The sequence below is a fragment of the Staurois parvus genome, unplaced genomic scaffold (genome assembly GCF_062004578.1).
Source record: "Staurois parvus isolate SC_StPar_1 unplaced genomic scaffold, SC_StPar_1.0 ptg001238l, whole genome shotgun sequence".
Taxonomy (NCBI): domain Eukaryota; kingdom Metazoa; phylum Chordata; class Amphibia; order Anura; family Ranidae; genus Staurois; species Staurois parvus.
In genome coordinates this window covers 107,170-251,348 of record NW_028319034.1, presented here as the reverse complement: position 1 = coordinate 251,348, position 144,179 = coordinate 107,170, and the positions used below count along the sequence as shown (strand labels likewise).

Sequence of the window (144,179 nt, the reverse complement as noted above, 5' to 3'; positions counted from 1 at the left end):
TGTAATGAATACAAGGCTCCTTCCCTGCTGACAGGATTGTCCTCCCTAGGAGACTTGGCACAGTGGGTATCCTTCTGTTCAGCAACCAGTCTGTAGGTAGGCTCCCCTCCCTGGGGCCCCCTCCCAGGCTCTACTCTCCAGCACCTTGTTTCAGTCCATCTTCCACCCGACTCCCCTGCTCCACAGGCTCTGTCACATTTAAGGGTTGCCCCTGGTCACTATGCCTGGCCTCCTGCCTTGGGATTGGCCAAATTCCCTTCAACGTGCAAATCTTGGCCTCATCCCCTCCTCAGCCCCCCTTCCAGAAAGTGCTATAATTTTCTGGAAGGGTGGGAGGGCTCCAGAAGCCCTGACCTGTAGAGCCTCAGGGCCTGTACTGAAGTGAACTATCTCAATCCCAGACTGACTCATCCGAGGATTCTATCAAGCTTCTAGCTCACAAAAAATCCTATCTAGCACTAGAGGGCGCTACACCTATTACATCATCAGATAAAATTCGGTTCACAGATGCCTCCATCCCATGAATTTATGAATTATGTTTTTAATATGTTTTGTCACCTTATACGTTGCTACCCCCCTTACTTCTATCTGGCTCCTCCCCACCTCTCATCTCCTTTATGAAGGCTTCAATGTTTGTCGGTTTCTCCATCATCCTGGAATCTAGAGGAGGAGAAGATTCATAAGGTGAGGAGATCAGACCCCCATCACATAGTGTCACCCTTCAGTGGTCCGAATTACCATCCTGGGACAGTTTCTCTACTCTGGAGTCCCCTCCTAGGCTCAGATTCCTCAGCTTCAATGTCAAGGTCATACCTTTTCCCTGAGGTTTTGTTACTCCATGTGCTGGCGTCCATCTTGGATTCTGCTGTGCATGGTGGGAATCCTTTTATGCCTTCAGGTCTCTGTGGTCCATCCCCCAGAGGGGCGTGGCTGATGACATATAAGCCTGTGGCCCGCACATGCTCTTTGCACTTGTGTCTTGTGTGTTTGTGTTGCTATTACTCTGTTCTGACTCTCGTGACTCTCCTGTATCTGACTCGGCTTGTGACTTGACTATTCTTTGTATTCTCCTTTGATCTGACCCTCTGTTGCTGAACCCGGCTCGTGACCTGTGATTCTCGTCTGCTGTCCTGTACTGTTTTGTCCTGTTGTTGTTGACCCGGCTTGTCTGACTACTCTTTTGTCTCTTCCACCAGCTACACGCCATTGGCGGCGGCCATTACCGCAGCTGAGGTGTCTCGGGGGCCGCGACCTGGTTCCTGGCTGCGTCAAGTCCATCCCCACCATCAGGGGCCCTGGTGAAGGGCAGCCTGGGACTTAGACTCCGCGCCCTGAGGGACTTCGGTCTGTGGGTGGTGGTTGTCGTCAGCCAGTGCTTTACATTGTTAGGCCTGTCTGTCCGTTCCTCGGCCCCTGCCCTGACATTCACCTCCATGTTCTGCTGTGTCTGATCCACCCCTTGACCTGCCAGAGACAAAGAACCAGAATTTAACCCAACAGATGAGTGAAATGGAGGACCCTAAAACTGCCTCCACCCTGGATTCAACCAATTATCACTCATCTACCCAGATGTCCCTCCACTGGTAGATTTCATCCCGTAAAACCTGGGGAAGGAGGACCGTTACATATAATAGCAAATGTGTTCTGGAAATGAATGGGTTAATTTGAAAAATGAAAAAATTTAATGTTTTTTTGGGCCTCTGAGTGAATTTTAATATTCTGGTTATTATTATACACAATGTTTGGGTCGTAGTATGGTCACCAAAGCCATCTCACTAGAGCTGAAGATGGGGTGAGGCTGAGATTGTGGGGATCATAGAACGGTGGGGTGGAAATGGAAGAGTTGGAGCTAACTTCAGGCAGAGAAATCTCCCAATTCACATGGACCTCTGAGCCCGGGAGATGAATGGAGGGTGTAGGGAACAGAAGAAAAAGGAAGAACTGATGATTGTGGACAGGAGGGGTGATGGTAGAATGAGGGATGGGAAATACGAAGCAGGACTGTGGTCTGGGGAGAAAAAAAAGGAGGGTGGAGGACAGAGAGGACAAGACGCTGTCCATGGAATATTAGGCAAGAATATGAGCTCATCAAGAACACGGGATGGAGAAAGAGAAAGAATCAGTGAAGAGACAGGAGGCAGGCTGAGTATTTATCAAAATCTATTCCGAGAATTTGGAGAGCGGGAAACTGAATTATAGATCAATGAGGTCCGATCAGTAAACCTTAATTCCAGTGGAGGTCCAAATCGCATGTTTGTGTGATGACTCAGATCTGTCCCATCACAGCCCCCCTCCTTACAGCAGTTCCCTCAGACCCCCTGCATCTCACATTCCCCGTCACATCTGTTTCCCCTTCACTGTAGTGCTCTGTACCCCCTTCACAATGGAATCCTCTGCCCCCTTCACATCTCAACACCCCCTGCTCCCCCCCTCCCCTTCACATCCCCTGCACCTTCGGCCCCCATTCACATTACAGCACTCTGCACCTCTGGCACCTCTTTACATCACAGTCCCCTGGAGCTTTGGCCCCCTTTACAGCAAAGTCCTCTTCAGCTCTGGCCCCCTCCACATCACAGCCCCCCTAAGCTTTGTCCCCCTTTATACCACAGCCCCCTGCAGCTCTGCTCCCCTTCACATCACAGTCCCCCTAAGCTTTGTCCCCCTTTATATCACAGCCCCCTGCAGCTCTGCTCCCCTTCACATCACAGCCCCCAGCAGCTCTGGCCCCCCTTCACATCACAGCCCCCTGCAGCTCTGAGCCCCCCTTGACATCACAGCCCCCTGCAGCTCTGCCCCCTTCATATCACAGCCCCCTGCAGCTCTGAGCCCCCCTTGACATCACAGCCCCCTGCAGCTCTGGCCCCCATTCACATCACAGCCCCCTGCAGCTCTGCCCCCCTTCATATCACAGCCCCCTGCAGCTCTGAGCCCCCCTTGACATCACAGCCCCCTGCAGCTCTGGCCCCCATTCACATCACAGCCCCCTGCAGCTCTGCCCCCCTATATATCACAGCCCCCCTAAGCTTTGTCCCCCTTTATATCACAGCCCCCTGCAGCTCTGCTCCCCTTCACATCACAGCCCCCCTAAGCTTTGTCCCCCTTTATATCACAGCCCCCTGCAGCTCTGCCCCCCCTTCACATCACAGCCCCCTGCAGCTCTGCCCCTTCCTGCACATCACATTCCCCTGCAGCTCTGGCCCCCCTCTACATCACAGCCCCTTTCAGCTTTGTCCCCCTTTGTATCACATCCCCCTGCAGCTCTTGCCCCCTTCACATCACAGCCCCCTGCAGCTCTGTCCCTTCATATCACAGTGCCCTGAAGCTCTGTCCCTTCATATCACAGCCCACTGCAGCTCTGGCCCCCCTTCACATCACAGCCCCCTGCAGCTCTGGCCCCCCTTCACATCACAGCGCCCTGCAGCACTGGCCCCCCTTCACATCACAGCCCCCTGCAGCTCTGGCCCCCCTTCACATCACAGCGCCCTGCAGCACTGGCCCCCCTTCACATCACAGCCCCCTGCAGCTCTGCCCCTTTACATAACAGCCCCCTGCAGCTCTGGCCCCTCTTCACATCACAGCGCCCTGCAGCTCTGGCCCCCCCTTCACATCACAGCGCCCTGCAGCTCTGCCCCCCCTTCACATCACAGCACCCTGCAGCTCTGGCCCCCCTTAACATCACAGTGCCCTGCAGCTCTGGCCCCCTTCACATCACAGCCCCCCTAAGCTTTGTCGCCCTTCATATCACAGCCCCCTGCAGCTCTGCCCCTTCATATCACAGCTCCTGCAGCTCTGGGCCCCCTTCACATCACAGCCCCCTGCAGCTCTGCCCCCTTCACATCACAGTCCTCTGCAGCTCTGGCCCCCCCTTCCAGATCTTCCAGAGAATGTAGTGTGGACAGTGGGGGGAGATCTTCCAGAGAATGTAGTGTGGACAGTGGTGGGGAGATCTTCCAGAGAATGTAGTGTGGACAGTGGGGGGAGATCTTCCAGAGAATGTAGTGTGGACAGTGGGGGGAGATCTTCCAGAGAATGTAGTGTGGACAGTGGGGGGAGATCTTCCAGAGAATGTAGTGTGAACAGTGGGGGGAGATCTTCCAGAGAATGTAGTGTGGACAGTGGGGGGAGATCTTCCAGAGAATGTAGTGTGGATGGTGGGGGGAGATCTTCCAGAGAATGTAGTGTGGACAGTGGGGGGAGATCTTCCAGAGAATGTAGTGTGGACAGTGGGGGGAGATCTTCCAGTGAATGTAGTGTGGACGGTGGGGGGAGATCTTCCAGAGAATGTAGTGTGGACGGTGGGGGGAGATCTTCCAGAGGATGTAGTGTGGACGGTGGGGGGAGATCTTCCAGAGAATGTAGTGTGGACGGTGGGGGGAGATCTTCCAGAGAATGTAGTGTAGACAGTGGGGGGGAGATCTTCCAGAGAATGTAGTGTAGACAGTGGGGGGGAGATCTTCCAGAGAATGTAGTGTGGACGGTGGGGGGAGATCTTCCAGAGAATGTAGTGTGGACAGTGGGGGGAGATCTTCCAGCGAATGTAGTGTGGACGATGGGGGGAGATCTTCCAGAGAATGTAGTGTGGACGGTGGGGGGAGATCTTCCAGAGAATGTAGTGTGGACAGTGGGGGGAGATCTTCCAGAGAATGTAGTGTGGACGGTGAGGGGAGATCTTCCAGAGAATGTAGTGTGGATGGTGGGGGGAGATCTTCCAGAGAATGTAGTGTGGACGGTGGGGGGAGATCTTCCATAGAATGTAGTGTGGACTGTGGGGGGAGATCTTCCATAGAATGTAGTGTGGACAGTGTGGGAGATCTTCCATAGAATGTAGTGTGGACAGTGGGGGGAGATCTTCCATAGAATGTAGTGTGGACAGTGGGGGGAGGTCTTCCAGAGAATGAAGTGTGGACAGTGGGGGAGATCTTCCAGAGAATGTAGTGTGGACAGTGGGGGGAGGTCTTCCAGAGAATGTAGTGTGGACGGTGGTGGAGATCTTCCAGAGAATGTAGCATGGACAGTGGGGGGAGATCTTCCAGAGAATGTAGTGTGGACAGTGGGGGGAGGTCTTCCAGAGAATGTAGTGTGGACAGTGGGGGAGATCTTCCAGAGAATGTAGCATGGACAGTGGGGGGAGATCTTCCAGAGAATGTAGTGTGGACAGTGGGGGGAGATCTTCCAGAGAATGTAGTGTGGACAGTGGAGGGGAGATCTTCCAGAGAATGTAGTGTGGACAGTGGGGGAGATCTTCCAGAGAATGTAGTGTGGACAGTGGGGGAGATCTTCCAGAGAATGTAGTGTGGACCGTGGGGGGAGGTCTTCCAGAGAATGTAGTGTGGACAGTGGGGGGAGGTCTTCCAGAGAATGTAGTGTGGACGGTGGGGGGAGATCTTCCAGAGAATGTAGTGTAGACAGTGGGGGAGATCTTCCAGAGAATGTAGTGTGGACAGTGGAGGGGAGATCTTCCAGAGAATGTAGTGTAGACAGTGGGGGAGATCTTCCAGAGAATGTAGTGTGGACAGTGGAGGGGAGATCTTCCAGAGAATGTAGTGTGGACGGTGGGGGGAGGTCTTCCAGAGAATGTAGTGTGGATGGTGGGGGGAGATCTTCCAGAGAATGTAGTGTGGATAGTGGTGGGAGGTCTTCCAGAGAATGTAGTGTGGACAGTGGGGGGAGATCTTCCAGAGAATGTAGTGTGGACAGTGGTGGGAGATCTTCCAGAGAATGTAGTGTGGACAGTGGGGGAGATCTTCCAGAGAATGTAGTGTTGACAGTGGGGGGAGATCTTCCAGAGAATGTAGTGTGGACAGTGGGGGGAGATCTTCCAGAGAATGTAGTGTTGACAGTGGGGGGAGATCTTCCAGAGAATGTAGTGTGGACAGTGGGGGAGATCTTCCAGAGAATGTAGTGTGGACAGTGGTGGGAGATCTTCCAGAGAATGTAGTGTAGACAGTGGGGGAGATCTTCCAGAGAATGTAGTGTGGACAGTGGGGGGAGATCTTCCAGAGAATGTAGTGTGGACAGTGGTGGGAGGTCTTCCAGAGAATGTAGTGTAGACAGTGGGGGGAGATCTTCCAGAGAATGTAGTGTGGACGGTGGGGGGAGGTCTTCCAGAGAATGTAGTGTGGACAGTGGGGGGAGATCTTCCAGAGAATGTAGTATGGACAGTGGGGGGAGATCTTCCAGAGAATGTAGTGTGGACAGTGGGGGGAGGTCTTCCAGAGAATGTAGTGTGGACAGTGGGGGGAGATCTTCCAGAGAATGTAGTGTGGACAGTGGGGGGAGATCTTCCAGAGAATGTAGTGTGGACAGTGGGGGGAGATCTTCCAGAGAATGTAGTGTGGAGGGTGGGGGGAGATCTTCCAGAGAATGTAGTGTGGACAGTGGGGGGAGATCTTCCAGAGAATGTAGTGTGGAGGGTGGGGGGAGATCTTCCAGAGAATGTAGTGTGGACAGTGGGGGGAGATCTTCCAGAGAATGTAGTGTGGACAGTGGGGGGAGGTCTTCCAGAGAATGTAGTGTGGACAGTGGGGGGAGATCTTCCAGAGAATGTAGTGTGGACAGTGGGGGGAGATCTTCCAGAGAATGTAGTGTGGACAGTGGGGGGAGATCTTCCAGAGAATGTAGTGTGGATGGTGGAGGGAGATCTTCTAGAGAATGAAGGATAGTAAGAGTGAACTCACATGACATGATGATGATGAGGATGATGACGATGAAGAGGAGGAGAGTGCAAAGTGCTGACAGAAAGCAAATCAGGTCGGAGGATGGTTGGGGGATCCACCTGGTCATGATGAGTCTACTACATTGAATTCCGTTCTGGGAGCAAAAGGATGACATTACTCTAAGCCTAGTGTCATTCTCGGTATCTCCTCTTATTCTGTATGTATGGACTCTGCACAGTCCCACTTCTCCTGTCCCGGATGCCGGGTGTTATTCTCGGCATCTGTCCCTATTATGTATGGATGGACTCTACACAGTCCCACTTCTCCTGTCCCGGATGCCGGGTGTCAATCTTGGTATCTGTCCCTATTCTGTATGTATGGACTCTGCACAGTCCCACTTCTCCTGTCCCGGATGCCGGGTGTCATTCTTGGTATCTCCTCTTATTCTGTATGTATGGACTCTGCACAGTCCCACTTCTCCTGTCCCGGATGCCGGGTGTCATTCTCGGTATCTGTCCCTATTCTGTATGTATGGACTCTGCACAGTCCCACTTCTCCTGTCCCGGATGCCGGGTGTCATTCTTGGTATCTGTCCCTATTCTTTATGTATGGACTCTGCACAGTCCCACTTCTCCTGTCCTGGATGCCGGGTGTCATTCTTGGTATCTGTCCCCATTCTGTATGTATGGACTCTGCACAGTCCCACTTCTCCTGTCTCTGATGCCGGGTGTCATTCTCGGTATCTGTCCCTATTCTGTATGTATGGACTCTGCACAGTCCCACTTCTCCTGTCCTGGATGCCGGGTGTCATTCTCGGTATCTGTGGTATTATGTACACCTTTGCTCTGTACAGTGATCCGTACCTCGGTAAGCTGAATGGTTTCCTGAGGGACTCTTGTTGGGTGTTGGGTCTTCCTGAAGTGGCTCAATGTCCTTATACCGCACTGACATGTCCTGTAGAAGACCCCATTATAGACAGACAGATCCATAGATTACAGGACAGACATTTCATTACTCTCTGACCTTGTCATCTTGGTGTTGTCCTCTCAGTGGTTTGGAGCTCTCCGGATGGGATGAGCTCTCCGGATGGGATGAACTCTCTGGATGGGATGAGCTCTCCGGTTGGGATGAGCTCTCTGGATGGGATGAGCTCTCCAGATGGGATGAGCTCTCTGGTTGGGATGAGCACTCTGGTTGGGATGAGCTCTCCGGATGGGATGAACTCTCTGGATGGGATGAGCTCTCCGGTTGGGATGAGCTCTTCGGATGGGAGGAGCTCTCCGGATGGGATGAGCTCTCCGGTTGGGATGAGCTCTCCGGTTGGGATGATCTCTCCGGATGGGAGGAGCTCTCCGGATGGGATGAGCTCTCTGGTTGGGATGAGCTCTCTGGTTGGGATGATCTCTCCGGATGGGATGAGCTCTCCGGATGGGATGAACTCTCCGGTTGGGATGAGCTCTCCGGATGGGATGAGCTCTCCAGTTGGGATGAACTCTCCGGATGGGATGAGCTCTCCGGTTGGGATGAGCTCTCCGGATGGGATGAACTCTCTGGTTGGGATGAGCTCTCCAGATGGGATGAGCTCTCCGGTTGGGATGAGCTCTCCGGTTGGAATGAGCTCTCCGGTTGGGATGAGCTCTCCGGTTGGGATGAGCTCTCCAGTTGGGATGAGCTCTCCGGGGTTGGGATGAACTCTTCGGATGGGATGAGCTCTCCGGTTGGGATGAGCTCTCCGGTTGGGATGAGCTCTCTGGTTGGGATGAGCTCTCCGGTTGGGATGAGCTCTCCGGGGTTGGGATGAACTCTCCGGATGGGATGAGCTCTCCGGTTGGGATGAGCTCTCCGGTTGGGATGAGCTCTCCGGGGTTGGGATGAACTCTCCGGATGGGATGAGCTCTCCGGTTGGGATGAGCTCTCCGGTTGGGATGAGCTCTCTGGTTGGGATGAGCTCTCCGGTTGGGATGAGCTCTCTGGTTGGGATGAGCTCTCCGGTTGGGATGAGCTCTCCGGTTGGGATGAGCTCTCCGGTTGGGATGAACTCTCCGGTTGTGATGAGCTCTCCGGTTGTGATGAGCTCTCCGGTTGGGATGAGCTCTTTGGTTGGGATGATCTCTCCAGTTCCCTCCCATATATAGTTTTCTTCTTCCATACTTCCTGCCTCCCTAAGTCCCGGTCAGCTCCCTATTTTATCACCTGAGAGGAAATAGGAGTCCTACAATAATCCCTCAGAAGTTTCTAGAGATCACACCGTCCATCACAACAACAATCCTACTAAGAATTCTAATCCTCCAGAATGATTCCTGACCAATCCTCGGAGTATCTGGGCACATTTGCTGCATTTGATGCAGAGTCGGGTAGCTGAGACGCGATCAGTAGAAATATGTAGTTGTAGATCTGGCCTCGGTCCGTGTTATTCCAGATAATTGCTCAGCATTCTGTCAGAGACATATGTTTTTAATCAGCATCTGAGAGGACAGAGCAGCTTCTAGGCTAGAGGGGTCACTGAGGTGCCAATACAACCTTCTCACCTATGTAGTCAGAGTTTGAAACCTTCTTGAACCTAAAAGAAGAATCCTAGTCATTTCGGCTACAAGAGTCAGCAGGGGACCAGGAGTGGCCCCAGAATGTCTGCCAGCCTTGAATCATACTAATAGATCAGAGGAATCTTTTTCATCTCTCATAAAAGATACAATATTAGTTGCAGAGAGATGGAAATACTTCCTTCTGATTGGACACTCTGTAGGCTCCATCTACATGTAAAACTGTATTTGTAGCCTCTGTAGAATCCCAGAGAAACACACAAATCAGTTATATTGCGCCTGATTGCGACAGCTGAACAATGATTGGTACTGTCGCGATCGGACTGATGCGCTGGTGTTGGAAATTCTATCCCTAACCCAAAGATCCAAACTGTTCCTGGCCTGTTCCAGATTGGGAACTTCAGAACCCAGAACGTCCTGTGGGCTGGTACAGGACACCCCCAGGGTTGATTGGCGAATGTCCAGCCCACATCGATATTTCAATAAATTGAGGACCCTGAGATATGGACGGCGTGATTCCAGGACTTGCTCCAATCACAGGATAAATCTTGGTAAAAGTTTTATTTCTGTTTTTATTCCCTTTTTATTTCATAGTGAATAGCCAATTGTGTGTCTTTTTTTTGTATTTTCTGTAACTCTTTTTTGTTTATATTTTATGCTCCACCCACTTTCGGGATATTAAATCATAAAATTAATAAGTGACTTCTGTGTACTAAGCTCGGGCTCATATCTCCGGAGAGATTGTTGTATTGTAGTGTCTATGTGCTCGGTTCATTGCCAATATGTATGCAATTGCCCTGCTTGTTGGCAGATTGCAGAGTAGCAGATCTGCCAGACAGAGATCTGTGTATATGTGTGGTGGCCCAGCAGACCAGTCTGCGGACAAACTGTTGGGTGGTGGCAAGCTACCATTTGTTGTGTATCTGGTGTGGGGGAGGGCTGTGTTTGGTGTGGGGGTGTGTGGGGGAGGGGTGTGTCTGGTGTGGGGGAGGGGTGTGTCTGGTGTGGGGGTGTGTGGACCGTGGAAGAGTGATTAACACCGAGGTTCTATCTTGTAGGATAGTTGGAGGAATCCTAGAAGGGTGTACTAATTACTAGACTGCTCCCCAACCCTTAGAGTGCACCAGATTGTATATAAGATTCCTATCTGCCTGTGTGTGGTCAGCCATCTGGATTGGAGTGGAGTCTCCCTCTAGTGGAGGCCAGAGGCAGTGCGAGCTGTGAAATGGTATCAAGGCCAGTCTTATATGCTCAATGTTCCCCTCATTCCCTCTATACCCCCAGTCACGGACCACGCCTTGGTTAGCTGGTCGCCGTGGGCGTACGTGTTATCCGGGACAGATACCATCTACTCTGCAAAAGACCCAACTGGGCCCCGACAGCTAACAACCAGCGAAGGGCCAGCCAATGGATTATTCTTGGCTATGCAGATGAGCTATTTGCTTTATTACTCAATCTGTTTTATTCAATAAGTCAACCTTGTGGATTATTTCCCAGCAATTGATCTTTAGTTAATTAACGATTCATAACAAATCCAGAAATAAATCCATCTTCCATAGTACACTCACTGGACGGCGTCCTGGAGATACGGAGCGCGATCTTCTCAGGAATGAAGGATTCCTTCTTATGATGACGAATGTGGGATCACAAAAAGAGGAAATTCTGAGTGTGAGTCATATTTGGGACTTTTCTTGGTTCCTCTTTCTCCTCCCCTCCCCCCTTTTCTGTCTTAGGATGGAACATGATCATTTGGCCTATTTACAGGGTCTCACTGTGTGGGGTCCGAGGGGAGGTGGCCGTGTGTGCGGATGTTCATCTATGACCCTTGTATCCGCTGTGTGGATGTTCATCTATGACCCTTGTATCCGCTGTGTGGATGTTCATCTATGACCCTTGTATCCGCTGTGTGGATGTTCATCTATGACCCTTGTATCCGCTGTGTGGATGTTCATCTATGACCCTTGTATCCGCTGTGTGGATGTTCATCTATGACCCTTGTATCCGCTGTGTGGATGTTCATCTATGACCCTTGTATCCGCTGTGTGGATGTTCATCTATGACCCTTGTATCCGCTGTGTGGATGTTCATCTATGACCATTGTATCCGCTGTGTGGATGTTCATCTATGACCCTTGTATCCGCTGTGTGGATGTTCATCTATGACCCTTGTATCCGCTGTGTGGATGTTCATCTATGACCCTTGTATCCGCTGTGTGGATGTTCATCTATGACCATTGTATCCGCTGTGTGGATGTTCATCTATGACCCTTGTATCCGCTGTGTGGATGTTCATCTATGACCCTTGTATCCGCTGTGTGGATGTTCATCTATGACCATTGTATCCGCTGTGTGGATGCTGCTCCCTATATTATTATTATTATTATACAGGATTTATGGCGCCAACAGTGTCCTCAGCGCTTTACATTACAATGGGAGACAATACAGCAACAATACAGATCAATACAAGAGGGATAGGAGGCCTGATCCTGGGAGCTTACAATCTAGGAGGGAGGGGCTGATCCTGGGAGCTTACAATCTAAGAGGGAGGGGCTGATCCTGGGAGCTTACAATCTAAGAGGGAGGGGCTGATCCTGGGAGCTTACAATCTAAGAGGGAGGGGCTGATCCTGGGAGCTTACAATCTAGGAGGGAGGGCCTGATCCTGGGAGCTTACAATCTAGGAGGGAGGGCCTGATCCTGGGAGCTTACAATCTAGGAGGGAGGGCCTGATCCTGGGAGCTTACAATGTAAGAGGGAGGGGCTGATCCTGGGAGCTTACAATCTAAGAGGAAGGGGCTGATCCTGGGAGCTTACAATCTAATATTACCGCTCATGCTGACATGTGAGTTTGTGGAGAAGGTTTTTCTTTATAAAGATTGTGTAATAACACTATACGACTAATGTTGTATACAGGGGCAGACTGACCATTTAGGCACTCGGGCACTGCCCGAGGGCCCAGGGTCAGTAGGGGGCCCCATGAGATGCCCCTGGTACCTTTCATAGGCTTTTTTGGGTGTGCTTTGAGTGCGAGCGATGACACAGGGGCCCCATGATTTCCTATTGCCCGGGGGCCCCATGAGTTGTCAGTCCGCCCCTTGTTGTATATATATGTACATATATGTATCTTCCAGCTAGGACATTGGACTTCTTTGCCTCCAACTCTTGCGGGGTCCTGAGGAAGCTACTAAGTGAAACGCGTCGACCTCTGGAGGACTTAGATGTCATTACATATAATGCTGTCAATTATTGGGCTGACTGGATGAAATACTGTTTTTATGATATGTTTCAATAAACATGTTTTATACAGTAATAGGAGTGGACTGCCAACTCATGGGGCCCCCGGGCAATTGGGGATCATGGGGTCCCTGTGTCCTCGCCCACACTCAAACCACACCCAAAACAGCCTATGAAAGATACCAGGGGCATCTCATGGGGCCCTCTACTGACCCCAGGCCCTCGGGCAATGCCCATGTGCAGGAATGGTCAGTCCACCCCTGAGTGATATGAGGTGGTCTGTTTTCTGTACCAGTAAAGTCCCATTTGGGTTTTGTGGTTCTTTATTAATTATCGCTTCATAATAAAACAAGTTACAGAAATAAAATCCAGAAATAAATGCCATCTCCATAGTACACTCACTGGACAGCGTCCTGGAGATACGGAGCGCGATCTTCTCAGGAATGAAGGATTCCTTCTTATGATGATGAATGTGGGATCACAAAAAGAGGAAATTGTCCCGATCCTTACATTGAGTACACAGGATTATCAGACAATTCATGTATAGAGATACATCCCAGAGTGGGCGGAGACAGAAATCATCATCTATCACATGACCAATAGGAAATACATTTTTGGCCCAGAAGTGGTTAATAGTTACATTTTTATGGCCAGAATTTCTGCATGAGTTGACAGTTTTGAGTTGTTTTCATTCATCTTCAATGACAGATGATGGACAAAGAGTAGAGGAAGTGGAGGAAATGATTCACTTCTGTCTACAGAATGTATAGATCATACACGGCTCAAAAAATGAAAGGAAGACTGAAAACCCATCAGATCCCAATGGGGAGGAATCTCCTGCTGGATCTCTATACTGACATGGATGGGGGATGGGTGAGGAACGTAAGGACGCCCCATCATTGGATGGAAATGATCGACCTACAGAGGACTGAATTCACAGACACCCCGAAAATCAAAGTGAAGAAATGATGTAGCAGGCGAGTCCATGTTGGTGAAATGTCATTGCAGCAACTCAGAATGGCCCTCAGTAGTTTGTGTGGCCCCCACGTGCTTGTATGCATGCCTGACAACGTTGGGGGAGGCTCCTAATGAGACCACGGATGGTGTCCTGGGGGATTTCCTCCCAGATCTGGACCAGGGCATCACTGAGCTCCTGGACAGTCTGAGGTGCAACCTGGTGGCATCGGATGGACTGAAACATGACATCCCAGAGGGGTTCTATTGGATTTAGGTCAGGGGAGCGTGGGGGCCATTCAGTGGTATCAATTCCTTCATCCACCAGGAACTGCCTGCATACTCTCCCCACATAAGGCCGGGCATTGTCTGCGCCAGGAAGAACCCAGGACCCACTGCACCAGGAGGAACCCAGGACCCACTGCACCAGAAGGAACCCAGGACCCCCCTGCACCAGAAGGAACCCAGGACCCCCCTGCACCAGGAGGAACCCAGGACCCCCCTGTACCAGGAGGAACCCAGGACCCCCCTGCACCAGGAGGAACCCAAGACACACTGCACCAGGAGGAACCCAAGACCCACTGCACCAGGAGAACCCAGGACCCACCGCACTGGAAGGAACCCAGGACCCTCCACACTGGAAGGAACCCAGGACCCACTGCAGCAGTGTAGAGTCTGACAATGGGTCCAAGGATTTCATCCCCGTACCTAATGGCAGTCAAGGTGCCATCATCTAGCCTGTAGAGGTCTGTGCTTCCCTCCAAGGACCTTCTACAGCCCTGTCCAGCTCTCCTATAGTAACTGCCTGTCTCCTGGAATCTCCTCCATGCTCTTGAGACTGTGCTGGGAGACACAGCAAACCTTCTGGCAATGGCATGTATTGATGTGCCATCCTGGAGGAGTTAGACTGCCTGTGCAACCTCTGTAGGGTCCAGGTATGGCCTCATACTACCAGTAGTGACACTGACCCGAGACAACTGCAAAACTAGTGACAAACAGTCGGAAAAGATGAGGAGGGAAACAAGTGTCAGTGGTCTCCACCTGTAAAACCATTCCTGTTTTGGGGGTCGTCTCATTGTTGCCCATCTAGGGCACCTGTTGTTAATTTCATGAACACCAAAGCAGATGAAACTGATGAACAACCCCCTCTGCGACTTACCTGCCCAGATCCATATCCCAGGAGGTTCATCGACTTGATGCTAGACTCAAATTGCAAAGTCTGCCTTTCTTTTCTTTGCGCAGTGTAGAATGAGATATAAGATGATGTATGGGATACACACGTCCTCAACACCCCCCTCCTCCCAAATCTCTCCTCCCCCTCCTCCCAGATCTCTCCTCCCCCTCCTTCCCACTCTCTCCTCCCCCTCCTCCCAGATCTCTCCTCCCCCTCCTCCCAGATCTCTCCTTCCTTTCCTTCCCGCTCTCTCCTCCCCCTCCTCCCAGATCTCTCCTCCCCCTCCTTCCCACTCTCTTCTCCCCCTCCTCTTAGATCTCTCCTCCCCCTCCTCCCAGATCTCTCCTCCCCCTCCTTCCCACTCTCTCCTCCCCCTCCTCCCAGATCTCTCCTCGCCCTCCTCCCAGATCTCTCCTTCCTTTCCTTCCCGCTCTCTCCTCCCCCTCCTCCCAGATCTCTCCTCCCCCTCCTTCCCACTCTCTTCTCCCCCTCCTCTTAGATCTCTCCTCCCCCTCCTCCCAGATCTCTCCTTCCTTTCCACTCTCTCCTCCCCCTCCTCCCAGATCTCTCCTCCCCCTCCTTCCCACTCTCTCCACCCTCTCCTCCCAGATCTCTCCTCCCCCTCCTCCCAGATCTCTCCTCCCTTTCCTTCCCGCTCTCTCCTCCCCCTCCTCCCAGATCTCTCCTCCCTTTCCTTCCCGCTCTCTCCTCCCCCTCCTCCCAGATCTCTCCTCCCTTTCCTTCCCACTCTCTCCTCCCCTCCTCCCTGATCTCACCTCCCCCTCCTCCCAGATCTCTCCTCCCTTTTCTTCCCGCTCTCTCCTTCCCCTCCTCCCAGATCTCTCCTCCCTTTCCTTCCCGCTCTCTCCTCCCCCTCCTCCCAGATCTCTCCTCCCTTTCCTTCCCGCTCTCTCCTCCCCCTCCTCCCAGATCTCTCCTCCCCCTCCTCCCAGATCTCTCCTCCCTTTCCTTCCCGCTCTCTCCTCCCCCTCCTCCCAGATCTTTCCTACCACTCCTCCCAGATCTCTCCTCCATTTCCTTCCCGCTCTCTCCTCCCCCTCCTCCCAGATCTCTCCTCCCCCTCCTCCCAGATCTCTCCTCCCCCTCCTTTCCACTCTCTCCTCCCCCTCCTCCAAGATCTCTCCTCCCCCTCCTCCCAGATCTCTCCTCCCTTTCCTTCCCGCTCTTTCCTCCCCCTCCTCTCAGATCTCTCCTCCCTTTCCTTCCTGCTTTCTCCTCCCCCTCCTCCCAGATATCTCCTCCCAGATCTCTCCTCCCTTTCCTTCCCACTCTCTCCTCCCAGATCTCTCCTCCCCCTCCTCCTAGATCTCTCCTCCCTTTCCTTCCTGCTTTCTCCTCCCTCTCCTCCCAGATCTCTCCTCCCCCTCCTCCCAGATCTCTCCTCCCCCTCCCCCCAGATCTCTCCTCCCCCTCCCCCCAGATCTCTCCTCCTTTTATTATATAGCTCTGACATATACCGCAGTGCTGTACAGAGAACACTGAGCCAGTCCTATCAGTCTCTGCACCAGAGAGGTTGGTTGTGCGGTTGCTCTCCACACATTAGGGGGCAGGCCTGCTTGCCTGGCCCCAGCAAGATGACTGATTATGGGATCGGCCCAGGCCTAGACCGTCCTCCCAAGCTTCACCTACACCTGAAGACCTTGGCTGTGGCTCTAAAAGATGGGAATCCCTCCCTGTCTTCAGAGAGCGGGTTGCTGACTGGTGAGAATTGCAAAGGAGGAGGAGAAGCGGATTATAAGAAGAAGAAAGTTCTGCATAAGGCATGGAGCAGCAGTAGAGTCTGAAGCTGGAGCTGAAAGGTTTGGAGGACGTCATGAAGCAGCGGCAGAGTCTGAAGCCGGAGAGGAAAGGTTTGGAGGACGTCATGAAGCAGCGGCAGAGTCTGAAGCCGGAGATGAAAGGTTTGGAGGACGTCATGAAGCAGCGGCAGAGTCTGAAGCCGGAGATGAAAGGTTTGGAGGACGTCATGAAGCAGCGGCAGAGTCTGAAGCCGGAGATGAAAGGTTTGGAGGACGTCATGAAGCAGCGGCAGAGTCTGAAGCCGGAGATGAAAGGTTTGGAGGACGTCATGAAGCAGCAGTAGAGTTTGGTAAAGGCATTGAAGGAAAAGAGCGGAGCTTTCAAAGAAAAGTTCCAGAATGAGGAAAGGTTCCAGAAAATGAAGGGAGACGCCAGTAAAGATCCAGTGTTGGCGGTGGCAGTACGGGTGGAGAGCGAGGAAGTAGTCCTGGATGCTGCCCCTGGTATCCCATCCACTTCAGGATCTGCTTCCCTCCCCAGAAAGCTCAAGGAACAGCACAGGAGGTAGAGGAAAATGGTGGAGGGCTGCTAAAGTTTATTAATGAGATGGAGTCTCCCCTAAGTGGAAGAAACTTCCGGTTTTCCGAGGACGATGAGGATGATGGTGAGGACTCTGTACCTGGTCCTGTAAAGGGAAAAAAGACTGAGAAGTCACGCTTTATTAAAAGTGACAGTTTGGACTCCAGTATGGACAGCCATGTGCACTGCAGTGTTTTGGAGGGAAATCCTCCTGTGTGTGCACAGAGCTCTGCAGGGAAGATGGCTGCTGTGCCTGCAGGACTGCACTCTGCTGGGACTGTGGACTCTGATACCAGGAACCCTGCGACTGTGGGCTCTGATACCAGGAACCCTGCGACTGTGGGCTCTGATACCAGGAACCCTGCGACTGTGGACTCTGATACCAGGAACCCTGCGACTGTGGGCTCTGATACCAGGAACCCTGCGACTGTGGGCTCTGATACCAGGAACCCTGCGACTGTGGACTCTGATACCAGGAACCCTGCGACTGTGGACTCTGATACCAGGAACCCTGTGACTGTGGGCTCTGCTGGGGGGAAGGTAAAGGTGGGAACTGACATTTTGGCTGAACAATCCCTGCCGATGGCTTCAAATGCAGCAGAAAATGGTGGGAGGGAAAATGCCAGCTGCACTGTGAAAGGTTTTGCTGAAACCCAGGGGAGAGTGACCAGGAAGGCTTTTGCCTAAGAGGAGTATGTTGGGGGAGGGGGAGACAGGAGCATCTGGTGTGAGTGGGTCTGCTGGGAGCAGTAGTGCCACGAGTGAAAGGAAACATGTGGATGATAAAAGTGCTTGCAATGCTGGAAAGGGGAATGCCTGTGTGTTGGTGGATCAGTCCGGTGGGCTCCTATGAGTATGATCTGTCCTTTGTGCGCCCCGAGTCTCTGGATATATTCTGGGAGAAGTATGAACACATGTATAAGGGTCTGCCGGAGTGGAGGGGACTCGTCCCAAAGGTTGTCTCACGCCAACCTCTAGTGAAGACGGTCACCATTCTAGTACGGAATGAGTCTATCCCTTCTGCTGGCTTGGCTGTCTGGTTGAGATTCGGGGAGCTACTGACCCCCCTGAAGATTGTGGATGACAGGGGGATATGGACTGGTGGGTGGTCGGTGTGGATGACAGGGGGATATGGACTGGTGGGTGGTCGGTGTGGATGACAGGGGGATATGGACTGGTGGGTGGTCGGTGTGGGTGACAGGGGGATATGGACTGGTGGGTGACAGGGGGATATGGACTGGTGGGTGGTCGGTGTGGATGAGAGGGGGATATGGACTGGTGGGTGGTCGGTGTGGATGACAGGGGGATATGGACTGGTGGGTGGTCGGTGTGGGTGACAGGGGGATATGGACTGGTGGGTGGTCGGTGTGGGTGACAGGGGGATATGGACTGGTGGGTGACAGGGGGATATGGACTGGTGGGTGGTCGGTGTGGATGAGAGGGGGATATGGACTGGTGGGTGGTCGGTGTGGATGACAGGGGGATATGGACTGGTGGGTGGTCGGTGTGGGTGACAGGGGGATATGGACTGGTGGGTGGTCGGTGTGGGTGACAGGGGGATATGGACTGGTGGGTGGTCGGTGTGGGTGACAGGGGGATATGGACTGGTGGGTGGTCGGTGTGGGTGACAGGGGGATATGGACTGGTGGGTGGTCGGTGTGGGTGACAGGGGGATATGGACTGGTGGGTGGTCGGTGTGGGTGACAGGGGGATATGGACACCACCAAACAACTTGTACACTCCCTCATCATCTCACGCCTGGACTACTGCAACTCCCTCCTCACCGGCCTGCCTCATCACAGACTATCCTGAACTCAGCGGCCAGACTCATCCACCTCACCAACGGCTCCACATCTGCCACCCCCCTCTGCCAATCCCTTCATTGGCTCCCGATTGCCCAGCACATCAAATTCAAACTACTAACTCTGACCTACAAAGCCATTCACAACGTCGCCCCAAACTACATAACTGACCTGATACCCAAATACTACCCTACCCGTGCCCTCCGCTTCTCGCAGGACCTCCTACTCTGTAGCTCCCTGGTCTCCTCCTCCCACGCCCGACTGCAGGACTTCTCCAGGACTTCCCCCATCCTGTGGAACTCCCTACCCCAATCCATCAGACTGTCACCTCCTCACCTTCAGGCGCACCCTGAAAAACCATCTCTTCAGGGAAACCAACCCCACCCTCACCTAACAGCCGATCTCCTCCACTCCTCCCACCACTCCATCCCCCACAGCCACTTCCTCCTGTACCACTACCCCCTCCCTCCTAGATTGTAAGCTCCCAGGATCAGGGCCCTCGCACCCCTCGTGTATTGTATTATTACTGTCTTGTCTCGTGTTCTGTCCCCACTATAATGTACAGCGCTGAGCAAACCTTTTGGCGCCATATAAATACTGTATAATAATAATAATGTGCCTGTACCCGAACCTGGAAGGGTGGAGGCTGTGATGGGAGTCACTTTGGGTAGGGGGGATCATGGAACCCAGCTTACCTTGCAGAGGTGGGGAGACCCCTGTCTCAGCTCCCCATATCCCTCCTATGTGCAAGTCACCCTGTGTCTCTTAGGGGCACAGGGTGACTAATGGACGCTGAGAATGAGGTTGGAATGACTTCAGATGTGACCGTAATATTTATCAGCCATATGAAGACTATTCCTGGTTGTTGATTCTGAACTAGACATGTGAATTGAAGGAGCTGATCACGCCGGGCTCTCCTCTACTCCAGTGTAGATGCCGGACCGTCTGCTCTGTAGTGAGATCCTAATTCATCCAACCATTGTCTAGGTGTAAATTCCCATTCACCTTGTGTTTCGGTCACCCATCTAGCTGACCTAATGACCTTACTGTGTAGAGTGTGAAGTCTGTTCCTGTATATAGCTGTGTTTGCATATGATCATGTGATCGGTCTCAGTGTGTATGGTATGATCATGTGATCAGTCTGTGTGTATGGTATGATCATGTGATCAGTCTGTGTGTATGGTATGATCATGTGATCAGTCTGTGTGTATGGTATGATCATGTGATCAGTCTCAGTGTGTATTGTATAAAAAGCTTGTTTGATAAGAGTTCCATGTTCATATTGGTGTCGTCTAGTCTTGTATGGTCAGCGGTGGTGTCTGTGGTCGGTGTTCGGACAGATTGGTGTCGTCTAGTCCTGTATGGTCTCTGTGGTGTCTGTGGTCGGTGTTCGGACAGACTGTTGTCTAGTCTTGTATGGTCAGCTGTGGTGTCAGTGGTCGGTGTTCTGACAGATTGGTGTCGTCTAGTCTTGTATGGTCAGCTGTGGTGTCAGTGGTCGGTGTTCGTACAGACTGTCGTCTAGTCTTGTATGGTCAGCGGTGGTGTCAGTGGTCGGTGTTCGGACAGACTGTCGTCTAGTCTTGTATAGTCAGCGGTGGTGTCAGTGGTCGGTGTTCTGACAGATTGGTGTCGTCTAGTCTTGTATGGTCAGCGGTGGTGTCAGTGGTCGGTGTTCGGACAGATTGGTGTCGTCTAGTCTTGTATGGTCAGCGGTGGTGTCAGTGGTCGGTGTTCGGACAGACTGTCGTCTAGTCTTGTATGGTCAGCGGTGGTGTCAGTGGTCGGTGTTCGGACAGACTGTCGTCTAGTCTTGTATAGTCAGCGGTGGTGTCAGTGGTCGGTGTTCTGACAGATTGGTGTCGTCTAGTCTTGTATGGTCAGCGGTGGTGTCAGTGGTCGGTGTTTGGATAGGGAGGCTGTATTCTAATGGCAGTACTCAAGCTCAGTCTGGGTTGGTTCCGTTACATTGGTGGCAGCAGTGGGATGCTTCCTGCAGTCTAGGACATCCAAACCTCCTCCGGGATCCAAAGTTCGGATAGCAGGAGAGATACAGATACCACCCACAGCTATGGACACGGAGGTCTTATGGCGGATGCAGCAAGTGCTGGCTTACCTAGACAATCCTGTTTCTGCACGGGATGAGCTTGGATGGAGGAATACGTCTGTCCAACAGCTGGATGAAGGTATGGAAGATGGAGCAGTCGGCTCATCCCTCCAATGACAGATCCCAGCATGTATGGATCTAATGGATTTTTCATTGGAGGATGTTATGGGTGATGAGTCACCTGCCAAAGTGCTGGCACTGGGCCCCAGGGCCACCAGTCCGTACCCTGGACATTTAGCCATTCCAGAGACTGGGGATTGATAGACTTCTCTACTGAGGAAAAACAACCTGGTGAGCCTCCAGCAGAAGAGCCGGCAACAGGGCCAAACATTGCTGAGCTCTACCCAGGACCAACAACAGCTTCAGTCCCCCTGAGAGAAGAGGCGGCCGGCCTTTCTCCTGCACCACTGACAGATTTGACTACAAATCTCTCCACTTATTTCCTCTGGGATGTGGCTGCTGCTATCTATCTATCTATCTATCTATCCATTCAGTCAGTCGTTTGCATGGACCGTCACTCGTAAGTGACTTTTTCCATGAATTCTCTTAGCAATTATTTTTACAGGGTAGGTTGCCAGGTCTTTCCCCAACCCCCACCATGCAGGAGAAGTGGCTGCTATAGTGGACCCCAATGCCCTCTGTCTACAAATCTCTCCACTTCTTTCCTCTGGGGAGTGGCTGCTGTAGTGGACCCCAATGCCCTCTCTCTACAAATCTCTCCACTTCTTTCCTCTGGGGAGTGGCTGCTGTAGTGGACCCCAATGCCCCTCTATGTCTCTACAAATCTCTCCACTTCTTTCCTCTGGGGAGTGGTTGCTGTAGTGGACCCCAATGCCCTCTGTCTACAAATCTCTCCACTTCTTTCCTCTGGGGAGTGGCTGCTGTAGTGGACCCCAATGCCCTCTCTCTACAAATCTCTCCACTTCTTTCCTCTGGGGAGTGGCTGCTGTAGTGGACCCCAATGCCCCTCTATGTCTCTACAAATCTCTCCACTTCTTTCCTCGGGGGAGTGGCTGCTGTAGTGGACCCCAATGCCTGTCTATGTCTCTACAAATTTCTGGAGGCCCATGTTCCTCAGCATCTGCATTGGATAACACGAGGCCCGACTTACGGTGGGGGTTGGTCAATGCTGAGCTATGAATCACCCAATCAGAATAATGTTCACGTGTAAGTAAAGGCAAAACGTTTTTTTCATGTATGTTGGGATCGAGGAGAGAGGGATCAGATCCCGTCATTTGTATTGCTGTCTCTGCTACATCTCTATTGGTCCTGTTTGTCGTTATCCTTGAAAGTGAAAATTGGTTTGTCCCCAGAAAAGCAATTGAGGGGAAATCTTCCAATCAGGACATTAGTTCTGAGCTTTTCCTGGAGAATAACTGACGGGTTATAATCCCCCATTCCATTATCTAAAATAAAAAATAAAAAAAAAAAGTTTTGCCTTTATTCCCTCCCCCTCCAGAGGATTTAACCCCCTCCCCTTCCTGACCACGCCTCTTTTTGCTACTCAGCGCTGCACTAATTCAACTGATAATTGCGCGGTCATGCAATGCTGCACCCAAACTAAATTTACATCCTTTTTTCACACAAATAGAGCTTTCTTTTGGCGGTATTTGATCACCTGTGCGCTTTTTATTTTTCGCACTATAGACAAAAAAATACTAAAAATTTTGAAGAAAAATGATATTTTGTACTTTTGGCTACAAAAAATATATAGTAAACTCAAAGTTATTTATACATTTAGTCCAAAATGTATTCTGCTCCATGTTGTTGGTAAACAAATCCCAATAAGTGTATATTGATTGCATTGTGTGACAGTTATAGAGATACAAACTATGGGAGAGATCATGGAATTTACACCATTCTTCTGCTATACAGCGCTGCGCTAGTTTAACGGACAATTGCGCGGTCATGCAATACGGTACATAAATGAAATTTATGTTCTTTTTTTACACAAATTGATCTTACTTTTAGTGGTATTTGTGTTTTATAGTGCCAAAAATTAAAAGCACACAGGTGATCAAACATTTTTGAGAATTTTTTTTTTTTTCAAAAACAATATTTTCTCATTTCTGTCATAATAAATATCCCAAAAAACTAAAATTTTGTGATAAATTTAGGCCAAAATGTATTCTGCTCCATGTTTTTGGTTAAAAAAATCCCAGTAAGTGTACATTTATTGCTTTGTGTGACAGTTATAGCGTCTACAAACTATGGTATAGATACTGCAATTTACACAGCTTTTACTGTCTGACTGCCCATCACATTTCTTGAGGTGCTAAAACACCAGGACAGTACAAACACCCCCAAATACCAGGACAGTACAAACACCCCCAAATACCAGGACAGTACAAACACCCCCAAATACCAGGACAGTACAAACACCCCCAAATGACCCCTTTTCGGAAAGTAGACACCCTAAGCTATCTGCCGAGAGGCATATTGAGTCCATGGAAGATTTATTTTTTCCCACAAGTTTCTGGAAAATGACAAAAACACTTTTTTTTTACACGAATTTATCATTTAAATGATCTATTTCTCACACAAGCCATGGGTATATGTAGAATTACACCCCAAAATACATTCTGCTACTTCTACCGAGTATGGGGATACCACATGCTTGAGACTTTTTGGGAGCCTAGCCACATACAGGAGCCTGAAATCCAATGGCCACTTTGAAACCCGGAAGGTGCGTAACTTCCTCATTACACTGCCTCACTACCTATAAAGGCTTGGAGCCCCTGACATGCCAGGATAGCACCCCCCCCCCAAATGACCCCTTTTTGGAAAGTAGACACCCCAATGAGTTTAAAAAGAAGCATTGTGAGTATTTTGCAAATCTAATTTTTTCTCACAAGGTTTTGAAATATAAAAAAGAAAAGAAAAAAATGTTTTTGTTTTTTTTCTTCATTTTCCAAAAACTTGTGGTAACAAATGAGATCTGCAAAATACTCACAATGCTTCTTTTTAAAATCCTTGGGGTGTCTACTTTCCAAAAAGGGGTCATTTGGGGGGGGGTTAGGTGCTATCCTGGCATTTCAAGGCCTCTAAAACTGTGATAGGTAGTCAGGAAGTGTGATGAGGAAATAAAGCCCTTTAAAAGCCTGAAGGTGCTTATTGGATTTTAGGGTCCTGTACTCGGCTAGACTGCCAAAACCTCTCTCACATGTGGTACCCCCATACTCGGGGGAAGTAGCAGAATGTATTTTGGGGAGTAATTCCACATATAACCATGGCATATGTGAGCAATAAATTATTTAAGAGGCAATTATATGTAAAAAAAACAAAACAAAACAAAAAACAAAAAAAAACAAAAAAAAAATATTTTTTTGGCAATTCTAAAAACTTGTAAAAAAATAAATTCTTCTATTGATTCAACATGCCTCTCAGCAAATATTTTGGGGTGTTTAATTTCCAAAAAGGGAATTTTTTTGGGGGGGGGGGCATTTTATGCCCAGCATTAGAAGTTTATGCCACACATCACTCACTCTTCTAACCACCTGAAGATCAAGCCTTTTCTGATACTTTTTTTTTTTTTTTACTTGTTTTCTGCTAGGAAATTACTTTAAACCCCCAAACATTATATATTTTTTTAAAGCAGACACCCTAGTGAATAAAATGGTGGGTACTGCAATTTTTTTATGGCACATAGTACTCATGCAGCGATTTTTCAAACGCAATAAAAAAACACTTTTTTAAATGTTTAATGCACAAAAACACAATATATTGGCCAATTATTTGGTAAAGTATAAAAGATGATGGTATGCCGAGTAAATAGATACCAAACATGGCATGCTTTAAAACTGTGCATGCCACGTACAATGGTGACAAACTGCATACATTTTTAATATCCAATGTTTTAAAAGCCTCTACAAGCCACCATTTTAGATTTACAGAGGAGCATCCACCCACTTCTAATGGGGGCACACATTAGGTCACGCGGTGCCACATGTGCCAGTTCCAAGATTATACAAATGTCTAAATAGTGGCACGCTTGAATAAAAATTGTCCACGTATAAGTGGTACCCCATATGGAGAAATGATGACACCAAGTCCCAAACTATCTTGTCACTGCTCCCCATGTAGTCTGGGCATCCGGGGGGCTCCACGTGACTATCATGTCACTGCTCCCCATGTAGTCTGGGCATCCGGGGGCTCCACGTGACTATCATGTCACTGCTCCCCATGTAGTCTGGGCATCCGGGGGGCTCCACGTGACTATCATGTCACTGCTCCCCATGTAGTCTGGGCATCCGGGGGGCTCCACGTGACTATCATGTCACTGCTCCCCATGTAGTCTGGACATCCGGGGGCTCCACGTGACTATCATGTCACTGCTCCCCATGTAGTCTGGGCATCCGGGGGCTCCACGTGACTATCATGTCACTGCTCCCCATGTAGTCTGGGCATCCGGGGGGCTCCACGTGACTATCATGTCACTGCTCCCCATGTAGTCTGGGCATCCGGGGGGCTCCACGTGACTATCATGTCACTGCTCCCCATGTAGTCTGGGCATCCGGGGGCTCCACGTGACTATCATGTCACTGCTCCCCATGTAGTCTGGGCATCCGGGGGCTCCACGTGACTATCATGTCACTGCTCCCCATGTAGTCTGGGCATCCGGGGGGCTCCACGTGACTATCATGTCACTGCTCCCCGTGTAGTCTGGGCATCCGGGGGGCTCCACGTGACTATCATGTCACTGCTCCCCGTGTAGTCTGGGCATCCGGGGGGCTCCACGTGACTATCATGTCACTGCTCCCCGTGTAGTCTGGGCATCCGGGGGGCTCCACGTGACTATCATGTCACTGCTCCCCATGTAGTCTGGGCATCCGGGGGGCTCCACGTGACTATCATGTCACTGCTCCCCATGTAGTCTGGGCATCCGGGGGGCTCCACGTGACTATCATGTCACTGCTCCCCATGTAGTCTGGGCATCCGGGGGGCTCCACGTGACTATCATGTCACTGCTCCCCATGTAGTCTGGGCATCCGGGGGGCTCCACGTGACTATCATGTCACTGCTCCCCATGTAGTCTGGGCATCCGGGGGGCTTCACGTGACTATCTTTTCCCTCGTAAATCCAAAACGTATAAGTATAGCCTGTTGTCCTCTCACAGGTCTTCTACATCTTGACCCCATATCTGGCACGCTTGTTGGGGAGAAATTGTTTGACTGCAAGGCGGCCAGAAAAATGAATGAGGGACTCATCAACGCAGATGTTTTGCTGGGGAGTATAGACATCTGCAGATTTTGGGTTAAAATGATTTACAGAGGGGGGGCTGAATTTTGTGGAGCCGGTCAAATTCAGGGTCACCCCGAGGATGACAGAGTGTATTGTCACTGAAATTCAGGGTCCCCCCGAGGAGGACAGTGTATTGTCACTGAAATTCAGGGTCACCCCGAGGAGGACAGAGTGTATTGTGACTGAAATTCAGGGTCCCCCCGAGGAGGACAGTGTATTGTCACTGAAATTCAGGGTCACCCCGAGGAGGACAGAGTGTATTGTGACTGAAATTCAGGGTCCCTCCGAGGAGGACAGTGTTGTCATTGAAATTCAGGGTCACCCCGAGGAGGACAGAGTGTATTGTGACTGAAATTCAGGGTCCCTCCGAGGAGGACAGTGTTGTCATTGAAATTCAGGGTCACCCCGAGGAGGACAGAGTGTATTGTCACTGAAATTCAGGGTCACCCCAAGGAGGACAGTGTGTATTGTCACTGAAATTCAGGGTCACCCCGAGGAGGACAGTGTGTATTGTCACTGAAATTCAGGGTCCCCCCGAGGAGGACAGTGTTGTCATTGAAATTCAGGGTCACTCCGAGGAGGACAGAGTGTATTGTCACTGAAATTCAGGGTCACCCCGAGGAGGACAGAGTGTATTGTGACTGAAATTCAGGGTCCCTCCGAGGAGGACAGTGTTGTCATTGAAATTCAGGGTCACCCCGAGGAGGACAGAGTGTATTGTCACTGAAATTCAGGGTCCCCCCGAGGAGGACAGTGTTGTCATTGAAATTGAGGGTCACCCCGAGGAGGACAGAGTGTATTGCACTGAAATTCAGGGTCACCCCGAGGAGGACAAAGTGTATTGTCACTGAAATTCAGGGTCCCCCCGAGGAGGACAGTGTTGTCATTGAAATTCAGGGTCACCCCGAGGAGGACAGAGTGTATTGCACTGAAATTCAGGGTCACCCCGAGGAGGACAGTGTGTATTGTCACTGAAATTCAGGGTCCCCCCGAGGAGGACAGTGTTGTCATTGAAATTCAGGGTCACCCCGAGGAGGACAGAGTGTATTGTCACTGAAATTCAGGGTCCCCCCGAGGATGACAGAGTGTATTGTCACTGAAATTCAGGGTCCCCCCGAGGAGGACAGAGTGTATTGCACTGAAATTCAGGGTCACCCCGAGGAGGACAAAGTGTATTGTCACTGAAATTCAGGGTCCCCCCGAGGAGGACAGTGTTGTCATTGAAATTCAGGGTCACCCCGAGGAGGACAGAGTGTATTGCACTGAAATTCAGGGTCACCCCGAGGAGGACAGTGTGTATTGTCACTGAAATTCAGGGTCCCCCCGAGGAGGACAGTGTTGTCATTGAAATTCAGGGTCACCCCGAGGATGACAGAGTGTATTGTCACTGAAATTCAGGGTCACACCGAGGAGGACAGAGTGTATTGTGACTGAAATTCAGGGTCCCCCCGAGGAGGACAGAGTGTATTGTCACTGAAATTCAGGGTCCCCCCGAGGAGGACAAAGTGTATTGTCACTGAAATTCAGGGTCCCCCGAGGACAGGGTATTGTCACTGAAATTCAGGGTCCCCCGAGGACAGGGTATTGTCACTGAAATTCAGGGTCCCCCGAGGACAGTGTGATGTCACTGACATACATAACACATTATCCTCTAGTCCTGGACATGGCAGCAGAGAACACGGATACGATGAATGGGGTCTGCGGACCAACAACCACAATTCATTCCCTCAGTAACGTCCATGTTGAGAGTTTGGCCCCCAAAATTTTAATTCGGGATCCGTAATGAGTCTCCATGTGAATGGTCTGGGAAGGTTTGAATTTTGGTCGGTGGCGATGAATTGTGTACAGTCATGGCCGAAATTGTTGGCACCCTTGATATTTCTCCAGGAAATCATGTATTTCTCACGAAACGTATTGCATTAACACATGTTTTGCTATACACATGTTTATTCCCTTTGTGTGTATTGGGACAAAACAAAAAAAGGGAGGAAAGAAAGCAAATTCGACATAATGTCACACAAACCTCCAAAAATGGGCTGGACAAAAGTATTGGCACCCTTTCACAACTGCGGATAAATAAGAATGTTACAAGCATGTGATGCTCCTGTAAACTCACCTGGGGCAAGTAACAGGTGTGGGCAATATAGAAATCACACCTGAAAGCAGATAAAAAGGAGAGACGTTCACTTAACCTTTGCATTGTGTGTCTGTCTGTGCCACACTAAGCATGGACAACAGAAAGAGGAGACGAGAACTGTCTGAGGACCTGAGAACCAAAATTGTGGCAAAATATCAACAATCTCAAGGTTACAAGTCCATCTCCAGAGAACTAGATTTGCCTTTGTCCACAGTGCGCAACATTATCAAGAAGTTTGCAACCCATGGCACTGTAGCTAATCTCCCTGGTCGTGGACGGATGAGGAAAATTGATGAAAGATTGCAACGCAGAATAGTCCGGATGGTGGATAAGCAGCCCCAAACATGTTCCAAAGACATTCAAGCTGTCCTGCAGGCTCAGGGAGCATCAGTGTCAGCGCGAACTATCCGTCGACATTTAAATGAAATGAAACGCTATGGCAGGAGACCCAGGAGGACCCCACTGCTGACACAGAGACATAAAAAAGCAAGACTACAGTTTGCCAAAATGTACTTGAGTAAGCCAAAAGCCTTCTGGGAAAACGTCTTGTGGACAGATGAGACCAAGATAGAGCTTTTCGGTAAAGCACATCATTCTACTGTTTACCGAAAACGGAATGAGGCCTACAAAGAACAAAACACAGTACCTACGGTAAAATATGGTGGAGGTTCAATGATGTTTTGGGGTTGTTTTGCTGCCTCTGGCACTGGGTGCCTTGACTGTGTGCAAGGCATCATGAAATCTGAGGATTACCAAAGGATTTTGGGTCGCACTGTAGGGCCCAGTGTCAGAAAGCTGGGTTTGCGTCCAAGATCCTGGGTCTTCCAGCAGGACAATGACCCCAAACATACGTCAAAAAGCACTCAGAAATGGATGGCAAAGAAGCGCTGGAGAGTTCTGAAGTGGCCAGCAATGAGCCCAGATCTAAATCCCATTGAACACCTGTGGAGAGATCTTAAAATTGCTGTTGGGAAAAGGTGTCCTTCCAATAAGAGAGACCTGGAGCTGTTTGCAAAGGAAGAGTGGTCCAAAATTCCGGGTGAGAGGTGTCAGAAGCTTATTGATGGTTATAGGAAGCGACTGATTTCAGTTATGTTTTCCAAAGGGTGTGCAACCAAATATTAAGTTAAGGGTGCCAATACTTTTGTCCAGCCCATTTTTGGGGTTTTGTGTGACATTATGTCATATTTGCTTTTCTGCCTCTGTTTTATATTTGTTCCAATACATACAAAGGGAATAAACATGTGTATAGCAAAACATGTGTTAATGCAATACCTTTTTTGTGTGAAATACTTGATTTTCAGGAAAAATATCAAGGGTGCCAACAATTTCGGCCATGACTGTATATAAATTGCTGGGATCCACAATCAACGCATACAGATCCTCCATGAAAAACAGCTCCAAATAAAGGGGAGGAGTTACATTTGCGGTTTCCACCTGGATTCCAGGTTGGGTAGTGGATGGGGGGAGTACGGGGGCTGATTCTGCCAACACTGCGGTTTTGTGTGTAATGTATCAGTGACAGTGACCTACTGACAGTGACTTGCTGGGGGAGAGGGGGGGGTAAGCGTAGGGGCTAAACGCAGGTGTTGGCAGGTGCCGGGGCTGATCCCGCTAACGCTGCATTTTTGGGGACGCTATACTAATGTGAACGCTGGAATAGTGCTGATCTGATCAAAGATATTGACCCGTTCAGACACTATACTAGCAATGGTCAGCTCCGCCTCCTCACCGGTGATTGGCCGCCAGAACTGTAGCTCAGGAAAGGCACACAGGCGGCCAATCACCGGCGAGGGGGCGGAGTCGAGCGGCCCCACGAAAATCGAGTGCAGGAGCAGCAGGTAAGTGTTCAGTGTAGAGGTGCTGCTATAACCACATATGCTGGCTGCACCAGCACCATACTAGAACAGAGTCAGCAAGTGTAATTGGTGTCAGTGGGAGGAATAGTGCCCCATCATTGGTGTCACTGATACCAATGATGGAGCACTATTCCTCCCGCTGACACCGAGGACGGGGCGCTATTCCTCCCACTGACACCGATGACGGGGCGCTATTCCTCCCACTGACACCGATGACGGGGCGCTATTCCTCCCGCTGACACCAATGATGGGGCACTATTCCTCCCGCTGATACCAATGATGGGACACTATTCCTCCCGCTGACACCAATGATGGGGCGCTATTCCTCCCGCTGACACCGATGACGGGGCGCTATTCCTCCCGCTGACACCAATGACGGGGCGCTATTCCTCCCGCTGACACCAATGACGGGACGCTATTCCTCCCGCTGACACCAATGACGGGACGCTATTCCTCCCGCTGACACCAATGACGGGGCGCTATTCCTCCCGCTGACACCAATGACGGGACGCTATTCCTCCCGCTGACACCAATGATGGGACGCTATTCCTCCCGCTGACACCAATGATGGGGCGCTATTCCTCCCGCTGACACCAATGACGGGGCGCTATTCCTCCCGCTGACACCAATGACGGGGCGCTATTCCTCCCGCTGACACCGATGAAGGGGCGCTATTCCTCCCGCTGATACCGATGACGGGGCGCTATTCCTCCCGCTGACACCGATGACGGGGCGCTATTCCTCCCGCTGACACCAATGACGGGGCGCTATTCCTCCCACTGACACCAATGACGGGGCGCTATTCCTTCCGCTGACACCAATGACGGGGCACTATTCCTCCCGCTGACACCGATGACGGGGCACTATTCCTCCCGCTGACACCGATGACGGGGCACTATTCCTCCCGCTGACACCGATGACGGGGCACTATTCCTCCCACTGACACCGATGACGGGGCACTATTCCTCCCACTGACACCGATGACGGGGCACTATTCCTCCCACTGACACCGATGACGGGGCACTATTCCTCCCACTGACACCGATGACGGGGCACTATTCCTCCCACTGACACCGATGACGGGGCACTATTCCTCCCACTGACACCGATGACGGGGCACTATTCCTCCCACTGACACCGATGACGGGGCACTATTCCTCCCACTGACACCGATGACGGGGCACTATTCCTCCCACTGACACCGATGACGGGGCACTATTCCTCCCACTGACACCGATGACGGGGCACTATTCCTCCCACTGACACCGATGACGGGGCACTATTCCTCCCACTGACACCAATGACGGGACACTATTCCTCCCACTGATACCAATGACGGGGCACTATTCCTCCCACTGACACCAATGACGGGACACTATTCCTCCCACTGATACCGATGATGGGGCACTATTCCTCCCACTGATACCGATGATGGGGCACTATTCCTCCCACTGACACCGATGATGGGGCACTATTCCTCCCACTGACACCGATGATGGGGCACTATTCCTCTCACTGACACCGATGATGGGGCACTATTCCTCCCACTGACACCAATGACGGGCCACTATTCCTCCCACTGGTGTGCATTGGTAGAGGCGTAGTCTTATACGGCGAGTATAGCCCAAACACTACATTTTAGCAGGAAAAGTAGGGGGTCGTCTTATACGCTGGCAAATACGGTATATACAGTTGTGTTGAAAATACTAGCAGTCAGACATCACTAACCGGATCAATTGCTGTTTTTGGTGGAAATGATATTCCTACATGGCAGATAATTTCCTAGCAGGTGTAGTAGAGTCATAGAAATCCAACAGACCCGACAGTCATGACATGCATGCTGCTGATTCTGTGTCATTGAATCACTCATTGAAAGGGGCGTGTTCAATATAATAGCCGTGTGGAGTTCTATTAGTGAGGTCATTCATTCTTTGATAAACAGGTGGCAATTATTGCCCTTATTTAAGGAAGGAAGGCAGCAAATGTTGGACATGCTGGTTACAGTGCATTTCTCTCTGAAATTCTGAGGAAAATGGGTGGTTCCAGACATTGTTCAGAAGAACAGCGTACCGCGATTAAAAAGTTGATTGGAGAGGGGAAAACATATAAAGAAGTGCAGAAAATGATCGCAAATGCTTTAAAATGGCAACCAAAACCTGAAAGATGTGGAAGAAAGCGAAAAACTACCATTGGAATGGATAGAAGAATAGCCGACATGGGGCGGACTCAGCCAACAATCAGCTCCAGGAAGATGAAAGAAGGTGTGACGTTCCCTGTGAGGACTCAGCCAACAATCAGCTCCAGGAAGATGAAAGAAGGTGTGACGTTCCCTGTGAGGACTATTACAATTAGAAGACGCCGATGTGAAGCCAAGCTATCTGCAAGAAGTCCCCGCAAAGTCCCACTGTTGGGAAAAAGACGTGTGCTGAAGAGGTTACAATCTGCCAAAGAGCACATTGACCGGCCTAAAGAGAAATGGGGCAACATTTTGTGGACTGATGAAAGTAAGATTGTTCTTTTTGGGTCTAGTGGGCGGAGACAGTTTGTCAGACGACCCCCAAATACTGAATTCAAGCCACAGTACACAGTGAAGACCGTGAAGCATGGTGGTGCAAGCATCATGATATGGGGATGTTTCTCATACTACGGTGTTGGGCCTATTTATGGCATACCAGGGATCATGGATCAGTTTGAATCCATCAGAATACTTGAAGAGGTCATGCTGCCTTATGCTGAAGAGGAAATGCCCTTGAAATGGGTGTTCCAACAAGACAACGACCCCAAACACACCAGTAAACGTGCAACATCTTGGTTCCAGACCAACAAGATGGACGTTATGGAGTGGCCAGCCCAATCCCCGGATCTTCATCCAATAGAAAACTTGTGGGGTGACATCAAAAATGCCGTTTCTGAGGCCAAACCAAGAAATAGAGAAGAACTGTGGAATGTGGTCCAATCATCCTGGGCTGGAATACCTGATCACAGGGGCCAGAAGTTGGGGGACTCCATGCAACACAGATGTACAGCAGTTCTCAGAAACAGTGCGACTACAACCAAATATTCATGAAGTCATTCAAAGGAAAGCAAAATCTTCAAACATTTCTCAGTTTATATAGTGAATGTTGGAGTTTGTAAAGAAGAATACAAACACGGCCATTTTTTTGAACCGTCTAATATTCACTTTTCTTCCATTTTTTTAGAGGAACAACTCAAATTTGATGCATTTTTCTTCATGTTGTGATTTGGAATAGAATGTGTCGTGTTCCCAATGCATTTGTGTGGATGGAAAGAAAAGGATTAGAAGGATTTGCAGCTTTACTCACTTTTTTCATCACACGGATATTATTCTGAACACAACTGTATATATACACGTGATTTTGCACAGTGGTGCCGCGGTGTATCTACTGTGGCTGGTCGGCAAGCAGTTAATTCAAATTTTGTTTACAAAGTCATGTGATCGCCATGTCAGAGCTGTCATGAGGAACCACCCGGCTCTGTTGATATGCTTTGCCCAACGCCGTGTCACGCAGCATGGAGACCTGATGTGGGTTTGTTTATGAAGAAAGCCCTGGGGCTTCCCACCAAGGGCACTTCACCCTGCCGGCTATAAAAGATCACGTCACCCCGTAATGTCTCATGGCAGAATTAGAGAATAATCGTCATTTTCCCACCAAATTTGGCAAAATCATCTGTTCCCTCCTAACTGGGGCCTAATCTGAGCTGCTGATGGTAATTTAGAGGAGTCATTTAGCTTCACACTTCATGTTGTTGTAAATGTTTTTGAGAAACTCACAAGTAGTTATCTGCCTACAGGGGCAAATTACGGGAACTCAGTGTTGGACCATCATTTATGGGAGGTACTAATTCTTTTGTTCCTTTTGTGGCGCTTCACAATTTTAGTGACTTCAAGCAGAATGCAGCAAGAACCTGTAAAAATGGTGGAATTTAAAGAAGGGGCTTACAGACAGATGGTGAGCTCTACCCTAAAGTAGGCTTTTATGGACTGATAGAAAATGGAATCTCCATAGAGGTATGTTATGACTTCCAACATCCATGAATGGTTCCTTCAGATGGGACCTAGAAACTAAAAACATAGGAATTTGGTGGTCTTTATGACAAGGTCCCCTAGTGTCCCATTACTCCTCAGATCATTTCCATCTCACAGATGTAGGTGTATGCATGGGAGCAGTGGTCATCGTTCCATCGGCCGTCACTGTGCAGGTGGACGCAGTCTTCTCCTCCACCAAGGCCATGACCATAAAACTCATCAGGCTGTCCAGGGATCCAATTCCTACAAGACAAACTCAAATGAGAATCTGCACCCTGAAGGACTCACAGCACCATGGTCACCTATAAGACAAACACATAAGCATCTCCACCCTGAAGGACCTACAGCGCCATGGTCACCTATAAGACAAACACATGAGCATCTCCACCCTGAAGGACCTACAGCGCCATGGTCACCTATAAGACAAACATATTGTTATATCCACCCTGAAGAACCTGCAGCTCCATTGTCACCTTTAAGAAAAACATATGAGCATCTCCACCTTGAAGGACTCCATAGTCACCATCTTTGGAGGAGCTCCTGTTGATGATCATGATTTAGAACTTTTGGAACAAACCTCAAACACAGCTCAGTGACATCCCATGGGCTTCAACTGAGCAGTACACATGAGTTTAGAGGCAGAGTCCGACCTGCTCCTCATAGTATTCCTTTGGCCTACTGAGGGGAGTTTGAACTGCAGACAAATCAGGACAATGTAGCCTTGGCACAGAGCACACATCTACCAAGAACGTCCCATAGTTCAGCAGTCAGCCAGGCACAGAGCACACATCCCCTGGGCCAGGTCCCATAGTTCAGCAGTCAGCCAGGCACAGAGCACACATCTACCAAGAACGTCCCATAGTTCAGCAGTCAGTCAGGCACAGAGCACACGTCCCCTGGGCCAGGTCCCATAGTACAGTAGTCAGCCAGGCACAGAGCACATATCTACCAAGCATGTCCCATAGTTCAGTAGTCAGTCAGGCACAAAGCACACATCCCCTGGACCAGGTCCCATAGTTCAGTAGTCAGCCAGGCACAAAGCACACATCCCCTGGGCCAGGTCCCATAGTTGCGCAGTCAGCCAGGCACAGAGCACACATCCCCTGGACCAGGTCCCATAGTTCCGCAGTCAGCCAGGCACAGAGCACACATCCCCTGGGCCAGATCCCATAGTTCAGCAGTCAGCCAGGCACAGAGCACACATCTACCAAGAACGTCCCATAGTTCAGCAGTCAGCCAGGCACAGAGCACACATCCCCTGGGCCAGGTCCCATAGTTCAGCAGTCAGCCAGGCACAGAGCACACATCTACCAAGAACGTCCCATAGTTCAGCAGTCAGCCAGGCACAGAGCACACATCCCCTGGACCAGGTCCCATAGTTCCGCAGTCAGCCAGGCACAGAGCACACATCCCCTGGGCCAGATCCCATAGTTCAGCAGTCAGCCAGGCACAGAGCACACATCTACCAAGAACGTCCCATAGTTCAGCAGTCAGCCAGGCACAGAGCACACATCCCCTGGGCCAGGTCCCATAGTTCAGCAGTCAGCCAGGCACAGAGCACACATCTACCAAGCATGTCCCATAGTTCCGCAGTCAGTCAGGCACAGAGCACACCTCCCCTGGACCAGGTCCCATAGTTCCGCAGTCAGTCAGGCACAGAGCACACCTCCCTTGGACCAGGTCCCATAGTTCAGCAGTCAGCCAGGCACAGAGCACACCTCCCCTGGACCAGGTCCCTTAGTTCCGCAGTCAGCCAAGCACAGAGCACACCTCCCCTGGACCAGGTCCCATAGTTCAGCAGTCAGCCAGGCACAGAGCACACATCCCCTGGACCAGGTCCTATAGTTCCGCAGTCAGCCAGGCACAGAGCACACCTCCCCTGGACCAGGTCCCATAGTTCAGCAGTCAGCCAGGCACAGAGCACACATCCCCTGGGCCAGGTCCCATAGTTCCGCAGTCAGCTTGTCACATATACTGTATATACCTGACCAGCAGTTAGCAGTGCTCCACCACTGTAATATACAGCATGGGGTAAAAGTAAACCAATTTCACCCGGAGAATTTTTACAGATCTGGGAGAATCAGGATCGTAAGATTCATCCAACTTGACTGAAAAGAACTGAGAATCCGAGGAAGTTCCTTGGGGATGATGGTCATGTAGCACTTTCCTAGTCAGCTAGAGGGAGCTAGACTCCATTTGTTAGTTAGGGCTGAGTAGCAGCCTGGGTGTGATAGTGTGCAGGGGTCAAATTGTGGTCAGAGCTGAGATGCTCTGCAGACCAACTCTCTGGAAATTTCCCCTGCTCTAGATCTTTGGAGAAAGATCTAGAAGCAGTGGGTGGATCTGAGGAGTGGCTGGTCTGTACTCTTAGAGAACCCTTGACAATCCTCAACAGGAGGCTTGGCAAAGGGCTGGAACAATCTTTACGTGCAACCAAGCCTGCTCAGCTGAAGGGAGAGTTCGGGTGGAAGATGTGAGAGAGGCAGAGATGTAGGAGCCTGTGAGAGGGCCAGTGAGATGAGGCCTACCCACAGGCTGGGAGCTTGGAAGGAGGAAAGCTCAGGACTTCACTAGGTCCCAGAGTGAGGACCTACTGGGCAGCAGGGAAGGAGTGGCCCAGCTAGAAGTCCAGGCAGCAGCCACAAACCCACCAACAGTACAGGAGAAGAACTGAGTGAGTAATACTGCACTCCCTGGGACAGGTAAGGGGGGGAGAGCATTCTGGTGGGAAACCTCACTAGCTCCATAGCTGGATTGTTAACCCTTTCAAGTAGCAGCCACTGGGTCCCCTTGCTCAGGGATTTCTCCAGACAGTTGGGAGAAGAAGAGGATTTATCTGGGGTCTTGAGCAGGGGCGGACTGACAACGCATGGGGCCCCTGGGCAATAGGGGATCATGGGGCCCCTGTGTCCTTTTCCAAACTCAAAAAAGCCTATGAAAAAGGTACCAGGGGCATCTCATGGGGCCCCCTCTTGACCCCAGGCAGTGCCGAGTTTCCAAATGGTCAGTCCGCCCCTGGACTTGAGTAGTACACCAGGAGAGGCTGGAGAGCTCTCCTAAATGCCTTGTCTTGGACTTGTACATAGTTGCCAGAAGTTCTTCTAAGTTATTGTTCCTTGGGCATCCCATACACCCCTAACCCCATCCAAGTTGAAATCCCCTAATTACATACAAAAAAAAAGCTCAGGGACTGGTTACTGACTCCTGGAAGCAAGTCTGTGTGAAAATGTGTGTTGCCTGGCTGTGCAGGACCATAGGGAGACCCAAAACTTCTGCAACTCCTAAGGAGGTAGTGCTACAGTTATGCCATGGCTGAGGGAGGGTTCTTTGTGCAGAGGCTCTGATTGGCTACCCCCTGCTAATCAGTGTCTTCCCCATCCTCAGAACCTGCCCTTGTTCCCAGCAAAAGAGGGAAACAGCCCTTTGGATTTGGGAAACCAGTAGGTGGGTGGTAGGTGACTGTATATGGGGGTTGTCATCCCCATACTGATAATACATTCAGGAATTATAGCACAGACTTTGCCCTTCCATCCCTGCCTGTCCACTGTATAACATTCTGACTAGAGATGAGCGAATTTTTCAAAAATTCGATTCGGCTGATTCGGCGAATTCCAGGAAGAAATTCGATTCGATGCGAATTAATTCGCTACGAAGTTAACTTATAAAAAGGGTTTCTAGGCTTCAGAGAGCCTTTAAATTAGTGCAGAACACTGTACCTTTAGTTTAAATGCCCTTGGAGATGAGGAAGGAGAAGGAGAAGGATGAGAAGAAGGAGAAGGAGAAGGATGAGAAGAAGGAGAAGGAGAAGGATGAGAAGAAGGAGAAGGAGAAGGATGAGAAGAAGGAGAAGGAGAAGGATGAGAAGAAGGAGAAGGAGAAGGATGAGAAGAAGGAGAAGGATGAGAAGAAGGAGAAGGATGAGAAGAAGGAGAAGGATGAGAAGAAGGATGAGAAGAAGGAGAAGGATGAGAAGAAGGAGAAGGATGAGAAGAAGGAGAAGGATGAGAAGAAGGAGAAGGATGAGAAGAAGGATGAGAAGAAGGATGAGAAGAAGGAGAAGGAGAAGGATGAGAAGAAGGAGAAGGAGAAGGAGAAGGATGAGAAGGAGAAGAAGGAGAAGGAGAAGGATGAGAAGAAGGAGAAGGATGAGAAGAAGGAGAAGGAGAAGGATGAGAAGAAGGAGAAGGAGAAGGATGAGAAGGAGAAGGAGAAGGATGAGAAGAAGGAGAAGGAGAAGGATGAGAAGAAGGAGAAGGATGAGAAGAAGGAGAAGGATGAGAAGAAGGATGAGAAGAAGGAGAAGGAGAAGGATGAGAAGAAGGAGAAGGATGAGAAGAAGGAGAAGGATGAGAAGAAGGAGAAGGATGAGAAGAAGGATGAGAAGAAGGATGAGAAGAAGGAGAAGGAGAAGGAGGAGAAGAAGGATGAGAAGAAGGAGAAGGATGAGAAGAAGGATGAGAAGAAGGAGAAGGATGAGAAGAAGGATGAGAAGAAGGAGAAGGATGAGAAGAAGGAGAAGGAGAAGGATGAGAAGGAGAAGGATGAGAAGAAGGAGAAGGATGAGAAGAAGGAGAAGGATGAGAAGAAGGATGAGAAGAAGGATGAGAAGAAGGAGAAGGATGAGAAGAAGGAGAAGGATGAGAAGAAGGAGAAGGATGAGAAGAAGGAGAAGGATGAGAAGAAGGATGAGAAGAAGGATGAGAAGAAGGAGAAGGATGAGAAGAAGGACAGTTCTGTGACAGTTTCCGTCTATTTCTGACAGTTCTGGGACATTCCCTCCATACAGCGGTTGAAACATTGTATCTATTTGTTTCCATAAATGACATTCTGCAGATACACTTAGAGGAGCTCTGCAGATACACTTTTTGCCGGCTTGGAATTATTCTTATTTTCATCCTACTTCTTCTTCTTCTTCTTCATCCTCATCCTCTTCTTCTTCTGAGGATGAGGATGAGGATGAAGAAGTAGAAGAAGAAGAAGAAGTAGGATGAAAATAAGAATTCCAAACCGGCAAAAAGTGTATGTGCAGAGTTCCTCTATTTCTGACAGTTCTCTGACAGCTCCTTCACATGTACAGCGGTTGAAACATCTGTATCCTAAATGGAAACTAATAGATACAATGTTTCAACCGCTGTACATGTGTTCCTTCTGTCAGAGAACTGTCAGAAATAGCGGAGCTCTCTGCAGGGACACTTTTGCCGGCTGATCGGGAAAAATCCGATTCGCGCACCCGAAGTAGGCAAATATTCGGATTCGACGCGAATCGAATTTTTCCTGAAATTCGTATCGAATTCCGGTTTGCCTGGTTCGATTTGCTCATCTCTAATTCTGACCTACCACAAAGGTCTAAGCATGTGACGGCACACTACACCCACTCAGCACCTACCCTCATCTCCATCCTTTCTTTCCCCCGGGTACACTCTCAGCTCAGGGCTGCAGTAACACCATTCCACCAATCTTGTTTCCAACAAAAACAAATGAGGTAACTGAATGGGTCCAACAGAGGTAACATAAATCTTCAATCCCCTCATAAGCTGCAGATAGTTTGAAGTGTAATAAAATGTCTTTATACGGGGAGGAGGGGTCCCAAGAGCGATGCATGTTCCGGGGCCCCCTATGTATTAAGGTGTCCCTTGTGTCAGTGTAGAAGGTTTTATGTCATGGATGACAGATGGATCGGGTGAAGAACGTTGCACAGCAGATATTGGACTATTTCCATTGAAGTCAGTTGATTTGGGCTTATCGGGGGGGGGGGTGGAAGGGGTGGCTGCCCTGGGCACAATGGACTGCTGTAGGGATGGGGGCGCCTTCCTCCTGTTACAAGGCTGACAGGAGCAGTGACCATGGCATTGACTGTGACAAATGAGTGACTGATGAGAGGGGGGGGGGGGGCACAGTTTGGCATCCATGCACTGGGTGCTGGCTGGCCTTGGCAGTGGCACCTATTGATCTAGTTTTCTAGAGGTCGTGTTGGGGGTCACATGGGGGATGGTGGGGGGTTCCATACTCACTTTGGTGTAGAATTGTAATCAGTTCCATCCACCCATTTCCAGTCTCCTGACACGTCCGTCAATCCGATCCAAATGTAATTCCCCTTTGATATCCCGAACAAGAAATTCTACAAGAAACCATCAATACTTTAACCACCTCGTATCCATGGAATGAGCCAATTTCAGAAGCTTTCATTCTGAGGGAGACCTCCCATCTCTTTTATTCTCTTAGTGTCCCCTCTGAATGTCCAGTGTCCTTCCAATGGACTGACGATAAATGTGGAGGACACCGACTCCCAAGTTCTAGGTGAATAAATTCAAAGTCTCCAACAGCTAAAAGTTATAAAAACTGGACTGGTTTATCTTATATGTATAATTTGTTAAGGAATGGGTATAAATCAATCCAATGAGAGTGTAAAGCTTTTATAAATGACAAGAGAGAATCTCCAGAAGGACAAGAAAGGCCCATTCTACCTCCTGTGAAAGGGGCCCTTTACTGGAGGGTCTGTGTTGATGGCTTTGAGTTGGGCAGATGAGCATGCTATTGACATCAGTTTGAGACGTCTGAGATTACTCAGAATTTATTGTTAGGTGTTAATCAGTGGAGCCCTTGGAATCTGCTGGAGTTTTATGGTCCCTTCTAGCCTTCCTAACATTGGCCCGTCCTGTAAATGCTCTCAAAAACTCACCAGTCTTTCAATAGTTGCAGAAAGAATCTTCAGTCCTTCTTTTGCAATTTATTGGTTCAAATGTTTTAGGGAGAGAAGGTGAGGAGTTCAGGATACCCCAAAATTTCCTTCATTCAGTAGAGTCTTCAAAGAACTCTTTGGGCCCAGGAGGGCTATCCAGTATCCTTTGACCTCTGCCACAGGTCAGCTATAGGACTCTTTGGGCCTCTGCCATAGGCCAGTTTACATTCTGTAGGCCCAAATGGATGGCTACTTTTTGGTTTCTTTGACCTCTGCCTCAGGCCAGTTTAGGACACTTGAGGCCAAGATGGGCAGCTAGGAAAACAAACACCCTTTCCTGGCTGTGACTTCCTCCTCCAAGTAAAGGGCTTGGGAGGCAAAGAATGGACTTCTCTGGAGCTAAATCTTCCCCAGACAGCAGCCTGAGAGAAGAGAACTGGATCCTTCTACACTCATATCGTCACCAACAGAACCTAGAAGACAATGACCTTTCTGGAGCTACATAATCTTAAGGCAGTTTGGGGGGGAAGGAAGTTACTAGAAGGTCTCTCCAAATTTGTATCCTCTTCCCCAGATCACATCACTGCCACAAACCTGTCAGTGATTGGTCAAGACAGAAAAAAATGTCCTAACCCCAAACAATGTACTGTATCTTCTTGGTCTACTGGAGAGCAATTAACAGAAGCAATGAACATGCTGAGCTTAGGAGAAACCCAACAAATGCAGATACCATAAACAAGGCTCAGGCCGGCTACAACTAGCTGTAAATGCTTGATTTGGGTAGGAAGATGGTAGTTTTCGGCAGGGTCCCTACAGGTGTATTGAAGTTCCTCCTAACCCTCATGTGACCTGCTTGAAGAGGTTTTTGTATTCCCATAGACTGGTACGGGTCAAGAAGCAGTTCTGATACAAACAAAAGCCCATTGATATTGTCCCTAAGATGGTAAGTCATTGGAGGCCAACTTACAGTACAAGATATACAGTATATCCTACATGTGATCCCCAGAACATTGACCTGACTGCACTTGATGGACATGGGTTTACAGACCTACATAGTGAGGTTTAAAATTTAAAAAGAAGAACAAAAATGCATTTTACATGCTCAGAGCTGAACATCCAGAGGATCCAGACCCAGAGGAAGGCAGAAAACCTGTATAAATCACAGTCCAATTTGCTCCAATAGTGAAGGAGATGAATTCCTAATCATCCTAAGGCAAGCAGGTCCTCCTGGGACCAACAACCTACATTTCTTGTAAGTACTTATAGCCAGCTATATCTTGTCCGTCCAGGATTAGGGTCATCCTGCAATCTACAGCAGTGTTCCTCAACCTTTTTTCAGTCAAGGCACCTTTTAACCACTTGCTGCCCAGCTACTGTAGAAATACGGAGGCAGGGCGGCACTGGCAGGCAAAACCACGTTTTAAAACGTGTGTTTTGTAAACAAATAGGGGGCGCACGCGAGGCGTGCCGCCGCCCTATCTGCCCTATCCGCCCTATCTGTCCGATCTGCGATCGGCGGTAAACAGTGACAGAGAGCACAGCTGCAGTAGCTGTGCTGTCTGTCACTTCCCTGTCAGCTCGAGGACGAGCTAATCGAGACAGAAGAGTTTCTCTGTCTCGATCAGCCTTGTCCCGCCCAGTACACACCCCGTCCCGCCCCCTAGTGAAACACTCCCCTCACTCAGATAACCCTTCCCTGCTAAATAAAGTTAACCCCTCCCCCCCAGTGCCATTAGTACAGTGTCAGTGTTTTTCTTTTTGCACTGATCACTGTATTAGTGTTTTTGGGGATGTCAGTGACCCCAAGTCAGTACCCCCCAATGTCAGAATGTCCGCCGCAGTCCCACCATAAGTCGCTGGTTGCTGCCATAAGTCCCTGATCGCTGCCATAATTTGCTGATCGCCGCCATTATTAGTATAAAAAAACCCCTAAAAATCCCAGTATCTTTCCCGCCATTTGTAAACGCTATAACTTTCCCGTAAACCAATTAATTTACACGTATTGGTTTTTTTTTTTTAGCAAAGACATGTCGCAGAATGCATTTTGGCAGAAATTTATGACTAAATTTGATTTTTGCATATTTTTTTTTACTGGACATGTTTTATAGCAAAAAGTCCAAAATATTGGGCTTTTTTCCTCAAAATTGTCAGCCTTTTTTTTTATAGCGCAAAAAATAAAAACCGCACAGGCGATCAAATACCACCGAAAGAAAGCTCAATTTGTGGGGAAAAAAAATGTAAATTTCATTTATGTACCGTATTGCATGACCGCGCAATTGTCCGTTAAACTAGCGCAGCACTGTATAGCAGAAAAATGGCGTAAATTGCAGTATTTATCCCATAGTTTGTAGACGCTATAACTTCACACAAAGCAATCAATATACAAATGGTCAAAAATCCTCCTGCGCTATGAATGGAAGTAAACAACCTAGTCTAAGGCTGCCAACACTCGAAAAACTGATACCAAAACAGTGTGAATAAATCATAAAAAATAGTGTAGCGCTCTTAATTAATGTTAAGAAATATGTGCCAAATACATAATCACGAAACCCTAAAATGAATAAATTAATATAGTATATTCCTCCATATAAATGGTAACAAACAAGAAAATAAATAGTGCCAAACTAAGATTCCAAAGAAAATATATATCTATCAAAACACGTGTACACACACTAACATGTTTTTTCCAAAAAAATAGGTGACTAATACTTAACACAAATATATATAGTGCACACACCTACTGTATTAAGCGATGTAAAATCTCCAAAGAAGCTATATCCAATAGGGAACTCTACATATAATTCACAGTGCTCACACAGTGCAAAAAAAGTGTCCTCTCTGTTGAAAAACAATCTTAACAACGTCCTTTGTGGAAATGAATAGAATCATGCAATGTGCAATAGTGATAAATAAATCCGTGATTGTGTCAAAAACTCTGCTCCTATTAACAGCTCGATTGCCTCCTCACCTCCTCCCAGTGACCCCAAGGGGCCAACAGGCTTGCAGGATCACCCTGGATCCTTGACTTATAAGGGCCAGCAGCTTCCTTCCTTCCCTGGATCTCCTTTATGGGGCTCCTATTGCCCCTGATCAGCCAAGGTAGTTCTGAAGGACAATAGCTCACCAATCCAGTGAGCCAAGAAAAAACCTCTAAGTGTAGTACTTCAATAACTTTTTAATTGAAAAGTAAAGAGTAGCACTCACATTTTCAGTAGTCCTCCCTCCTCACTGATGTGTGGGTACACTGCATGTGAATGGGACTTCCTGGTGTAGCAAAATGGCGTCGCACGCCGGAAGTGCGTCACCACGCACCGGAAACTACGGACTCATGAACCTACGCGTTACGTCACCGTCTGCTCGTGACTTCCTCGGGGTATCGCAGTACGAGCGCAGTTCCTCCCTTTATACTGGTTATACTGGTATACTAAAAAGGGGTTGGAACTGATTATGTTCCTCCTCGTGGAAGTCTTTTGTCAACAAATCCACCATGTGTTCTGTGAAAAGTCCATCACCTGACCTGAATCCGATGGAGCATTTCACTTGCTGAAGACAAAACTGAAGGGAAAACGCCCCAAGAACAAGCAGGAACTGAAGACAGTTGCAGTAAAGGCCTGGCAGAGCCTCACCAGGGATGACACCCAGCGTCTGGTGATGTATATGCGTTCCACACTTCAGGCTGTCATTGACTGCAAAGGATTTGCAACCAAGTATTAAAAAGTGAAAGTTTGATTTATGATTATTATTCTGTCCCATTACTTTTGGTCCCTTAACAAGTGGGAGGCACCTATGCAAACTGTTGTCATTCCTACACCGTTCACCTGATTTGGATGTAAATACCCTCAAATTAAAGCTGACAGTCTGCAGTTAAAGCACATTTTGTTCATTTCATTTCAAATCCATTGTGGTGTATAGAGCCAAAAATGTTAGGATTGTGTCCATGTCCCAATATTTATGGACCTGACTGTATTTATACACGGTGACCATATCCCCTCATAACTGCCTCTTCCTATAGCTGAACTCCTCCATGCCTCTGTGGCATCCATTTGGTGGCCCTTCTCTGCTTTCCGTCCAGTTCTTCACCACCCTATGATTCCAGATGAGGTCTTCCTAATACTTTGTTCAGGGGTAGATTATGTCTTACAAGTGTGCATGTTATTATGAGTGCTGCATCATGACTATCATCGCTGATACTCTTCTCTTCACACCTTCTTCTCACTGTGACCCACCAACCCAACCCCTGGATCCTGACCCCACCCATCCTCTCCTCCAGTTCCGAATCCTAAAATCCTAATTTAGAGGAGAGTTCGGAGAAAACTGGGCAACAATAAAGGTTCTTTAAGCGGTTTTCTCTTCTGCACGAATGTTCATTTATCATAGGCCGTGGTAAAATCCCAGGTTTTGGCCAGTAGATGGAGCTAAGGAGCAGAGGAAATACACAAGAGATACAATGTAACAACTCTGGAGAAGGCTAGATGGAATTACAAATACTGACTACTTCCCTCTAGTGTTCTCTAGAATTGTCACACTGTATTTCTGGTTGCATCTTTCCTATGCTCATCAGCCCCATCTAGTGGTTATAATATGGTATCTTAATACTTCACAAGAAAAAGCACATTCTTTGAGAAGAGAAAATAGCCTAAACATTCGTTCTTACCCGATTCACACAGAACGAATGTACAGAAAGATATAATGGATGAAGAGCTCTGTGACATTTGTATAAATAGACCCCTTTGTCACCAATGTATAAGGGAGATGAAAATAGGAGCCTTCTATTTCTTTCATTCCTCCAGGTTTGCCCAACTTTGCTGAACGTTTTTTTATGATCTCTCTAAGTTGGAGTACAAAATAGACAGATCAGAGCTGTCAGGGTGGAGCCCGATTCCGCCATCTATAGAGGCATCTTTGGCTTTTCCTTCTTTGGCTTTTCTCCATTGAAAACAAAAGCCGTGACACAACCGGTGAAAATGATCAAATTTTGGGAAATTCTTAAAACTTATCTTCAGGATCGGCTCTTCCTGAGTTACTTTCAGCTCATTGGAAATACACTCCCCAGGCACTTTATGAGGTCCCCCTTGCTAGTCCCGGGTTGGGCCCCCTTTGGCCTTCATTCTCCGTGGCATAGATCCAACAAGGTGTTGGAAACATTCCTCAGAGATTTTGCTCCATATTGACATGATGGCATCACGCAGTTGCTGCAGATTTGTCGGCTGCACATCCATGATGGGAATCTCCCGTTCCACCACATCCCAAAGGTGCTCCATTGGATGGAGATCTGGTGACTGTGGAGACCATTGGAGTACATTGACCTCATTGTCATGGTCCAGAAACCAGTTGGAGATGATGTGAGCTTTGTGACATGGTGCATTATCCTGCTGGAAGGAGCCATCAGAAGATGGGGACACTGGAGTCATAGAGGGGTGGACATGGTCAGCAACAACACTAGGCCGTGGCATTTAAACAATGCTCAATTGGTACTAAGGGGCCCCAAGTGTACCAAGAAAATCTCCCCCCCCACCATGACACCACCACCAGCCTGAACCATTGATACAAGGTTGGATGGATCCACCACACCATGACACCACCACCAGCCTGAACTGTTGATACAAGGCAGGATGGATCCACCACACCATGACACCACCACCAGCCTGAACCATTGATACAAGGCAGGATGGATCCACCACACCATGACACCACCACCACCAGCCTGAACCATTGATACAAGGCAGAATGGATCCACCACACCATGACACCACCACCACCAGCCTGAACCATTGATACAAGGCAGGATGGATCCACCACACCATTACACCACCACCAGCCTGAACCGTGGATACAAGACAGGATGGATCCACCACACCATGACACCACCACCAGCCTGAACTGTTGATACAAGGCAGGATGGATCCACCACACCATGACACCACCACCAGCCTGAACCATTGATACAAGGCAGGATGGATCCACCACACCATGACACCACCACCACCAGCCTGAACCATTGATACAAGGCAGAATGGATCCACCACACCATGACACCACCACCACCAGCCTGAACCATTGATACAAGGCAGGATGGATCCACCACACCATTACACCACCACCAGCCTGAACCGTGGATACAAGACAGGATGGATCCACCACACCATGACACCACCACCAGCCTGAACCATTGATACAAGGCAGGATGGATCCACCACACCATGACACCACCACCACCAGCCTGAACCGTGGATACAAGACAGGATGGATCCACCACACCATGACACCACCACCAGCCTGAACCATTGATACAAGGCAGAATGGATCCATGCTTTCATGTTGTTTACACCAAATTCTGACCCTACCATCTGAATGTCACAGCTGAAATCCAGACTCCTCAGACGAGGCAATGTTTTTCCAATCTTCTATTGTCCAATTTTGGTGAGCCTGTGAGAATTGCAGCCTTTGTTTTCTGTTCTTAGCTGACTGGAGTGGCACCCGGTGTGGTCTTCTGCTGCTGTAGCCCATCTGCTTCAAGGTTGGATGCGTTGTGCATTCTAAGGTGGCATTCTGCATACCTTGGTTGTAATGAGGGGTTATTTCAGTTACTGTTTCCTTTCTATCATCTGGAACCAGCCTGTCCATTCTCCTCTCCTGAGATGGTTGATGGTTGTGTGGGAAAATCCCAGGAGATCAGCAGTTTTTTAAATACTCAGACCAGCCCGTCTGGCACCAACAACCATGTCACGTTCAATGTCACTTAACCACTTCCAGTCCGGACACTCTCCCTCCCCTTCCAGTCCGGACACTCTCCCCCCCCTTCCAGTCCGGACACTTTCCCCCCCTTCCAGTCCGGACACTCTCCCTCCCCTTCCAGTCCGGACACTCTCCCCCCCCTTCCAGTCCGGACACTTTCCCCCCCTTCCAGTCCGGACACTTTCCCCCCCTTCCAGTCCGGACACTTTCCCCCCCTTCCAGTCCGGACACTTTCCCCCCTTCCTGTTCAGGTCAATTTTCAGCTTTCAGAGCTGTCACACTTTGAATGACAATTGCGCGGTCATGCAACTCTGTACCCATATGAATTTTTTACCATTTGTTTTGAGACAGATAAAACTTTATTTTGGTGGTATTTATTCACCTCCAGGATTTTTTTTTTTTTTTGCTATGTAAATGAAAAAGTCCAAAAATTTAGGAAAAAAGTGTTTTTCTTATAAAATTTTGCAAATAAATAATATTTCATCATAAATCTTGACCAAAACTTATTCGGGTATCTTTTTATGAAAAAAAAAAAAGCCAAATTAGTTTATAACCAAAAATTATAATTTTTAAACATTTTTTTTATATTATTATTTATATATTTTTTTTTTTTACATACTGTCACCCTAGCAGTACAGTCACCATGGTGACACTGTACTACTTGTGGGCGGTGTTGAAGATTTTTTTTTTTACACTGATTGCTTTTACACCCATATAGGATGTAAAAGCAATCATTTCTCTTTCTCTCTGTCTGCATTCTTGCACTCATTGAGAAATACTGTGAGAGCTGTGATTGGTCACAGCTTGTCACATGGTACAAGGCTGTTGTGAATAGCCCTGTACCATGTGATCTCTGTGATCATTCAGAGATTTCACACGTAGTAAGCAATGATGTCACAAGTGACATCTTGCTTACTACTTTGCATGTGATCACTGATTGGCCAATCAGTGATCACATGATTGGGACCTCGTACAGAGGTCCCATCTGACGATCGGTGTTCCACTGTGTCCGGAGGACACGGTGGGCACCGGATCGCGGTGCTACACGCTCCCAGGGAGCGCGCACAAGCAGGGTGCGGGGAGGCCGTTTATAAATGGCCACCTGATCCTGCAGTGCCACCGTCCGGCCGTTTGTATACAACGGCCGGATGGGAGGTGGTTAAATCCCCTTTCTTCATCATTCTGATGCTCGGTCTGAATTTCAACAAGTTGTCTTCACTGCGTCTAGATGCCTAAATGCATTGAGTTGCTGCCGTGTGATTAGCTGATTAGCAATTTGTTTTACCGAACAATTGAACAGGTGGACCTAATAAAGTGGCCGGTGAGTGTATGTCAAAACAGAGGTGACATCCTGAGCAGCTTTATGGACAAAACGAGTGAAATTGATAGAAATAGCAGAAGACCAATACAGACTTCTAATCAATACAAGAAGTGGTCATGTGTGTCCTTTCTGATTGATTCGGATGTAACCTGATCACATTCTTTGTAAAGTCCAGGAGCATAAATTGTGTGGCTGAGCATACTACTCTTCCTGCGACAACCCAAAACCCACCAAACATCCCTCACCAGCCACCAACCTGCTCCTCTTCCGTGTTGATGACCACCAGATGGGAATCTTTGTCCTCGCAGAGCTTCTTTGATGCACTCCATGAATTCCCAACCAAAGGGAGGAAGTAACAGCTGGACTCGAAGGTGATCCATCCCGATGGACAGGTGACGTCACCTGACCCTACAGGTGGGAAAGGACAATATCAGCCCAATAGAAGGAGTGGCCAGTGAGAGGTGGTGAGGTGGAGAGCTCAAACAGAGAATCAACAAAAAAAACGAATGTCCAAGGCTATGACAATAATTTTTCACATCACGAAGATCTCTAACCGAACCTTTCTTCTGTCAAAATATGGAAGGGTTAGACCCTCGGTGTGAATTTCATTGCTGTCTGTATCCTTGCTGGGGAGATTCATCCCTCTATTTATCCTGGTGTCACTGGACAGGAAGTGATGGGAAATATGACATTTCAGTCTTCACCAGAACAGGAATATGGAAAGCTTCCAATTGGGGAACCTGTTCTGGTGACAACTGTTTAAGCTGGAATCTATCGTCCCTCTGGAGATGACTCCTCCTACTTCATCTGGTGTCTGACATGGGTTCTAACCATTCCCTAGACGACTCCTTCTACTTGGGTTCTAACCATTCCCTAGACAATTCCTTCTACTTGGGTTCTTACCATTCCCTAGATGACTCCTTCTACTTGGTTCTAACCATTCCCTAGACGACTCCTTCTACTTGGTTCTAACCATTCCCTAGACGACTCCTTCTACTTGGTTCTAACCATTCCCTAGACGACTCCTACTTGGGTTCTAACCATTCCCTAGATGACTCCTCCTACTTGGGTTCTAACCATTCCCTAGACGACTCCTACTTGGGTTCTAACCATTCCCTAGATGACTCCTTCTACTTGGTTCTAACCATTCCCTAGACGACTCCTACTTGGGTTCTAACCATTCCCTAGACAATTCCTTCTACTTGGTTCTAACCATTCCCTAGACGACTCCTACTTGGTTCTAACCATTCCCTAGACGACTCCTTCTACTTGGGTTCTAACCATTCCCTAGACGACTCCTTCTACTTGGGTTCTAACCATTCCCTAGACAATTCCTTCTACTTGGATTCTAACCATTCCCTAGATGACTCCTACTTGGTTCTAACCATTCCCTAGATGACTCCTTCTACTTGGTTCTAACCATTCCTTAGACGACTCCTACTTGGTTCTAACCATTCCCTAGACGACTCCTTCTACTTGGTTCTAACCATTCCCTAGACGACTCCTACTTGGTTCTAACCATTCCCTAGACGACTCCTACTTGGATTCTAACCATTCCCTAGACGACTCCTACTTGGTTCTAACCATTCCCTAGACAATTCCTTCTACTTGGGTTCTTACCATTCCCTAGACGACTCCTACTTGGTTCTAACCATTCCCTAGACAACTCCTTCTACTTGGGTTCTAACCATTCCCTAGACGACTCCTTCTACTTGGTTCTAACCATTCCCTAGACAACTCCTTCTACTTGGTTCTAACCATTCCCTAGACGACTCCTTCTACTTGGGTTCTAACCATTCCCTAGACAACTCCTTCTACTTGGTTCTAACCATTCCCTAGACGACTCCTTCTACTTGGTTCTAACCATTCCCTAGACGACTCCTTCTACTTGGGTTCTAACCATTCCCTAGACAATTCCTTCTACTTGGTTCTAACCATTTTCTAGACAACCCCTTCTACTTGGTTCGAACCATTCTCTCAACAATTACATCTACTTGGGTCCTAACCATGTCCTGGACATTTGCTTCTACTTGGTTCTAACCATCCCTGAGTCTTTATGAAATTAAAACTTGAATTATTCTCCAATGACAGAAGTAAATCCCTGACTGGGTTCCTCTGTATGGCCTCTACGCTCACACCATGTATGGTGTCCTTAGTTTGGATCTTTTTATCCCCCGATGACTCAGAAATCTGTTTCATTGAGTAAACTCACCATTCACCTGCAGCTTCTTCACCTGATAGGAGAGTCTCTGGATGGCATTGAGGGCCCTATTCAAAGTAATTCCTGTAATAGGAAGAAAATAATGGCTGAAAATATTCTCCGACACTCAACTCCAACATTTACCCATCAATGACACCCAACACCACTCTATCACTGTACCCTTATTACTTCTCATTCACCAACATTCCACATCACATGACACCAAAACTCCCCATCACATGACCCCAATGCCCCACATTGCATGACACAAACACTACATAACGCATGACACCAACGCTCCTCACATCACGACATCAACATTCCAGATCACTTGACAACAATACTCTAAATCACATGACACCAACACTTAACATCACATGACACCATCACCCTACATCCCATGATACCAACACCCTGCACTACATGACATCAACACTCCACATCCTACATCAGTAACACTTCATATCACATGACACCAACATCCTACATCATTTGACACCAACATTCTACATCACATAACACCAACACATCACATCATACGACCCCAATGCCCCACATCACATGACACCAACACTCCACAGCCTATGACAGCAACACTCCACATACATAAAATCAACAAGTCATGTCACTTGATACCTGAATGATTTCTGGATTAGAGGATTATGGCCTATGTTGATTTCTCCAGTGCTGGGTGAAGGTAATCTCAAAAGGAACAAAGAGAAGGATTTCTGGATTGGAGAACTGTGACCTATGTTGAGGCTCTCAATGATAGGTGAAGGTAACCTCAGAGGCAACAAATGGAAAGACTTCCGGATTGGATGATTTTTGGATTGGAGGGTTTTAGCCTACTTGAAGCCTCCAGTACTAGGTTAGATCAATCTCAGAGGGAAAATAGAGAAGAATTTATGGATTGGAGGATTATGGCCTACATTGAGGCTCAATGCTGGGTGAAGGTAATCTTAGAGGGAGCAAAGAGAAGCATATCTGGACTGGACTGGAGGATTATGGCTTATGTTGGGGCTCCCAATCCTAGGTGAAGTTATTCTGAGAGGGAGCAAAGAGATTTCTGCATTGGAGAATTATGGCCCATTGTAGCACCCTCCTAGGTAGCTAGGGGGAGCTCTAGATTCAGTTGTTAGTTAGAAGCTGAGTAGCAGCCTGGGTGTAACAGCCAGGTGGGTCAAACTTTGGTTAGCTGAGAGGCTCTGCAGATCAGCTCTCTGGAATTTCCCCCTGCTCTAGGACTTTGGATAAAGATCTAGAAGCAGTGGGCAGAGGTGAGAAGTGGCTGGTCTGTACTCTTAGAGGATCCTGGCCAATCCCCAACAGAAGGCTTGGCAAGGGGCCAGGACAGCCTTTAAGAGTAACTGAGCCTGCTCAGCAGGAAGGTGGGAGAGAGAGTTTGGATATCAGATGAAGAGTATGTGGGGCTGGAGAGTAAGAGTCTGGGAGAGGGCCCAGATGGGACAAGGGCTCACCTCCAAGCAGGAGGACCTTGGAAGAAGGAAAGCTTGGGACTTCACTGGCCCTTTTAAAGAAGATTATATGTGTGACAGGGAAGGAGCAACCCAGCTAGAAGGCCTGGTAGCAGCCACTGACCCACCAGCAACACAGGAGAAGGATTGAGTGAGTAAAACCTGCACCCCCTGGGTCAGATAGGGGAAGTAGCATGGTGGAAAACCAGATTAGCAACTACCCGGGACTGTCTTACATTTAAAGTGACAGGCACGGGGTCCCCTGCTCAGGGATTCACCCAGAATAGCTGGATTAGGAGAATCTAGGGTCTGGGGTGGTACAACAGGGGATGCTGGCTAGCTTTCGAAGAAGAGGATTTTTTGTAAATACTTGTACATATTTCAGGAAGATTGTCCTCAGTTACAGGTCCTTTGGGCATCCCGTACAGCCCTTACCCCATCTAAGTTACAATCTCCTAATAAAATCACAAAAACAAAGCCCAAGGGCTGGTCACTGACTTCTAGATGCAAGTCTTCGAAAAATGTGTGTTGCCTGGCTGTGCAGGACAATAAGGGGACCCAAATCTCTAGCGGCTCCTAAGGGGGTAGTGCTACACTATGTTGAGTTCTCCCATGCTGGGTGAAGGCAATCCCATAGGGATCAAAGAGAAGGATATCTGGACTGGAGAGGTAGCAGAGGATTCTATTTGGTGACTACTCTACGGCAGAACTTTGGAGTTTCAGATACTCAGAAAAGAGGAACGATTTACTTTGACCACATTGAACACCAATAGCACCCCACCATCACATCCACCAACACTGAGCATTAGAAGATCGTTCTCTCCTGACTTCCTTCCCTCACCCTCTACCAACATTCCATGTCACCTCTCATCCTAACTATTCTCCTTACTTTGGCAGCACCAAAGGGAGCTTGAGCTTTGCTGATTGTAGAGTTCTAAGTCCATCTCTATATGGATGGACTTAGAACTCTACAATCAGCAAAGCTCAAGCTCCCTTTGGTGCTGCCAAAGTAAGGAGAATAGTTAGGATGAGAGGTGACATGGAATGTTGGTAGAGGGTGAGGGAAGGAAGTCAGGAGAGAACGATCTTCTAATGCTCAGTGTTGGTGGATGTGATGGTGGGGTGCTATTGGTGTTCAATGTGGTCAAAGTAAACCGTTCCTCTTTTCTGAGTATCTGAAACTCCAAAGTTCTGCCGTAGAGTAGTCACCAAATAGAATCCTCTGCTACCTCTCCAGTCCAGATATCCTTCTCTTTGATCCCTATGGGATTGCCTTCACCCAGCATTGGAGAACTCAACATAGTGTAGCACTACCCCCTTAGGAGCCGCTAGAGATTTGGGTCCCCTTATTGTCCTGCACAGCCAGGCAACACACATTTTTCGAAGACTTGCATCTAGAAGTCAGTGACCAGCCCTTGGGCTTTGTTTTTGTGATTTTATTAGATTTTTTACTCATGGGGGGCATGTAAGACCTCGGCAGAGAGACTACTGTTTCCACAGAGAGAGCAGGGCTCCTTTTCTACAGCATGCTGGCAGGGCACTGGCTTTTCTACTCAGGCTGTGACTGCTTTATAAAGAATGCCAACTGTAAGAATTTAAACCCCTTTTGTTTTGATGCTCCTGGAATGCATTTACATTGCAGGATCTGCTTATCCTTTTTTCTTTAAAGGGGAGGCTTGGGGGGGGAGGGGCTGGACAGTTAAAAGTCTATGTAGGAGTTTCTCTGTAAACTGAAAGCTGAGTTAGGGTTTAAGATAAATCTGTCACCAGAAAACATCCACCTTTCCTGAACTCATACCTAGTCTTGTCTTTCTCCACCTACTGAGCTCCCGATTGGTCCTTTCCTATAATGGATAGACTCAATGAGCAATATGGTGGCTTAGAGTTTGGGAGCCGGGAGGTCAAAATAAAATTTTACTTGATTTTTTTTGCTGATTATATCCACAGATATGGTTTTAACTGCAGGTGGCCTCTACCTCTTCTCAGTTTGAATTGCTCTAGTTTGTCACAGGATCATTTTAATATTATCCTTCTACCCTCCCCATCACACAGCTACTGACATCCGCCATCTTTACCAGCCTCACCTAGTTACTCAGGAACCTCCACACTGTTCAGTAACACTCATCATTGTCCATCCACTTTATGGAGAAACCCCAAACACCACGTCCACCCTCTTATATTCATCATTATCCATCCACTTTATGGAGAACCACCAAACACCACGTCCACCCTTTTGTACTCATCATTATCCATCCACTTTATGGAGAACCACCAAACACCATGTCTTCCCTCTCATACTCATCATTATAAATCCACTTTATGGAGAACCACCAAACACCATGTCCTCCTTCTCATATTCATCATTATCCATCCATTTTATGGAGAACCACCAAAGACCATGTTCTCCCTCCCGTACTCATCACTAACTGTATGTTCCACCCTTACTGCCCACTCCCTCCACTCAGAACAGAACTTTACTTATTGAAGTGTCTGCCTGGATAGCTTTCACATTGTCATGCAGCTGCTGTAATTTCTCGGTTATCTTGCTTCCTGTAGGACAGAAGATTAGAAGAAGTTATTTCCAAGTCACCATCACTCTCATCTACAGAGATAAGAAGAAGAAACTAAAGCAGAACATTGTAGATCAGTGGAAGATTTGGAGGTCGATGAGTCACAGACAAGTTATAGAAGAGTCTATCTATGAGGCACTCACCATCCTGGATCAGTTGAGCCACACTGGAGTTCATGCTCTCACTGAGGTTCCTGATCTTATAATCAAGGGTGCAGTCAGGAGGCTTCTCACCCGTGCCTGTGGGGTAAAAATCCACAACATATCAGATTTGAAAGGCGATGTTAAGAAGATATGGCTAATCAAGACGTGTACATGACACTGCACCTATTCCACCAGTAAATGAACATTTGTCCAATCATTTATGAAGTTCCCAGCTGTAGATTTTGAGCATTCACCTCCTGACAGCAGAGAAGTGTAGGGACCCTGCCACAGACCGGAAGGTCCCTCGGGGTAATGTAGTGTTGAAGGCCAGGCAGTAACCAGACTGAGCTCTGTTTCTTTTTGTTATCTGAGTTCAGAGGGTTCCTCTAAGCTGAAGGACATTGTTTGCATCAGTCAGTCTGCTACTCTTGAGTATTCTCCAGTAGGTAGAGAGAGAAGATACAATGTAAGGGGTTATGAATAAATATGATGCCTCGGCCAATCACTGAGAGCTTTTTGCCAGTGAAGTGGGCTGGGGAAGAGGATAATTATTTGAGGATGCCTTCTAGAAGAATTCTAAGCCTCCTAGGCTTTGCCCGAGCAGAATGTAGTGGTAGAATGTCTTTGCCTTCTACAGTTGCATGAAAAAGTATGTGAACCCCTTGGGATTATGTGGAATTTTGCATGATTTGGGCATAAACTGTGCTCTGACCGTCATCTAAGTCACAACAATAGAGGAACACAGTCTGCTGAACATAATACTACACAAACATTAGATGTTGCCATGGTTTAATTGCACATAACATGTAAACATTCACAGTGCAGGGAGGAAAAAGTATGTGAGGCCCTAGCTTAATAACTTCTCCCAGAGCTAATTGGAGCCAGGAGTGAGCCAACCTTGACTCCAATCAGTGTGATGATATTGGATGTGTTGCTGACACCTGTTTTGGGTTTACTGGTTTCAAGAAGCACTGTCTGATGTGAACCATGCCTCGCAGAAAAGAGCTCTCAGAAGACCTACGATCAAGAATTGTTGACTTGCATGAAGCTGGAAAGGGTTACAAAAGTATCTCCTTGAGCCTTGATGTTCCTGTGTCCACGGTAAGGCAGACTGTCTACAAATGGAGAAAGTTTAGCACTGTTGCTACTCTCCCTAGGTGTGGTCGTCCTGTAAAAATGACTGCAAGAACACAGCGCAGAATGCTGCATGAGGTAAAGAAGAATCCCAGAGTGTCAGCTAAAGACCTACAGAAATCTCTGGCACATGCTAACATTTTTGTTGACACATCTACAATAAGGAAAACATTAAACAAGAATGGAGTACATGGGAGGACACCACGGAGGAAGCCATTGCTGTCCAAAAAGAAGATTGCAGCATGTTTGAAGTTTGCAAAAGAGCACCTGGATGTGTCCACAGCACTACTGGCAGAATATACTGTGGACAGATGAAACCAAGATTGAGTTGTTTGGGAAGAACACACAACACTATGTGTGGAGAAAAAAAGGCACAGCACACCAACATCAAAACCTCATCCCCACTGTGAAACATGGCGGAGGGAGCATCATGGTTTGGGGCTGCTTTGCTGCCTCAGGGCCTGGACGGATTGTTGTCATTGATGGGAAAATGAATTCCAGAGTTTATCAAGACATTTTGCAGGAAAACGTACGACCATCTGTCTGCCAACTGAAGCTCCGCAGAGGATGGGTGATGCAACAGGACAATGACCCAAAGCATACAAGTCATTCAACAAAACAATGGCTGCAACAGCACAGAATACGCCTTCTGGAGTGGCCCAGTCAGAGTCCTGACCTCAACCTGATTGAAATGCTGTGGCATGACCTTAAGAGAGCGATTCACACCAGACATCCCAAGAATATTGCTACACTGAAACAGTTTTGTGAAGAGGAGTGGTCCAAAATGACTCCAGATCGTTGTGCAGGTCTGATCTGCAACTACAGGAAACGTTTGGTTGAGGTTATTGCTGCCAAAGGAGGGTCAACCAGTTATTAAGTCCAAAGGTTCACATACTTTTTCCTCCCTGCACTGTGAATGTTTACATGTTATGTGCAATTAAACCATGGCAACATCTAATGTTTGTGTAGTATTATGTTCAGCAGACTGTGTTCTTCTATTGTTGTGACTTAGATGACGTTCAGAGCACATTTTATGCCCAATTCATGCAAAACTCCACGGAATCCCAAGGGGTTCACATACTTTTTCTTGCAACTGTAGGTCTGCTGCCTGGGGATAAATGTAAATCCAGAGGTTCATACCTCCTTAGCCTTCTGCGTTGGGGAGGGGGGGGGGGGTCCAGGGGTCATTGTATTCTAGATCTGTTGCCTGGGGAGAATGAAGGTTCCAAGGTCTTTGCCTCCCAGATCTGCTGTCTGGAGGAATTTGTCCTCAAAAGAGAAGCAGTGAAGACATTCAAGTCCAAGTATTGCTTGGAAGGGTAAGCAAAGTTGCTACAGGAAAGTTGGGGTGGGGGTGGGGGGGGTGCTGAGCTGCTGAGTCAAAGTTGGGTGGGGGGTGGGGGGCAGGGAGAACTAAGCTAGTGCTGGGAGGGGGAGCAGGGTGATCTGAGCTTCTAAGTCATTGCTGGAAGGGGGAGCAGGGGGAACCGGATAGCCCAGCTTCTCAGTCACTGCTTGGAGGATACAGCACGGGAGGTGAGTTACTGAGTCACTGCTGGGAGGCGGAGCTGAGAAGCTGAGTCACTGCTGAGAGGAGGAGCATGGGTAGATGAGCTACTAAGTCACTGCTGGGAGGGGGAGCTTAGCAGCTGAAAAGAATACGAAACCTCCTCGTGCGGTAAGGGTAGCTGGTGTTCTACACCCAATGGAGCAGCAGTTGGGGAGCACAAAGCAGTGGACTCGGCAGACACGGGCCACTGGGAAGGGAAGTATGCTGCCTCTTCTGTGACAGGAGGGGCTTTATTTTACCAATGATCCTGAGGGTACATGGTCACTTTAAGAATATGTAAAGCTCTGGATGTCCAAGGCCTGTCCGCCGTTCTACATTATGGTAGATTTTATTATAGTAGTACTGGCAAGATGGCGCCCGGAGCAGCCACATGACCGCCAGCTCCAGTGCCCCCGCACCCCATCCCCCACCACCCGGGCCCCAGAACCTGCCGCTGAGGTCCCCACCAACACCCTGAAGGGGCCCTGGACACTCCGTCCCTTCAGCGGAGCTCCGGCAGGCCGATGCGGCTTGGGCCCTCATCACCCCTGACGCCGGGCCCTCAGCACCCCGACGCCGGGCCCTCAGCACCCCCTGACGCCGGGCCCTCAGCGCCCCCTAACGCCGGGCCCTCAGCGCCCCCTGACGCCGGGCCCTCAGCGCCTCCTGACGCCGGGCCCTCAGCGCCTCCCGACGCCGGGCCCTCAGCACCTCCTGATGCCGTGTCTTCAGCTCTTCCCGACGCCGGGCCCTCATCACCTTCCGACGCCGGGCCCTCATCGCCTCCCGACGACGGGCCCTCAACGCCTCCCGACGCCAAGCCCTCAACGCCTCCCGATGCTAGGCCTCCAGCACCCCCTGACGCCGGGCCTACAACACCTCCAAACACTGCGCCCCACGGCTCGTCCAGTCGCTGCACCACTGTACCCACCGACGCCGTGCCACAACACCCATGGACGCCGGCCTACAGCACCCACAGACTGCAACCAGCAAGCTGCGGCCCCAGCCGCCCACCACTCCCACTCCCCTCCTACAATTGGACACTGATGAACTCAGACATGGCATAACGGACTCTCCCCATCCTCACGTCCTGACTGAATCCTCCCTCCTCCCCGACCCGACCAGCACTCCGCTCACCCTAGCATGCCACCTGCACTCCTCCTCCTCATTCTCCTCCATTCCCAAACTTGCCTCCCTCTACCCCCCTACTCCCCCAAAACAGCTCTACATTGCACCCTCACTTCTTCCCTCTCCCCTCTACGGCTCTTACCACCTCCTCCTGATACTCCACTCCCCCGCCGACCCACACACTACCACCAACAGACCCACACGCTCCTGCTCATCCCATTCCCATGCCACCTTCCTCACCCTTCTCCTTCTCCTAACCGCCAGGAGACATCTCCCCGAATCCCTGGCCCCCCACCCCCCCACTCCCCCTCTCGGCACCCCCCTACTCCAGCCAGCCGCTGCAACCCCCTCAACCTCATATCTATCCCCCTCCTCCCCGCATCCACCCCTCCTCTCTCGGTTGCACTCCTGAACGCCCGCTCGGTTTGCAACAAGCTCACCGCCATCCACGACCTCTGTCTCCCACTCCCTCAACCTCCTAGCGGTCACTGAAACCTGGATCCAAGCCACTGACTCCACCTTCCCTGCTGCCGTCTCCTATGGAGGCCTCGTCTGGTCCCACTCACCCAGACCGAGCGGTCGCAGAGGTGGTGGGGTCGGTATGCTCCTGCCACCGCTGAGCACCTTCCAGGTCCTCCCTGACCCCTCCTCCCTAACCCCCCCTCCCTAGAGACCCACTGCATCCGACTCTTCTCTCCAACCCCCCTGAGGATTGTGGTAATCTATCGGCCTCCTCGTTCCGCATCCCCCTTCCTAGACGACTTTGCCGCCTGGCTTCCCTTCTTCCTCTCCTCTGAGCTACCGACCATCATCCTCGGGGATTTCAACATCCCCATCAATGCCAACAACCCGGCTACTTTCCAACTCCTCCTTCTAACCTCCTGTTTCGCGCTCACACAGCACACACAGTCCTCCACCCACACCAATGGAAACACCCTGGACCTCGTTTTCTCCCACCTCTACACCCCCATGACTTCACTAACACCCCCTTCCCCCTCTCTGACCACCACCTCCTCACATTCTCCATCTCCCCCTCCCTTAACTCCCCCCCCCAAAGCATCTAACCATCACCCTCAACCTCCGCAGTCTGTACCCGACCCATCTCCACCCGGCAGCCGACCGTCTGTATGACAGCATCCTCCCTCTGTCCTGCCCTGACCTGGCCACTACTGCATACAACGACTCACTGTCAGCTGCCCTTGACTCCCTGGCACCCCTAACCACTCGTAGCATTAGACCCCGACCGCTTCAACCCTGGCAAAACGACCACACGAAATGTCTCAAACGACGCAGTCGCGCGCTTGAGCGCTTATGGCGCAAAACCAGATCCCCTTGCGCATTCTCCCTCTACAAAGCCACCTTCCTCACCTACACCACCTCCCTCCACACCGCCAAGCAAGCCTACTTCATAACCTTTATCAACACCCTCTCCACCTGTGCTCATCGGCTCTTCTCCACTTTCAAATCCTTGCTCTCTACCCCCCCACCTCCACTCAGCACCTCACTCACCGCCCACAAGATTGCCAATCATTTCCAAAACAAGATTGACGCAATTCGTAAGGACATTGTCAACTCACAATCCACCTCTCCACCCAGCCTCCCGCCCTCCTTCAACCCTCTCAACCCTCCCCTCCCCTGACCTCATAGTTGCACTACCCCCCACTATACCTAATGCCCCGCACACCATCACCTCCCCAACGCTTCACTCCTTCAGCTCAGCTACCCCTGAGGAGGTCTCTAAGGTCTTCACTGAAGCCGGCCTCACCACCCGCCCCCTGGATCCTATCCCCTCACAGCTCCTCCAGTCACCCCCCCTCCATCATTTGCTCCCTCACCCACATCTTCAATCTCTCCCTCTCCACTGGCACTTTCCCCTCCCCCCTAAAGCATGCGCACATCACCCCCATACTCAAAAAACCCTCCCTTGACCCCACTGACCTGAACAACCTTAGACCCATCTCCCTGCTGCCATTCACTTCCAAGCTCCTTGAGCACCTGGCCTACAATCGCCTAACGCCCACCTCACCGACAACAACCTCCTTGATCCCCTACAGTCTGGCTTCCGTCTCCTACACTCCACCGAAACCACCCTACTTAAAATCACTAATGACCTGCTAACCGCCAAAGCTAATGGCCACTACTCAGTCCTCCTACTCCTCGACCTCTCCGCGGCCTTCCACACAGTCGACCACCCCCTCCTCCTTACTAAACTACACTCCCCTGGCATCAGGGACTCTGCTCTCTCCTGGTTCTCCTCCTACCTATCCCAACGCTCCTTCAGCATCACCTATAACACTGCCACCTCCCTCCCCCTCTCTGTCGGAGTCCCCCAAGGCTCTGTCCTCGAGCCCCTTCTCTTCTCCATCTACACCTCCTCCCTTGGGAAACTAATACACTCCCACAGCTTCAACTACCACCTATATGCCAACAACACACAAATTTACCTCTCCACCCCCCACCTCACCCCCTCACTCTGCGCCCGCATCGCCCACCTCCTGAACGACATATCAGACTGGATGTCGCTCCATTTCCTCAAGTTAAACCTGTCCAAAACCGAGCTCCTGGTCTTCCCCCCAGCCTGCGCCCCCCTTCCATCCTCTCCATCACTACTAACAACGCCACCGTCACTCCCACCCCACACGCCAAAGTCCTGGGTGTCACCCTGGACTCACACCTCTCCTTCCAACCTCATGTCCAATTACTATCAAGGTCATGCAGGCTTCACCTCCCCAACATCTCCAAGATGCGTACGTTCCTCACCCCAGGCACCACCAAACAACTCGTACACTCCCTCATCATCTCACGCCTGGACTACTGCAACTCCCTTCTCACTGGCCTACCCAAACAAACGCGATCCCCACTCCAGTCTATCCTGAACTCAGCGGCCAGACTCATCCACCTCACCAACCGTTCCACATCTGCCTCCCCCCTCTGCCAATCCCTTCACTGGCTCCCGATTGCCAAACGCATCAAATTCAAACTGCTAACTCTGACCTACAAAGACATTCACAATGCCACCCCAAACTACCTAACCGACCTGATACCCAAATACTACCCTACCCCTGCCCTTCGCTCCTCACAGGACCTCCTACTCTCTAGCTCCCTGGTCTCCTCCTCCCACGCCTGATTGCAGGATTTCTCCAAGACTTCCCCCATCCTCTGGAACTCCCTACCCCAATCCATCAGACTGTCACCTACCCTCCTCACCTTCAGGCGCACCCTGAAACCCATCTCTTCAGGAAAGCCTACCCCACCCTCACCTAACAACTGACCTCCTCCACTCCTCCCACCACTCCATCCCCCACAGCCACTTCCTCCTGTACCTCTACCCCCTCCCTCCTTGATTGTGAGCTCGAAAGAGCAGGGCCCTCGAACCCCTCGTGTATTGTAAGGTTTCTGTCTTGTCTCATGTTCTGTCCCCCTTGCTATTGTACAGCGCTGAGCAAACCCTTTGGCGCTATATAAATACTGTATAATAATATAATAATAATAATAATATCAATAATAATATCAATAATAATTGCATGCAGCAAAAGCATGAACGGTTCCTTAAAATGGCAGCATTGCTTTTGTATTGAGTCACCAGCATGCTACAAGTGTTGATACCTCAGCAGAATGTGATTGGCGTCCACTGACAGCAGGTGAACATTTCCGCCATTCCTGGGATTTCTCTGGCCTTTCCCTAGACAATTATTGAATTCTGATTTTCACAAACCCAAACTGCTAATAACATTGCACTGTGGGTATGAAATCCTCGGGTCTGTGTTTAGGTCGATACCAAAGGAGCCCACCCGGAGGATTGATGACTGAGGGTAAGTGAGTTCCTGTTATCGGTGAAGTGGCTTTTGGACGGATCGTTGTCCAAACCTCTGAGCCCAGACCCAACATATATGAATAAATAGACAGATAATAAGAGGAGACCAAAGCCAGGCATTGTAGAACATTGGGTAGGGCTGGGAGGTTCAGAGGTTGGTCAATCAAAAACAAGTCATGAGGTCATCAAGGAGTCTACAGGGCCATCTGGGTTTGACCCTGGAGTAGGTATGATACATGGTCATGGACTGCATTGTATACCAGAATGTACTAAGTACCTACTTACATCTGAAGGAGATGATGAGGATGATGATGATGGAAAGAAGAACGGCGCAGACGGAGCACAGAGCACACAGGACACGTGAAGATGGCTGGGGAGGCCAGTGGCTCATCTTGGTGTCTAAGTGAGGAAATAGAAAGGAGAAGGTGTTGGAATCCAATCCACAATCAGTTAGAACCTCAACAGGACTGAGTATCATAAGTGTACAGGACTGCACTCAGGGATGCCGAAAAATATCTTCAAAGCTAAAGTTTGACTGAATGGCCACTTTATGAAGAAAAGGGAATAACCTTTCCACCATTGGGTCCCACCTTGTATGGTTGCTCAGGTTGAAGAGAAGAATACTAGATTCCTGAGAGGACTAGAGATGTTCTCCACTAGGGAGACCGGCTCCGACTCTCATCCACACAAACTCCATGGGCTCCTGGACCTGGTCTACTGAACATAACCCAAGGTACAACAAACAAGTCCGATAATGAAGATTGTCACAATCCAAATGTATGATCAGTGAATGGAAAAAACATTCTAAGCCAATGGGCTACCAGTGGGATGTGCCTTCCAGGGGCGGATTCACAACTCATGGGGCCCCCGGGCAATAGGGGATCATGGGGCCCCTTTGTCCTTGCCCACACTCAAAGCACACCCAAAAAAGCCTATAAAAAAGGTGCCAGGGGCATTTCATGGGGCCCCCTACTGACCCTGGGCCCTCGGGAAGTGCCCGAGTGCTCAAATGGTCAGTCCGCCCCTGTATACAACATTAGTCCTTTCATTCCTGTTGGGACCAGACCAATCAGTAATCCGTTTACTAGAACAATGACTGAACAGGTATTAAATCTTTTTGATGTTCATGGACCTGTCCATAGTGCCCTAACAAAATGAGTCCAACTTCTACTGACCAAAACATCAGAACATTCCCACCAACTGAGCCAAACTATATCCATCGGATGAGCCGTGGTGCTACAAAACCAGACCCCGGCCAATGATATGTTTAGAACGTTCACAAGGCCAGTTGAAACATTCAGATGGAACAGTAGACCATTTATTGACAAACCATCTTCCAGTCCAGAGACTAGAACAGGGGTCTCCAAACTATGGCCCTCCAGCTGTTGAAGTACTACAAGTCCCATCATGCCTCTAGGAGTCTTGCCTGTGGATGTCAGAGTCTTGCAAGGCCTCATGGGACTTGCAGTTCCTCAACACCTGGAGGGCCATATTTTGGAGAATCCTGGACTAGAAGATGGAGCAGCACTCCGGCAATCAGTGGTAGGATGGGCACATGTCCCAAAGGAGGGCGGTTGACATCAAGACATTGGCCTACTGTTCCCTCTATTGCAGGAGTTTGGGGCCATGGCAAATCCTTCTCACTGGAACTGGGACAATCAGCACATGGTTATATCAGGAGAGCTTCCTAATCCACCATGGTGACCCTCTGCATGGTCCAACAAATACTTGACTGATGCTGGTTGCCTATCTATCTGTATGTAGCCTTCCCCAAACCTGCCACTTACAAGACCAGACCAATCTATACCTCATCAGACATGTCAGCTTATAGGAACCCAACTGCCTTCCTCTTCCCACCTCCAGCTCTGTAGGGAAGTCTTCTTCCTCTGGATCCACATACTTACATGCTCTTTCTTCGGAAGCCTTGTGGAGGTAGGTCAAATCTTGGCAGTCTGTAGACATCGCCTGTGAAGAGGGAATGGCATATGGTTGGAAAAAAAAGACTCCCGTCCAAAACACTTGGCTGGCCTGAACCTTATTCCACGGAGGAAGGCCAAAAACCCAACAAAAATCCAATGTAATCCTGTAATGGGCCAGAGAAGTTCCTTTCTGATTAGAGACGAGCACGACGGAACATTCGCTTCGTTCCCATTAATTCCACACGTTCATCATTTCATTCCCTCATATTCGTTATGTTGGAAGGATTCGTTTTCAGAATTTGTTTCATATATTCGGATTCGTTTTGTATATTGGTTAGTTGCAAATCAATTCGAAATTAGAATTCAAAATTTGAAATTCAAATTTCAGAAGACGGCTATATTTGTCCTTTTCTGTTCTATTCTATTTTTTCTACTCTATTACTTTATTTTCTATTCTTTTCAGTTTGATTTTATTCTATTATTTTCTATTTTATTATATTCCTTTATAATCTATTCTATTCTAATATCTATTCTTTTATTTTCTATTCTAGTATAGTTCACTCTTTAATTTTCTATTCTTTTATTTCCTATTCCACTCTATTCTTTTATATTCTATTCTAATATATTTCATTCTATAATAGTCTATTCTCTTCTATTTTATTTGTTTCTATACTGTTGTATTCTATTCTATTCCATCCTATTCTAGTCGGTTTTACTATATTCTTTTATTTTATATTGTAGGGTTTTATGCTATTCTGTTCTTTTCTATTTTATTCTATTCCCTTCTATTTCTTTTTCATTTTATTCTATTCCTTTATTTTCCATTTTATTCTTTTATATTCTATTTTAATATAGTCTTTTCTATTCTAAATATATTTGATTAATTTCTATTCTGTTTTATTATGTTTTATTCTATTCTGTTGTATTCTATTATATTCTAATCCTTTCTATTCTATTTTTTCTTTTCTATTCTGTTTTATTCTTTTTTCTATTATGTTCTGTCCTATTTTATTCCTTTATTTTCCATTGTATTCTTTTATATTCTATTTTTATATAGTCTGTTCTATTCCAATATATTTTATTAATTTCTATTCTATTTTATTCTTTTTATTCTAGTCTGTTCTGTTGTATTCTATTCTATTTTATTCTAATCCTTTCCATTCTGTTTTTTTTTATCTTCTATTTTATTCTAATTTTGTTTTCTATTCTATCCTCTAAAGCAGGAATCATCCTCTTATGTCATTTTTATACCTTTCTGTATTTATTACAATATGTTACCATTTTTTAATTCCGATCATTTGTTTCCTTATGATTTGATTTTGGAATTGTTGAAATTCTAAACTAAAATGATTTGGAAATTCAGATACATCCGAATCTCGGAATCAGGAAAATTTTATCCAAATTTCTATGTGTAACGAAACGAACCGCACATGTCCATTTCTGGTCCACAAATGTGATGAACCCCTCCGCCCCGACGTCACAGATATGCGGCCTCACAGGACCGGGCTGTTTCCCGTGGGGGCTGCATATTTGTGTACCTGTCTGTTTGCTGGGAGCGCATTGCACAACGCGCTCCCAGCACCAAGAATGGGGTGTCACTGAGAGTCCCGAGTCCTGTTCTAATGATGGGGACCCGGGACTCCCGATTCCGAGTCACATGATCTCTGTGAGAGCCTCTGATTGTCTATCACAGAGATCAGTCACTGTATAGCCCACACCCTTGTTTTTTCCTCTCTCTATGAATAGAGGAGAGATATACTTTGTATCATTATATATATCATATTATACTTTGTATCATTATATATATCATATTATACTTTGTATCACTATATATATCATATTATACTTTGTATCACTCTACCTCCTGGCATAAAGAAAAAAAAATGTTTGTTTAAAAAAAAAAAAAGAAGATAAACATTAAAAAAAAAAAAAAAGAAAAAGAAAGAAAAAAAAAACCTAGATCAAGGTTTGATGTAGTTCAGTGCCAGGGTTAATGTTTCGGTCAAGGTCAAGGGTCAAAGGTCAGGATTTTTTTTAAATTGGTATCAGTGTCAGTGTGTGTTAGGTAAAATAAAAACAAAAAACTAAAAGCGCACTGTTGTTTCTGGGCGGTACTCTGGGTACAAACAACAAATAACACATCTATGGTATCGCTGCGATTGTAAAGAGCTGGAGAATGTATTTCGGGTTGTTCTCTGGTGGTCGGTTATGGTAGTAACAAGAAACACACAGCTACATTTTAAAAAAATTATTATTTTTTTACTATTTTGGGACAGTTTTCCTTTGATAATAAAAAAATATCCATTCCCATTTACCACCCAATGAATGCCCAATTTGTCCTGAAAACAACGCGGTATAATCCACCTGGATGTACGAAGTAGTCATGATGATACGGATGGTTTTACTAACACAGGTCACCGGTACATAATTGTGCTTAGGCATTTAGATTGGTTTCACTCTCAGGTGTGAAGGTGAATAAACTCCCAGCACAGTATACGGTATACAATTCATGCCCTGAGAGGGGTGACATGCAGCACCACAGACAGCTATGTCCTGATTGGTGTCAGACATTATCATACCCCATAGAAGCCATAGAGACCAGAGATACCCGACCCCTGTTATCACCTGAAGGGGGTCTGTCATCAATTCATTGGCCAGCAATAGGTCCCTGCTATACTGATCTGTTACTGGCTGACTGTGGCCAGCAATAGGTCACTGATATACTGATCTGTTACTGGCTGACTGTGGCCAGCAATAGGTCCCTGCTATACTGATCTGTTACTGACTGACTGAGGCCAGCAATAGGTCCCTGCTATACTGATCTGTTACTGGCTGACTGTGGCCAGCAATAGGTCCCTGCTATACTGATCTGTTACTGACTGACTGTGGCCAGCAATAGGTCACTGCTATAATGATCTGTTACTGGACGACTGTGGCCAGCAATAGGTCACTGCTATACTGATCTGTTACTGGAGAACTGTGGCCAGCAATAGGTCCCTGATATACTGATCTGTGACTGACTGACTGTGGCCAGCAATAGGTCCCTGATATACTGATCTGTGACTGACTGACTGTGGCCAGCAATAGGTCCCTGATATACTGATCTGTGACTGACTGACTGTGGCCAGCAATAGGTCCCTGATATACTGATCTGTGACTGACTGACTGTGGCCAGCAATAGGTCACTGCTATACTGATCTGTTACTGGCTGACTGTGGCCAGCAATAGGTCCCTGATATACTGATCTGTTACTGGCTGACTGTGGTCAGCAATAGGTCACTGCTATACTGATCTGTTACTGACTGACTGTGGCCAGCAATAGGTCCCTGCTATACTGATCTGTTACTGACTGTGGCCAGCAATAGGTCACTGCTATAATGATCTGTTACTGGAGGACTGTGGCCAGCAATAGGTCACTGCTATACTGATCTGTTACTGGAGAACTGTGGCCAGCAATAGGTCCCTGATATACTGATCTGTGACTGGCTGACTGTGGTCAGCAATAGGTCACTGCTATACTGATCTGTTACTGGAGGACTGTGGCCAGCAATAGGTCCCTGCTATACTGATCTGTTACTGGCTGACTGTGGCCAGCAATATGTCACTGCTATACTGATCTGTTACTGGAGAACTGTGGCAAGCAATAGGTCCCTGCTATACTGATCTGTTACTGGCTGACTGTGGCCAGCAATATGTCACTGCTATACTGATCTGTTACTGGAGAACTGTGGCAAGCAATATGTCACTGCTATACTGATCTGTTACTGGAGGACTGTGGCCAGCAATAGGTCCCTGCTATACTGATCTGTTACTGGAGGACTGTGGCCAGCAATAGGTCACTGCTATACTGATCTGTTACTGGAGGACTGTGGCCAGCAATAGGTCCCTGCTATACTGATCTGTTACTGGAGGACTGTGGCCAGCAATAGGTCACTGCTATACTGATCTGTTACTGGCTGACTGTGGCCAGCAATAGGTCCCTGCTATACTGATCTGTTACTGGCTGACTGTGGCCAGCAATAGGTCACTGCTATACTGATCTGTTACTGGAGAACTGTGGCCAGCAATAGGTCACTGCTATACTGATCTGTTACTGGAGAACTGTGGCCAGCAATAGGTCACTGCTATACTGATCTGTTACTGGCTGACTGTGGTCAGCAATAGGTCACTGCTATACTGATCTGTTACTGACTGACTGTGGCCAGCAATAGGTCACTGCTATACTGATCTGTTACTGGAGGACTGTGGCCAGCAATAGGTCCCTGCTATACTGATCTGTTACTGAAGAACTGTGGCCAGCAATAGGTCACTGCTATACTGATCTGTTACTGGAGGACTGTGGCCAGCAATAGGTCCCTGCTATACTGATCTGTTACTGAAGAACTGTGGCCAGCAATAGGTCACTGCTATACTGATCTGCTTATATTACATGGATTATGTATCAGTGGTGTCACTGGTCCTGTTATGTCATATGGATTATGAGCCCCCCCATGACTGTGATTGGATCTCTCCCACCATCCCGGGATGAGCCCCCCCTTGACTGTGATTTTATATTTCACACCATCCCGGGATGAGCCCCCCTATGACTGTGATTGGATCTCTCCCACCATCCCGGGATGAGCCCCCCCATGACTGTGATTGGATCTCTCCCACCATCCTGGGATGAGCCCCCCCCCATGATTGTGATTTTATCTTTCCCACCATCCAGGGATGAGCCCCCCATGACTGTGATTGGATCTCCCCCACCATCCCGGGATGAGCCCCCCCTCCATGGCTGTGATTGGATCTCTCCCACCATCCCGGGATGAGCCCCCCCATGACTGTGATTGGATCTCTCCCACCATCCCGGGATGAGCCCCCCCATTACTGTGATTGGATCTCTCCCACCATCCCGGGATGAGCCCCCCATGACTGTGATTGGATCTCCCCCACCATCCCGGGATGAGCCCCCCCTCCATGACTGTGATTGGATCTCTCCCACCATCCCGGGATGAGCCCCCCCCATGACTGTGATTGGATCTCTCCCACCATCCCGGGATGAGCCCCCCCCATGACTGTGATTGGATCTCCCCCACCATCCCGGGATGAGCCTCCCCTCCATGACTGTGATTGGATCTCTCCCACCATCCCGGGATGAGCCCCCCCATGACTGTGATTGGATCTCTCAAACCATCCTGGGATGAGCCCCCCCATGACTGTGATTGGATCTCTCCCACCATTCCGGGATGAGCCCATCCCCATGACTGTGATTGGATCTCTCCCACCATCCCGGGATGAGCCCCCCATGACTGTGATTGGATCTCTCCCACAATCCCAGGATGAGCCCCCCATGACTGTGATTGGATCTCTCCCACCATCCTGGGATGAGCCTCCCCTCCATGACTGTGATTGGATCTCTCCCACCATCCCGGGATGAGCCCCCCCATGACTGTGATTGGATCTCTCCCACCATCCCGGGTAGAGCCCCCCATGACTGTGATTGGATCTCTCAAACCATCCTGGGATGAGCCCCCCCATGACTGTGATTGGATCTCTCCCACCATCCCGGGATGAGCCCCCCATGACTGTGATTGGATCTCTTCCACCATCCCGGGGATGAGCCCTCCATGACTGTGATTGGATCTCTCCCACCATCCCGGGATGAGCCCCCCCATGACTGTGATTGGATCTTTCCCACCATCCCGGGATGAGCCCCCCCATGACTGTGATTGGATCTCTCCCACCATCCCGGGATGAGCCCCCCATGACTGTGATTGGATCTCTCCCACAATCCCAGGATGAGCCCCCCCATGACTGTGATTGGATCTTTCCCACCATCCCGGGATGAGCCCCCCCATGACTGTGATTGGATCTCTCCCACCATCCCGGGATGAGCCCCCCATGACTGTGATTGGATCTCTCCCACAATCCCAGGATGAGCCCCCCCATGACTGTGATTGGATCTCTCCCACCATCCCGGGATGTGCCCCCCCATGACTGTAATTGGATCTCTCCCACCATCCCGGGATGAGCCCCCCCATGACTGTGATTGGATTTCTCCCACCATCCCAGGATGAGCCCCCATGACTGTGATTGGATCTCTCCCACAATCCCGGGATGAGCCCCCCCATTACTGTGATTGGATCTCTCCCACCATCCGGGGCTGATCCCCCCCCCCCCATGACTGTGATTGGATCTCTTCCACCATCCCGGGATGAGCCCCCCCATGACTGTGATTGGATCTCTCCCACAATCCCGGGATGAGCCCCCCCATTACTGTGATTGGATCTCTCCCGCCATCCGGGGCTGATCCCCCCCCCCCATGACTGTGATTGGATCTCTTCCACCATCCCGGGATGAGCCCCCCCATTACTGTGATTGGATCTCTCCCACCATCCCGGGATGAGCCCCCCCATTACTGTGATTGGATCTCTCCCACCATCCCGGGATGAGCCCCCCCATTACTGTGATTGGATCTCTCCCACCCTGTAAACTCTCTGATTTACATGAATAAAATTGATGGCAGAATGCTGTGTGGGGGTTACTATGGGGCCTCTATGGGGCTTCTGTGGGGTCACTTTGGGTAATATATGGGGGTCTTTGTGGAGCCTCTATGGGGGTCTCTGTATGGTCTCTATGGTGCCTCTATGGGGACTCTATGGGGGTTTCTATGGGGTATCTATGGGGGCCTCTCATGGACATCTATGTGGTACCTTTTGGGCTTCTATGGGATTTCTATGGGGCCTCTGTGAGGAATCTATGGCAGTCTCTCTGGGGTCACTGTTGGGTCTCTAAGGGAATCTATGGGGGTCTCTGTGGGGTCTCTATGGGGCCTCTATGTGGCCTTTATGGGTCTTCTATGGGGTCTCTATGGGGAATCTATGGGACCTCTATGGGGAATCTATGGGGTCTTTATGGTTGCATGTATGGGGCATCTATGGATCATCTATGGGGCTTCTATGGGGTCTCTATGAGGCATCTATTGGGTCTCGATGAGGTATCTACAGGGCATCTGTGGGGTCTCTGTAGGGTCTCTATGGGGCATCTATGGTGCCTCTATGGGGTCTCTATGAGACATCTACAGGGCATCTATAGGGTCTTTATGGTTGCATCTATGGGGCCTCTATGGGGTCTCTATGGGGCCTCTATGGGGTCTCTGTTAGACATCTATGGATCATCTATGGGGCTTCTATGGGGTCTCTATGAGACATCTACAGGGCATCATTGGGTCCTCTATGGGGTCTTTATGGTTGCATCTATGGGGCCTCTGTGGGACATATATGGGGTATCTATGGGGCATCTATGAGGCCTCTATGGGGTCTCTATGGGGCATCTATGGGGTCTCTGTGGGACATATATGGGGTATCTATGGGGCATCTATGAGGCCTCTATGGGGTCTCTATGGGGCATCTATGGGGTCTCTGTGGGACATATATGGGGTATCTATGGGGCATCTATGAGGCCTCTATGGGGTCTCTGTAGGGCCTCCGTGGGGCATGTATGGGGTCTCTGTAGGGTCCCCCTCCCCCGGGATCTGATTACCTGGAGATGAAGGATCTTCTCTCTGGCTGCATGGAGGATGTACTGAAGGTTCTTATAATGGTCGGGGAGGTTGCTCAGTCCCTGACTCTGTGAGGGGGAGGGACTGTGATGGGGAGGGGTCCCATGCCCCCCTTATCAGAGACCACTCTTCTCAGCATTTCCCTCCCACATCTCCTGTCATAAAAAGACTCCTGAATTAACCCTTTCCACGTCCACGGGACTCCGTACACCAAGACAACAGTACACACCATGCGATTCCACCAGTGCTGGGACTTGTAGTCCTACAGACACCGGGGAGCAATGCTGGGACTTGTAGTCCTACAGACACCGGGGAGCAATGCTGGGACTTGTAGTCCTACAGACACCGGGGAGCAACGCTGGGACTTGTAGTCCTACAGACACCGGGGAGCAATGCTGGGACTTGTAGTCCTACAAACACTGGGGAGCAATACTGGGACTTGTAGTCCTACAGACACCGGGGAGCAATGCTGGGACTTGTAGTCCTACAAACACCAGGAAGCAATGCTGATACTTGTAGTCCTACAGACACTGGGGAGCAATGCTGGGACTTGCAGTCCTACAGATACTGGAGAGCAACGCTGGGACTTGTGGTCCAAAAGACACCGGGGAGCAATGCTGGGACTTGTAGTCCTACAGACACTGAAGAGCAATGCTGGGACTTGTAGTCCTAAAGACAACAGGAGCAATGCTGGGACTTGTAGTTCTACAGATACTGGGGAGCAATGCTGGGACTTGTAGCCCAAAAGACACCGGGGAGCAATGCTGGGACTTGTAGTCCTACAGACACTGGAGAGTAATGCTGGGACTTGTAGTCCAAAAGACACCGGGGAGCAATGCTGGAACTAGTAGTCCAAAAGACACTGGGGAGCAATGCTGGGACTTGTAGTCCTGCAGACAATGGAGAGCAATGCTGGGACTTGTAGTCCTACAGACACTGGGGGGCAATGCTGGGACTTGTAGTCCTACAGACACTGGGGAGCAATGCTGGGACTTGTAGTCCTACAGACACTGGGGGGCAATGCTGGGACTTGTAGTCCTACAGACACTGGGGAGCAATGCTGGAACTTGTAGTCCTAAAGACAACGAGGAGCAATGTTGGGACTTGCAGTCCTACAGACACCAGGGAGCAATGCTGGGACTTGTAGTCCTAAAGACAACGGGGAGCAATGCTGGGACTTGTAGTCCTAAAGACAACGGGGAGCAATGCTGGGACTTGCAGTCCTACATGACAATGGGGAGCAATGCTGGGACTTGTAGTCCTTTAGACACCAGGAAGCAATGCTGGGACATGTAGTCCATCAGATACTGGGGGGAGGAATGCTGGGACTTGTAGTCCTACAAACACCGGGAAGCAGTACTGGGACGTGTTGTTCTACAGACACTAGGGGCAATGCTGGGACTTGTAGTCCTACAGACAATGGAAAGCAATGCTGGAACTTGTAGTCCTACAGATGCCAGGGAGCAATGCTGGGACTTGTAGTTCTACAGACAATGGAAAGCAATGCTGGGACTTGTAGTCCTACAGACACCGGGCAGCAATGCTGGGACTTGTCCTTTAGACACTGGGGAGCAATGCTGGGACTTGTAGTCCTACAGACACCGGGGAGCAATGCTGGGACTTGTAGTCCTACAGGCAGTTCCCCTGATTATTATAACTACAACACAGACTGATAACTGGCTCAGTGATCTCTGTACAGCGCCGCAGTATATATCAGAGCTATATACATGTATAATAATAATATTGTGTGACTGTGGGGGAGGGGACATTAGAGCGTAAGCTCCTCTGGTACACAGACAGATGTGACTGCGGGGGAGGGGACATTAGAGCGTAAGCTCCTCTGGTACAGAGACTGATGTGACTGCGGGGGAGGGGACATTAGAGTGTAAGCTCCTCTGGTATAGAGACTGATGTGACTGCGGGGGAGGGGACATTAGAGCGTAAGCTCCTCTGGTACAGAGACTGATGGGACTGCGGGGGAGGGGACATTAGAGTGTACGCTCCTCTGGTATAGAGACTGATGTGACTGTGGGGGAGGGGACATTAGAGCGTAAGCTCCTCTGGTACAGAGACTGATGTGACTGCGGGGGAGGGGACATTAGAGCGTAAGCTCCTCTGGTATAGAGACTGATGTGACTGCGGGGGAGGGGACATTAGAGCGTAAGCTCCTCTGGTACAGAGACTGATGGGACTGCGGGGGAGGGGACATTAGAGTGTACGCTCCTCTGGTATAGAGACTGATGTGACTGCGGGGGAGGGGACATTAGAGTGTACGCTCCTCTGGTATAGAGACTGATGTGACTGTGGGGGAGGGGACATTAGAGCGTAAGCTCCTCTGGTACAGAGACTGATGTGACTGTGGGGGAGGGGACATTAGAGTGTAAGCTCCTCTGGTATAGAGACTGATGTGACTGCGGGGGAGGGGACATTAGAGCGTAAGCTCCTCTGGTATAGAGACTGATGGGACTGCGGGGGAGGAGACATTAGAGCGTAAGCTCCTCTGGTATAGAGACTGATGGGACTGCGGGGGAGGGGACATTAGAGCGTAAGCTCCTCTGGTACAGAGACTGATGGGACTGCGGGGGAGGGGACATAAGAGCGTAAGCTCCTCTGGTACAGAGACTGATGGGACTGCGGGGGAGGGGACATTAGAACGTAAGCTCCTCTGGTACAGAGACTGATGGGACTGCGGGGGAGGGGACATTAGAGCGTAAGCTCCTCTGGTACAGAGACTGATGGGACTGCGGGGGGAGGGGATATTAGAGCGTAAGCTCCTCTGGTACAGAGACTGATGTGACTGCGGGGGAGGGGACATTAGAGCGTAAGCTCCTCTGTACAGAGACTGATGTGACTGCGGGGGAGGGGACATTAGAGCGTAAGCTCCTCTGGTACAGAGACTGATGTGACTGCGGGGGAGGGGACATTAGAGCGTAAGCTCCTCTGGTACAGAGACTGATGTGACTGCGGGGGAGGGGACATTAGAGCGTAAGCTCCTCTGGTACAGAGACTGATGGGACTGCGGGGGGAGGGGACATTAGAGCGTAAGCTCCTCTGGTACAGAGACTGATGGGACTGTGGGGGAGGGGACATTAGAGCGTAAGCTCCTCTGTACAGAGACTGATGTGACTGTGGGGGAGGGGACATTAGAGCGTAAGCTCCTCTGGTACAGAGACTGATGTGACTGTGGGGGAGGGGACATTAGAGCGTAAGCTCCTCTGGTACAGAGACTGATGGGACTGTGGGGGAGGGGACATTAGAGCGTAAGCTCCTCTGGTACAGAGACTGATGTGACTGTGGGGGAGGGGACATTAGAGTGTCAGCTCCTCTGGTACAGAGACTGATGGGACTGTGGGGGAGGGGACATTAGAGTGTAAGCTCCTCTGGTACAGAGACTGATGGGACTGCGGGGGAGGGGACATTAGAGTGTAAGCTCCTCTGGTACAGAGACTGATGTGACTGCGGGGGAGGGGACATTAGAGCGTAAGCTCCTCTGGTACAGAGACTGATGGGACTGTGGGGGAGGGGACATTAGAGCGTAAGCTCCTCTGGTACAGAGACTGATGGGACTGCGGGGGAGGGGACATTAGAGCGTAAGCTCCTCTGGTACAGAGACTGATGGGACTGCGGGGGAGGGGACATAAGAGCGTAAGCTCCTCTGGTACAGAGACTGATGGGACTGCGGGGGAGGGGACATTAGAGCGTAAGCTCCTCTGGTACAGAGACTGATGGGACTGCGGGGGGAGGGGACATTAGAGCGTAAGCTCCTCTGGTACAGAGACTGATGTGACTGCGGGGGGAGGGGACATTAGAGCGTAAGCTCCTCTGGTACAGAGACTGATGGGACTGCGGGGGGAGGGGACATTAGAGCGTAAGCTCCTCTGGTACAGAGACTGATGGGACTGTGGGAGAGGGGACATTAGAGCGTAAGCTCCTCTGTACAGAGACTGATGTGACTGTGGGGGAGGGGACATTAGAGCGTAAGCTCCTCTGGTACAGAGACTGATGGGACTGTGGGGGAGGGGACATTAGAGCGTAAGCTCCTCTGTACAGAGACTGATGGGACTGTGGGGGAGGGGACATTAGAGCGTCAGCTCCTCTGTACAGAGACTGATGGGACTGTGGGGGAGGGGACATTAGAGCGTAAGCTCCTCTGGTACAGAGACTGATGGGACTGTGGGGGAGGGGACATTAGAGCGTAAGCTCCTCTGTACAGAGACTGATGGGACTGTGGGGGAGGGGACATTAGAGCGTAAGCTCCTCTGGTAGAGAGACTGATGGGACTGTGGGGGAGGGGACATTAGAGTGCAAATTTTTTGTTTATTAAAATCTTGCAAACAAACATCATAAAAATCATATTTCCATATATACAGAATAAATTATATATAATTAAACAAAACCAGCTACTTCAGCAAAATAATAACAAATCCTGACGTCACCTGAACCCCCCTCATGGTAAGAAACGATGAAACATCCCACGCACTGATCCCACACATTGATCCCACACACTGATCCCACACACTGATCCCACACACTGATCCCACACACTGATCCCACACACTGATCCCACACATTGATCCCATACATTCATCCCACACATTCATCCCACACATTCATCCCACACACTGATCCCACACACTGATCCCACACACTGATCCCACACACTGATCCCACACACTGATCCCACACACTGATCCCACACACTGATCCCACACATTCATCCCACACATTCATCCCACACATTGATCCCATACATTGATCCCACACACTGATCCCACACATTCATCCCACACATTCATCCCACACATTCATCCCACACACTGATCCCACACACTGATCCCACACACTGATCCCACACACTGATCCCACACATTGATCCCATACATTGATTCCACACACTGATCCCACACACTGATCTCATACACTGATCTCATACATTGATTCCACACACTGATCCCATACATTGATTCCACACACTGATCTCATACACTGATCTCATACACTGATCCCACGCATTGATCCCACACATTGATCCCACGCACTGATCCCATACATTGATCCCACACACTGATTCCACACACTGATCTCATACACTGATCCCACACACTGATCCCATACATTGATCCCACACATTGATCCCACACACTGATCCCACACACTGATCCCACACACTGATCCCACACATTCATCCCACACACTGATCCCACGCACTGATCCCACACACTGATCCCACACACTGATCCCACACATTCATCCCACACATTCATCCCACGCACTGATCCCACACACTGATTCCACACACTGATTCCACACACTGATTCCACACATTGATCCCACACATTGATCCCACACACTGATCCCACACACTGATCCCACACATTCATCCCACACATTCATCCCACGCACTGATTCCACACACTGATCCCACACACTGATTCCACACACTGATTCCACACATTGATCCCACACATTGATCCCACACATTGATCCCACACATTGATCCCACACATTGATCCCACACATTGATCCCACACACTGATCCCATACATTCGTCCCATACATTGATCCCACACATTGATCCCACACATTGATCCCACACACTGATCCCACACACTGATCCCACACATTCATCCCACACATTCATCCCACACATTCATCCCACACACTGATCCCACACATTCATCCCACACATTCATCCCACACATTCATCCCACACACTGATCCCACACATTCATCCCACACATTCATCCCACACATTCATCCCACACACTGATCCCACACACTGATCCCACACACTGATCCCATACACTGATCCCATACATTGATCCCACACATTGATCCCACACACTGATCCCACACATTGATCCCACACACTGATCCCACACACTGATCCCATACATTCATCCCATACATTCATCCCACACACTGATCCCACACACTGATCCCACACATTCATCCCACACATTCATCCCACACATTCATCCCACACACTGATCCCACACACTGATCCCACACACTGATCCCATACACTGATCCCATACATTGATCCCACACATTGATCCCACACACTGATCCCACACATTGATCCCACACACTGATCCCACACACTGATCCCATACATTCATCCCATACATTCATCCCACACACTGATCCCACACACTGATCCCACGCATTCATCCCACGCATTCATCCCACGCATTCATCCCACGCACTGATCCCACGCACTGATCCCACACATTGATCCCACACATTGATCCCACACATTGATCCCACACACTGATCCCACACACTGATCTCATACACTGATCCCACACACTGATCCCACACATTGATCCCACACATTGATCCCACACAGTGATCCCACACACTGATCCCACACACTGATCCCACACACTGATCCCACACACTGATCCCATACATTCTTCAGAAATCTGATGTTACAAAAATCTAGGGGACGTGAAAGGACAGAAAGAGAAGCCACGCCCCCAGAGACTGACAGACAGCAGCTACAGGGACCTGACATTCCTCCACGCCTTTGTCCAGGCTCCCGGCCGCCACCTGTCCTTCTCAAGACCCCGAATCTTCCCAACCTCACCCAGAATGTTGTTCACCATCACCTCTGCAGGAGGAAACCTGACACCGTGCATTCCACGTGTAGTAACGGACTACTAAGCTAACTAGAAAAAGTGTCTGAAAATCAAAGTCCCGGTGAGTCTGAAAGGCTCCGTAAGACCACTCCACGTAACTCAAGCGGGAAAGGAAAGGGATCCCCAGAGCCCCACCCACCCGCTTGTAGACATCTATATTGAAGGGGCACTGAAGCAAGAAATGGTCCATCGTCTCCTCCACCCCACCGCACTCCACTCTTGGACAACCACGGTTCTCCGCAGAGCGATGCTTCAGGTTGCCCTTCACATAGAGTCTGCCATGGAACGAGAGCCAGGCCAAATCCCAAAACTTTAAAGGGATTCTCTCCAGATTCATCAAACGCAGATCCTCCCTCATAACCGGGCCTGGGCAATCCCTCCCTCATAACCGGGCCTGGGCAGACCCTCCAGGCCAATGGCTCGCTAAAGGCAGATTCAACAACCCTCCTCTCCAGGGCCTTCCTAGGAAGAGATTTAATTTCCTCCGCCGTCACTTGCCATTGCCGAAGCATTTTCAGACATGGGGCAACATAAGCCGGGAGCTTACCATGTTGGACCCTCAGGCTTTTCACTGGCCCACCATTCTCCCAGCTCCGCAGAAAAGGCCTAAACCAGGACTGAATAATACCAACCCACCCAGGCGGTTCCTCTGCCAGCATGCTACCAAAATTATGTTTCAAAAACATCAGAGAAAAGAAAATCACCAGGTTGACCATACCTAGGCCACCCATCTGCCTGGGAAGGTAGGTTACAGATCTCTTAATGAGGTTCAGTCTGTTCCCCCATAACAGCTGGAAGACACAACTGTAGATCCTCGCATAGAGAGACACTGGAACACAGACAAAGCTGACATACAGAAATACCGGGATCAGGGAAGTTTTAATCAAGTCAATCCTTTCCCTGTCAGAGAGTTTCCAATCCTTCCAGCTGGCCACCTTGGCATCGGCATCTTGTAGCCGGCTTACCCAATGTGCAAGGCTGTAATCACCGGGACCAAATCTGATGCCTAAAACTTTAATTTCCTGCTGGGGCTCTGGGAAGGCGTCCGGAAGGGTAAAGCCTTCGCCTTCCTCTCCCATCCAGAAAACCTCACTCTTATCCTGATTGATCTTTAAGCCAGATGCCTCAGCATACTGTTCCATCACCGAGACCACCTCCTCCATCTCCTGCCTCAGCGTACTGTTCCATCACCGAGACCACCTCCTCCTCCACCTCCTGCCTCAGCATACTGTTCCATCACCAAGACCACCTCCTCCACCTCCTGCCTCAGCGTACTGTTCCATCACCGAGACCACCTCCTCCGCCTCCTGCCTCAGCGTACTGTTCCATCACCGAGGCCGCCTCCTGCCTCAGCGTACTGTTCCATGACCGAGACGACCACCTCCGCCTCCTGCCTCAGCATACTGTTCCATCACCGAGACCACCTCCTCCGCCTCCTGACCCAGCATACTGTTCCATCACTGAGACCACCTCCTCCACCTCCTGCCTCAGCATACTGTTCCATCACCGAGACCACCTCCTCCACAGCATACTGTTCCATCACCGAGACCACCTCCTCCGCCTCCTGACCCAGCATACTGTTCGATCACCGAGACCACCTCCTCCACAGCATACTGTTCCATCACCGAGACCACCTCCTCCACCTCCTGCCTCAGCATACTGTTCCATCACCGAGCTCACCTCCTCCACAGCATACTGTTCCATCACCGAGACCACCTCCTCCGCCTCCTGCCCCAGCATACTGTTCCATCACTTAGACCACCTCCTCCGCCTCCTGCCTCAGCATACTGTTCCATCACTTAGACCACCACCTCCTCCTCCTGCCTCAGCATACTGTTCCATTACTGAGACCACCTCCTCCTCCTCCTGCCTCAGCATACTGTTCCATCACTTAGACCACCACCTCCTCTGCCTCAGCATACTGTTCCATCACCGAGACCCCCTCCTCCACCTCCTGCCTCAGCATACTGTTCCATCACTTAGACCACCACCTCCTCTGCCTCAGCATACTGTTCCATCACCGAGACCCCCTCCTCCACCTCCTGCCACAGCATACTGTTCCATCACTTAGACCACCACCTCCTCTGCCTCAGCATACTGTTCCATCACCGAGACCCCCTCCTCCACCTCCTGCCTCAGCATACTGTTCCATCACTTAGACCACCACCTCCTCTGCCTCAGCATACTGTTCCATCATCGAGACCCCCTCCTCCGCCTCCTGCCTCAGCGTACTGTTCCATGACCGAGACCACCTCCTCCGCCTCCTGCCTCAGCGTACTGTTCCATCACCAAGACCACCTCCTCCGCCTCCTGCGTCCCGGAGATGAAAACAGTCACGTCATCAGCATAGGCCACGACCCTCAGAGGGGGCTCCCCAGGAATGCCCAAAGGAACTCCACACAACGGTCCACTCTCTAACCTTCGAATGAAGGGATCGATTACAAACGCATATAGTAGAGGACTCAAAGGACACCCCTGACGCACACCTGAGCCAACCTCAAAGGGCCGTCCAATCCAACCATTCACAAGCATGAAGCTTTCAGCCCCTCTGTATAAAGTCTTTAGCCAATCGATAAAGCCCCCCTCCAGGCCATACTTGCCAAGAAGCAGCCATAGGTACTCATGATTGACTCGATCAAAAGCTTTGGCCTGATCCAATGCCAGCAGGAACTTTCCCCAGCCTGCAGCCCTGCACCGCTCCAGGGCCTCCCGGACAGCTAACACCGCTGAAAAAGTGCTTCTTCCCTGAACCGAACAGTGCTGATGGCGGGAAAGTAAATCGCCCGCAACAGACGATAAACGCCAGAAAATTATCTTTGCCAGTATCTTCCTATCAACATTGAGAAGGCTAATGGGCCACCAATTCTCAAGGAATCCTTACCCTTTGACAGAAGAATCACTGCAGATTGTCGCATGGAGGGAGAGAGCGAACCCTCTCTCAGACAGCCATTAAACACCTCCACCAAATATGGGGCCAGAGTCACCTTAAGGTGCTTATAAAACTCGGCTGTCAATCCGTCTGGCCCAGGCAACTTCTTCATGGCAAGCTGATCAATAGCTTTCACCACCTCATCTGCCGTGATGTCCTCTGTCACCTCACAGGAGAACTGCCATTTCCCAGTCCTGGAGTAGAGTCCAGAAAACCCAACATGCTCACCCGATCGAGGTCCCTCCTACCCAGGACTCACAAGAGAACTGCCATTTCCCAGTCCCAGAGTAGAGTCCAGGAAACCCAACATGCCGCCCGATCAAGGTCCCTCCTACCCAGGACTCACAAGAGAACTGCCATTTCTCAGTCTCAGAATAGAGTCCAGAAAACCCAACATGCCGCCCTATCAAGGGCCCTCCTACCCAGGACTCACAAGAGAACTGCCATTTCCCAGTCCCAGAGTAGAGTCCAGAAAACCCAACATGCCGCCCGATCGAGGTCCCTCCTACCCAGGACTCACAGGAGAACTGCCATTTCCCAGTCCTGGAGTAGAGTCCAGAAAACCCAACATGCTCGCCCGATCGAGGTCCCTCCTACCCAGGAGGTCAGCATAATATGACCTGGAGGTTTCCAGGATCCCCGACTTGGACTTTGTCAGGGAACCCGTACTGTCAACCAGGCCTACAACTGACTTAACTGCTCTACCTTGTTTGCAGTTCTGGTAAGGGTCGGGCGAGTGATATTTCCCATAATCCCTTTCCAGAACCAAAGAGGCATGCCTGTCATATTGACACTGCCTGAGCAAGAGTTTAATCTCAGAGATCGCCCCCCGGATCTCCATTATTGGAGACAAGCCGATCGAGCTTCCTCCGCAGACGCTGGTAGGTGACATACTTATCAAGCTGTTTATTTCTTCCTATGGCCTTGAACCCAATGATCCTTCGTTTTGTAAGCTCCCACCACTCGGACTTACTGCTGCAAACGTCCATGATTGATACCTGTGCCTGAAAACAATCCTCAAAGGATTTACTCACCTTCTCATCGTCCAGGAGTGCCGAATTCAGCTTCCAGGTACCCCTCCCCTTAGGTGGTGTATCGGGGCCACTCAGAGTCACAGACAGAATACAGCGATCGGAAAACTCCACCGCCTGACACACTGGTGCCGAGAAGGCGGAGTTCCCCTTTAAAACAAAAACCTATCTTTTCTACTCGGAGTAGCACCTCGCTGAAAAGTGAATCCCGTGTCATCTGGGCAGCAATGAATGTGCACATCAACCAGACCTGCCTCTCTAGCCATCACAGTCCAGCCTGACTCCGGTCCCTCTCCTGTCCTTAGTCCTAGTGACGGTGTTAAAGTCACCACTGATGACAACTTGCTGGGCTGTAAAAAGGAAAGGCTTGATCTTCATGAAGAGGCATTTCCTGTCCCATTTTGTCTGGGGCCCATAGATGTTAATCAGGCGCAGGTCCTGCCCCCCATGGAGACGTCTAAGACCATGCATCTCCCCATTTCTACCTCAATAATCCGCCGACAGGTTACCATGCCGGAAAAAAGTACCGCAACTCCAGTGTAAGGCTCGGCCGCAAGAGACCAGAAGGAGGGGCCGCACCTCCACTCCTTCGCCATATGAACATCCCCCAAACTGGACAACCTGGTCTCCTGCAAAAAGAAAATAGCATCAAACCTGCTGAGCAAAAATAAGGCCATGTTACGAGCGCTTACTGATTTTATGCTGGAGACATTAATGGTCGCCACCTTCAAAGGAGTGGGAACCGCCATCAGGATGATCGAGGCACATGTTTCTTAGCCTGCTTACCCCCCTCCCTACTTGGAGACCCTACACGCTTCATAGTCCTCTGTGATTCCTCCTCCATGGAAACCAGAGACTCATCCCCTGAAGATCCCTCATCCTCCACCTCAGATAACACTTCAAAAGTGTTTGACACCTCCACCCTCCCAGGGTCAGGTACAGGCACATCCTTCTTCCGCTTCTTCTTCCCAGACTTCCTTTTTGCCTCCAACCACTCCCTATCATCATTTGATAAACCGGACCGCAAAGCCCCCTCCCCTTCCCTTCCCTTCCCTTCCACCATCACCAACAACATCATCCACCCCACTCTCTCCACTCACCACAGCAGTCCCCCCAACCTTCACCACAACACCCCCACCATCATTCACTCTACCCCCCAGATGCCGGGGAGCGGGGGTCGGTGCAACCATACACTTTGGTCCAGCTCCCTCCACAGCCCCCACTACCTCTGGGGAAACTGATACAGGAGGATCAGACACAACATCCAGGGACACTGACTCAGGGGGCACAAGGAGATGACACGTTGGATGGATCATCAGACACTGGGACCACAGGGACAGAGACATTGGGGACCCCTGGCACAGCCCCCCTCTCCTCCTTCCCAATGAAGGCTGAGGAGGGCAGATGCTGGACCACATTCCCACACACATACAACCTCATCTGCACCGACCACCCACCAGTCCATATCCCTCTCTCATCCACAATCTTCTTCAGGGGTGTAAGTAGCTCCCCAAATCTCAGTCAGACAGCCAAGTCAGCAGAAGGAATTGACTCATTCCTTACTAGGATTGTGACCGTCTTCACTAGAGGTTGGTGTGAGACAAGTTTTGGGACGAGTCCCTTCCACTCCGGCAGACCCTTATACATATGTTCAAACTTCTCCCAGAATTTATCCAGAGACTCGTGGCGCACAAAGGACAGATCATAGTCATAGGATCCCACTGGACTGATCAAAGCGAAGATGTCATCAGCCTTAAACCCCATCTCCAAAATCCTGTCTACCACCAACTTCCTGACCGGGGGAGCACCCCCACCTTCCCACCTGAGCTGCACCACATTTCGCCTCCTGAAGGATAGGTGTGCAGATGGCAGACCTGCAGCAGACCTACCCCCAGAGCTGACAGCCTAATATCACCCCCTCCTCCCAGCCAGAACCCCAGCATAGGTTTTATTTGCAGCATTAGATGCATCAAACCTTAAAGCTGCACCCCGCCCATTGGTTGCAGGAAACTCAGAACCCCCGCTCTGCAAACCACCATCAGAGGCAGCAGCAGCCACTCCATCCACCAACACACAGGCATTCCCCTTTCCAGCATTGCAAGCACTCTTATCATCCACGTTTCCTTTCACTCGTGGCACTACTACTCCCAGCAGACCCACTCACACCAGATGGTCCTAGCTCCCCATCCCCCAACATACTCCTCTTAGGCAAAAGCCTTCCACTCCTGGTCACTCTCCCCTGGGTTTCAGCAACACCTTTCATAGTGCAGCTGACATTTTCCCTCCCACCATTTTCTGCTGCATTTGCAGCCATCAGCAGGGGTTGTCCAGCAATAGTGTCAGATCCCCCCTTTACCTTCCCCCCAGCAGAGTCCACAGTCACAGGGTTCCTGGTATCAGAGTCCACAGTCACAGGGTTCCTGGTATCAGAGTCCACAGTCACAGGGTTCCTGGTATCAGAGTCCACAGTCCCAGCAGAGTGCAGTCCTGCAGGCACAGCAGCCATCTTCCCTGCAGAGCTCTGTGCACACACAGGAGGATTTCCCTCCAAAACTCTGCAGTGCACATGGCTGTCCATACTGGAGTCCAAACTGTCACTTTTAATAAAGCGTGGCTGTGCTGTCTTTTTCTCCTTTACAGGACCAGGTACAGAGTCCTCACTGTCATCCTCATCCGCAGAATCCTCGGAAAACCAGAAGGTTCTTCCACTTAGGGGAGACTCCATCTCTATAATAAACTTTAGCAGCCCTCCGCCGTTTTCCTCTACCTCCTGTGCTGTTCCTCCAGCTTGCTGGGGAGGGAGGGAAGCAGAGGCTGACATTTCCTCCAGGGAAGCAGATCCTGAGGTGGATGGGATAGCAGGGGCAGCATCCAGGACCCCCTCCTCGCTCTCCACCCGTACTGCCACCGCCGATGCTGGATCCTTACCGGAGTCTCCCTTCATTTTCCTGAATCTTTCCTCATTTTGGAATTTTTCTTTGAAAGCTCCGCTCTTTTCTTGCAGCGTTTTCACCAAATTCTGCTGCTTCTTGATGGCATCCTCCAAGCCTTTCATCTCTGGCTTCAGACTCTGCCGCTGCTTCATGACGTCCTCCAGACCTTTCATCTCCGGCTTCAGACTCTGCCGCTGCTTCATGACGTCCTCCAGACCTTTCATCTCCGGCTTCAGACTCTGCCGCTGCTTCATGACGTCCTCCAGACCTTTCATCTCCGGCTTCAGACTCTGCCACTGCTTCATGACGTCCTCCAGACCTTTCATCTCCGGCTTCAGACTCTGCCGCTGCTTCATGACGTCCTCCAGACCTTTCATCTCCGGCTTCAGACTCTGCCGCTGCTTCATGACGTCCTCCAAACCTTTCATCTCCGGCTTCAGACTCTGCCGCTGCTTCATGACGTCCTCCAAACCTTTCATCTCCGGCTTCAGACTCTGCCGCTGCTTCATGACGTCCTCCAGACCTTTCATCTCCGGCTTCAGACTCTGCCGCTGCTTCATGACGTCCTCCAAACCTTTCATCTCCGGCTTCAGACTCTGCAGCTTGCTGCTCCATGCCTTATCATGGAGAACTTTCTTTTTCTTATAATCAGCTTCTCCTCCTCCTTTGCAATTCTCACCAGTCAGCAACCTGCTCTCTGAAGACAGGGAGGGATTCCCATCTTTTAGGGCCACAGCCAAAGTCTTCAGATGTAGGTGAAGCTTGAGAGGGTAAGCTGGGTCCCTCAGGGGAAAAATGGCCTGGGCCTATCCCAAAATCAGTCATCTTGCTGGGGCCAGGCAAGCAGGCCTGCCCCCTAATGTCTGGAGAGCAACTGCACAACCAACCTCTCTGGTGCAGAGACTCATAGGACTGGCTCAGTGTTCTCTGTACAGCACTGCGGTATATGTCAGAGCTATATGATAAAAGGAGGAGAGAGCTGAAAGGAAAGGGAGGAGAGATCTGGGAGGAGGGGAAGGAGATATCTGGGAGGAGGGATCAGGGAGGAGGGGGAGGGGAGATCGAGGAGGAGGGGGAGGAGAGATCGGGAGGAGGGATTGGGGAAGAGGTAGAGGGGAGATCTGTGAGGAGTGGGAGGAGAGATCTGGGAGGAGGGGGAGGAGAGATCTGGGAGGAGTGGGAGGAGAGATTGTAGGGAAATATGAGCTAGGGCTATTGATTCAGGTATACCATTTTGTATTCATTATGCTTGCATTGTGATTAGAGTTAGAGTGATGCTTTAAGTAGATGAAATTATTATGTCTCAAGTACATGTTATAAGAACTGTCAGCATTATTTTCGAGCTTATATGGAAAATTTTAAATGGTATATGTATGTAACAAGTACAACCACAAAATGTTACAGGAAGAACGCTAGACTGCAGGTGTCTGAAAAATATCGTACAAAACATAGATAGATGTTCAGATAAGAGATCTGGGGACACAGCCAAAAATGGCAGAATGTACCGACTGAGGTTAACATTTTAACAGTTTAAGTAAAAGGTGCACCTTGTCTAGTATCTGGGTAGAAGTTAAAGGTACGCTTTACTATTGGATAATTTGAGTTTGTCTTACTATTGGATAATTTGAGTTTGTCTTACTATTGGATAATTTGAGTTTGTCTTACTATTGGATAATTTGGGTTTGTGGTTTTTGCCTTTATAAGCTGTAATGTACGTAATAAACTTTGCAATCTTCCTGTATCCGACCTGTGTGCCTGGTTACTTTGATTGCCCGATCGATCGAGCCCGTGCCACACCCAGACGCCGCGCGGCATATAAGAAATAAGAATATAAGGATTCCAGGAAAGAGGGAATTCCTAACAGCTGGTACCAGAAGTGGGGTCCCGCTAATCCAGGTGAGTAATATCATTTCAATATACCTTTGATATATTATGATATTGCCTTCTCTGGATACGGTGACGTCTCACGCAAAGTGAAACTGAAAGTAGTTTAGTGTCTTGTAAAGGAGGGGTTCTGTCTCGCTCCTAGAATAGTGTAGTTTAGTGTTTTATGATGGAGGGGTTCTGTTCTCGCTCCAATAGTGAGGTTTAGAGGTACATAAAGGAGGGGTTCTGTCTCGCTCCTAGAATAGTGTAGTTTAGTGTTTTATGATGGAGGGGTTCTGTTCTCGCTCCAATAGTGTAGTTTAGAGTTACATAAAGGCGGGGTTCTGTCTCGCGCCGTAAATAGAGGTTTTTATTTTTAACTGCGGGTAGGGTCAGACTCGTTCTCCGCAGGTTGATCAGATCTGTGACAGTTTAGACTGTACAGACTGTACAGGAAACATTGAGGGGTTCTGTTCTCGCTCAATAAAGGAAAAGAGATAAAAGAGGCAGGGAAATACAAAACGGAGCTAAGTTCCGTTTTTAGGGAAATGTCTGAGGTGTGCCGGTGCTAATTGTATATAAAAGCAACGTTGTATTGTGGATAATTGTTTGTTAAATGTTTGAAGTGTGAATTAGGCGTATTGCAAGAGTAACGTGTGACTGGTGTCCATATCCTTGTCTGCATCCTCATGTTTTTACTGATATTGTATATAGGATCTATATAATTACCCCGTGTTATTGAATAATGCAAATGAATTGTGTTACTTGTTGATTTCATTGTGTATGTGTATATTGATCTGATCTATTGTATTCATTTTCTATCGAATTGTTTTCTAATTGATAAGTAGATATGGGAAATAAGTTGGGCAAGGAGGAGTCTGAAGGTGAGCAGACAAAACCATGTCCTTACATGTATATAGCAGGCACCTGTGGGGAATATTAGGTGGACCCATTTTGGGAATTGGTGAGGAAAAGAGCAAGCCAACTTGAAATAAGTTGTTTGGCCCTGGCGGGTCCTGGCTCAGAGCAACAGTGGGAGGAGGTAGAGAAAATTTGTGGGGTACATCCGAAACATAATTACCCCCCCCCCGGTGTCTGGGATGAAAATTATATGAAAAAAACGTTTTAATGTTTAATGTGAAAAAGCACTGAAAGAATATAGAACTAGATTTCCCCTGACTTCCCACATATATGTGAAAAAGACGGTACCTCCAGCCTATGACAATAGTGTCCTCATACCTGACCTACCACCCCCACCTGCTCTGACTGCACCCCCGCCCTATGTATTATACTTGGCGGAGAAGGAGACAGACCATGAGAAGCCTAAAACAAATGATCCGTTGACTATTTATCCGGATCTGGGTTCACTGACAACTGCAGTGGTTATCGGGACAGCAGTAGAGAAAGACGGACAGAGAAAGGTGGATGAGGAAGAGTATCAAAGGTGGAGAGAGAGAAGGAGAGGGAACAAACAGAAGATAAAGAAAGGGAAGCCGAGCACCAGAAAGCATTAGATGAATCTAGCAGAAAGGAAAATTTTGACTGATCAAGGGAAGGCAGATGAAACAGTAGAACAGATAGCAACAGAAGACAAACTTGTAATGGTTGAACAGAAAACAAAGAAAGACCAGAAATCAAACATAACACTTCCACTGATTACAGTAGGGGACACAAAGGTACAGGTACCCTTACCAGTGGGATTGATTAAGGATCTTAAATTCTTGTGTCCTAACCCCAGATGACATACTCATTGCAAAATTAACCTTTGCAGTCCTGCCCATGTGCCCGGTTGCGTTGATGGGTAGAGAATTAATGTCTGAGCTCATGATCAGCATAACATTTGACAATCAAGGAAGACTGACAGCTAAGACTAAAATGTGTGAACTGACTAATCCAAAGAGAAAGGACCATATAGGACTTTACATACTTCTACCAAATGACCTGACCTCCCACCCGATTTGGGCGGAGGACAAAACTGCAGTAGGCTTTGTCAATTGCACCCCTTACAAGCCAAACTTAAAACAAGATGCGGTCCCTTGTTTTCAAAAACAGTATCCCTGTCTGAAGAAAAGATAGAGGGTATAAGACCAGCCATACAAATTTATCTGACATGGGTGTTCTCAGACCGACAATAAGTCCCTGGAACACACCTATTAATTAAGCAGATGGTTCATTGAGGCTAGTCCAGGATCTCAGGAAGGAACAATTATTCTCCTACCTCCATTGGTAGCAGATATTACGGCAATTTTTGGGGCTAATCCCAGTAGCTCGCGATTCTACACTGTAATAGACCTTTCCAATGCTTTCTTTAGCATTCCGGTTGAAGTAAATGCCCTGAACATGTTTGCTTTCCAATGGGACGATGGTCAGTTGACCTGGTCTTGTCTTCCTCAAGGCTATGGGGATAGTCCCGCTGCTTTCTCAATGGTATTGAAAGCATCTTTAGACAGTTGGGAGCCAAAGAGGGGATCCACCTTACTCCAATACGCAGACGACCTAATGGTCAGCCATGAAGACTGTGAGGTAGACTCAAGACACTTGCTAGATTACCTAGCCGGAAAGGGCCATTTGGCCTCAAGAAAGAAGATACAATGGGTACAGGAACAGGTGGAATACCTGGGTTGCCTGATTTCAGGAGGAGACAGGTCTGTCTCCCCAGCCAGGGTAAAAGCCCTAATGTCCCTCACACTGCCAACAACCAAGGCTGCAATGATGTCCTTCCTTGGGTCAATAGTGTATTGCAGGCAGTGGATACCTGACTGTTCCCACTGATTCGATTCTCAGGGATACAACAAAACAAGAGGCCCCACAACAGATAGAGTGGACCCCGGAGAGGAAGGAGGCTTTTGGTAGACTGATCAGATCACTGACTAATGCCCCAGCCTTAGCACTGCCGGACTATGAGAAAGAGTTTCAGCTTTACAGTGTAGTGTCAGCGGACGCATTTGCAGCCGTACTCACACAGGAACACGGTGGGAAAAATAGACCAGTGGCTTACCTTTCTAAGAAGTTGCCTTGTGTGGTTTTGGGCATGCCTCATTGCCTTCAAGCGATGGCTGCTTGTGCAATGGCTGTAAAGGATGCAAGTAAACTGACACAGGGATCACCGACTGTATTATACACCACACATTCAATAGCAGTGCTATTGCACAATATGACAACACAGCACATGACAGCACAGAGACTGAGTGGGTATGAAGTGATCTTTCCCAGCACTGTCAACTTGCTGTTTAAAACTTGTCCGGAAATGGCTCCGGTGCTTAGGTTGCTACACATGCTGCTAAATTTGGGTGAGACGGGAGGAGAAATGGTGACTGTACCCCCTCTACATGACTGTGAGGAAATGATGTTAGACAATACTTCACCCAGTGATGATCTAAAGGACATACCCCAATCGGGCATTATAGATGTTTTTGTTGATGACAGCTGTGTCAGACCAGATGATCATACCTACCAAACGGGTTATGCTGTAGTGATGCTACCAGACATAATCATTGAAGCCAAACCGCTTCATGCTAATTCAGCACAACAAGCTGAGTTAGTCGCGCTAACGCGCGCCTGTCAACTTTTTGCTGACCAAAGAGTGAACATTTATACTGAGAGCAGATATGCATGTGGGGTAGTACATGATTATAACATGATCCGTTAGCCAGAGGTAACAATTTAGCAGACAGAGCAGCAAAGGAAGCAGCCGAGTCATCCACACCCACACACAACATGACATTGTTTATGCAAGATTTCAAGAACTCATGAGCAGGACAATAAAAGACAGACTGAAGAAAGCCACAGGGGGAACTTTAAAGAACTGGCTGCTATATCTCCCCGCAGTTCTTTACCAAATTAGGACCACCCCTAATAAAGACTGGACTTTCCCCATATGAAATACTGATGGGTAGACCCCCAAATGACTGCCAAACCCCAGGTGACGAAACTAACCTTTCTGCTTTACAGGAGGAATACGTAAAACATCTGGTAAGTGTGTTATCTGAAAACCAAGAAAAGATGTCTGTCACCTGTCCTCCTCTTTCCACAGATCCCACTCATCCATTCCTGCCGGGTGACAAAGTCCTGATCAAACAACTGGCTGCAAGGAAAAAGATGGGACCCATTTTTCAAGGCCTATTTGAAGTCCTTAAAGTCGCCAGAACAGCAGTTCTAACTGACCAGACTCCACAATGGATCCATGCATCGAGGTTGAAGAAATACCTGGAAATGAGGGACTCCCCAAGAGGTTCGCCAGAACAAGAGAACACAGTTTCTATGCCCCTGACATCCCGCCCCAGAACTCTTGAAACTGATACCCCCAGCACAACAGCACACTTTTACCTGTTGGATGAATGGATACCCCACCCCATTGCATCCCACTGACCCACAGACATTGGGTTATACATAACTGAGACTGTTAACATACATATGATCAGTATGCTAGAAGATCCATCTATTAAAACACTGAATGAACCTTCATCCACTTAGTGCACATTTTTGATTCAAAATGAGACTTACTGATGACAAATGAAAGAATCTTATAAGACATAGACAGCTTACATCCCAAAGGCCTCAAGACCCGGAGGAAGATGACTCTCAGGACAAAGGGGATTCCGAGATAACGGAGGACCCCCTTTCTTCTGACAACCAATCAAATAATGGAAGGTGCCAAAATATTCGGAAGTGGTACCGAGTTATTCCAAAGATTTATAAAATAATTAATTGCACTTTATACACTAGCACTTCTTTTTGCAGTTTTTATTTATTTAAAGTTTTCAAAAGAGGAGTGGGTAAGACTATGATGCTAGCAGTTAAGCACAAGAGCCCAGACTCCACCTCTCCAACAGATAGCTCCAGGCTTGCTTTGTTTGGACAATCCAGAGAGGAGTTGTGGTATTCTGAGTGATCATGTTGAACAAAGGTTCAATATGATCAAAGAGGGGGTTGTAGGGAAATATGAGCTAGGGCTATTGATTCAGGTATACCATTTTGTATTCATTATGCTTGCATTGTGATTAGAGTTAGAGTGATGCTTTAAGTAGATGAAATTATTATGTCTCAAGTACATGTTATAAGAACTGTCAGCATTATTTTCGAGCTTATATGGAAAATTTTAAATGGTATATGTATGTAACAAGTACAACCACAAAATGTTACAGGAAGAACGCTAGACTGCAGGTGTCTGAAAAATATCGTACAAAACATAGATAGATGTTCAGATAAGAGATCTGGGAACACAGCCAACAATGGCCGGATGTACTGACTGAGGTTAACATTTTAACAGTTTAAGTAAAAGGTGCACCTTGTCTAGTATCTGGGTAGAAGTTAAAGGTACGCTTTACTATTGGATAATTTGAGTTTGTCTTACTATTGGATAATTTGAGTTTGTCTTACTATTGGATAATTTGAGTTTGTCTTACTATTGGATAATTTGAGTTTGTCTTACTATTGGATAATTTGGGTTTGTGGTTTTTGCCTTTATAAGCTGTAATGTACGTAATAAACTTTGCAATCTTCCTGTATCCGACCTGTGTGCCTGGTTACTTTGATTGCCCGATCGATCGAGCCCGTGCCACACCCAGACGCCGCGCGGCATATAAGAAATAAGAATATAAGGATTCCAGGAAAGAGGGAATTCCTAACAGAGATCTGGGAGGAGTGATATGGGAGGAGGGGGATGAGAGAGTGGGAAGGAGGGGGGAAGATCTGGGAGAAGTGGGAGGAGAGATCTGGGAGGAGGGGGAGGAGAGATCTGGGAGAAGGGGGAGGAGAGAGTGGGAAGGAGGGGGAGGAGAGATCTGGGAGGAGGGGAAGGAGAGAGTGGGAAGGAAAGGGAGGAGAGATCTGGGAGGAGGGGAAGGAGATATCTGGGAGGAGGGGAAGGAGAGATCTGGGAGGAGGGATCAGGGAGGAGGGGGAGCGGAGATCGGGGAGGAGGGGGAGGAGAGATCGGGTAGGAGGGATTGGGGAAGAGGGGGAGATCTGGGAGGAGGGGGAGGAGAGATCTGGGAGGAGTGGGAGGAGAGATCTGGGAGGAGTGGGAGGAGAGATATGGGAGGAGGGGGAGGAGAGAGTGGGAAGGAGGGGGGGGGAAGATCTGGGAGGAATGGGAGGAGAGATCGGGGAGGAGGGGAGATCGGGGAGGAGAGATATGGGAGGAGGGGAGGAGATAACGGGAAGGAAAGTGAATGGAGATATAAAACTGTAAATCTGAGTTCCAGTCACATTGTGAAGACATAAAAGCTACAAAAACTGTATCTGCTGACTTTTAAACACCAGCCACTCAGCTGTCCCCGGATCCCACGGTGTCCTCCCCGCAGCCCGTTTCACCAGTCATCTGGTGTTCCAGGTTCTGACATGTTCAGTGTGGGCACTGTGTGTGACAGCTTGCAGCTCCCCATCCCGGGGCCCGCTGCACATGCGCGAGTAGCTGTGCACTTCCTGAGTGGCCCCGTAGTCTTCTGGGAAATGTCACGTGTCCTAGAAGACTACGGGGAGGTAGGAAGACAACATCCACTTCTGATCGCTTCCTAGGTGATCGCAGCAGAAGAGGGAGCCGGTACCTGTCAATTTCGGGTACCCGCTCCCCAGAGGTGCCAATCCTTAATGGGGAGTGGGGGACCATTCTTTAAAGTGGAATTTCCCCTTTTGGGTGGAGCTCCACTTTAAGGTGTGGCAATCTGCTGTTTTCCTCCATACTTTCCTACATCGGCATCCACCACACTGACACTATGGCTGCTATGTCCCCCCTTTTGTATAGTGAGGGGGCGGGCTTATCTGGCTGCCCCCTTCTTTGCCCTTCCAGGTCTGCTGCCCATAGTTCAAAGGCCAAGCGGTGTATTATGGTTGTCATATAGTCTGCATATAAATCGAGGAGTCTTGGACCTCCAGAGGGTTCTCCTTCAACCCATTTTAGCGGAAAACCCAAATTTCTTCCCTAAATATCTGGACTGTACAGAGGACAGGAGGAGGTTCTACTTCCCCTGCACTGAAGTACAATCTGAGTTGCCATAATACTCCAGGGTAATGATTGTGGCCCTTCATGTAGGGCCATTTCCACCTAATCAATGTGTAAACTGTTGGCGCTATATAAATCCCGTATAATGACAATAATCTGAGGTGACAAACCAACAAGGTGGGTCCGGAATTTGCTATGAGTCCCATAAAATGATGGCCGACTCTGTTAGAGGGTGTAGTTCCTACTCCACCCAGCAGGTGGCACCTTACAGAATCCGAGGTGGAACAATGCTTCTCTGCAGCCTATGTAGGTGTCACTGGGAGAAGCTGTGTTCCGATTGGATGCTGCTTCTCCTCAGTGATCTTGTGCTGCCATCTTGCTTTGGGGGAGGGCCAATAAATAGCAGCCCGGCTCCATTTGGCACATATTTGTGAACCCCAACCCTAAGTGGAAATCCTCCTCGTGTATCATCAGCCCCACTTCCTCCATTGTATGAGCGAGGATCCTGACATCGGTATACATGCCTCTCAGGGTTGTACGATCGCAGGTTAGATCCGTCTTATTTCTTTCTGTGGCCGTATTTGGGTTTTGCCAGCCCACTTCCCCAGGGTTTAGGTGTTATGGTCATCACACCCTCTGACCTTCACTCCCTGCCGACTATCACTTCATCTTACCCCCCCCACCAATTAGTTTAAAAGCTCCTCCAACTTTTGGCCACCCTCCCCCCCTCCGGAGTTGAACCCTCCCCATTTACATCCGTGGAAAATAGGACTTTGTGCTGGAAGAAAATTAGCATACGTTGGGTTATCAGTGATGTACATTACACAATCAATGGGCTACAATTGGTCCTTTTATGGTCCTTGTGTGAGTGTTGAGGACGTGCGTACCCCATACATCCCCCTATATCTCATTCTACACTGCGCAAAGAAAAGAAAGGAAGGCTTTGTAATCTGAGTCTAGCATCGAGTCGATGAACCTCCTGGGATATGGATCTGGGCAGGTAAGTCACAGAGGATCTGGTCAGGTAAGTAGCAGAGGGGGTTGTTCATCAGTTTGAGCTGCTTTGGTGTTCATGAAATTAACAACAGGTGCACTAGATGGGCAACAGTGAGACAACCCCCAAAACAGGAATGGTTTTACAGGTGGAGGCCACTGACATTTTTTCCCTACTCATCTTTTCTGACTGTTTGTCACTGGTTCTGCATTTGGCTCGGGTCAGTGTCACTACTGGTAGCATGAGGCCATACCTGGACCCTACAGAGGTGGCACAGGCAGTCCAACTCCTCCAGGATGGCACATCAATACGTGACATTGCCAGAAGGTTTGCGGTGTCTCCCAGCACAGTCTCAAGAGCATGGAGGAGATTCCAGGAGACAAGAGCACGGAGGAGATTCCAGGAGAGAGGCAGTTCCTCTAGGAGAGCTGGACAGGGCCGTAGAAGGTCTATGGAGGGATGCAAAGACCTCTACAGGCTAGACAATTGCACCCTGATTGCCATTAGGTACGGGGATGAAATCCTTTGACCCATTGTCAGACTCTACACTGCTGCAGTGGCTCCTGGGTTCCTGTTGCTGCAGTGGGTCCTGGGTTCCTCCTGGTGCAGTGGGTCCTGGGTTCCTCCTGGTGCAGTGGGTCCCGGGTTCCTCCTGGTGCAGGGGGTCCTGGGTTCCTCCTGGTGCAGTGGGTCCTGGGTTCCTCCTGGTGCAGTGGGTCCTGGGTTCCTCCTGGTGCAGGACAATGCCCAGACTCATGTGGTGAGAGTATGCAGGCAGTTCCTGGAGGATGAAGGAGTTGATACCATTGAATGGCCCCCACGCTCCCCTGACCTAAATCCAATAGAACCCTCTGGGATGTCATGTTTTGGTCCATCTGATGCCAATAGGTTGCACCTCAGACTGTCCAGGAGCTCAGTGATGTCCTGGTCCAGATCTGGGAGGAAATCCCCCAGGACACCATCCGTGGTCTCATTAGGAGCCTCCCCCCAACATTGTCAGGCATGCATACAAGCACGTGGGGACCATACAAACTACTGAGGGCCATTCTGAGTTGCTGCAATGACATTTCACCAACATGGACTCGCCTGCTGCATCATTTCTTCACTTTGATTTTTGGGGTGTCTTTGAAGTCAGTCCTCTGTAGGTCGATCATTTTCATTTCCATCCAACGATGGGGCGTCCTTACATTCCTCACCCATCCCCCGTCCATGTCAGTATAGAGATCCAGCAGAAGATTCCTCCCCATTGGGATCTGATGGGTTCTCAGTCTTCCTTTCATTTTTTGAGCCGTGTATGATCTATACATTCTGTAGACAGAAGTGAATCATTTCCTCCACTTCCTCTACTCTTTGTCCATCATCTGTCATTGAAGATGAATGAAAACAACTCAAAACTGTCAACTCATGCAGAAATTCTGGCCATAAAAAAATTTAACTATTAACCACTTCTGGGCCAAAAATGTATCTCCTATTGGTCATGTGATAGATGATGATTTCTGTCTCCGCCCACTCTGGGATGTATCTCTGTACATGAATTGTCTGATAATCCTGTGTACTCAATGTAAGGATCGGGACAATTTCCTCTTTTTGTGATCCCACATTCATCATCATCAGAAGGAATCCTTCATTCCTGAGAAGATCGCGCTCCGTATCTCCAGGACGCTGTCCAGTGAGTGTACTATGGAGATGGCATTTATTTCTGGATTTTATTTTGTTACTTGTTTTATTATGAAGCGCTAATTAATAAAGAACCACAAAACCCAAATGGGACTTTACTGGTACAGAAAACAGACCACCTCATACAGGTGAAACTGTAAAAAATCAGAATATGGTGAAAAGTTCATTTATTTCAGTGCAGCAACTTAAAAGGTGAACTAATATATGAGACTCATTCCATGCAAAGCAAGATAGTTCCAGCCGTGATTTGTCATCATTGTGATGATTATGGCTTACAGCTCATGAAAACCCCAAATCCACAATCTCAGAAAATGAGAATATTCCATGCAATCAATAAAACACGGATTGTACATAGAACAATATCGCACCTCTGAGAAGTAGAAGCTGCATATGTACTCAGTACTTGGTTGGGGCCCCTTTTGCAGCAATTACTGCCTCAATGCGGCGTGGCATGGAAGCGATCAGCCTGTGGTACTGCTGAGGTGTTATGGAAGACCAGGATGCTTCAATAGCGGCCTTCAGCTCTTCTGCATTGTTCGGTCTCATGTCTCTCATCTTTCTCTTGGCAATACCCCATAGATTCTCTATGGGGTTCAGGTCAGGCGAGTTTGCTGGCCAATCAAGCACAGTAATCCCACGGTCATTGAACCAGGTTTTGGTGCTTTTGGCAGTGTGGGCGGAGCCAAGTCCTGCTGGAAAATGAAGTCAGCGTCCCCATAAAGCTCTTCTGCGGAAGGAAGCATGAAGTGCTCCAAAATCTCCTGGTAGACGGCTGCGCTGACCCTGGACTTAATGAAGCACAGTGGACCAACACCAGCAGATGACATGGCTCCCCAAATCACCACAGACTGTGGAAACTTCACACTGGACTTCAAGCATCTTGCAGTGTGTGCCTCTCCATTCTTCCTCCATACTCGGGGTCCTTGGGCCTCTCCATTCTTCCTCCATACTCGGGGTCCTTGGACCTCTCCATTCTTCCTCCATACTCGGGGTCCTTGGGCCTCTCCATTCTTCCTCCATACTCGGGGTCCTTGGGCCTCTCCATTCTTCCTCCATACTCTGGGTCCTTGTGCCTCTCCATTCTTCCTCCATACTCGGGGTCCTTGGGCCTCTCCATTCTTCCTCCATACTCGGGGTCCTTGGGCCTCTCCATTCTTCCTGCATACTCGGGGTCCTTGGGCCTCTCCATTCTTCCTCCATACTCGGGGTCCTTGGGCCTCTCCATTCTTCCTCCATACTCGGGGTCCTTGTGCCTCTCCATTCTTCCTCCATACTCGGGGTCCTTGTGCATCTCCATTCTTCCTCCATACTCGGGGTCCTTGTGCATCTCCATTCTTCCTCCATACTCGGGGTCCTTGGGCCTCTCCATTCTTCCTGCATACTCGGGGTCCTTGGGCCTCTCCATTCTTCCTCCATACTCGGGGTCCTTGGGCCTCTCCATTCTTCCTCCATACTCGGGGTCATTGGGCCTCTCCATTCTTCCTCCATACTCGGGGTCCTTGGGCCTCTCCATTCTTCCTCCATACTCGGGGTCCTTGGGCCTCTCCATTCTTCCTCCATACTCTGGGTCCTTGTGCCTCTCCATTCTTCCTCCATACTCGGGGTCCTTGGGCCTCTCCATTCTTCCTCCATACTCGGGGTCCTTGGGCCTCTCCATTCTTCCTGCATACTCGGGGTCCTTGGGCCTCTCCATTCTTCCTCCATACTCGGGGTCCTTGGGCCTCTCCATTCTTCCTCCATACTCGGGGTCCTTGTGCCTCTCCATTCTTCCTCCATACTCGGGGTCCTTGTGCATCTCCATTCTTCCTCCATACTCGGGGTCCTTGTGCATCTCCATTCTTCCTCCATACTCGGGGTCCTTGGGCCTCTCCATTCTTCCTGCATACTCGGGGTCCTTGGGCCTCTCCATTCTTCCTCCATACTCGGGGTCCTTGGGCCTCTCCATTCTTCCTCCATACTCGGGGTCATTGGGCCTCTCCATTCTTCCTCCATACTCGGGGTCCTTGGGCCTCTCCATTCTTCCTCCATACTCGGGGTCCTTGGGCCTCTCCATTCTTCCTCCATACTCGGGGTCCTTGGGCCTCTCCATTCTTCCTCCATACTCGGGGTCCTTGGGCCTCTCCATTCTTCCTCCATACTCGGGGTCCTTGGGCCTCTCCATTCTTCCTCCATACTCGGGGTCCTTGTGCCTCTCCATTCTTCCTCCATACTCGGGGTCCTTGTGCATCTCCATTCTTCCTCCATACTCGGGGTCCTTGTGCATCTCCATTCTTCCTCCATACTCGGGGTCCTTGGGCCTCTCCATTCTTCCTCCATACTCGGGGTCCTTGGGCCTCTCCATTCTTCCTCCATACTCGGGGTCCTTGGGCCTCTCCATTCTTCCTCCATACTCGGGGTCCTTGGGCCTCTCCATTCTTCCTCCATACTCGGGGTCCTTGGGCCTCTCCATTCTTCCTCCATACTCGGGGTCCTTGGGCCTCTCCATTCTTCCTCCATACTCGGGGTCCTTGGGCCTCTCCATTCTTCCTCCATACTCGGGGTCCTTGTGCCTCTCCATTCTTCCTCCATACTCGGGGTCCTTGTGCATCTCCATTCTTCCTCCATACTCGGGGTCCTTGTGCATCTCCATTCTTCCTCCATACTCGGGGTCCTTGGGCCTCTCCATTCTTCCTCCATACTCGGGGTCCTTGGGCCTCTCCATTCTTCCTCCATACTCGGGGTCCTTGGGCCTCTCCATTCTTCCTCCATACTCGGGGTCCTTGCGCCTCTCCATTCTTCCTCCATACTCGGGGTCCTTGGGCCTCTCCATTCTTCCTCCATACTCGGGGTCCTTGCGCCTCTCCATTCTTCCTCCATACTCGGGGTCCTTGCGCCTCTCCATTCTTCCTCCATACTCGGGGTCCTTGCGCCTCTCCATTCTTCCTCCATACTCGGGGTCCTTGTGTCTCTCCATTCTTCCTCCATACTCGGGGTCCTTGTGCCTCTCCATTCTTCCTCCATACTCTGGGTCCTTGGGCCTCTCTAATTCTTCCTCCATGCTCGGGGTCCTTCGGCCTCTCAATTCTTCCTCCATGCTCGGGGTCCTTGGGCCTCTCCATTCTTCCTCCATACTCGGGGTCCTTGGGCCTCTCCATTCTTCCTCCATACTCGGGGTCCTTGGTTTCCAAATGAGATGCAAACGTTGCTCTCATCAGAAAAGAGGACTTTGGACCACTGAGCAGCAGACCAGGTCTGTTTTTCTTTAGCCCAGGTAAGACGCTTCTGGTGTTTGTTGTTCAGGAGCGGCTTGACGAGAGGAATACGACATTTGAAGCCCATGTCCAGGATCTGTCTGTGTGTGGTGGCTCTTGATGCACTGACTCCAGCCTCAGTCCACTCCTGGTGAAAGTCCCCAACACTTTTGAATGGCCTTTTCCTGACAGTCCTCTCCAGGCTGCGGTCATCCCTGCTGCTTGTGCACCTTTTTCTTCCACACTTTTCCCTTCCACATAACTTTCTATTAATGTGCTTTGATACAGCACTTTGGGAACATCCAACTTCTTCTGCAATTCCCTTTTGAGGCTTTCCCTCCTTATGGAGGGTGTCAGTGATGGTGTCAGGTCAGCAGTCTTTCCCATGATTGTGATTCCTACTGAACCAGACTGAGAGACCATTTAAAGGCTCAGGAACCCTTTGCAGGTGTTATGGCTGAATGAGCTGATTAGAGTGGGACACATTGAGCCGAGATTATTCCACCTTTTCACAATATTCTCATTTTCTGAGATTGTGGATTTGGGGTTTTCATGAGCTGTAAGCCATAATCATCACAATGATGACAAATCACGGCTGGAACTATCTTGCTTTGCATGGAATGAGTCTCATATATTAGTTTCACCTTTTAAGTTGCTGCACTGAAATAAATAAACTTTTGCACCATATTCTCATTTTTTGAGTTTTACCTGTATACTCAGGGGCGGACTGACCATTCCGGTACTCAGGCATTGCCCGAGGGCCCGAGGTCAGTAGGAGGCCCCATGAGATGCCCCTGGTACCTTTCATAGGCTGTTTTGGGTGTGGTTTGAGTGTGGGCAAGGACACAAGGACCCCATGATCCCTAATTGCCCGGGGGCCCCTTGAGTTGGCAGTCCGCCCCTGATATTACTGTATAAAACATGTTTATTGAAACATATCTTCCAAACATTTACCATAAAAACAGTATTTTATCCAATCAGCCCAATAATTGACAGCATTTTATGTAATGACATCTAAGTCCTCCAGAGGTCGACGCGTTTCACTTATTAGCTTCCTCGGGACCCCGCAAGAGTTGGAGGCAAAGAAGTCCAATGTCCTAGCTGGAAGATACATATATGTACATATATACAGCATTAGTCATATAGTTGTAATTGTTACACAATCTTTACAAAGAAAAACCTTCTCCACAAACTCACATGTCAGCATGAGGGGTCATATAGGGAGCAGCATCCACACAGCGGATACAATGGTCATAGATGAACATCCACACAGCGGATACAATGGTCATAGATGAACATCCACACAGCGGATACAATGGTCATAGATGAACATCCACACAGCGGATACAATGGTCATAGATGAACATCCACACAGCGGATACAATGGTCATAGATGAACATCCACACACACGGCCACCTCCCCTCGTACACGTCTAAATACAACCACAAAGAGTCAGTGGGAACATCCATGTTTCGTTTCCATCAATGCCACTCAGCATCCGATTGGTGGACTCATACCTGGCAATCCCAACATCAAGGTAGAGATAGGAAAGGTCCGCCCACGGGTAGTAATTATGAAGTATCACTAAATTGCTTGTCCAACGACTCTTCTGTGTCAGTCACCAGGATCATCCGCATACGGCTACTATAATCACATAGATATGTGTCCATATTCAACAAACGATACTGTCCCCGGCTCAGACCGCTCCATACAACCAGCCAAGTCAGATTAGCATCTGTCCTACCTACAATACACCGTGTACCGGCAATCCCCCTCTGTGTGCGTCTTTCCTCGCTGGCACCAAAACTGTCCTCTGCCAAGGCATTTAAATGATGTCATCAATGAAGGCCAGAGTGATCCATCCAGCAGGAAAGAACCGCCCATCCAGCCATCTACATCACTTCCACCCTCACCAGTCATAGGGCGGAATTGCCTCCTCACATCTAGAAGACGGCCATGACATTTATATGTTCTCCTTGATAAACCCCACAGCATCAACTATATGCACCTGAAAAGCGAGCCTAAGCACAACAACAAAGCGCCACACAGTGGCGAAACGTGGCCACCACTCGGCTTCCACCACCTCAGCTCCACCACCTTGGTAGACCTAGGGCCAACGATGGTCCGGTCCCCCAGATATCATCCATTGCCCAATGCTCAAACTTCATCCATTACAATCTCACTGTGTGTTCACAATGTGTTTCGGGGTGTAAATCTAAGTAAGTCTATTCTTTGCATAAAACATAACTTGTTAAAATTACAACTTTGTGAAAAATGTCCAAACAATTTTGTGACAAGAAATTACAAAAAGCCCATAAGAAGGAATAATAGAATGTGTTTTGGGGTGTCATTCTAAGTTTGCCTATGATGTGTGTGAGAAATAACTTATTAATTGACAACTTTGTGTAAGAACATTTTTTTTATTCAAAACCTTTTGGCAACATTTTTTTTTCCTTTTATAGACTCATTTTGCTTCATAGACAATGCCTTGGGTGTTTGCTTTCCAAAATCGGGTCATTTTGAGGGTGTTTCCATTGTCTTGGTGCTCCAGGGCCTTCAAAAATATGATAGGTAGTCAGCAAATTAGATGTGTAATTTATGCCCCTAGACCGCCTGAACGTGCTCCTTGGACTTTGGGCCTCTCTATGCATTTAAGCTGTCAATAATCTCACACGTTAGGAGGAGTCATTTTCTTTCTGCATTTACCAAGAACTTGTGGCAAAAAACATCTTCAGTAGTACTCACTATACCTCTTAAAATACATTGGGATGTGCTACTCTCCAAAACGTAGGCATTTTGTGGGTGTTTCTCCTGTCCTGGTGCTCCAGGGCCCCAAAAATGTGATAGGTAGTCAGGAAATTAAATGCATAATTTATGCCCCTAGAATGCCTGAATGTGCTCCTTGGGTGTTTGGCCTCTCTATGTGATTAGGCTGTGAAAAAGGCTCACATATTGTCAGGAATGGATTTGCCAGTAATGGTGGGACTCACCTGCCTTGTGGGCTACAGTACCAGGGCTGGCCAGCGGGTGCTCTCAGCAATCAGAGACTCAACCCTGCAGCCAGCCAAACACCTGAAGCTGATTATGCAGGTGTATTTAAGGGATGGCCAGACCTGCAGTCTGTGCCTTGGTGTGTGTTTTTCCTGGGCCCCTGTATCTTGTTACCTGCATTCCTGTTCCTGCCTCTGCCTGACTTGTTGTTGATCCCTGGCTTGTGACCCCGACCATTCTCTGCCTGACCCCCCGTACCTACCTGCCCGTTAGTTGCTGTACCCGGCTCGTGACCTGACTACTCTCTGCCTGCTCCTCCTGTTCCTACCTGCCCGATTGTTATTGACCCGGCCTGCCTGACGACGCTTGCATTGTATGTATTGTTATCTGTGGGTGGTTGGTTTGGTTCGTTTGCACTGTGTTATGTTTTAGTATTGCACTGCGTTTATGTATTGTTAGTGTTAATAAATGATATTGTTTATAACATATCTGAAGCCTGCGTTTCCCTGCGTCAGTTCACATACCTCTGGTCATACCCTGGAGCCCTGACACACATGCTATCATGTGTGAGACATGTTTTTGGGGTGTAAATCTAAGCATGCCTATGCTGTGTGTGAAACATCACTTATTAAAATGACAACTTTGTGAAAAAGTTCCAAAAAAATTGTGACAAAAAATTACAAATGAAAAAAAAAAAACATGCCTGTCCTGGCATTTGGGGGGTATTTGTACTGCCCTGGCATTTGGGGGGATTTGTCCTGTTCTGAAATTTGGGGTATTTGTACTGTCCTGACATTTGGGGGGGTGATTTTTACTGTCCTGACATTTGAGGGGATTTGTACCATCCTGACCAGGGGCGGACTGACCATTTGGAAACTCAGGCACTGCCCGAGGGCCCGGGGTCAGTAGGGGGCCCCATGAGATGCCCCTGGTACCTTTTTCATAGGCTTTTTTGAGTTTGGGCAAGGACACAGGGGCCCCATGATCCCCTATTGCCCAGGGGCCCCATGAGTTGTCAGTCCGCCCCTGGTCCTGACATTTGGGGAGATTTGTACTATCCTGACATTTTGGGGGATTTCTATTGTCCTGACATTTGGGGGGATTTGTTTTGTTCTGGAATTTGGGGTGATTTGTACTGTCCTGACATTTGGGGGTGTTTGTACTGTCTTGACATTTGGGGAGATTTGTACTGTCCTGACATTTGGGGGGATTTGAATCATCCTGACATCTGGGGGGATTTGTACCGTCCTGACATTGTGACATTGGGGGGATTTGTATTGTCCTGACATTTGGGGGGATTTGTATTGTCCTGACATTTGGGGGGATTTGTACTGTCCTGACATTTGGGGGGATTTGTACTGTCCTGACATATGGGGGGGGGGGGGGTTTACTGTCCTGACATTGGGGGGGATTCATACTGTCCTGACATTTGGAGGGGATTTGAACCATCCTCACATTTGGGGGGATTTGTACCGTCCTGACATTTGGGGGGATTAGTACCGTCCTGACATTTGGGGGGATTAGTACCGTCCTGACATTTGGGGGGAATTTGTACTGTCCTGACATTTGGGGGGATTTGTACTGTCCTGACATTTGGGGGGATTTGTACCATCCTGACATTTGGGGGGATTTGTACCGTCCTGACATTTGGGGGGATTTGTACCGTCCTGACATTTGGGGGGATTAGTACCGTCCTGACATTTGGGGGGAATTTGTACTGTCCTGACATTTGGGGGGATTTGTACTGTCCTGACATTTGGGGGGGGGGGGGGGGGTTTACTGTCCTGACATTTGGGGGAATTTATACTGTCCTGACATTTGGGGGGAATTTGTACTGTCCTGACATTTGGGGGGAATTTGTACTGTCCTGACATTTGGGGGGGATTTATACTGTCCTGACATTTGGAGGGGATTTGAACCATCCTGACATTTGGGGGGATTTGTACCATCCTGACATTGGGACATTCGGGGGATTTGTACCGTCCTGACATTTGGGGGGGGGTTTACTGTCCTGACATTTGGGGGAATTTATACTGTCCTGACATTTGGGGGGAATTTGTACTGTCCTGACATTTGGGGGGGGGGGGGGAATTTATACTGTCCTGACATTTGGGGGAATTTATACTGTCCTAACATTTGGGGGGATTTGTACTGTCCTGACATTTGGGGGGATTTGTACCATCCTGACATCTGGGGGATTTGTATTGTCCTGACATTTGGGGGGTATTTATATTGTTCTGGAATTTGGGGGGATTTGTACTGTCCTGACATTTGGGGGGGATTTGTCCTGTCCTGAAATTTGGGGGGGATTTGTATTGTGCTAACATTTGGGGGGGTTTGATCTGTTCTGACATTTGGAGGGATTTGTACTGTCCTGAAATCCCCCAGGACACCATCCGTGGTCTCATTAGGACCCTCCCCCGATGTTGTCAGGCATGCATACAAGCACGTGGGGGCCACACAGACTACTGAGGGCCATTCTGAGTTGCTGCAATGACATTTCACCAACATGGACTCGCCTGCTGCACCATTTCTTCACTTTGATTTTTGGGGTGTCTTTGAAGTCAGTCCTCTGTAGGTCGATCATTTCCATCAATCGATGGGGTGTCCTTACGTTCCTCACCCATCCCCCGTCCATGTCAGTATAGAGATCCAGCAGAAGATTCCTCCCCATTGGGATCTGATGGGTTTTCAGTCTTCCTTTCATTTTTGGAGCCGTGTATGATCTATACATTCTGTAGACAGAAGTGAATCATTTCCTCCACTTCCTCTACTCTTTGTCCATCATCTGTCATTGAAGATGAATGAAAACAACTCAAAACTGTCAACTCATGCAGAAATTCTGGCCATAAAAAATGTAACTATTAACCACTTCTGGGCCAAAAATATATTTCCTATTGGTCATGTGATAGATGATGATTTCTGTCTCCGCCCACTCTGGGATGTATCTCTGTACATGAATTGTCTGATAATCCTGTGTACTCAATGTAAGGATTGGGACAATTTCCTCTTTTTGTGATCCCACATTCATCATCATCAGAAGGAATCCTTCATTCCTGAGAAGATCGCGCTCCGTATCTCCAGGACGCTGTCCAGTGAGTGTACTATGGAGATGGCATTTATTTCTGGATTTATTTCTGGAACTTGTTTTATTATGAAGCTCTAATTAATAAAGAACCACAAAAACCAAATGGGACTTTACTGGTACAGAAAACAGACCACCTCATATTACTCAGGGGTGGACTGACCATTCCTGCACACGGGCACTGCCCAAGGGCCCGGGGTCAGTAGGGGGCCCCATGAGATGCCCCTGGTACCTTTCATAGGCTGTTTTGGGTGTGGTTTGAGTGTGGGTGAGGACACAGGGACCCCATGATCCCTAATTGCCCGGGGGCCCCATGAGTTGCCAGTCCGCCCCTGATATTACTGTATAAAACATGTTTATTGAAACATATCTTCCAAACATTTACCATAAAAACAGTATTTTATCTAGTCAGCCCAATAATTGACAGCATTTTATGTAATGACATCTAAGTCCTCCAGAGGTCGACGCGTTTCGCTTAGTAGCTTCCTCAGGACCCCGCAAGAGTTGGAGGCAAAGAAGTCCAATGTCCTAGCTGGAAGATACATATATATACATATATACAACATTAGTCATATAGTTGTAATTGTTACACAATCTTTACAAAGAAAAACCTTCTCCACAAACTCACATGTCAGCATGAGGGGTCATATAGGGAGCAGCATCCACACAGCGGATACAAGGGTCATAGATGAACATCCGCACACACGGCCACCTCCCCTCGTACACGCCTAAATACAACCACAAAGAGTCAGTGGGAACATCCATATTTCCATCAATGCCACTCAGCATCCGATTGGTGGACTCATACCTGGTAATCCCAACATCAAGGTAGAGATAGGAAAGGTCCGCCCACGGGTAGTAATTATGAAGTATCACTAAATTGCTTGTCCAGCAACTCATCTGTGTCAGTCACCAGGATCATCCGCATACGGCTACTATAATCACATAGATATGTGTCCATATTCAACAAACGATACTGTCCCCGGCTCAGACCGCTCCATGCAACCAGCCAAGTCAGATTAGCATCTGTCCTACCTACAATACACCGTGTAACGGCAATCGCCCTCTGCGTGCGTCTTTCCTCGCTGGCACCAAAACTGTCCTCTGTCAAGGCATTTAAATGATGTCATCAATCAAGGTATCACGTAGGTGGAGGCCAATGGAGAGAGGGCTTCCCTTGCGGCTGAATTCCAGACTCCCCTGAAAGTGGGACAGCAGGAGTCAGGCCCAAAGTTGCACAGGTCACCTGTAGGAGTGCTGGTTGGTGGTCCATTCAGAAGCACAGCTGGTGCACGGAGATAGGTCTGCAGACAGGGGTGTATTTACCACAAGGCAATCAAGGCATCTGCCTAGGGCGGCATCTTTCAGGGGGGCAGCAGCATTTGTTGAGGGGGAAGGGATGGAGGAAGAGACACACACAGCATGGGAACCAGGTGGGATCTGAGAGAGGCTGAGGGCTGCTTGATGGTGTATACAGAGTGGTGTGGGGGGTTGCCAGTGTATGGGGGTGGGTGGTAGTGGAAGGTTTTCTCGGGGGGCGGGGGGCAGGGGTGTTGTTGGTCAATGTCAGGCACTCTTCATGGGGGAGGGGGGTGTTGGTCGGTGTCAGGGTCTCTCCGTTGGGGGGGTGGGTGGGTGCAATTTCTGTGTTGCCTAGGGCAGCACAAAACCTAAATACACCACTGTCTGCAGACAGGAGGCGCCTGTGTGTGGTATGCAAGCCCTGCCGGGATTTGGATGTTTACTGGGTAGTCAGTTTGAGCCAAGGTCAGGTACCAGGTGGGAATCAGAGCAGATGTAGTCAGATGGGATAGCCGAGGTCATACACAGAGGAGCGAGAGAGAGAGAGTATCCTTTAGCCAAGCCGAGGTCAGATCAGGGGGTCAGTAGAGTAGACAAGTGCAAGCCGAGTCGGTATCAGGAAGTCACAGGAACAAGGAATGGAGAGCTAGAGATCATCCAGCAACCAAAGGAAGTGATGAGCCTCCTTATAAAGGCCGTCTGGCATCAGACTGAGGCTGATGTGTCCTTCTGCGGCCATGCAGAGTACTGGAAGAAATGCCAGATCTTCCAGAACTCCTGCCGTGGACAGGACCCTGACACAAGGCCAGAGTGATCCATCCAGCAGGAAAGAACCGCCCATCCAGCCATCTACATCACTTCCACCCTTACCAGTCATAGGGCGGAATTGCCTCCTCACATCTAGAAGACGGCCATGACATTTATATGCTCTCCTTGATAAACCCCACAGCCTCAACTATATGCACCTGAAAAGCGACCCTAAGCACAACAACAAAGTGGCGAAATGTGACCACCACTCGGCTTCCACCACCTCAGCTCCACCACCTTGGTAGACCTAGGGCCAACGACGGTCCGGTCCCCCAGATATCATCCATTGCCCAATGCTCAAACTTCATCCATTACAATCTCACTGTGTGTTCAGAATGTGTTTCGGGGTGTAAATCTAAGTAAGTCTATTCTTTGTGTAAAACATAACTTGTTAAAATTACAACTTTGTGAAAAATGTCCAAACAATTTTGTGACAAGAAATTACAAAAAGCCCATAAGAAGGAATAATAGAAAGTGTTTTGGGGTGTCATTCTAAGTATGCCTATGATGTGTGTGAGAAATAACTTATTAATTGACAACTTTGTGTAAGAAACATTTTTTTTTTTTCAAAACCTTTTGGCAACATTTTTTTTTCCTTTTATAGACTCATTTTGCCTCATAGACAATGCCTTGGGTGTTTGCTTTCAAAAATTTGGGTAATTTTGAAGGTGTTTCCATTGTCTTGGTGCTCCAGGGCCTTCAAAAATATGATAGGTAGTCAGCAAATTAGATGTGTAATTTATGCCCCTAGACCGCCTGAACGTGCTCCTTGGACTTTGGGCCTCTCTATGCATTTAAGCTGTGAATAATCTCACATGTGTTATCGCCATCCTCAGGAGGAGTCATTTTCTTTCTGCATTTACCAAGAACTTGTGGCAAAAAACATCTTCAATAGTATTCACTATACCTCTTAAACATACCTTGAGATGTGCTACTCTCCAAAATGTGGGCATTTTGTGGGTGTTTCTCCTGTCCTGGTGCTCCAGGGCCCCCAAAAATGTGATAGGAAGTCAGAAAATTAAATGCGTAATTTATTCCCCTAGAATGCCTGAAGGTGCTCCTTGGGTGTTGGGCCTCTCTATGTGTTTAGGCTGTGAAAAAGTCTCACACACATGCTATCACCATACTCAGAAAGAGTAGTACAATGTGTTTTTGGGGTGTAAATCTAAGCATGCATATACTGTGTGTAAAACATAACTTGCTAAAATGACAATGTCAGGGATCCTGCTGCGGTAGCCTCTAGCACTCCACAGACTCCCCCAAGGCGCGGAATCTAAGCTCCAACCTGCTTGTTCACCAGAGCCCCTGATGGTGGGGATGGACTTGGAGCAGGCCAAGACCAGGTCGCGGTCCCTGGGTTCACCCAGCGGTGGTAGAGGCACCGTTGAAGGTGTATAGCGGGTAAGGGTATGATGTGAGGAGGTAACTGAAGCAGCGTCAGACAGGCCGGGTCGGTAACAGTGGTGGCGGTGAATTACAGAATCAGCAGGTAGAGGGATAAACAGGTCACAAGCCGGGTTCATCAACAGGAGGTCAGAACGTGCAGGGTTAAGCAGGAGAATGGTCAGACAAAGCCATTGATCAGAGCAGGAGACGGACAGCAAATCAGGATCAGGCAGGGTCGGCAAAAACAATCAACTCACAGGAACACAGATAAGACCTTACGGCACTTGAGCATTGCAAGAGCTGGGTTTAAATAGCCCACCTGACTCCTGACAGGCGCTCCTGGGTCCTAGTGCTTGCCCAGCGTCATCATTTGTGACAGGCGCGCCTGGGTCCTAGTGCCCGCCTGCCTGTACGTTTTGTCAGGATTCTACGCATGTGCAGGTTCGATCGCCGAGGCGATCTTCCCATTCCATGACAGACAACTTTGTGAAAAAGTTCCAAAAAATTGTGACAAAAAAATTACAAATTAAACAAAGCATGCCTGTCCTGACATTTGGGGGGATATGTACTGTCCTGGCATTTGGGGGGTGTAACGGAACTGGAACCCAGACTGCACTGAGTTTTTCCGTTATACCACAGCTTCCCCTGTCTGAACACCATCCACGGACCCCACCCTTGAAACCCCTCAGGAAAAAGACAGCACCCAGCTCTTCTTAATACAGGAAACCAACTCTACTTTATTTTAACCCAAAACACAGGATATATACAGAGGGCGGGGAAACCAACCAAGAACAGGAAATACATCATCACCCCTCCCCATCCCACCAAGACACAGAACAATGGGATGAAGCACATGGCAAAGGACATTGACCAACCCCCACACCAATGCACAAACAGTACATCCCATAATAGTTGGCTGGCCAGCAAGGCACAGCACAATGGGGGGTAGCACATGGCAAACAGACAATGGACAGCCATGTGGCCTAGACAAAGGACAACACACAAATGCACAATACTGGGACATTCACATGTACACCCTGTACCCTTAAACAGGCACAGGGTGGGTTAAACATAATGATTTGGGGAGATGATACAGAGGTCCCCCCACCCCCAAAAGTCACTCCCGTCACATATCTCCCCTTTCGGCAGGAGACTAACGCAGGAGTAGATCCCAGACGGATGTACTCTGAAGTTAGTCGGTACCTCCAGTCCCTCAATGCCAGTACCCGCACAGTACCCCATGCAAATTGTCCCACACCAAGCTTTACTCACCCAGCCAACCTCTGCCTCTCCCGTAGAACACACCCGCCGCTGGGGAGAAGTACGGACTGGTCCTTCTCCCTGAAGTCCTCTCAGCCGCTGGGGAGAAGACAGGGTGGCTGGGCCGACTCCATCTTTCTGTAGGGGATCTGGGCCGACTGCCCAGCATCCCTGGGGTATCCAAGTGGTGACTGTAGTTGCTAGGCAGAGGCCAGCGGCACTCTGCCCTGGTGCCAGCGCTTCTGCTGGGGACCCCACATCTGCTCTGGCTAACTGTAGGGAAGGGAGGCCGACTTCCTCCACTCCCAGACTGTGGATCTGCTGCTGGGATGGCATTCTTCTGTCACTGTCCCCATGGTGCACAGATCCTGGCTTGGGAGGGAAAACAGTTTCCTCCACTCTGGCTGACTGTGGGGGAGGGAGGACAACAACCTCCTCTCCCTTCTCACCTTGGGCCTCTGAAACTACCACAGGCATGGGGCAGAGGTCCTGGACCCTCTGTCCGGTTGTCAGCGCTTCAGCTGGCGGCCCCCCGGCTGGTTCCTCCTCAGTAAAAAAAATCAATCAAATCCCCAGCCTCTGGAACTGGTGTTTGGGGATCGGGGCTCACCATCTCCTGTTCGTGGAACTCAGGAGACATTACCAGTGCTGGGCAGAGTTCAGTAATGTTTGGCCCTGTTGCCAGGTCTACTGCTGGTTCCTCCTCAGCTGAGAGGTCTACCAGATCCCCAGTCTCTGGAATTTCCACTGATGACTCTTGGGCATGCTGCCGAACATGTCCTAGCAGCTGCCTGTATGCCCTTTCCAGATGCAGTTCTTTCATCAGCAGGTATTGCAGATCTGGCTCAAGCTTTGAGACCCCTGTGAGACCGAACATAGCCTCTCTGCCTTCCCGCAACTCCTCCAGAGTAGGTTCTCCTCTATCACCAAACACAAAAAGGTCTGTAAGGCTCTCCCACAACAATCCAGGCCCACCAAAGTCATGTCCCTCAGGAGAGCATTCTGTTGTCACCCCTAAATATTCCTGCTCTGCATACCACCGCAGAGCCCGATATCTATTGTCCAGTTCTATCTCCTGCTGGACCAGCCTGTCCAACTCAGCCACCCATTGCTCCTGGGGTTGCTCTCCCAGGAATGGCATCCATGACTGCTGATGGTCCCTGGCCCGTTCCCCTGGGGTTGGATACCACTTGCCTTTGTCCATACCAGCAGCCTGGACCGCTCCTCTCCAAAGCACCTCCCAAATCCGCTGCCTGAGCTCCAGGTACTGATCCGTAGACATAGTCCTGGGGTATGTTGCAAGGATGATCTGCAGCAGCCCTGGGAACTCTGATGCCAGGTCCATATCTCCACTGGGGTGACTGATGTCTCCTTTCCTGATCTTGAATCCCGGTGGTGGTTTGGATGTGTTTACAGTTGGAAGCACAATCCCACCGCTTGCCACCAATGTAACGGAACCGGAACCCAGACCGCACTGAGTTTTTCCGTTATACCACAGCTTCCCTGTCCGAACACCATCCACGGACCACACCCTGAAATCCCTCAGGAAAAAGACAGCACCCAGCTCTTCTTAATACAGAAAGCCAACACTTCTTTATTTTAACCCAAAACACAGGATATATACAGAGGGCGGGGAAAGCAACCAAGAACAGGAAATACATCATCAGCCCTCCCCATCCCACCAAGACACAGAACAATGGGGGGTAGCACATGGCAAACAGACAATGGACAACCATGTGGCCTAGACAAAGGAAAACACACAAATGCACAATACTGGGACATTCACATGTACACCCTGTACCCTTAAACAGGCACAGGGTGGGTTAAACATAATGATTTGGGGAGATGATACAGAGGTCCCCCCACCCCCAAAAGTCACTCCTGTCACAGGGGGGATTTGTACCATCCTGGCATTTGGGGGGTATTTGTACTGTCCTGACATTTGGGGGGATTTGTACTGTCCTGACATTTGGGGGGTATTTGTACTGTCTTGACATTTGGGGGATTTGTACTGACCTGGCATTTGGGGGGATTTGGGGCAGCACAGTGGCTAAATGGTTAGCATTTCCGCCTGGCAGTACTCGGGTTGTTGGTTCAAATCCCAGCCACGGCTCCACCTGCCAGGAGTTTGCATGTTCTTCCTGTGCCTGCGTGGGTTTCCTCCGGGTACTCCGGTTTCCTCCCACACTCCAAAGACATGCTGGTAGGTGAATTGGCTCCTGTCTAAATTGGCCCTAGTATGTGTATGTATGAATGTGAGTTAGGGCCCTTAGATTGTACACCCCTTGAGGGTTAGGGCCCTTAGATTGTACACCCCTTGAGGGTTAGGGCCCTTAGATTGTACACCCCTTGAGGGTTAGGGACTGATGTGAATGTAGAATAAATGTGTAAAAACGCTGCGTAAATTGACAGCGCTATAGAAGTAATTGAAATAAATAATCTGTACTGTCCTGACATTTGGGGGGATTTGTACCGTCCTGACATTTGGGGGGATTTGTACCGTCCTGACATCTGGGGGGATTTGTACCATCCTGACATTTGGGGGGATTTGTACTGTCCTGACATCTGGGGGGATTTGTACTGTCCTGACATTTGGGGGGATTTGTACTGTCCTGACATCTGGGGGGATTTGTACTGTCCTGACATTTGGGGGGGATTTGTACCGTCCTGACATTTGGGGGGATTTGTACCGTCCTAACATTTGGGAGGTATTTGTACTGTCCTGACATTTGGGGGGGTTTGTACTGTCCTGACATTTGGGGGGCTTTGTACCATCCTGACATTTGGGGGGGATTTATACCGTCCTGACATTGGGGGGGATTTGTACCATCCTGACATTTGGAGGGATTTGTACCGTCCTGACATTTGGGGGAGATTTGTACATCTTGACATTTGGGGGGATTTGTACTGTCCTGACATTTGGGGGGGATTTGAACCATCCTGACATTTGGGGGGGATTTGTACCGTCCTGACATTTGGGGGGGATTTGTACCGTCCTGACATTTGGGGGGGATTTGTACCGTCCTGACATTTGAGGGGATTTGCACTGTCCTGACATTTGAGGGGATTTGTACCGTCCTGACATTTGAGGGGATTTGTACCGTCCTGACATTTGAGGGGATTTGTACTGTCTGTTTTAGGGCCATAAGAAATGATACCGGCTGTCAGTACATCAGGATTGATCGATTTGTATATATCCCGTAGTTTGCAGTCACAGACTAAATAATAAACACTGATTTTGGTTTTTAATAGAAACGTTCTGCGCTGCTATAGGTATAGATAGGACTACTGAAAAAAGCTGCAAACACCTCGACCCGACACCAGCAGCACAAGGAGACAAACGTAACGTGGTGTTGTGCTAATATCAGTACATTTATTATTTCTGTTCACTTGGTGACTATTGTTCACGTTGTTTCATCACAATCCGTATTGCACTTAGTCTGGTCGGGGTTCAGGCCTTTCCATGTATTATTTCTGTCCACTTGCTGATTATTGCTCACGTTGTCACAGTTCATATTGCACCTCATCATGTCTGGATTCAGCCTTTATACTGATCTCCTCTGTTTTGGGGATATTATTTCTGTCTCCTCGCTCTTCCAATAGTACTATTGATATTAGCACAACACCATTTTATTTTTGATTTTGGGTTTTGTTACCAAGAAAATGGAGCAGAATATATTTTGGTGTAAATTTAGGAAGAAAGATTATTTATTTGCAAAATTTTATAACAGAAACAAAGAAACACTTTTTTTTTCTAATTATTAGGTCATTTGTCTCTATATTGTAAATAATGAAAACCTCCCGCGGGGATGACATTCCCCCAAAACAAAGATGGATCAGAAACATAATAGAAAGTGTCATTTGGGTGCCGTGTTGTGTGACAGAATAATTGTCATTCAAAGTGTGACAACCCTGAAAACAGAACAATGTCCCTGAGCAGGAAGGGGGGACAGTCCACTCTGGAAGGGGATCAGTAATGGGACATACTTGGGGCCCTCAGATAGAGCCGGGACAAGACATAAAGGACAACAAGTCCCCCCATGAATGCTCCACAAGGCGGTCACCTCTTTTACCAAACATTTGGGTCAGCCTGGCCCCAGACCTTACAAAATATTTGGGGCCCCCAGAGATTGTTATATTATCCATCATTCCTGGCAATGTGACAAACTTGAGAATATCACATACTTTGGGGCCCCCGGCCATGTGACAGATTTGGCCCCTGGCTTCCCTCAGACTCTTCCAGAAAGATAAAGTGACAGAATAACTCCGTGTTCTCCTCTCTCCCATCTGATTGGGGCAGCAGTGCAGAGTGTGAGAGCCGGAGCAACCAATCAGAGGGGGGAGTGCAGGCAGCACTGTGATGTCTATTACTGATCAGCATGTTCCCCGCTCTCACCCTCTTCATCTTCCCGTCTATTCTACATATTAGCAGCCTGATGTATGACGGCTCTCTGTAGAATATCGTCTTCTCTGGGGGGGAAGATGAGGAGGGTGAGAGCGGAGAACACGCTGCACAGCAACATCCATCTCAGTGCTGCTTCCACTGACACCGACACCCACACTGCTCCAATTCTAGGAAGGAGATGTTCTATTACAGTCCATGCCAAGACAAAGACTTGATTTCTAGTTGTGGATGGTGTGGGGAAGGAGGAGAACCCCGGCTGGCTTTTCCTACTATAGGGGGCTCTGGGACAAGGAGTGAGGGCCAATCTGTACCAGGAACACAGACATAGAAAGATCTGACAGGGGCCCCAAACCTTCCCCTTCTTTACTCCACTAAACATGGGATTCTTATTTCACTCTGTGTTTCTGTTGGAGAGTTCCCCTCATTTCCTGTCTAGGAAAATGTTGTCACAGGGACAGGAAGTGAGGAGAAATCTCTGTAACGGAGCCCCAGATAGGAAACACCTGACCGGGGATCTAATCCTGACCCACTCGGCCTACAAACTAAGTCTTCAGTCCCACTGGATCCCACTTTGTAATCTGGAAATGTCACTTGAAGTCGCTCGATTCCAAAGTCGGATGTCAGTGGGACTTCAGGTGCGACTTGCAGGACATCTGTGTGACTTTATATACAAGTCTATGCAAGTCGCAGCTGAACTTGGAAAAAGTAGTGCAGGAAGAACTTTCCTAATCGGTGCGACTCGGATGGAGGGGGATTTGTACCGGTATGACCGCTTCCATTGTGGGCAATAGAGTGCGACTTGTCATGTGATGAGAAACTATCAACTCACATGACGAGTCGCACCGCTGTGACCGGGGACTAAGAAACACAGTCTGGGCTCTCTGGTACATCAGATTATTTCTTTCAGTAGTAAATCTGTAGAAGACGTCTTCATATATTTCCTCTCAGATTGTTACATTTATTTCCATCTCTTTGTAGTATACATTGTATGGAGGAGGGGCAGGAAAGAGGGGGATGAGCTAAGAGAAGGGGGAGGGGCAGGAAAGATGGGGAAGGGCAGAGAGAAGAGGGAGGGGTGACCTCATCCTATCCCATCACAGTGACCACACCCCACATTCTATGTCTGATCATGGTGCCAACCCACACATGGGGGAGGGGCAAAGATGAGGGGGAGGAGCATGGAGGAGAGGTGACCCCGTCCCATCACAGTGACTACACCCCACTTTCTATGTCTGATCATGGTGCCACCCCACACAGAGGGACAACATGAGGGAGGGGCAGGGAGGAGGAGAAGGGTGCAGGGGGAAGGGTAGAGAGAAGAGGTAACCCCATCTTATCCCATCACCGTGACAGCACCCCACCCTCTATGTCTGATCATGGCTGCCACCCCACACAGAAGGACCACGTGGGGGAGGGGCAGGGAGGAGGGGGAGAGGCAAGAGGAGCTGATGACTGATGTACATTGTGATGGCTTTCTGCCTAAAATTTTATAATCTATTATGTAAGATTATTATGGGATGGATGGATGGATGGATCGATCGATTGCATCATCATCATCATCACTGACCATTAGGACCAATGTTATTGTGACTCCAGTAATTGGACAGAAATTCTACCCAATCACAGAGATCGGTGACAGAGGAGAAATCTCACAATTATTTATAATACAAAATCTTGCAGGATGCCCCGCCCACCTCTATATACTATTGGAGGAATATGAAATTAATTCCAATTCTTCATCTGACATCACGAGACTGTGGGCGGAGTTCTCACATCTCCCCCCTCCCCCCACATATCTTTATACAACCTTCCCATACACATACCCCAGCATGGAGGGGCTCAGTGAAGGTGGTGGTGAAGGTGTGGAGGTGTCGGATCGGGTCACACAGATCATAGAAGGAGATCCGCCCGGCCTCATAATCCAGATATATCCTGACTCTGTTACTGGAGAGATTGGGGGGTAATGGGATCCGATGTCTGTCATGTATCACTGAATACTGATCATCATCATCATCATCATCATCCCTGTCCAAACACCAGGACTTGTTATTCCATCCAATCTCTGACCCCTTTCCTCTCCGGTCTATACTGGGGTAACACATCCCGACTGTCCATTCATCTGACCCCCCGACATCCACTTCCCAGTAATGTCTCCCTGAGGAGAACCTCTGACTGCTCATCACCTGAGAACACTGGAATCTCTCTGGTGTTTCTGGATGCTTCTGGTTCCTATATGACTTGGATGCAGTTTTCCCGCCATCTGATATCTGTAGATCATTAGCAGCTGTGTTTCCATCCAGTAATATGTCTGCAGCCCCCGGTATATAGAAGGATACATTTCCCCCTGTTATTATATCAGATAAACCTGTGTGTAAGACCCCCGCCACACCCAGCCCCCCTCCATCATGGAGGAGGTCCTCATGTCTCTCTCTGTCCTCATCATCTCCATCCTCAGTATCACACAAGTCACCTGTGTCTGATTCCTGTAGGACAGTCAGTGGATCCATCATGTTACACATCTCCTCAATGTCACGCATCTTCCTGGACAGCTCCTCCTTCTTTATTTCCAGATCCTGGATGAAGATGGAGACCCGCTCTGCCCTCCCGGAGATGTCCCTCAGGACTCTCTTCTCCAGGTCTTCCAGACGTCTCCTGAGGTCTATAAACAGGGCAGTGACTCTCTCGGTGTCACCAGCTTCTTCTTCTTCTACTTTCCTCCTGTGTTCCTGCAGACTCTGGACTCTTTCCTCCATCTCCTCTCTCTTTGTCAGAAGTTTCTGCAGAACATTCCTCAGTGTCTCCTTCTTCTTCTCAGAAGCCCCATCCAGTGACATCATCTTATGTCCTTTGTGTCCTCCAATCAGACAACAAGACACACAGATACAGGTCTCATCCTCAGTGCAGTAATACTCCAGGATCTTCTTATGGATGGAGCATTTCCTGCTCTCCATGGACAAGGTGGGGTCACATAAGATGTGTTCTGGGGACTTTTTGTGGACTTTCAGGTGTTTATCACACAGAGAAACCTCACAGTGTAGACAGGATCTAACAGCAGGTACAGGAGACTCCACACAGTAAGTACAGAAGACCCCGCAGTCCTCCTGACCTGGCTGAGCAGACAGGAAATTCTCTGCTATGTTACGTAGTTTCATGTTCTTCTGCAGTGGAGGACGACCCGGAAACTTCTCTCTGCATTCAGGACAGGAATATCCTCCAGACCCCTCCTGTGTATCCAGCACACCATCAATACAGACCCGGCAGAAGTTGTGTCCACATTTCAGGGTCACAGGATCGGTATAAATGTTCAGACAGACGGAACATTCCAGCTCAGCTCTCAGAGCAGAAGACGCCATCGCTGACAGCAGAAGAGAAACGAAACTGAAAGTCTCTGACACCGGAGAGGAATGCAGTGGGGGAGGGGTGACACCCTCCTACACAGGGGGAGGCTGGGCTGGGTGATTATTATTGGACACGGAGATCAGAGTACAGAAGGAGGAGTTTGTTTCTGCCGTAGTAACAATAATCACACCTCCCAACGTTAGAAGACAGAGAACGAGGGAAAGACGGATGTGAGGGAGAAGGAGGAGCACTAAGTGCATTGAGATGGGAAGTGGAGGTGACCAGGCCAGGACTGGCCATAGGGCACACCGCGCATTTGCTCAGTGGGCTGGGGCCACCAGCCAGCATGCCCAGTGCATCATGGGGCAGACTTTATCAGCACAGCAGCTTGCAGAGTGGCAGCGGGGTGCCGAGTGCTGGAAGTGTTCTCTACCCTCCAGCACCCAGCAGGAGAAGAAACCACACTCTACTGTCACACAGGGCCGACGGGGGAAGGGGAGCTCCGGCCTTCTGCTCTTCAGTGTGACATCTGCATTATCCTGCATTAGTGGCAGTGTTTATTATCCCCTTTATGTTACATTAGTGGCAGTGTTTATTATCCCCTTTATGTTACATTAGTGGCAGTGTTTATTATCCCCTTTATGTTACATTAGTGGCAGTGTTTATTATCCCCTTTATGTTACATTAGTGGCAGTGTTTATTATCCCCTTTATCCTACATTAGTGGCAGTGTTTATTATCCCCTTTATGTTACATTAGTGGCAGTGTTTATTATCCCCTTTATGTTACATTAGTGGCAGTGTTTATTATCCCCTTTATGTTACATTAGTGGCAGTGTTTATTATCCCCTTTATGTTACATTAGTGGCAGTGTTTATTATCCCCTTTATGTTACATTAGTGGCAGTGTTTATTATCCCCTTTATGCTGCATTAGTGGCAGTGTTTATTATCCCCTTTATGTTACATTAGTGGCAGTGTTTATTATCCCCTTTATGTTACATTAGTGGCAGTGTTTATTATCCCCTTTTTGTTACATTAGTGGCAGTGTTTATTATCCCCTTTATCCTACATTAGTGGAAGTGTTTATTATCCCCTTTATCCTACATTAGTGGCAGTGTTTATTATCCCCTTTATCCTACATTAGTGGCAGTGTTTATTATCCCCTTTATGTTACATTAGTGGCAGTGTTTATTACCCCCTTTATGTTACATTAGTGGCAGTGTTTATTATTCCCTTTATGTTACATTAGTGGCAGTGTTTATTATCCCCTTTATGTTACATTAGTGGCAGTGTTTATTACCCCCTTTATGCTGCATTAGTGGCAGTGTTTATTATCCCCTTTATGTTGCATTAGTGGCAGTGTTTATTATTCCCTTTATGTTACATTAGTGGCAGTGTTTATTACCCCCTTTATGCTGCATTAGTGGCAGTGTTTATTATCCCCTTTATGCTGCATTAGTGGCAGTGTTTATTATCCCCTTTATGTTACATTAGTGGCAGTGTTTATTATCCCCTTTATGCTACATTAGTGGCAGTGTTTATTATCCCCTTTATGTTACATTAGTGGCAGTGTTTATTATCCCCTTTATGTTACATTAGTGGCAGTGTTTATTATCCCCTTTATGTTACATTAGTGGCAGTGTTTATTATCCCCTTTATGTTACATTAGTGGCAGTGTTTATTATCCCCTTTATGTTACATTAGTGGCAGTGTTTATTATCCCTTTATGTTACATTAGTGGCAGTGTTTATTATCCCCTTTATGTTACATTAGTGGCAGTGTTTATTATCCCCTTTATGTTACATTAGTGGCAGTGTTTATTATCCCCTTTATGTTACATTAGTGGCAGTGTTTATTATCCCTTTATGTTACATTAGTGGCAGTGTTTATTATCCCCTTTATTTTACATTAGTGGCAGTGATTATTATCCCCTTTATGCTGCATTAGTGGCAGTGTTTATTATCCCCTTTATGTTACATTAGTGGCAGTGTTTATTATCCCCTTTATGTTACATTAGTGGCAGTGTTTATTATCCCCTTTAGGCTACATTAGTGGCAGTGTTTATTATCCCCTTTATGCTGCATTAGTGGCAGTGTTTATTATCCCCTTTATGTTACATTAGTGGCAGTGTTTATTATCCCCTTTAGGCTACATTAGTGGCAGTGTTTATTACCCCCTTTATGTTACATTAGTGGCAGTGTTTGTTATCCCCTTTATGTTACATTAGTGGCAGTGTTTATTATCCCCTTTATGCTGCATTAGTGGCAGTGTTTATTACCCCCTTTATGTTACATTAGTGGCAGTGTTTATTATCCCCTTTATGTTACATTAGTGGCAGTGTTTATTATCCCCTTTATGTTACATTAGTGGCAGTGTTTATTATCCCCTTTAGGCTACATTAGTGGCAGTGTTTATTATCCCCTTTATGCTGCATTAGTGGCAGTGTTTATTATCCCCTTTATGTTACATTAGTGGCAGTGTTTATTATCCCCTTTAGGCTACATTAGTGGCAGTGTTTATTACCCCCTTTATGTTACATTAGTGGCAGTGTTTGTTATCCCCTTTATGTTACATTAGTGGCAGTGTTTATTATCCCCTTTATGTTACATTAGTGGCAGTGTTTATTATCCACTTTATGTTACATTAGTGGCAGTGTTTATTATCCCCTTTATGTTACATTAGTGGCAGTGTTTATTATCCCCTTTATGTTACATTAGTGGCAGTGTTTATTATCCCCTTTATGTTACATTAGTGGCAGTGTTTATTATCCCCTTTATGTTACATTAGTGGCAGTGTTTATTATCCCCTTTATGTTACATTAGTGGCAGTGTTTATTACCCCCTTTATGCTGCATTAGTGGCAGTGTTTATTATCCCCTTTATGTTACATTAGTGGCAGTGTTTATTATCCCCTTTATTTTACATTAGTGGCAGTGATTATTATCCCCTTTATGCTGCATTAGTGGCAGTGTTTATTATCCCCTTTATGTTACATTAGTGGCAGTGTTTATTATCCCCTTTATGTTACATTAGTGGCAGTGTTTATTATCCCCTTTAGGCTACATTAGTGGCAGTGTTTATTATCCCCTTTATGCTGCATTAGTGGCAGTGTTTATTATCCCCTTTATGTTACATTAGTGGCAGTGTTTATTATCCCCTTTAGGCTACATTAGTGGCAGTGTTTATTACCCCCTTTATGTTACATTAGTGGCAGTGTTTGTTATCCCCTTTATGTTACATTAGTGGCAGTGTTTATTATCCCCTTTATGCTGCATTAGTGGCAGTGTTTATTACCCCCTTTATGTTACATTAGTGGCAGTGTTTATTATCCCCTTTATGTTACATTAGTGGCAGTGTTTATTATCCACTTTATGTTACATTAGTGGCAGTGTTTATTATCCCCTTTATGTTACATTAGTGGCAGTGTTTATTATCCCCTTTATGTTACATTAGTGGCAGTGTTTATTATCCCCTTTATGTTACATTAGTGGCAGTGTTTATTATCCCCTTTATGTTACATTAGTGGCAGTGTTTATTATCCCCTTTATGTTACATTAGTGGCAGTGTTTATTATCCCCTTTATATTGCATTAGTGGCAGTGTTTATTATTCCCTTTATGTTACATTAGTGGCAGTGTTTATTATCCCCTTTATCCTGCATTAGTGGCAGTGTTTATTATCCCCTTTATGCTGCATTAGTGGCAGTGTTTATTATCCCCTTTATGTTGCATTAGTGGCAGTGTTTATTATCCCCTTTATGCTGCATTAGTGGCAGTGTTTATTATCCCTTTATGTTACATTAGTGGCAGTGTTTATTATCCCCTTTATGCTGCATTAGTGGCAGTGTTTATTATCCCCTTTATATTGCATTAGTGGCAGTGTTTATTATCCCCTTTATGCTGCATTAGTGGCAGTGTTTATTATCCCCTTTATCCTGCATTAGTGGCAGTGTTTATTATCCCCTTTATGCTGCATTAGTGGCAGTGTTTATTATCCCCTTTATCCTGCATTAGTGGCAGTGTTTATTATCCCCTTTATCCTGCATTAGTGGCAGTGTTTATTATCCCCTTTATGTTGCATTAGTGGCAGTGTTTATTATCCCCTTTATGCTGCATTAGTGGCAGTGTTTATTATCCCCTTTATGTTACATTAGTGGCATTGTTTATTATCCCCTTTATGTTACATTAGTGGCAGTTGTTTATTATCCCCTTTATGTTACATTAGTGGCAGTGTTTATTATCCCCTTTATGTTACATTAGTGGCAGTGTTTATTATCCCCTTTATTTTACATTAGTGGCAGTGATTATTATCCCCTTTATGCTGCATTAGTGGCAGTGTTTATTATCCCCTTTATGTTACATTAGTGGCAGTGTTTATTATCCCCTTTATGTTACATTAGTGGCAGTGTTTATTATCCCCTTTATGTTACATTAGTGGCAGTGTTTATTACCCCCTTTATGCTGCATTAGTGGCAGTGTTTATTATCCCCTTTATATTGCATTAGTGGCAGTGTTTATTATTCCCTTTATGTTACATTAGTGGCAGTGTTTATTACCCCCTTTATGCTGCATTAGTGGCAGTGTTTATTATCCCCTTTATCCTGCATTAGTGGCAGTGTTTATTATCCCCTTTATGTTACATTAGTGGCAGTGTTTATTATCCCCTTTATGTTACATTAGTGGCAGTGTTTATTATCCCCTTTATTTTACATTAGTGGCAGTGATTATTATCCCCTTTATGCTGCATTAGTGGCAGTGTTTATTATCCCCTTTATGTTACATTAGTGGCAGTGTTTATTATCCCCTTTATGTTACATTAGTGGCAGTGTTTATTATCCCCTTTAGGCTACATTAGTGGCAGTGTTTATTATCCCCTTTATGCTGCATTAGTGGCAGTGTTTATTATCCCCTTTATGTTACATTAGTGGCAGTGTTTATTATCCCCTTTATGTTACATTAGTGGCAGTGTTTATTATCCCCTTTATGTTGCATTAGTGGCAGTGTTTATTATCCCCTTTAGGCTACATTAGTGGCAGTGTTTATTATCCCCTTTATGCTGCATTAGTGGCAGTGTTTATTATCCCCTTTCTGTTACATTAGTGGCAGTGTTTATTATCCCCTTTAGGCTACATTAGTGGCAGTGTTTATTATCCCCTTTATGCTGTATTAGTGGCAGTGTTTATTATCCCCTTTAGGCTACATTAGTGGCAGTGTTTATTATCCCCTTTATGCTGCATTAGTGGCAGTGTTTATTACCCCCTTTATGTTACATTAGTGGCAGTGTTTATTATCCCCTTTAGGCTACATTAGTGGCAGTGTTTATTATCCCCTTTATGTTACATTAGTGGCAGTGTTTATTATCCCCTTTATGTTACATTAGTGGCAGTGTTTATTATCCCCTTTAGGCTACATTAGTGGCAGTGTTTATTATCCCCTTTATGCTGTATTAGTGGCAGTGTTTATTATCCCCTTTAGGCTACATTAGTGGCAGTGTTTATTATCCCCTTTATGCTGCATTAGTGGCAGTGTTTATTACCCCCTTTATGTTACATTAGTGGCAGTGTTTATTATCCCCTTTATGTTACATTAGTGGCAGTGTTTATTATCCACTTTATCTTTTATTAGTGGCAGTGTTTATTATCCCCTTTATGTTACATTAGTGGCAGTGTTTATTATCCCCCTTTATGTTACATTAGTGGCAGTGTTTATTATCCCCTTTATGTTACATTAGTGGCAGTGTTTATTATCCCCTTTATGTTACATTAGTGGCAGTGTTTATTATCCCCTTTATGTTACATTAGTGGCAGTGTTTATTATCCCCTTTATGTTACATTAGTGGCAGTGTTTATTATCCCCTTTATGTTACATTAGTGGCAGTGTTTATTATCCCCTTTATGTTACATTAGTGGCAGTGTTTATTATCCCCTTTATGCTGTATTAGTGGCAGTGTTTATTACCCCCTTTATGCTGCATTAGTGGCAGTGTTTATTACCCCCTTTATGTTACATTAGTGGCAGTGTTTATTATCCCCTTTATGTTACATTAGTGGCAGTGTTTATTATCCCCTTTATGTTACATTAGTGGCAGTGTTTATTATCCCCTTTATGTTACATTAGTGGCAGTGTTTATTATCCCCTTTATGCTACATTAGTGGCAGTGTTTATTATCCACTTTATCTTTTATTAGTGGCAGTGTTTATTATCCCCTTTATGTTACATTAGTGGCAGTGTTTATTATCCCCTTTATGTTACATTAGTGGCAGCGTTTATTATCCCCTTTATCCTGCATTATTGGCAGTTGTTTATGATCCCCTTTATGTTACATTAGTGGCAGCGTTTATTATCCCCTTTATGTTACATTAGTGGCAGTGTTTATTATCCCCTTTATGTTACATTAGTGGCAGTGTTTATTATCTCCTTTATCCTGCATTAGTGGCAGTTTTTATTATCCCCTTTATGTTACATTAGTGGCAGTGTTTATTATCCCCTTTATGTTACATTAGTGGCAGTGTTTATGATCCCCTTTATGCTGCATTAGTGGCAGTGTTTATTATCCCCTTTATGCTGCATGAGACATGCAGAATATTGAGGCTAGTACTTACCACCTACACCATAAAAACAACCACCCCCTTCAACCTCCCCCCCCACCTGAACAACCACGCAACTCTCTTTTTTGGTGAAAAAAACGTCTATAGCAGCCCATTTACTGAACATAACTCTTACATAACATAACACTTCTTCTGGTACAATTAAATAATAATAACTGACATTAACAATCCCCAACTGGGTCCCAGGTCTTCAAAGGCACTGTTACTCACATCAATTACTTGGCTGTATCTGACGCCCAACGAAAAGGCTCCCAGCCACTGCCACACCGCCTCGGGGACAATACTACAGTCACATAGTCCCAGATACAGCCAATGACCTCCCACCTTACCAACAACCTTATAATTGGGAAGGGACACCCACACCTACGATGGGCCCAACCCATAATCCACCAACTTGTCACTCCAGCACCGCCTTCAAAGACCCAGCGACCCCTGCCACAGCACACGAGTGTGAACCCTTACACTCGTGTAGCCCGCCACACCCTCAATGCCCGCTGGATACCATCTTGGAGGCCTAACGACCACAAATCAATTCCTACAGCATTGAGATGCACTCCATCCGCCCGAAAATACCACCAGGACTCCTCTTCCAACTCACGATGACGGACTGCTAGGCCACCATTTCACACAAAAAACGCGCCACCTCCTTGTTGACCTTAATCCGGGCCTTGTTACGTTTCACGACCGAACGGGCCTGTCACCAAGCAGTACAGGCCACCCTGTCAGACCAGACCATAACAGTCTGCAGAAAGACGGACCGAGGGCGCAAAAAAACAGAATTTAATGTCCAGAATCACCGCACGCATAGAGCGCAACCCGAGGTCATTGCCGCCCACATGCAACAACAGAACATCTGGAGGGTGGTCTAACTTGGAATTACGATGGACCTCAGGTACCACCCATGACCACAACATCCCAGGCACACCAAGCCAATGAAGCTTGGTCTCACACCTATCAAAACCCAATTGCTGACCCTCCTCCTGGACTGTCGCCCGCTTAGCCCCCCAAAAGACGTAAGAATGGCCCAGGATCCACACCAAACAGACAGCAGAACCTGTAAAGATACAGAACACCAAGAACAGAAAAAGACAGTTACCGTAAAGACAAAAACACAAAACCAACCAACCGAACACCCCCCCATCACAATAGCTGAGGACTCACATATAACCAGAAGCTAGAAGAATCCCAATGACCAATGCACCGAATGACGTGATCACCGGGCAGCTTCCGTAGCCGCCCTTATACGAAAAGAATGGGACGAGTAGTGCTCTGCACCCAATCCCAACGCCTGCAAACACCGTTTAAACACCGCCCCAAATTGTAAACGAGACAAAGCCGTCCCATTCACATGCAAAAAGCAAAACCCCAGGAATAGCGGGTCTCAACCCAAGAAATCCCAGAATGGCCTGAACAGGAGAAATCCAGGACTCTGGAATCCCCGTCAAGTCCACCCAAGTGCCACGACCCAAACGATCTGTTTTTTATCTGCACAGAAAAATACATAACCCATCACACATGGCAAGACTACATCATCAACAACCAAACCGGCCTCCCCCCGCATGTTCCAACTAACCAGCTCCCCAACTCAAAAAGCCCCCAAAAAAGGCTAGCACAAATGCCGCCTGAAACAAAGTAGCCTCGTACAATGAGGCACAAAGACCATCCAACTGGTCCACCACCCCATGGAGAACCTCAAAAGAAACAGGCCATCTAGCATCAGGAATTGAACGGCCGTTTCGATAACCCTGCATAGTCTGCCTAACAAGGAAATCGTTGGTAACATCACAGCGACCCGCCAAGTTTAAAACGGAAAGCCAACCCCGCCAGCTTCTTGGACATCAAAGATGCAGAAACACCAGCTTCAAAATTCCGACCGATGAAATAAAGGAGGAGGCACCGAGCATCGTCCACCCTGGACCAACACCCAACCTCACTCACCAAATCCAGCCATTCCCGCCAAACCTTTCCGTAAAAGGCCCAAGTGGACTCCCAAGCTGATTGTCTAATGAAAGCTGCAGAAGAGGCAAGGCGACGCTCCACAAATGATCCCGGCAAGAGATTCCACGCTGCTCCGCCTCCGGTGCCAGCCGACGGAATCTGTCCCACTGAAAACAAGACAGAGCATCAGCCACTGAGTTATCCACACCCGGAACGTAAACAGTCCAAAACCAAGCGCCAAAGCAAACGAACCACAGGCATAGAGAAGGCCGAGACATTGTTAATGGCCTGAACCACACTCAGATTGTCACAACGAAAATGATCCCGTTTATTCTGGAAAACCAGATCCCACAAAGAAATAGCCAAAACAATCGGAAAAAGCTCCAGTAAAGTGAGATTGCCCAACAAACCTGCCTCCTTCCATGGCAACGGCCACGGACCCGCATACCACTGACCCTGAAAATAAGCCCCAAAACCAGTAACGCCCGCCGCATCCATCCACAACTCCAAATCAAAGTTAGATACAGCCGCATCCAACCTCAGTGATTTGCCATAGTAGGAATCAAGAAACGTCCTCCACACCTCCAAATCTTCCCGTAGCTCACAATTCAGCTGGACCCTGTGATGATGGGCAGCCACTCCAGCCGTGGCAGCCGCCAAGCGCCTGGAAAATACACGCCCTGTGGGCATGATGCGGCAAGCAACATTCAGGACTGCAAATCGCGAAGTCAAATTTTTCTGCACTTGCCCACTGCAGTTACCAACCCCCAGAGCTCCTCCAACTTATCCAGAGGCAAACGACATTCCATGGCCACCATATCGATAGTAATGCCCAAAAAACACAACTCTGTGTGCGGGCCCACCGTCTTATCTGGAGCCAAGGGAACACCAAAATATTCAAACACATGCTGCCCCGTGCTCAGTAGCGTTGCACAGATGGAGCTCCCCAGGGGGGCCAATGCACAGGAAATCGTCCAAATAATGGATGACGGATGCAAGCCCAGCAACATCCCTCACCGCCCATTCCAAAAAGGAACTAAATGTATTGAACAGGGAACAAGAAATGGCACAGCCTATAGGTAAACAATGATCCACAAAAATGCGTCCGTGTCATTTGCAACCCAACAGGCGGAGACAACTGGGATGTACCGGCAAGAGGCGAAAAGCCGCTTCAATATAGTTTTTTGCCAACAAGGAACGCCCCACCCATGTGACCGCCGCATCAAATGAAGCGTACGAAACGGAACACAAATCCGGGTCAATCGCGTCATTGACCGATCCCCCTCTCGGATGCGACAGGTGATGGATGAGTCTAAATTTATTGGGCTCCTTTTTAGGAACGACACCCAACGGCGAGATGACCAGATCAGGCATCGGTGAGCAAACAAACGGGCCCGCCATGAGACCCAAGGACACCTCCTTGTCCAGTTTAGCAAGGACAACGTCCGGATGCAGCCGCTCCGATCTTAAATTATCCGCTGCGGGAGGAACAACCGCCAACGTACAAGGGATCATAAAACCATCCGCAAAACCCCGCTGCAACAGGCAAGCCACCGCCCAATCAGGGTACCACTTTATAACCGGCACCATCCTTCCTACTCTCACTGGTGTCATCCCTTTTTCCAGTGTCACCACCCCTCCCCCTTCCTTGTTTAAAACACCGGGACAAGGAATGGAACCCCCCACAGCCCGAGCACTCGTGACGAAATCAGCAGCCAGACCCAAACTTGCACGACCCCTCGTTGAATTGCCAGCAGTATCCTTTTTTATGTGTGGCTGGCTGCACACCAGAAGCTGCACCTCTGGCCCCCCCTTGAAAGGGATTAGCTGTGGTCCGCACCGGCGTCATCAGCTTCATCCACAAACCTATGTCCTTGTGGTCCCAACGCAGAGACGGCCGAACCGCCTTCCGTTGCCGAAACTGCTCGTCATAACGCAACCACGCAATGCCCCCATAAACCCGCTGTGCTTCGCCGATAGCATCCAAGTAACAAAAAAGAGCGGAACAATGTTCCGGCGTCCGCTCCCCGAGTACAGAAAGAGCCTGAAGCCAATTAGAGAAAGTGCGGGGGATCAAATGGTACCGCCATTTTTCCTCCTCCCCCCTCTTACTCTCATCCGACCGCACTTTATCCAAGTTGAATTTCTCCAATGGTAACAAAGAAAAGATCTCCACATATTCACCCCCCAAATGTGCTCCTTCACCTCTTGCTTCAGATGAGCCTGCAAGGGCCCCGCAAAGCAGACATCAACCTTGCATTTTGCCGCATCCGCCAAACACACCCCATCAAACCCCGGCACCACTTTGTCCACGCCGTGAGCCCCTGGACCCTCCACAGCCACAGCCCCCCAAAGCACCTCAGACTCAGGGCCTGAGGAACCACCCACTGCTGGAGCCACCCCCGTTCTAAGGACTGAAGCAGCCCCAGCGACTTGGGGAACCGGCACTGGAAATACCCGAGGGGGAACCACCCCAGCAGCATCTCTACTTCCTACGTTGACAACCCCGCCCCCCGAGGTCGCTTCCTGAACAGCCGACCACGCAGCCAAGGATGGCGCAGAAGCCTGAGCCACCACCCCCACCTTACAGCACGTCAGCACGTCCCTAAAACCTGCCAGCAGCATGCCTACAACCCCCCCAGTGCCCAAGGAACCCCCCAGCGATGATGCATCAACCCCTTTACCCCCGGAACTGCCCACCGCCACATACCTGGGAACGCTACCCCCAACGTCCCGAAAACCCCCCGGCAAAGAAGAAGAGGAAGATAGGGAAAAAACAGCCCCAGAAGAAAACTCACCAGGCTGCGTCTGCCCCTGGGGACTCCCAGCTGCCACTCCGGTCCAAGCAGGGATGTAGGGACCGTACCTTCTTCAGAGCCGCTGAGCTCCCCCTCCAATCGGCTCACCTCTTCCTCTTGCTCCAGGACAGAATGGCTATCTGCACGTGGACCGATCCAGGCTCCTGAGCCCGAAGTTGCCGTCTTCAGCCACCGCAACAGGGCCCAGAGCTGCTGCAGCATTCATCCCTCGTTGGGCTCACTGGGAGGCAGAAGAACTCCCAGCAGCCGAAGACCCTTCCTGTGACTGTTGTTTGCCTGATCCCATGGCCAGAGCTGCTGCTCCATGATTCCTCCCTCATTGGACTCGCTAGGAGGCAGAGAAACTCCCAGCAGCTGAAGACCCCTTCTGTGAATGCTAAAACCCGGCTCCCAAGCCTGGGCAGCGCATGGGGGTGACGTCATCAGCCACCACTCCCTCATCCCCGGAACTCAGAGCCGCAGCTCCTCCCTGTACTCATTGGGCTCGCTCTGCCCCATAGGAGGGGCCAGCAGCCGAATCCCCATGATCCACTGGAGCTCGGCCCACGGGAGTGACATCATCCATGGGCACCTCCCCTTAGCTCAGAGCCGCCGAGCCCCACCCACGTCGAGCTCGCTGGGCGGCCAAAGGCCCAGCAGCTGGCAGTCTGGGTCACCTTAGCTGCAGGCCCAGATGCCTCATGGCCAGCCACGTGGTCCCGACCTGAAGGTGAGTTTTGGGTGGTCACTGAAATGATTCCGCCGGGTGCCCGCCGTTGGCGCGGATTCCTCCCAGCTCCCCCCCCTTGGAGAATCAGGCCGAAGCTTCACTGGGGGGGCTGGAGAGTCCCCAAAGGGGCTCCTAGAGCGGCGCCGAACCCGCAATGTGACATCTGGGCTGAAGCGCACTGGTGGCACTGACCGCCGAGCACGTGGACGCCCAGAAGAGGGGCTTGGGGACACGGGCCTGGGTGTTTTCAGCAGGTCGAATAGCCTCTCCCGCAGCCATCCCGAGCCATTTTCTTCCGCCGCTGCCCACAATTGGGAGTGAATTCCATCTACGTCACTCTTGGCCTAATTTTTTATTTGCAGGTTACCAAGAATGACGAAGAAAACCTCACCTGGCTGGTAGAAATCTCACCCGTGCTGGTAGAAACCTCACCCGTGCTGGTAAAAACCTCACCCGTGCTGGTAAAAACCTCACCCGTGCTGGTAGAAATCTCACCTGTGCTGGTAGAAACCTCACCCGTGCTGGTACAAGCTCCGACTAACCCCCGACAAATTCCAGCCCCTCTCCTCATCCTAGCAAGACCACCCTCCAGCCCAATTGCTCCATTCCGGTAAGTAACCATCCCCCATCTCCTATACTCCCACCCAGCTCCCGTCTCCGCCTCGTCTGCGAGCCCCATTCATGCTGGCCCTCCCTTTAGCTTCACTCCGTCCAGGCCCTGACTTGAATGAGGCAGCCATCATTGTAGGCAGATTAACTGCATAACTGACAAAGAATCAAAGAGAAATAATGGTATAGCAGAAATGGAATTTATCATTAACCCTTTCCCGTCCGGTCCATGTATATAAACAGCCGGATGGGAGCAGTGCAGGGGCGGGTGGACGTTTATAAATGTCCTCCCCGCTTCCCTGGGAATGCGCAGCACTGCAATCCAGTGCCCGCTGTGTCATGTGGTTGCATCCTATTGTTCTATTATGTGTCTTGCTTGGGAACAAACTAATATGCGATGTATATGTATGTGTGTTGGCTTGGTGGGGGGTGTCTGCTGTGTGTCTCTTGTCAGTAAATGTAGATTGCCCCGCCCTGTGACATCATGTAGGGAGGGGGGATTGTTCCCTTGAATGTATATATCTTGTATCTGTGTTAAAATAAAGGAGTCTATTTCCTGGTTTTCATTCAAGAGTGGTGTCCGTGGATTTGTGTTCGGACAGGGAAGCGGGAGTCTGACGGAAATACCCGAGTGCAGTCGGGGTCCGGTTCTGTTAAAAGGAGTTTAGGTAAAATGTTCATTTTTGCCATCGTGACTCTACCCAGAAATGAAATAGGGCTCCCAGGCCAAATTTTGAGTAAAGTATAAAGACGAGATACACCTGGTGGGTAATTGGCTCACCTTAAGGCGCTCCCTGAAAACCCACCTCTTCAGGGAAGCCTACCCCACCCTCACCTAACAGCCGCTGCCCTTCCCTCCTCCTACCACTCCATCCCCCACAGCCGTTTCCTCCTGTGCCTCTACCCCCTCCCTCCTAGATTGTAAGCTCGAAAGAGTAGGGCCCCCTTACCCCTCGTGTGCTGTTTGTTGTTACTGTAATGTTTTATGTATTGTCCCCCCTATTGTACAGCGCTGAGCAAACCCTTTGGCGCTATATAAACTCGATAAATAAATAAATAGTCCAGAATCCCTGGGTGTAAGATAAACACCCAATTATTGAATGCAGTCCATGGCCCAGCAAAATGGGAAGGAGCTACAAAGGGATTCCCCAGAGGCTCAGTAACATTGATCGGCATAACTACCGATTTAGAAAAATTTACGGAGAGGCCTGATATGGATGCAAAATCATTCAACACCGAACACAAATTAGGGAAAGATACTAATGGGTTAGTAAGAAAGAGCATGACATCATCAGCATACATACATAGTTTAAATTGGGAAACCCAAGAGCGGGTACCCCGAAATATCAGGGTGTGACCTCATGACAATGGCTGAAGGTTCTAAAATCAGCGCAGACAGTAGGGGTGAGAGCGAGCAATCCTGTCAGGTGCCTCTTCCCGGGGTAAAAAAGTCAGAATTGCAGCCAGGAAGTCTAATCCTTGTTTGGGGGAGTTGTATAAAGTCCGCACACCAGAGAGAAATTCATCACTAAAACCCAAACTCTGTAATAGCCAAAACAAATATGGCCAAAGGATGCTATCAAAGGCCTCATTAATGTCCAAACTCATCAACAAAACCTCCTTGGAGCGTAAATTAGCATCTTGGATAACATTTACAGTGAGACGTATATTATCTGTAGTAGGCCTGTTGGGGATAAAGCCCGATTGGTCAGATGAAACCAATGAAGAGATACCGGGGGCCAATCTATCAGCCAAGATACGGCTAAAGATCTTTAAATCATTATTCATGACAGAAACGGGCCTATAGTTTTGTGGTAGAAGGTGATCCTTTAAGGGTTTGTTCAACAGCGACATATTGGCCAAAAGCATTTCGTCAGGAAACTTCCCCCCCACAAAACCTCATTGAACATAGACACCAAAGATGGGGTTAGAAGAGGAGCAAAGTGTTTATAATAACTGGCCGAGAACCCATCCAGGCCTGGGGCCATGGAACTGTTCAATGTGCTAGTTATTCGAGTAATTTCCTCCAATGAACAAGGGGCATTAAGGGTTGAAATCTGAGAGGGTGTAAGAACGGGAAGAGGTATAAAATCCAGCCAAAAGGCAGCAGGGGGAGGGGACTCTACCCGGGGAGCAACCAACAGGGAGGAGTAAAACTCTTCAAAAATATTCAAACCTTCACGGGGCAAAGAGGAGACCTTACCGTGCTTATTACGTAATTTACATATATGTGGGGGGCGGATTGAGTGGTAAGTTTCCGAGTGAACATGGTTGATGCTGAATTGCTATGCAGCAAAAAGGATTGCTTAGTCCAGTGTAAGGCTTTTTCAGTTCTTTGAGGTATTAGGATATTCAGTCCCAAGCGCTTCTGTGATATCATTACTTATTCATTAGGGCCGGGTTACCTATATGAGTTCTAGAAAGTGTTTCCAATTCCCTGATGAGTGTTTGAATCTGTTTTCCAGTGGTCCCAATTCCTGGCGGCTGTCATAGAAATATGGTGGCCACAAAGAACCACCTTGTGAGCCACCCACAGCGTAGTCGGGGAGGTATCAGGCGTGTTGTTCCACTGAAAATACTCTTGGATTGCTATAGACACTTCCAGTCTGGAGGTGGGGTCGGTGAGCATAGAGTCATTCAACCACCAGGAATAAGGAGGACACGCTAGTCCTATAAAGGTGATAGACAACGGCCACAATAATATGATCCGACCAAGTACATGTATGTATTCCAGCCTTCGTAGAGTTGGCCAAAATGATCGGAGAGCAATATATGTAATCCAACCTGGCGTAGGAGTCATGTGGGTGGGAATAAAAGGTATAGTCCCTGGCCCCCACATTGTGAGCTCTCCAGGAATCAATCCATTGGAACAAATCCAGGAGTTTCGTAAGGGGCTTTGGGAAGGCCAGAGAAGAGGGAAAAGAGAAGCTTCTATCCATCAAAGGCTTGGCCACCAAGTTAAAGACTCCTCCCAAAAGTAGGTGGGGGGGACAGAAATATATCAAGAGTATCAAAAAAATTTGAGAAAAAATTAACCCAAACTTGGTGGACACCGCTAAAGGTAAAACGTCATAGACATGTCCCAACAGGAAATCAGGTGATGGGTGTAACAGCCAAAGGGGAGAGTCATCATCATCCCGCCTTGTGTCTGACCCTCCCCCTGTCCTGCCATGGAGATGGGGTGTTCCAAATAGGAGATACTCGAGGAGTTGAGGGTGGGCGTTGAGGCGTGGGAACACAGTCCAGTGTAGCAACTAATAGTCCATTCCATATAATGTGATGTGAAAAAATCCACTTCAGTCAAATGAGCTCTTCAGGGGTCCTGCACCACCAAGTGCACCGGCTTCTTACCAAAAAGAAATGAGCTCTCAGTTATAGGAGGTCTTCAGTACATATGGTAGTACATGTCTCCGCCCCCCAATATAATGCGCCTGCACCATTCCAAAGGAAAGCACGCAATGGACCTCAAATCCTGCCTCAATGAAACCAGCATGTAGAGGGAAACACACAGGCTACCATGTGTAATACGGCCAAATAAACCCGCCATTTAGTAGTAAAACAGGAACTACAATGAAGTCTTAGGAAACAGACATAATAGAATTGCTGAATTTGCACTGGCAGGCATGATGACGTCACTGCTAGGCTCCACCCATTGAATTTCATCACAAGTGGATGTTCTCAGGGGACTGAATCTCATAAAAAACTATTTTGCTGGGATGGGGGATTTTTGGGGGGTAGACAATCTATGCTGGGAGAAGGGATCTGGGGGGGGGGGGGTGATTTGTGCTGGGCAGGTGATTTGGCGTATAAAGAGAAATTTGGGGTGGGAGTTTTGTTTGGGGCAGGGGAAATTTGGGTGGGGGACACATTTTGTGCTGGGTGGAGAGGATTTGTGCTTGGAGGGTTTTGGGGGCTTAAGGGATTAGTGCTGGTAGGAGAGATTTCATGAGGGAGAGGATTTGTGGTGCCAGGAGGATTGATTGGAGGAAGAGGATTTGAGCTGAATGGGGGAGAGGTAGGGAAATTTGTGTTTGGGGAAGATTTTAGTGGGAAGAGGATTTGTGCTGGGAGGAGAGATTTGGGTGGGTAAGAAAGATCGGTGCCTAAAGGGGGGATTTAGGGGGAAACGTTTTGTGCTGGGTTGGGCAAGATAGATTTACTGGAGGAGAGGATTTGTGAGTGGATGAGGGATTTGCGTGTCAGAAAAATATTTTTTATGGGGGGGGGGGGGGGTTGGTAGGGAGGTGAAATTGTGCTGGAAGGGAGTTTAGGAATGAGGCTATTTGTGCTGGGAGGGGATTTTAAAGTGATATAAGGGGAGATTTGGGGAAGAGAGGATTTGTGTTGGGAGGCTGGATTTTGGGGAAGATGAATTTGTACTGATAGGTTTGATTTGGGGGATTGCAGGAAGGAGGGATTTGTGCTGGGAGGAAATATTTAGGTGAGGGATAAAAATTTGTGCTGGGAGGGGGATTTGGTTGGGGGAGAGGATTTATTTTGGAAGGCGGGATTTGGACAATAGATATCATTTGTGCTGTGAGGGGGGATTTGGTTGGGGGAGAGGACTTGTGCTGGGAGGGGGGACTTGGGTGGGGAACAAGATCTATGCTGATGGGGATTTGAGATCCCTAGGAGAGATATTTGTGCTGGGAGGGGCGATTTGGTGTGCTGGGAGGGGGAGAAGGAGTGGCTCAGTAATAAAGTATCAGTTCTGGGTCCCAGGAGACTCAGCATTTATGTAACGATGTCCCTGTATCCTCTCCCATTGGGAACACAATCTGTATACAACCGCTGGTGGCTGTGTCACATTTTTACCCCCCCCCGGGTATTTTACAATCCTAGCAACACCCCTGGATGCTGAGCATATAATGAGAGGAATGGAAGGAGTCCACACTTCCCCTGTGTCACCTGCTGGGGGCGCTCTGCTCGGGGCTTGTTACCATCCACCCTTCACCAGAGGGTGTCACTGAAGCTCCAACTCCCCTCGTCGATCTCCTCCTGCATTGCTTGTTTGCTGTGCATTGTTTGTCACATTCCCCTCAGTAGCTGACCTTTCTTTCAGGGAGTGTCTGTCCTGTATAACCGGTTCTCGGCGCTGTAAGTGACAATTGTGCGGTCATGCAACGCTGCACCCAAATGAAATTTCTGTCCTTTTTTCCCACTAATTGAGCTTTCTTTCGGTGGTATTTGATCGTCTGTGCGTTTTTCATTTTTTGCGCTATAAAAAAAAAGACCGACAATTTTTAGAAAAAAAAAAACAATAATTTGGACTTTTTGCTATAAAACATGTCCAGTAAAAAAATGTAAAAGTCAAATTTCGTCATAAGTTTCAGCCAAAATGTCTCCCGCTCCGTGTCTTTGCTGAAAAAAATGCCAATACGTGTAAATTAATTGGTTTACGTGAAGGTTATAGCGCCTACAAATGGCGGGATAGATACGGGGATTTTTATTTATGCTAATAAAGGCGGCAATCAGTGACTTATAGTGGGACTGCGCTGGACATTCTGACACTGGGGGGGGGGGACTGATTTGGTGTCACTGACATCCCCAGTGACACCAATACAGTGATCAGTGCTAATAAAAAGCCCCGACACTGTACTAATGGCACTGGGCAGGAAGGGGTTAACATGAGGGGCGATCAAAGGGGTTAACTGTGTGCTGGGGGTGCTTTACTAGGGGGCGGGGTGTGTGTTACTAGGGGGCGGGGTCTGTGTGCTTCACTGTAAGCATCGGGATGGCTGTGCTGTGCAGTGTGCCCGAGCTGACAGGGAGGAGGACTGTTGATAAACAAAGCAGCCCTTCTCCCTGTCAGTGATCGCCGGTAATCACGGGGCGCCGGTGGGTAATCACCGGCCGGGACACGGTGATTGACACCCGTGGCCACGAATGGCGGCGCATGTAGCTCGCGAGCGCCCTCAACCTGGAAATACAAAATGATGTTTATATACGTGATTCTGCGCACAGAGGCCATCCTGTATCAGTATATCTGCTATAGACGCTCCTCAAGTGGTTAAAAGTGTATTTAAACTGAAGAGCAAACATGTAATCTAGTCCAGGCACTGATGGGTAACTGGCCCACAGGTCACCAGTACCCCCACCTGGTCCTCAATTTGAATCCTCACCCAGGTGATGCCTTTGACCAGGATAGATAGACTATTGGCTGGTCTGAGGTTCAGCCAGCAGGGGTCCAGTAGTTCCCATGCAGCAAATGACTCTACATAAAAGTCATACTCCATGACAGTGACCTCTGACCCGGTGTCACTCAAGCATGGGACTTTTTGCCTGTTGACTAGTGTGGATACCACTGAGCTCAGTGCGGCAATGTCCTCTGGCTTGCTGGGACTTTGAATTGCCTGTCTGGGGTTTCCCTCAGCCTCAGGAGCCACTAGTTTAATGACAGCCTGGAGGAGTTTTTGAATCCAGACCAGCCACAGTTCTTGGATATATGTCAATAACGGCCACACTGCCAGCATTTCTGGTCCTCCTCGGGGCCCCTACACAACAGGTTCTCCCCCCCAGAGGTTGTGGAATGGCCTTAGAGGAGCTATCTCCTGTTTTAAGGAGGCCACGTCCTGAGCCAGCTCTCTCAGTGAAGGTTGCAGGGCTGACAGTGGTGAAGATGCCAAGGCCTCCTCCTTGGGATACAGTTTCATACTTTTTGGTCACCTCCATCACTGCTTCCATATCTTCTGACTCGTGTGCAACCACATCCACCACGGCACCATTGAAGAAAATGGCGGCTTGCACATTAACCTTCTCTTGCAGGGCTCTCTGGACTGGATCAGGTTTCATGTCAGCTATGAACTAATCCCTCAGCATGTGCTCAGATTTAGTGATGTCAGCCCCCTGCACACATCCTGCTTCCCCAAAAATAAAACTCTCTAGCATTACACACTAAACTGAGCATGTGCAAAGTGCCTACTAGAGCTCTCTACTATCGGCAGATGGATTGGGGACAGAAAAAGAAGGGGAGGATCAGAGAAGACGGGATCAAACAGCCTTTTTACACAATGTGGAGGATTAACCCCTTAGGTTCCACAGTGAGTATAACAAGCATGCTTTCCTGCATCTGCAGACTGATTGGACTGTTGGGGGTTTAGGAATATTTTAATGTATCCCCAGCACAGGGCGCCATGTGGCTCAAGGACAATCCTACTTATCCCCAGCTGCAACCCACCGGCTCGGGGACAATCCTACTTACCCCCAGCCACAACCTCAGGTACTTGTATAGCGCCGTCAATGTACTCCGCGCTTTACACATATATATTGTATATTCCCATCAGTCCCCGCCCCCGAGGGGCGTACAATCTAAGGTCCCTAACTCACATTCATACATACACATACTAGGGACAATTTAGACAGGAGCCAATTCACCTACCAGCATGTCTTTGGAGTGTGGGAGGAAACCGGAGTACCCGGAGGAAACCCACACAAGCACAGGGAGAGCATGCAAACTCCAGGCAGGAGGTGCCGTGGCTGGGATTTGAACCAACAACCCTAGTACTGCCAGGCAGAAGTGATAACCATTCAGCCACTGTGCTACTTATTCCCAGCCACAACCCACCATCTCAGGGACAATCATACTTATCCCCAGCCACAACCCACCATCTCAGAGACAATCCTACTTATCTCCAGCCGCAACCCACCATCTCAGGGACAATCCTACTTATCCCCAGCCACAACCCACCATCTCAGGGACAGTCCTACTTATCCCCAGCCACAACCCACCATCTCAGAGACAATCCTACTTATCTCCAGCCGCAACCCACCATCTCAGGGACAATCCTACTTATCCCCAGCCACAACCCACCATCTCAGAGACAATCCTACTTATCTCCAGCCGCAACCCACCATCTCAGGGACAATCCTACTTATCCCCAGCCACAACCCACCATCTCAGGGACAGTCCTACTTATCCCCAGCCACAACCCACCATCTCAGAGACAATCCTACTTATCTCCAGCCGCAACCCACCATCTCAGGGACAATCCTACTTATCCCCAGCCACAACCCACCATCTCAGAGACAATCCTACTTATCCCCAGCCGCAACTCACCATCTCAGAGACAATCCTACTTATCCCCAGCCACAACCCACCATCTCAGGGACAATCCTACTTATCCCCAGCCGCAACTCACCATCTCAGAGACAATCCTACTTATCCCCAGCCACAACCCACCATCTCAGGGACAATCCTACTTATCCCCAGCCGCAACCCACCATCTCAGGGACAGTCCTACTTATCCCCAGCCACAACCCACCATCTCAGGGACAGTCCTACTTATCCCCAGCCACAACCCACCATCTCAGGGACAGTCCTACTTATCTCCAGCCACAACCCACCATCTCAGGGACAGTCCTACTTATCCCCAGCCACAACCCACCATCTCAGGGACAATCCTACTTATCCCCAGCCGCAACCCACCATCTCAGGGACAATCCTACTTATCCGCAGCCACAACCCACCATCTCAGGGACAGTCCTACTTATCCCCAGCCGCAACCCACCATCTCAGGGACAATCCTACTTATCCCCAGCCACAACCCACCATCTCAGGGACAGTCCTACTTATCCCCAGCCGCAACCCACCATCTCAGGGACAATCCTACTTATCCCCAGTCACAACCCACCATCTCAGGGACAATCCTACTTATCCCCAGCCACAACCCACCATCTCAGGGACAATCCTACTTATCCCCAGCCGCAACCCACCATCTCAGGGACAATCCTACTTATCCCCAGTCACAACCCACCATCTCAGGGACAATCCTACTTATCCCCAGTCACAACCCACCATCTCAGGGACAATCCTACTTATCCCCAGCCACAACCCACCATCTCAGGGACAATCCTACTTATCCCCAGCCGCAACCCACCGGCTCGGGGACAATCCTACTTATCCCCAGCAGCAACCCACCATCTCAGGGACAATCCTACTTATCCCCAGTCACAACCCACCATCTCAGGGACAATCCTACTTATCCCCAGCCGCAACCCACCATCTCAGGGACAATCCTACTTATCCCCAGCCGCAACCCACCGGCTCGGGGACAATCCTACTTATCCCCAGCCGCAACCCACCATCTCAGGGACAATCCTACTTATCCCCAGCCGCAACCCACCATCTCAGGGACAATCCTACTTATCCCCAGTCACAACCCACCATCTCAGGGACAATCCTACTTATCCCCAGCCACAACCCACCATCTCAGGGACAATCCTACTTATCCCCAGCCGCAACCCACCGGCTCGGGGACAATCCTACTTATCCCCAGCCACAACCCACCGCCTCAGGGACAATCCTACTTATCCCCAGTCACAACCCACCGGCTCAGGGACAATCCTACTTATCCCCAGTCACAAGCCACCGGCTCAGGGACAATCCTACTTATCCCCAGCTGCAACCCACCGGCTCGGGGACAATCCTACTTATCCGCAGTGACCACTAGAGATGAGCGAAGAAATGAAAAATTCGATTCGACTGATTCGGCGAATTCGTGGACAATATTCGATTCGAGTCGAATAAATTCGCTGTGAATTTAACTTAAAAAAGGGTGTTTCTAGGCTTCAGAGAGACTTAATATTAGTGCAGAACACTGTACCTTTAATTGAAATGCCCTTGGAGTCTGCTGGGGAAGAGAAATAATACTGTCTGTCAGTATGACATGCAGATGAGTGCCGTCGATCTTAGAATCACTGCACACTTCACTCCTTTGGCCAGTCACGGGGCCAAAACCAGTGTTTGGAGCCACAGTGTGGCGGTGGAGGCAGCAGCAATGGGAGGCCATACAGCAACCTATGACAAAATGGAAACCAGCAGGAGCGTGAGGAGACCTGAAAGTGGCACATGGCAGAGTGGGAGCAATGGGAGGCCGTACAGGGACCCAGGTCACACTGTGGGCCCAGCAGCAGCGTGACCAGGCGGTACGGGGGCCCATGGCCGATATGGGGCTTGGTGGCACCTATGGAAGGCCTGTAATCTGCCAGCAACCTATGACAAAATGGACAACCGCAGGAGTGTGAGGAGATTTCAAAGTGGCACATGGCAGAGTGGAAGCAATGGGAGGACGTACAGGGACCCAGGTCACACTGTGGGCTCAGCAGCAGCGTGACCAGGAGGTACGGGGGCCCATGGCCGATATGGGGCCTGGCGGCACCTATGGGAGGCCGCTAATCTGCCAGCAACCTATGACAAAATGGAACCCTGGGCTGGGGCAGGCAGAACCGCCGTATCTTTATCACGTTTTTCACAGGCCACCGAATGGCGACGCTGCATATGCTGACGCAACGCTGTAGTCCCAACATGGGCCCCCTGGCCACGCTTGACTTTCTGGCCACATAGTCGACATTAGGCTACGTTTACTTCCTCGGGCGGCTTGACGAAAACTTGCCACACCGCCGAGTAGGAAACTTTGCACCCGCTACTCCTCACTGGCTGACTGCTACTTCCTCCGTGCACACCGGCACCACTACTGGCCGTGGTGGTAGGCTGCAGTGGAGCTGCTGCTCTACTCCGTGGCCGTTTGCCTCCACTGACAAAGCTGCGACCCTGCTGCCTCCTGGCAGCAGCAATGGGAGGCCGTACAGGGACCCAGGTCACACTGTGGGCTCAGCAGCAGCGTGACCAGGCGGTACGGGGGCCCATGGCCGATTTGACCTCATTCATCCCATAGTCCTGCCGACTCACGAATAGCGTGGCCTCCTCAAAGGGCCTGAGCAAGCGCAGGTGTCACGCATGAGATGACAATGGCTGACATCTAAGTTACACAGGGAGTACCTTTATCCGCTTTTAACATCAGGAAATCTGTGATGGCCTTTAGCTGTTCGTAAAGGCGGTCTAACATATGTAGGGTTGAATTACACCTTGTTGCAACGTCACAGCATGAGGAGTCGGTACGGGGGCCCATGGCAGATTACATGTCTGGCAGCAGCAATGGGAGGCCCGTAATCTGCCAGCACCCTATGTCAAAAAATTCAACACACCAGCAGTGTGAGGAGACCTGAAAGTGGCACATGGCAGAGTGTGGCGATGGAGACAGCAGCAATGGGAGGCCGTACAGGGACCCATGAGAGACTCTGGACCTAGCAGCAGCATGAGGAGGCGGTATATAGGGGCCTATGGCAGATTAGGGGCCTGGCAGCAGCTATGGGAGGCCCGTAATCTGCCTGCACCCTATGTCAAAAAATTCAACACACCAGCAGTGTGAGGAGACCTGAAAGTGGCACATGGCATGAGAGACTCTGGACCTGGCAGCAGCAGGAGGAGGCGGTATATAGGGGCCCATGGCTGATTAGGGGCCTGGCAGCAGCTATGTGAGGCCCGTTATCTTGCAGCACCCTATGTCAAAAAATTAAACACAACTAAAGTGTGAAGAGACCTGAAAGTGGCACATGGCAGCAGAGTGTGGTGATGGAGACAGCAGCAATGGGAGGCCGTACAGGGACCCATGAGAGACTCTGGACTTGGCAGCAGCATGAGGAGGCGGTATATAGGGGCCCATGGCAGATTAGGGGCCTGGCAGCAGCTATGTGAGGCCCGTTATCTTGCAGCACCCTATGTCAAAAAATTAAACACACCAGCAGTGTGAAGAGACCTGAAAGTGGCACATGGCAGCAGAGTGTGGTGATGGAGACAGCAGCAATGGGAGGCCGTACAGGGACCCATGAGAGACTCTGGACTTGGCAGCAGCATGAGGAGGCGGTATATAGGGGCCCATGGCAGATTAGGGGCCTGGCAGCAGCTATGTGAGGCCCGTAATCTGCCTGCACCCTATGTCAAAAAATTAAACACACCAGCAGTGTGAAGAGACCTGAAAGTGGCACATGGCAGCAGAGTGTGGCGATGGAGACAGCAGCAATGGGAGGCCGTACAGGGACCCATGAGAGACTCTAGACTTGGCAGCAGCATGAGGAGGCGGTATATAGGGGCCCATGGCAGATTAGGGGCCTGGCAGCAGCTATGTGAGGCCCGTTATCTTGCAGCACCCTATGTCAAAAAATTAAACACAACTAAAGTGTGAAGAGACCTGAAAGTGGCACATGGCAGCAGAGTGTGGCGATGGAGACAGCAGCAATGGGAGGCCGTACAGGGACCCATGAGAGACTCTAGACTTGGCAGCAGCATGAGGAGGCGGTATATAGGGGCCCATGGCAGATTAGGGGCCTGGCAGCAGCTATGTGAGGCCCGTTATCTTGCAGCACCCTATGTCAAAAAATTAAACACAACTAAAGTGTGAAGAGACCTGAAAGTGGCACATGGCAGCAGAGTGTGGCGATGGAGACAGCAGCAATGGGAGGCCGTACAGGGACCCATGAGAGACTCTAGACCTAGCAGCAGCATGAGGAGGCGGTATATAGGGGCCTATGGCAGATTAGGGGCCT

The 144,179-nt window shown here is 48.9% G+C and overlaps 2 protein-coding genes, 1 long non-coding RNA gene and 1 pseudogene across 4 annotated transcripts; 1 reads left to right on the top strand and 3 right to left on the bottom strand.

Moving 5' to 3' along the window:
• LOC149437962 (asialoglycoprotein receptor 1-like) overlaps window positions 1-7,607 on the bottom strand; it is a 26,233-nt pseudogene extending 18,626 nt beyond the window's left edge.
• Window positions 7,608-34,005: 26,398 nt separating this feature from the next.
• Window positions 34,006-90,817, bottom strand: LOC149437961 (asialoglycoprotein receptor 1-like). Of its 2 annotated transcripts, none has more exons than XM_089660395.1 (9): window positions 90,699-90,817; window positions 64,743-64,803; window positions 63,124-63,237; window positions 55,214-55,309; window positions 54,979-55,050; window positions 51,038-51,109; window positions 49,082-49,233; window positions 40,102-40,208; window positions 34,006-34,333 (listed from the first exon to the last, which is right to left on the bottom strand). In XM_089660395.1, the coding sequence occupies exons 1-9, from the start codon at window positions 90,738-90,740 to the stop codon at window positions 34,186-34,188; spliced, it is 864 nt and encodes a 287-aa protein (XP_089516521.1). In that variant the 5' UTR covers window positions 90,741-90,817; the 3' UTR covers window positions 34,006-34,185. The 2 variants fall into 2 exon arrangements, with proteins under 2 accessions (XP_089516521.1, XP_089516522.1); XM_089660396.1 differs by lacking the exon at window positions 90,699-90,817 and adding an exon at window positions 72,279-72,353.
• LOC149437960 (uncharacterized) lies at window positions 87,030-93,207 on the top strand. Its single transcript, XR_016307975.1, has 2 exons — window positions 87,030-87,730; window positions 91,734-93,207. It is a non-coding gene; the product is annotated as an uncharacterized LOC149437960 (long non-coding RNA).
• Window positions 93,208-115,054: 21,847 nt separating this feature from the next.
• LOC149437959 (E3 ubiquitin/ISG15 ligase TRIM25-like) lies at window positions 115,055-119,349 on the bottom strand. Its single transcript, XM_089660394.1, has one exon. It carries the CDS (start codon window positions 119,132-119,134, stop codon window positions 117,551-117,553), a length of 1,584 nt encoding a protein of 527 aa, XP_089516520.1. The 5' UTR covers window positions 119,135-119,349; the 3' UTR covers window positions 115,055-117,550.
• Window positions 119,350-144,179: the final 24,830 nt, after the last annotated feature.

Bases quoted from the DNA above. Each gene is read 5' to 3' on its own strand.
- LOC149437961 (XM_089660395.1), bottom strand. From the start codon at position 90,740: ATGAGGCATGCCCAAAACCACACAAGGCAACTTCTTAGAAAG. The intron at 55,310-63,123 runs GTAAGTAGGTAC...TTTACCCCACAG, and splicing joins CCTCATCATCTCCTTCAGAT to GCACGGGTGAGAAGCCTCCT. The intron at 55,051-55,213 runs GTGAGTGCCTCA...TCTGTCCTACAG, and splicing joins GGCTCAACTGATCCAGGATG to GAAGCAAGATAACCGAGAAA.
- LOC149437959 (XM_089660394.1), bottom strand. From the start codon at position 119,134: ATGGCGTCTTCTGCTCTGAGAGCTGAGCTGGAATGTTCCGTCTGTCTG.